The 126,608-nt window shown below is 36.4% G+C and overlaps 9 protein-coding genes and 3 long non-coding RNA genes across 18 annotated transcripts in view; 6 read left to right on the forward strand and 6 right to left on the reverse strand.

The window, feature by feature from the left end:
- Positions 1–20,517: 20,517 nt before the first annotated feature.
- Positions 20,518–24,011, reverse strand: LOC121764201 (calcium-dependent protein kinase 20-like). The gene is made up of 7 exons (XM_042160258.1): positions 22,936–24,011; positions 22,151–22,294; positions 21,934–22,086; positions 21,633–21,748; positions 21,260–21,427; positions 20,927–21,151; positions 20,518–20,847 (listed from the first exon to the last, which is right to left on the reverse strand). Exons 1-7 carry the CDS (start codon positions 23,756–23,758, stop codon positions 20,743–20,745), a joined length of 1,734 nt encoding a protein of 577 aa, XP_042016192.1. The 5' UTR covers positions 23,759–24,011; the 3' UTR covers positions 20,518–20,742.
- Positions 24,012–27,606: 3,595 nt separating this feature from the next.
- Positions 27,607–33,103, forward strand: LOC121764205 (protein downstream neighbor of Son-like). 3 transcript variants are annotated; one of them, XM_042160263.1, is made up of 15 exons: positions 27,607–27,740; positions 27,893–28,030; positions 28,743–28,813; positions 28,885–29,014; positions 29,166–29,254; positions 29,344–29,497; positions 29,578–29,768; positions 30,175–30,374; positions 30,449–30,547; positions 30,925–31,046; positions 31,198–31,299; positions 31,626–31,732; positions 31,864–31,951; positions 32,304–32,476; positions 32,564–33,103. In XM_042160263.1, the coding sequence occupies exons 2-15, from the start codon at positions 27,911–27,913 to the stop codon at positions 32,781–32,783; spliced, it is 1,866 nt and encodes a 621-aa protein (XP_042016197.1). In that variant the 5' UTR covers positions 27,607–27,740; positions 27,893–27,910; the 3' UTR covers positions 32,784–33,103. The 3 variants fall into 3 exon arrangements, with proteins under 3 accessions (XP_042016197.1, XP_042016204.1, XP_042016201.1); XM_042160270.1 differs by having other exon boundaries at positions 28,902–29,014; XM_042160267.1 differs by having other exon boundaries at positions 27,620–27,740; positions 27,896–28,030.
- A 259-nt stretch (positions 33,104–33,362) lies between these two features.
- Positions 33,363–37,022, reverse strand: LOC121792145 (myosin-binding protein 7-like). 3 transcript variants are annotated; one of them, XM_042189970.1, is made up of 5 exons: positions 36,866–37,022; positions 36,525–36,793; positions 34,876–36,281; positions 34,113–34,156; positions 33,363–33,708 (listed from the first exon to the last, which is right to left on the reverse strand). In XM_042189970.1, exons 3-5 carry the CDS (start codon positions 36,217–36,219, stop codon positions 33,600–33,602), a joined length of 1,497 nt encoding a protein of 498 aa, XP_042045904.1. In that variant the 5' UTR covers positions 36,220–36,281; positions 36,525–36,793; positions 36,866–37,022; the 3' UTR covers positions 33,363–33,599. The 3 variants fall into 3 exon arrangements, with proteins under 3 accessions (XP_042045904.1, XP_042045903.1, XP_042045905.1); XM_042189969.1 differs by having other exon boundaries at positions 34,876–36,286; XM_042189971.1 differs by having other exon boundaries at positions 34,876–36,373.
- Positions 37,023–43,828: 6,806 nt separating this feature from the next.
- LOC121792146 (D-lactate dehydrogenase [cytochrome], mitochondrial-like) lies at positions 43,829–51,946 on the forward strand. The gene is made up of 18 exons (XM_042189972.1): positions 43,829–44,125; positions 44,367–44,469; positions 44,613–44,713; positions 45,249–45,297; positions 45,392–45,484; positions 46,172–46,286; positions 46,739–46,799; positions 47,140–47,176; positions 47,254–47,315; positions 47,657–47,753; positions 49,064–49,138; positions 49,338–49,446; positions 49,682–49,791; positions 49,974–50,036; positions 50,885–50,964; positions 51,042–51,172; positions 51,274–51,317; positions 51,582–51,946. The coding sequence occupies exons 1-18, from the start codon at positions 43,863–43,865 to the stop codon at positions 51,699–51,701; spliced, it is 1,713 nt and encodes a 570-aa protein (XP_042045906.1). The 5' UTR covers positions 43,829–43,862; the 3' UTR covers positions 51,702–51,946.
- A 14,094-nt stretch (positions 51,947–66,040) lies between these two features.
- Positions 66,041–67,115, reverse strand: LOC121768978. Its single transcript, XR_006043457.1, has 2 exons — positions 66,469–67,115; positions 66,041–66,335 (listed from the first exon to the last, which is right to left on the reverse strand). It is a non-coding gene; the product is annotated as an uncharacterized LOC121768978 (long non-coding RNA).
- A 51-nt stretch (positions 67,116–67,166) lies between these two features.
- Positions 67,167–69,298, reverse strand: LOC121766127. Of its 2 annotated transcripts, XR_006042920.1 has the most exons (4): positions 69,003–69,298; positions 68,853–68,929; positions 67,831–67,894; positions 67,167–67,333 (listed from the first exon to the last, which is right to left on the reverse strand). It is a non-coding gene; the product is annotated as an uncharacterized LOC121766127 (long non-coding RNA). The 2 variants fall into 2 exon arrangements; XR_006042915.1 differs by lacking the exons at positions 67,167–67,333; positions 67,831–67,894 and having other exon boundaries at positions 68,187–68,929.
- Positions 69,299–83,230: 13,932 nt separating this feature from the next.
- On the forward strand, positions 83,231–84,138 carry LOC121764215. Its single transcript, XR_006042551.1, has 2 exons — positions 83,231–83,452; positions 83,665–84,138. It is a non-coding gene; the product is annotated as an uncharacterized LOC121764215 (long non-coding RNA).
- Positions 84,139–93,300: 9,162 nt separating this feature from the next.
- Positions 93,301–95,758, forward strand: LOC121764219 (2-Cys peroxiredoxin BAS1, chloroplastic-like). The gene is made up of 7 exons (XM_042160276.1): positions 93,301–93,533; positions 93,743–93,817; positions 94,191–94,272; positions 94,359–94,438; positions 94,629–94,754; positions 95,267–95,380; positions 95,458–95,758. Exons 1-7 carry the CDS (start codon positions 93,336–93,338, stop codon positions 95,572–95,574), a joined length of 792 nt encoding a protein of 263 aa, XP_042016210.1. The 5' UTR covers positions 93,301–93,335; the 3' UTR covers positions 95,575–95,758.
- A 2,823-nt stretch (positions 95,759–98,581) lies between these two features.
- On the forward strand, positions 98,582–101,373 carry LOC121792147 (2-Cys peroxiredoxin BAS1, chloroplastic-like). Its single transcript, XM_042189973.1, has 7 exons — positions 98,582–98,866; positions 99,309–99,383; positions 99,763–99,844; positions 99,929–100,008; positions 100,238–100,363; positions 100,877–100,990; positions 101,068–101,373. The coding sequence occupies exons 1-7, from the start codon at positions 98,669–98,671 to the stop codon at positions 101,182–101,184; spliced, it is 792 nt and encodes a 263-aa protein (XP_042045907.1). The 5' UTR covers positions 98,582–98,668; the 3' UTR covers positions 101,185–101,373.
- Positions 101,374–102,931: 1,558 nt separating this feature from the next.
- On the reverse strand, positions 102,932–105,762 carry LOC121769277 (cytokinin riboside 5'-monophosphate phosphoribohydrolase LOG7-like). Its single transcript, XM_042166026.1, has 7 exons — positions 105,590–105,762; positions 104,878–104,975; positions 104,333–104,363; positions 104,144–104,243; positions 103,991–104,061; positions 103,361–103,504; positions 102,932–103,231 (listed from the first exon to the last, which is right to left on the reverse strand). Exons 1-7 carry the CDS (start codon positions 105,698–105,700, stop codon positions 103,136–103,138), a joined length of 651 nt encoding a protein of 216 aa, XP_042021960.1. The 5' UTR covers positions 105,701–105,762; the 3' UTR covers positions 102,932–103,135.
- Positions 105,763–111,167: 5,405 nt separating this feature from the next.
- LOC121777990 (protein FAR1-RELATED SEQUENCE 5-like) lies at positions 111,168–112,245 on the forward strand. Its single transcript, XM_042175349.1, has 2 exons — positions 111,168–111,240; positions 111,536–112,245. Exons 1-2 carry the CDS (start codon positions 111,168–111,170, stop codon positions 112,243–112,245), a joined length of 783 nt encoding a protein of 260 aa, XP_042031283.1.
- Positions 112,246–126,368: 14,123 nt separating this feature from the next.
- Positions 126,369–126,608, reverse strand: part of LOC121764224 (transcription initiation factor TFIID subunit 15-like) — a 3,364-nt gene continuing 3,124 nt past the window's right edge. For both annotated transcript variants that reach the window (XM_042160286.1, XM_042160282.1), the window contains exon 8: positions 126,369–126,608. This exon is cut by the window's right edge. The gene's annotated coding sequence lies outside the window, so the exon portion shown is untranslated.

Genomic DNA, 126,608 nt, shown 5'->3' on the forward strand with positions numbered 1-126,608 from the left:
ATCATGGTGATATTCGATTTCAGCACCTCTCCGGTAACAGCCATGAGATCTATGTTGAGCTTAATTATAGGATCTATGTTGAGCCGGCGCCGGCAAGGGGCTGACGGCTCCGACGGATCTGACGGCGACGACGAATGGAAGGGGAGAAGTTGTTGCTCTTTGTTTTCAATTGGGGTTTGTTTTCATTTCACAGCTAAAACTTTCTAACTCAAAAACAGAGCAAATTCTGATCCACACCTTTATTAATTCCCAAGAAAAAAACAAATGAATGTTGAAATTCAAACCACCGATTCCACCTAGGGTTGGATCGGTACGGTAATGGGCATACCGTACCGAAAAATACGGTATAAGAAAACACGATACAGTACCGTGCCGATTTTTTCGGTAGACCGTATTTCGGTATACCAAAAATTCGGTATATGAAAATATGAAAACCGTTACCGTACCGTGCTGCGGTATACCGCAAATCATACATATTTGATATATAAAAATATAAAATATTATAATATTATAAATAATAAATATGTTAAATATATATAATTATTAACGATATATACCGCAAAATTACGGTATATATCGTAACTTTGCGGTATATACCGTAACTTTGCGGTATACACCGTAATTGCGGTATAATGCGGTATACCACGGTATACACAAAATTCATACCTTTGTCGTACATAAATCTGTCGGTAAGGTATCATATTGTACCGAAAAGTGTGGCATACCAAAAATTCGGTATTTTTCGGTACGGTAAGTGCAGTATTTCGATATTTCGGTTTATTTTGTCAGCCCTAATTCCACCCCCTTCCATTGCTTGATGAATTTAATCCGGCGAGGGCAAAAATCACGCTGCTCTTCTCTGCAACTCTTCAAGAAAACGTAACTGACAATGGTGTCGATGATCAGAACCACCGCGTAGATATAGGCGACGAGCGCCGCCTCCGTCATCATCGCCGGAGTTACTTTCATTTCGCGGCTGTACCACTGAACACGCGGTACTGGAACAGAGCTTCCACGGCGGCGAGCGCCAGCGACAATGCGGCGGAGGTCCGCCCTCGGATCACCACGCACGCCTCCAGAATCGAGCTAATTCCACCGCCGGCGCCGGAATCATCGACGACGGCGATGATGAGTGCCGATGCGGGGCGAGAAAACTGAGTCTGTTGCCGATGATGAATGAGTAACTGAAACTACCATTCTGTCATTTCATAATTAATTAATTCTAAAATATTTTCCATATAGCAAATTCTGGACCACTAATTTAATAAAAATGAGTGGCTGATAATGCATCTCAATTCAATTCTCAATTAGGCTAAAAGTCTCATTTAATCACAACCTTGTATATATGTAAATGAAAATTACATATATTCATGTCGCGGCTAAAATAAACGCGCAATAATAATTACACAATTAAAAATCGTGAAACACTTCTTTTTAATTTGAACGGCCAACCTCAGTAAGTGTGACCACCTTATTCTACACATGCAACAAAGAAAATATTGCGAAATGCGAAGGGCATGTCCCGATATTTTAATAATAATAGTAGTATCGATGTATTCATAATACACACTTTTTATTAATTTATTGTAAGTATAGTTTAATGATTATGTTAATTCTAAATTAGTTTATTTATTTTTATTTTTTATTTTTATTGTTTGATAGTATATTTTATTTATTTCCAAAGTCCATGACCTGGATCGATGAACAAACTCCAATTTTAAAGATAAACTAGTATCACACTTGTGTGATGACGGACCGTTTTATTTTATTTACTTTAATTATAAATTGTTATTTAAATAAAATTAAATAAATCTTAAAAAAAGTAATACAAACATGTATGTTGATTAGAAAATTATTGGAACTCTATTAAAAATAAAGTGGTCATACATAAATAACATATACATTTTATTTTAAAATTTATAATTAAATTATAATTATAAATATAAGGCTTATTCTCATTTGTTTTATTTTAGAAAAGAAGTCACCTGATCCATATAATTCGATTTTTGTAAAAGACTATTTTTTTTATAAATAGAAAAAATGATAAAAAAAATAATTAACCAAATTTAATTTTTAAATCTCGATTAGCCAAAGCTTAGTATTTCTTATTATCGAACACTACTCATATTTAATTTTATATCATAAATAGTCAAAATTATAATTTTCAAGTCTATAACAATTCATATCCGATAATGCAAAAATCAACTAAAATATTTAATGGATAGCAATCGGCAATAAAAAGATAATTTCTATTTATTAAGAATTAAAGAAATAATTGATGAAATAAATAAAATAGATTAAAATAGAATTATTCCTACCAAAAAGAATATAGTACAAATAGATAAATCTTTATTTTCACAAATGTTATTTTGTTTGAACTTTCTTTATCGCTGCTTTAGGGCATTCACAATGGGACAGCCCTTCCAAAAATTCTTCATGCCACATCATTAGAAAACCTTACAGTCCGTCCACAGCCCTCTCAGCCTCTCATATCCCTCCCAACATCCGTTCAATTTAATTCATTTTAATTGTTGGTGTTTAGAGCACTCATAATAGGAGAGCCCTCCTAAAAGTTTCTCCTTCCACATCATTAGCCAACCTCACAGTCTTCTCAAAGCATTCATAATAGGGAAAGCCCCCCGACCGCCATCATCCGTACGACAACAGGACGATGCCCCTCTTGTGATTGCTCTTATCATATAGTACTTATTAAAACAACAAAAACAAAATCAGTTTGAGTAAAAAAAACATAGAAAACACGTAAACACAGTCAAACATAGAAAATCTTCATTGTATTAGAATTTTGAAAAATAATACAACGATAAACAAACTTTCAAATACTCCCTCCGTCCCATAAAAATATGTGCACTTACCATTTTCTTCTGTCCCACAAAAGTATATGCATTCCATTTTTGGAAAGTAAATATCAATTTAATAATGTAGGTCTCACTATCCACTAACTCTACTTTAACTGTAATTCTCCTCCCCTCTCTTACTTTACCATACCATTCTCCCCATATCTCTTACTTTACCAATTTTATCTTAATTCCCTTGTCATCTCATCCACCCATATTTTTATGGGATGGAAGGAGTAAAATACAAATGATATCAATGGTTACGTGTAACCCTACATGCCCATATCTCTTCAATTTATTGTGCTAGAGTCGAATATGGGATTGTTCCTAGTGCATACTAATAAATGCTTGGAGCCTCTAAGCCTTGCCATGCGGTACACCCATTTGTACGGTGGCAGTGACCACATTGTGGCTTGATCCAGCAGCATCTTCATTGGCCCAATTGGTGAGTTCTGGACCTTCATTATCGACTATCATGTTATGCATAATGCTACATGCATACATGACATCAACGAGACAATTTTTGTAGAACATTCGTGTTGGGTCTTTTACCACTGGCAATCACGCTTGGAGCACACCAAATGTCCGCTACACATTCATCCGTGTAGCCTCTTGCTGTTGCGTAAAGTAAACTTTTTTTGGATGTGTTGGGCATCTGATCACAAATATGGGCCACGTGAGGTATATCCCATCAGCCAAATAGTAGCTCATATTATGCTGGTTGTCGTTGGCTTCGAAATTGATGGGTAGCCCCCCACCCTTGCACTAGTCATTGAAGAGGGGCAACAACTATAGGACGTAGATGTTGTTATTCGGTCCGACAACCCCGAAGTATGCTTGCAAATTCTACAGCTGATGGTTAGCAACAGCTTTGAGGATCGTCGTCGGATGCTTGCCTTCGAACTCAATCGTGAACTAGCGTTTCCAAGCGACCGGGCAGTTCTTCCATTGCCAATGCATGCAATCTATGGTGCCCAACATTCCAAGAAAGTCGTGCACCCTCCCATGCAAATCAAGTAGATACTGGCTGTCTAGAGGGGTCAATAAACAACCGAAGGTGAGCCCCAACGAAATCGCGGATGACTGTCGTCGATGTTGGATCGATTGAGGGACCACCGCCTCCAGCTCTGCCTACATGTGACGTTCCGGTTCGCGGTTTATCTGGGCAACACGACTCATCCCACAAGGCTTGCGAAATGACCTTATCAATTGGCTACCAAAAGCCATTTTTAGAAAGTGAGAAAATTAGGTATGGAAGAGTGAAGTGAGAAAATTGGATGGAAAAAATGAAATGGGAGTAAGGTATTTTATAGGTGAAATTAAGAATTAAAAAAAAATGGCCGACGGCGCCCGCTCGGCAATCGTTCGGTGTGCAATACGCACCGAGAGAATGATGAGCACTGCTCTCCCCTGCCCGAAAATGCAGCGCTCACCGACCGACATCCCACAGTCTCCTTGCGTAATAGATAACGTCCGCACAGCGGTAGGACAACACTCCTATTGTGAGTGGTCTTATTGTGGCGATTCTCGCTGTTTGTTTAGAAAAAAAATAATATACCGCAATCATCTACTCGAAAGATTGATTGATAATAATGAAATGTTCTGTCACGTATACAACCCGATCAAAATGCTTTAACTAAGCTTAGATTCCAACAATTTGCATATTGACTGGGTTTAGATTCTAACAATTTGCACAAATATTGAATCTCAAATGTGGAAGAAGAAGAGGTGTAGAACACGATTCAAGCCCTTAGTTTGTAAGAAGGATTGAATTTAGTAATAATTTTTTCAGTTTAACTGTCTTACACAATTTGCCCCAAACCAATCACAGGGAATAATTGAGAAAATTATAATTCATGATGTAATCATATATTGTTAAAAATTGCATGATTGAAAAAAAAATGATCAAAATTGAAGAAAAAAATTGGGCAATTTTCCTTTTAAATAAATACTAATGATATTTCACACAATATTTATATCTTGAAATGTATATATGCCAAATATAAACAGACAAATAAAGATATCAGGGGATGCAAAGTGAAGATTCTTCGTTGATGCCTCGAGACCAGAACTGCTTTAACATTACTTTCCTCAATGTTTTAAAAACCGGACCAGACCGGCCGGTTCGACCGGTCGGACCGCGAACCGGCAGGTAGTCTGGTCCGGTTCACCCCTTTAAACCACCACTGCATTGAACCGTCGTGAACCGTCCGGTCGGACCGATTGGACCGTGAACCGGAAACCGGTTTTCTATTTTTTTTTTAATTTTTTTTATAAATTTGTTGTTGGTAGAGGTTGAACTCATGACCACTCTTCTAGTTAAGAAGACCTCTACCACTCCACCACATGGGCTCATTGAACAATTTGAACATTAAATATTTTTATACATTAACCATTAATTTTATCTACAAAAACTAATAATTCATTTTAATTTTATTATTCTTTAATATAATTGTTAATTATAATATATATAATTATCATCCTTTATATTTTAATGATGCTCTACTTACCACCTATATTATTATTAGTACCATATAAGATTCATTATTTACTATAAATAAATTTTTTATATTACATACTTAATTTATATACCCTAGCTATTGACATTAATGAATAATCATATCTAAACTAATTAATAAGTACTTAATTCGTATTTAATTATATATTATTTTACGAAATAAATTTTCTTAAATTAATATAAACATTATCTATTTTAATACATGAAATATTAAATTCTTTATCTAGACTAACTAATATTAAATATATATATCTGAATATATTTACTAAATTTTAATATTATTTATACATCACTAATTATCTATAAGGTTTAATGTTTTGTGATATATTATTAATCGTAAATCATTTACTAAATTTAATATATTTTTATATATATTTGCAACAGTAAAACGGTTAGACCTGTGGTTCGACCGGTTGGACCGGTTGAACCGTGAACCAGTAACGTCGCCGGTTCGCTTGCCGGTCCGGTTTTTAAAACATTGACTTTCCTTTATACTCCTGTCTCAATTGTTAAGTTGTTATCTACGCCATTCGGCCTTAATATAGCAGCAATATGACAAATGCACAAAAAGCTAATACGGAGTATCAATTTTCCAATTAATGGATACATCTAAAAAATTGTCGATCTATAAGATAATACTCATATTCAAATCTACATTTAAAATTTCTTATATCAAACAATAATGCTCTCTTTTGTATACCATGAATTAATACTACTAAAGTGTATTTTGTTACTCCATTTGAGAAAAAGTACGACTATCTAGGATAAACAATTACGGAGTATAATAATATTATTATATTATAATTATAATAATTATTATAATAATATAGTTTGAAATGGGGAAAATCTTCTTAGCTAAGCAATTAAACTGTTTATCTAAATTTGGCCTCATCATCTACACCACATGAGTAAATATGACATGTGGATGCAGCCAATAGCGCCAGCAGCAGATGAGGCGCAGCCGAAGCCGTTGGAAAAAATAGAGCCATACACGTATACGTTCAATTACAACCAACAAACTCGGAAATTCGATTACGGAAAAAGTTTGAATGTAAACCAAAAACAAATAAATTAAAATAAGATCAAATGATATATTGATCTATATCACAAGTATAACAATCTATTGCGAATCTATAACAAAAAAAAAACAAACTGCACGGCTAATCTATCATCGCAAATAGAAACACAATTCCATATCCGGCCGGAAACAGAGGATCCACGATTTCTCCCCTGTTTTCCGTGAAACGGAGTCTCTAATTTTTGTACATACACTATAATCAAATTGACTGACCGTAGCAGATTCATGTGAGAGTCATTCGCATTCGCTTCCGCCGCCGCGGCTATTACGGTGTGTAATAGAGGCTGAAGGATGAGGTGGAGGCCGAGGAAGCAAGCGGTGGAGATGGAGAGGAACACCAATCCATACAGCAGATGGAGAGTCATTTTCTGTGCGAGAAAATTGAGGGTTGAGAAATTTGGGAAATGGAAAGAATTGGGGGAAAAGAGATTGTGGAGTAAGAGAAAAGAGATTGTGGAGTAAGAGCATCCACAATGGCGCCCGTCCCGGAGGACGTTCGGCAGGCGGACGTCATTGTGGAGCGGTGACGCGGATACGGACGTCCGCTGCGGACACCGGAGTTCCGTGGCGTTCCCGGGACGTCCGCCATTGCGTTGACTCCTCGTACGTCCGCGCGGACGTCCCGATTATTTTATTTTTTTTTCGAAAATTCTATAAATACCACTCGTTGAACTTCATTTCATTCTCATCACTTGTATTAACAAGTATCTCTCTCTAAATACTTTTCTTTCGAAGATAAATGGAGCACCACGATAGTGATTCCCCCGCCACGAGCGAGTCACAGGGACCGATCTTTCCTGTTGGCGGAAGTATTCCAATGTCCGCCACGATTTCCGGAATGGCGGGGATGATACCCCAACCCCAAATGACGGCGGGGATGATGCCCGGGTACTACAACATGTACTCGCCTTGGTATGAGATGATGCCCCAAATGCCTGGGGTGAGTGCCGGAATGACCCTAATGCCGGGGATGATGCACGGAATGCCGGAGATGATGCCGCCCCAGATGACCGGGATGATGATGTTGAGGATGATGCAGGGCTCGCCTGTCGCTGCAGGGGGAGTAGGCAGGGGGTCCTCCAATCACCGGTGGACAATGTCTATCGCCCCTATATGGATTTACTGTCGACGGACAACCCCCGAGTACTCCTCTCGAGACTCAGTTCACTAGCTTCGAGACGTTCTCGTTTGAGGAGTTGGGGCTATCTCTGATCCGGGATTCTCCCACAGACACACCAACGGCGACATGGAGGGGGGAGGACAAGGAGAGGGAGGGGTAGGGGACAATGCACTACCTCGCCTGCGGTGGGGTACGATGGTGAGGCGGTGGCCCCTGAGGTGGAGGAGGGATCCAGCGGGAAAAAGGACCGTCTGGAGCATAGAGGAGCGCATCGCGCTTGCGAAGGCGTGGATCAGTATAGTGGAGGATCCATATATCGGGGCTAACCAGCATATCGACAGGATGTGGTGGTGCATTATCCAAAGCTACCTCCAATTCAAACCGCCAGGGGGAAAGCCTCACAACGGAGAACAATGCCGGAAACAGTGGGAGCGGCTGAAGAGGTAACTCAGCCGATTCGCCGGCATTTACACAAACAACCTCTGCTCGGCAACCAGCGGCATGTCTGCCGAGGATGTGAAGCTTCTGTCTCACCATCAGTTCATAGACGCTGCGGCGGGCTTCGGGGAATTCAAATATTGGGAGGTGTATCTTGTGGTGCAGACTTCAGCCAAGTTTACTGCGGGTGTTGAATCTGGCTGGCCGAAGCGGACGAAGATCAGCTCTTCCAGGGAGTACAGTAGCAGTGCTGGTTCCCACGAACCTCCCCCCGCCGAGGCAGAGTTCCCGACACCTTCATCGTCGGCCCGCCGCCGTCGCCCGGTGGGGCAAAAGTCCGCGGCGCGGAGGCGAGTGGAAGCGACAGCGGGTCCGCCGAAGCCCAATCGGCAGCTCCTACCCAAAACGATCCTGAGCTCCCCTCACTCGCCCACGTCGCGCAACATGAAACCATGTTACGTGCAATGGTTGAATGGCGGACATCGACCGATCGCCATTACAGGTCGTCGCTGAAGGATATCATCAACAGTATGCGGCGCGATTTGGGGTTGGGAGACATGGCGGAGAGTGGCAACGAGGGACTACCGGCGGGGACGACAAGGGTACTGGCGGCAGGGAATCCGAGAGTGAGACGGTGGTTTTTTTTTAACCATGTAATTTTTTTAATAATTATGTATGCTTTTTTTTGTACTATGTATTTTTTTTAAATAAAGTGGTTGCAATTTCTCTGTATTTGTGTCGAAATTTTAATTCCGTAAATTATTTAATTCTGTAAATTGTTAATTTGGTTAATTTGTGAATTTTTATTATTGTGGGAAGTCCGTCGGGATGTCCGTCACTGTGCAGTGGAAAGTCCTTATGACGTGGCAGTGCAGTGAGGAGTCCATATGACGTGGCAGGAGGTATTTTTTAGATGTCTGTCGGGACATCCGCACCACGGTGGATGCTCTAAGATCAAAGTTTCAGATCTGAGCATTGACGCTTATATACTACGATGAATTGCACCGAGGTGATATGGTTTGAATTAAAATTATTTGAAATTTGAACCAAGCTTGGAAACATGAATTATTATTTTAACCAACTAAAAAATTAACAGCTGAATATTTAATCAATGTATTGATTATTGAATGGTCAGGATGTGACCATAATTTAGATAGCACGCAGAATTTTAGGTAAAGAAAGGATGAGTATTTATATACTACTTCTACTATTTAATTTAGATTCATTACATTAACTATATTACTAAAATGTTTTAATCGAATATGATAGCAATTAGTACTTTTTCATACACGTAACGCAATTTCATAGTAATATTATCATTTTCAATTGTTATTTCATAGGAGGGAGTATTTCGATAAAGTTAGGAAGTTTCGAGTAACTAAAATTCATCCATAAATGAACTTTTCATAATTTATAGCATTAGTTATTGTGACATTCATTATAGGACTAAAATAAATGTTGAGCTTATTTTACAAGACACAAAAGTAAAGGAGAAAAGGAATAGAGTGGTGCTAAATGGTCATATTATGACCGGCCATAATTTGTCTTTTAATTAAAAATTAAATGAGTTCACTTAATAATTAACTCACCTTAAAAGTATCAAAACTCTTAAAACAACTCTACCCCTACCTTAGTTTATAAAGTAAGTACTTTATATTCATCCATCCAACAATGTTTTTATTATTTTTAGAAGATATTTTCGTTTTATTAGAGTACTTTATATCTTTTTGCTTTTTATTCAGATGTTTATTTAAAATAATATTACTCGACATACACTGTAATCTTAAGAAATATTTTTTTCATTACTATTATTATTTTTATTTTTATAAATTAAGTATGACGAAAAAGCTATCATAAATTCATAATTTAGTTATAACTTAATATTAACTTTCAATACTATGTTGTCATAATATTTCACAATCTAATAATCGTATATCATAGTACGCTATAATATAATATTATTAGATTATAATACACCTTAGTGTTTAATACATAAATTATTGATAGGGCTCGTAAATTGTGATGCTAAATGTAGAGAGAATGCTAAATAATTATGGAGAGAGAATGCTAAATAATAATGATTAGAAATAGACAAATTAAAAGGTAAGTCAAAATAAATTGTGCATAAATTATTATGGAGAGAGAATGTTGTAAATTTAAATTTGAAGTAAAAAATTGAGAAAATGGTAATTAAGTAAAATTATCTTAGCACTAACTATTACTATTAATTTATTGCATTGACTTTATTTTATTTTATTTGGTACGAATAAGTGCAAGATTGTTGGATAAGCATTTGATTGGACCGAAAATAGGTTTACATGCTTACCAAGAATATAGGACTAAAATGATGCCCAACTTCAAAATTTGAAAAAAAAAAACATAAAGCGGCATTTAAAAAAAAAAATCTTTTTGAACTTTCCCAATGCTTGGTTTGAAATTTTGAATGGTGTAGTTCATATTAATCACACGATTGGGCTAATAAATATGGAATTCAAAACCCAACTACTTTGGAATGGGAAATATTAAAAATGAACAAATAAATTCCTGCCCACGAGAGATAAATTATGAGTATTATATATATAGTATACGGAGTATAAGTCTTAAATTGTTGCTAAATATATGTATTTTATGAGTTTGATCTAAAATACGATATATAGTATACGGAGTATAAGTCTTAAGTTGTTGCTAAATATATGCATTTTATGAGTTTGATCTAAAATATGAGACTCGATTGGCTGCGCGTCCGTTAATGAGCGCTTGATAGGCAACCACATACGTGGCAAGTGAATCACAAGCGACGTGTTAAATTATATTTTCTTAATATTCTCTCTCTACCACAAAGTGCTCATTTACGGACGCGCAGCAGATCGAGTATGAATAAAAAATTATGTTTAGTACTTTTATGTTTCAAAGTTTAGAAATTGGTTTATATTTTGGCAAATTTTGGACGCAATTGTAAAAAATTATTGGTCAACGCAATTTTTATATACTAATCAGCCTAATTAGATAGGTAAACATCATTCACTAATTAACTATTTTATTTTTATATTTAAAAAATAAGAATTTTGAAATATTTTTATATATGTACGCTATTAAACACCATTCTCTCTAATTTCATACACACGGAGAAGTCCTGGACATTTCTAACATAATCATATATTGTCCTAAACATTTTGGTAAGCTAAGCAAAATAGTTCATTACCTGACTGACCACATCAGATTACAACAAAACAAAGAACGAATTAGGAACAACTATGATCGATATCAGATTACAACAAACAAAAGTTTGAATTGAAGGGTAAGTCAAAAAAGTGATCATGATACCCTTATTACAAAAGGTGTATTCCTTCACCAGATATCATGACACCTTGCCCCGTTGTTACTAGGTTGGTGACACACAGAATATTTTGTTACATTTCGTCATGCATACGCTTCTTCACCTGTAATTAGGGTTTAGGCTTCCACAGTTTGGTGATCTTCGGCCATAGTTGGTGACCTTGAATCGAACATATAATACACCCATACACCTACCTTTTTTGGAGCTTTCCTTAGAATATCATTTGATAGTCTGGAGATATAAAAGAATACAATATTTTCATTTTCCAAATATAAAAACAAATAATTAGTTAATGATATTTAAGTATCAATTTGGGAATATTATTAGTATACTAAGTAGGTCAAATACATGTTAACTGCCCCTCAGTATTTTACTGTTACATCAACATTTGGCAAAAAAACAGACCAATATCATAAGTTAGGGACACGTACATACCAAATATAATGTTTTGGATCAAACGTGAAACAAACGTATATTAAGGACCAATTTTGGACTCTAGTTTTATGTATATATACACATACATAACATGGAAACATAGAGATAATTATCGATCCATCTTCATAATGTTGGACGGAACATCACTAGCAACAAAAATAAGCAATAGCTTGTTGTAATATTTATGCATTGTATATTACTCCCTCCGTCCCTTAAAAATATGAACATTTAGTTTCAGTGATGGATCTATGATTTTGAGTTCGGGGATATGACAAATAATTAGAGCGAATTAGAGCGTCGAAGTCCGAGCAATTGTTGACAATGACTAAATCTATTTTGAGCCAAATTTTCATAGCAAAGAAAAGTCCACACCATTTATTTTACAAAAATGAAAATATAAAGATCAAAACAATTTTGAAATTAATATTAGTATTGCATTTTTATATTATTATCGACGCAAATATATTGTGATATCCTAATAGAGCTATTAAAATATTAATACCAATATAAAAACATAAATAAAGATGCTTAGATATTGATAAAATTATAAATAAAAAATAAATCATAAATACAAGGAGCTAATACAAGAAACTAATCCTCAAATTGCGCTTAAATTAGGAAATACTAGGGAAAAATAAAAAAAGTAAATATAAAAGTGGTCTCCACACATGTATGCCAACTTAAAATTCGGCATTCCAATTAACACTCTCTCTTTCGGGGTTGGATCCCCTGCTGCAGAGGAATCACGGTAGGGAGATGCTACCCCTCACATATCAATTTTTTATTAATAAAAATATAATATTAAAAAAAATTATATAAAAAATTGGAATGTGAGGGGCAGCATCTCCCTGCTGTGATTCCTCCACAGCAGGGGATCCAACCCCCTCTCTTTCTCTCCTCTCCCACTTCTCCTCTGTAAAAGCTAAAAACACACTGTTGCGGCCATCTTCTTCCACGTAGATCAGTTGATGTTTGGTTCGGCACAAATTTTAATGTATGATTGTTAAAGTAAGAAAGAGAGAGATAAATGTAGTGTAAATAGTAGAGTAGTGGAGAGTGTGCTCCACATCATTAGTAGTGTAGTGTAATGGTATAAGTCGTAAATAAAATTAGGTGTGTGGGTAATGTATTGTTTAATTATTTCAAAATTAGAAAGTTCATACTCCCTTTGTCTCAACTAATTTGAGTCTTAGTCCTTTTTGGGATGTTCCAACTAAATTGAGTCATTTCCTTTTTTTAACAAAAAACAATCCAACTACTCTTACTTTATTCTATTACCTACTTTACCAGCTCTTTATATTTTCTATTTTATTCATCTCTCCTACTTTTCAACACAATTTCTTAATCTCTATGTCCAAAAGTTTTGACTCAACTTAGTTGGAACGGAGGGGGTACTTTTCGGAAACATACTTATAAGAAAACAATTCATATTTTTCATGGATTGATGGGATATGTATAATAGCAATTTACGAGATAAATATTAAACAATAGTGTTATTATATGTTAATACTTGCTCAATTGGAATACATAGATTGACAACAATAGCAGAAGTTAATAACATAAGTTAACAAAATCTGTGAATACTTCTGTAGTTTTTGCATTATTTGTAGAGAGAGACAGGGAGAGATGGGGTCTAGAACAACCAATCTGCATTGGGCTTGTTTGTGGTACGTTTTGTTAAGAATTGACATGACTCGGTATGGATTCTCATTCAATGTATCCACTAGCATTCTTGAATTGCAAATATCTACCATTAATATTTTCAAGTTATATCTCACGTATCGAGCATAGATATTTCTAATTGAAGAACATTGTAAATTGTAATTTTTACAAATTCCCATTCAGAATATTAATGTTCCGGAATTGCATATATTGAATACTTCCCCGTCCCTGAAAAGTATGAACATTTGATTCGACACATGTTTTAATGCTAATTAATAGTAAAATAGAGAGAGATAACATGAAAAAGATTTTGAAGTATGGTTAATGGAGAATGGATCTCAACTTATTAGAGAGAAATGAGTTTCTAAAAGAGTAAAGTACTATTTTGGTCCTAAACATATGGTCGAAATACGATTTTAGTTCAGAACATTCACTTTTTAAAAATCAACTCCTAGATATACAAAAACGTTGTCGGTTTGGTCCTAAACATACTAAAACGTTGTCGATTTGGTCCTTTTTTGACGATTCCGTCAATTTTCTAACGGTCAACCGTGAATTAGCAAATATTTAACCAAATTAGTAATTAATTAAAATAAATTAAAATGAAATTTCTCTCAAATCTCTCTTCCTCTCCCCGCTCTCACCGGTGACACCCAATTCTTCACTCTCCCTCATCAATCATCAATTCTAAAATATGAGATTTCTAGTTGTAGCCCTAATTCCATCAAATTGCTTGGAACCTCCAACTCTAACTGTCGATTCTTCAATGGCGTTTCAACGATTTCCACATCCTCCCCCATGATGAAAGGATTTGATAATCCATTCCACGAATTCAGCTTGCTCAGCTCACCCAAGCACCTCGCCACCTCCTTCATCGACAGCCTCTTCTCTCTGTATCAGAGCAACAACATCCATGCACAACATTCATGCACACAGCCGCATCTACATCACGTCCATGCAGCCTCCCATGCATCCTCACACACACGAGCACATTCCATGCAGAAGAGGTTGATGCTTCAGTTAGTTAGTTAGTTAGTTGACAGCTGGAGTTAGTTAGATTTCAGTTTATTTGTTAAGTCCTTTGTTAGTTAGATTCAACACCAAGTATATAAGGTGTCTTTGTATGCATTTTGAATTCAATGAATAATATCTCATATTTTCTCCCAAGTTCTCTCTCACGGTTTCTCCAATCAACCTATCATTCTATCTTCATAGATTTATCATTCTATCTTCATAGTTTTATCATGGTATCAGTGACAAAATTGCTTCCGCTTCTCTGATCTGAATCAGATCTTCTCTCTAATCCGTTCATCCTCGACGTCTTGAGCTCCTGTTTTTCCAGATCTTATCTCCAGTTCATCAATGGCCAATCGAAATCGCGTTCCTCAAATACCAACCGAAGACACATCCAGTCCATAATTCCTCCATCCGAGCGATAATCCTGGCATTAATCTGGTTCCACAACAGCTTACTGGTTCCAACTATGCAACTTGGAGCAGAGCCTTTAGCACGACTCTCCTTGCCAAAAATAATCTCGTCTTCGTCGATGGATCCATCCTTAGGCCAGCTCGAGACGATCTTCTTTATCATCTGTGGATCCGATGCAACAGTATGGTTACTTCATGGCTCCGCAATTCCCTCTCTACACAAATCTGCTCCAGCATCATGTACCTCGACGATGCCTATGCAATTTGGTTTGATTTAAAGGAGCGCTTCTCCATTGCTGACTCTGCTAGGATCTATCAGCTTCGACAACAGCTAATGACACTCTCTCAAGGATCGTCGGATGTCTCTACTTACTTCACCAATCTTCGCATACTATGGGATGAATATAAGAATACTCAACCTACCTCTTGGTGCTCATGCAACAGATGCACTTGTGAAAGTACTTCAAAATGGAGCCAACACCAAGAGAATGAATGCACTATGCAATTTCTCATCGGCTTGAATGCTTCCTTTTCTCAACTGAGATCTCATCTTCTATCCATGATTCCTTTACCTTCTCTATCTAAGGTTTTTTCATTGGTTATTCAGGAAGAAAGACAGAGATCAATTGATGGAAATTCATCATCATCCTCTACATCTACTCGGATTCCACCAACCACTAGTGAACTACCTTATGCCAATGCAGCTTCTTCTTCATTCGGCAGAGGTTTGAACAAGTTTCTATGTTCTCACTGTGGTAGAACAAACCATCCAGTTGAGAAATGTTTTATTCTCCATGGTTTTCCACCTGGATTTGGCCGAGGAAAAGGAAAATCTACTCCACATTCTACTGGTTTTTCTGGAAATTCAAACTCCAATTCCTTTGGATTTGCTGGAAATTCAAGTTCTCATCAGCAGCGTTTTGTGAATTTTGTTGAAGACACTGCTAATCTACTAAGTATTGATCAATATCAATAGCTCACCAGCCTCTTACAAAGTCAGAAACTCAACAATCCACCTCCATCAGCCAACACACCAGTGTCTGATCTTTCAGCTCCATCCTCAGCCAATCCTCTTGTCTCCAACAACTTCTCTGGTACTGTTTTCTTCTCTCCTTCCATAAACTCCATATCTTCATAATGTTCTACTTCATCTACATGGATTTTAGATACAGGTGCTACTCACCATGTTTGCTTCGATCAATCTCTTCTCAATTCAGCCACACCAATCTCAAATGCCTCTGTCAATCTTCCAAATGGAAACACAGCACTTGTCACTCATCTAGGTACTGTGAAGCTCACTTCTCTCATCACCTTATCCTCAGTTCTTCATGTACCATCCTTCTCATTCAATCTGATATCTTTTAGTGCACTCACTCACAATTCTGATTGCACTGTTATCTTTACTCACAATAACTTCCAAATTCAGGAAGTTTCACTGGGGACAGTGATTGGGAGGGGTAATCGAGTTGAGAATTTATACATCTTTGAGTTCCCAGAGTCTTCTAGCAACACCACAAATGTATCCCTGCCTTGTTCAAATACTGATGTAATACCACTTTTGAAATCTGCTTCTGTTAATTCAGTTGTAAGTCTTGATCTTTGGCATCAACGTTTGGGGCATCCCTCACTCAATAAATTGAAACTCTTATCCAATATATTGTCTCCTTCAAACTCACATCTGTCTTCTTGTCAAATATGTCCCATTGCTAAGCAAAAGAAGCTCCCCTTTCCTGTTTCCACATATACATCCTCTGAGCCTTTTGATATGATCCACTGTGATGTATGGGGGCCTTTCTCCACCCCCACACATGATAATTTTCAGTACTTTCTAACCATAGTGGACGATTTTTCAAGATTTGTATGGACGTTCCTCCTCACACAAAAGTCTGAAGTCCAACCTGTATTAACTCAGTTCTTTGCTACCATTCACACTCAGTTTTCCAAGAAAATTAAAATCATGAGAAGTGACAACGCACCTGAGTTTAATCTCCACACTCTTCTCTCATCTTATGGTACTATAGCTCAGCATTCTTATGTGGAAACCCCACAACAAAATGCAAGGGTTGAAAGAAAACACCAACATCTTCTCAATGTAGCCCGCAGCCTCCTCTTTCAGTCTCACTTGCCTATTTCTTTTTGGGGAGAGTGTATCCTCACAGCATCATTTCTTATGAATAGAACCCCATCCTCTGTTCTTCTAGATAATACAACACCTTTTCAAGCTCTATTCAAATAGCCACCTTCTTATTCCAATCTCAAAACCTTTGGATGTCTTTGTTTTGCATCCACACTTGACATAAGCAAACATAAATTCTCACCTAGAGCCATCAAATGTGTCTTCATTGGCTATCCCTCTGGTTTCAAAGGATATAAAGTCATGGATATATACACTAATGAGATTTTTATCAGCAAACATAAATTCTCACCTAGAGCCATCAAATATGTCTTCATTGGCTATCCCTCTGGTTTCAAAGGATATAAAGTCATTGGCATTCCATGAATCTGATTTTCCATTCTCATCTCAGCCTCACTCCAATTTTCCCTCTCAGTCTCATTCTGATCCTCTCAGCTCTCTTCATCCTCCACCTTATACTGATCCTATTCCTCAGAATCCTCACACTTCTTATCACTCCAAGTCTGGCAGATTACTCAAAACTCCATCTCATCTCACTGATTACTTATGTAATTCACTCACCACATCCTCAAAATACCCAATCTCATCTTACTTCTCTCTTTCAAAATTATCTCAGCCTTATCTCCAATTCATCATCCTACTCTCCACACTAAATGAACCCTCTACCTACAAAAAGGCATCTCAAAGCTCAGAATGGGTTCTGGCTATGCAAGAAGAGCTGCAAGCTTTGATTAGAAACAATATGTGGTTGATCACTTATCTACCTCCGGGTAAAGTCCCTATCTCATGCAAATGGGTATACAAAATCAAGTTTAAAGCAGATGCTACTGTGGAAAGATACAAAGCTCGTTTGGTTGCAAAAGGTTTCACTCAACAGGCTGGTGTTGATTATCATGACACCTTTTCTCCTGTAGCCAAACTCACTACTGTCAAACTCATGCTTTCTCTTGCTGCTATTAAGGGTTGGACCTTGGCACACCTGGATATTAATAATGCATTCCTATATGGAGATTTGGAAGAAGAAATCTATATGACCTTGCCTCCTGGTCTAGTTGTTGATGATCCTCCACCTGGCTCTGGACAACTTGTTTGTCGATTGAAAAAGTCCTTATATGGTCTTAAACAAGCCTCCAGGCAGTGGTACCTGAAGTTCTCTCAAGTTCTATCTGGGTTTGGTCTGACTCAATCTCCTTCAGATCATTCTTTCTTCTACAGACAATCTCCAACCGGCCATTTCTTTGGTGTTGTCACATATGTGGATGATATCTTAGTAGCCAGCAGTGAAGAGAGCATGATTTCTGAGTTTAAATTCTTTCTTACCAATCACTTCAAATTCAAGGACTTAGGCTATCCTAAATATTTTCTAGGCATTGAAATTGCTAGAAACAACACTGGGATCTTCATTTCTCAGCATAAATATGCCTTAGATCTTGTGTCTGATGCTGGTTTGCTTGGATGCAAACCTGCCTTTACCCCCATGGATTCCATCAAGCAGCTACAAATGGATGCAAGACCTCCACTTGATGATCCTACGGCTTACAGAAGACTCATTGGAAGGCTGGTTTATCTTTGTATCACAAGACCTGACATCACATTTGCTGTAAATAAACTAAGCCAATTCCTATCCAAACCCTGCTTAGATCACTCTCTTGCTGCTGAAAGAGTTCTTAGATATCTGAAAGGGACAATTGGTCATGGCTTATTCTATTCAGCTCAAGCAGACATCTCTCCTAGCATCTTCTCTGATGCTGATTGGGCTGGATGCCCAGACACCAGGCGCTCCCTTTGATTTCTTGGAGATCAAAGAAACAACATACTGTCTCGAGGTCCTCTGCTGAAGCTGAATACAGGTCCATGGCCCTTGCTTGTTGTGAGATAGTTTGGATAATTGCTCTACTTAAGGATTTCGGCATAGAGATGAAACAACCGGTTCCCTTGTATTGTGATAGCTAGGCTGCTGTTCACATTAGCTCTAATCCGATTTTCCATGAGCGCACAAAGCATATTGAGATCGATTGCCACACTGCTCGTGATAAAATTCTTGAAGGAGTGATACAAACCATACATGTTCACAACAACAATCAATTGGCTGACATATTCACAAAGCCCTTAGCCGCTGCTCATTTTCACAACTTGTTGATCAAGATGGACTTTAAAACTCTGTACGGTCCATCTTGAGGGGGCCTATCAGAGCAACAACATCCATGCACAACATTCATGCACACAGCCGCATCTACATCACGTCCATGCAGCCTCCCATGCATCCTCACACACACGAGCACATTCCATGCAGAAGAGGTTGATGCTTCAGTTAGTTAGTTAGTTAGTTGACAGCTGGAGTTAGTTAGATTTCAGTTTATTTGTTAAGTCCTTTGTTAGTTAGATTCAACACCAAGTATATAAGGTGTCTTTGTATGCATTTTGAATTCAATGAATAATATCTCATATTTTCTCCCAAGTTCTCTCTCACGGTTTCTCCAATCAACCTATCATTCTATCTTCATACATCTATCATTCTATCTTCATAGATTTATCATTCTATCTTCATAGTTTTATCACTCTGCACGACCTCACTCATTTCGCCGCCACCGTTGCCACCATCTTCTTTATCCTCGCATCCCAAGGCGCCAGAACCCTAGATCGTACACGCTCATGAATTTCTCCTTTCTTATCAGCTGAATTACCCAATCCACCAACGGGCGACGAATTCACCATATCCGGCTCTGGCGGTCTAGAGAGCTAATCGGATCCAGCGGGGCCAGGTCGGGGGCGGGGATTGGTGTGGAGGACATTGTACAAAGTGTCATTGCTCATGAATTCGACGAAGAGGCGGCGACCGTGGGAGTTGGTGGAGAAGCTGAGGAGGTTGACGAGGGAGGGGTTGTAGAGGGAGGAGAGAATGCCAATCTCATTGTCGAGGTCGTTGGCGGAGGACTTCTTGACGGTGACAAGGTGGCCGGAGCGGAGTATGGCCTTGTAGACTCGGTCGTGGCGTCCTTGGCCCAGGAGCTTGGAGTCAAAGAAGTTGGCGGTGGCTAATTGGAGGTCTTTGTAGGTGAATTCTTAGATTTGATGGGGGTGGGAATGAGAATCGGATGTGGAGATGGAGGAGGCGGTTTTGCAAGAAAAGTACCACTTTAGAATTGATGAGGGAGAGATGAATTGGTGTCACCGGCCAGAGAGGAAGGATAGGAAGAGAGATGTGAGAAATATTTTAGATTTTTTTTAAATTTTATTTTGTTTTAATTAATTACTCACTAATCTAGTCAAAATTTGGCTAATTCACGGTTGACCGTCAGAAATTGACGGAACCGTATGTTTAGGACCAAACTGACAACGTTTTCATATGTTTAGGAGTCGATTTTCAAAAAGTGAATGTTCTAGACCAAAATCGTATTTCGGTCATATGTTTAGGACCAAAATAGTACTTTACTCTTTCTAAAATTAAAAAGTTCATACTTTTAGGGACGAACTAAAAATGAAATAGTTAATACTTGTTAGGAACAGAAGGAGTATAATATTGTTTTTTAAATCATTTTCCAATCAGCCCAATATTTATACACTGAAATATATAGACAACAATTTCATTTCAAGAATGCAAAACAACCTAACAAAATGCAACCCAAAAATCTAAAGAAGGGCACATAACTCATCACTATTCTCTATTCATCCAATTTCTTTTCTTGCATCTATCCATAACTTTTAACAAACTAAAAAGCAAAATAAAATATTTTTTTTCTAAGAACCCTTCATTCCCATGCTTATGCTATTCTGTACTACCTTGCCCCCCAAACTACTGTCCTGCATCATTGACACAAACTCGCTGTAATCAATGCGCCCATCCTGAAACAAACAAGACAAGTTTATGATTATTGGAGAAATCCAACATCATAGCAGTGAGAAAGTAGAGAGTGAGAAGTACGTTGTCTTTGTCGACTTCACGGATGATGTCATCTAGGTGGACATCTTCTATTCCAAATTGCTCGCAAACCTGCTGGAGCTCGTCCCGTGTGATGTAGCCGCTGCCATCTTTGTCAAAATATGAAAAGGCTGCGTGTATGTGATCATCTTTCTGCACTTTGTTTAGGTGCAACATTGCTGCCACAAATTCCCGGTAGTCTATGGTGCCACTGTTGTCAAAATCAGCCTGCATTGGCAACAAAGTCTAGTTAAATCACAACAAAAACCAATCACTCAAAACCGACGATGATGTTGTTTTGTTATATAGTAGTACTATATATCATTATCAACTCACAGCTTGCATCAAGTTCTCTATTTCTGAGTCTTTGAGGTTGGCGCCAACTCTAGATAGCCCTTTCTTGAGTTCTTCAAGTGTGATGTGCCCACTATTATCTACATCAATCATTTTAAACATTTCCTTTAGTCCTGCGATTTCCTCCTCAGATAGGCTCTCGGCGATAACCTGCAGAGGTTGAAGGAATGATGTCGCCATCAGCTGCAGCGCACTAAGGCGACCGGTATGCAAAGATACCACTTGTTCATTCTTAAAATCAAATGTTTCATGCATATACATGGATTCTGATGAAGATTGTATCGTTTCAGTTAAGTTCATCATTGGATGTGAAAGAAGTAACGCATTCAGTTTCAAAGAAAACAGAAGAACTCACTCTGATGGCAATCTTTTTTATTTTGTTCATCGCAGAGAACTGCTTCAGACGACTTAGAACAGCTGAATCAAGAGGCTTATCAGGAGCAACACCATCGATTTGTACCCATGGATGGCCTGAATACATCATATTACTATTTTAATAGACATTCCATATGTTTTGAATGTGAAAATATCTTGTTAGATGCTAGCAGTTATATTTCGTTTGATTCTCTACCAAATACTGTTATTCCTGCAACTTCAACTTGTATCTTCTTAAGCAATGCCGCATAGATCAGAGAAGAGCGTGATAATAGACTCACAAAGAACTTCATGAGCTGTTAGCCGCTTCTTAGGGTCTTGAACAAGCATTTTCCGAACAAGATCCTTTGCACTGTCAGATATACTAGGCCAGGGTTCGGAAACAAAGTCAAGTTCGCCTTTCAAAACCTGCTCGAAAATTCCCTGTTCCGATTCTGAAATAAAAGCATACATTAGCCTGATCGCAGCAAATAATAGTGATCAAGAATAAATTCTTACCATCCCAAAATGGTGGAACTCCACATAGCAATATGTAGATGATAACTCCCGCACTCCAAACATCACATTCTTGGCTATAATGCTTCTTTAATACCTCTGGGGCCACATAGTAAGGGCTTCCAACAACATCATTGAATGTTTCCCCTGATAAAGCAAATGCAAACTTGATCACTTGATCAGGCGTGGGCATTAAGGGATTGAAGTGCAAGGATGTTTCCAGTTGAATGGTTAGACACACAGCATGACCTTAGTCAGAGAATGCCAAGAGACGAGAAATGTTGTTTTGCTCATTGAACAGGAGAAAGAAATTGATAAGAGAAACTCAATCAGAACATCATCAAACAGTTCCTAAAAAATACATTTCTCGCTTGATTTAACGCTAAATGATACAAATTCAGACAAGTCAGAGTTATGACTTTGCTACAATGACAAGATTCTTTCCAAATGGTTCAATATCACTTCTTCCATCTATTGTCATGTCATCACACCAAGGTCAAGGTTGTATTCAACATGCTAGTATTCTATAATCTAACAGCTCCTAGCCTAGATTCTTCTAATCATGATTTATATTCAACCAGTTAATCATCTTAGGTGCCTGAAAAATGAACAAATGACATTGAATACAAATACCCACAATTGCAAAAGTTTTCAGTTTTCGAAGGAACCAACTATTGAAAACATTCCTTGATGTCAAAGGGTCTTAAAACACACTAAATGAAGTTGAATGGACTCAACCATCATTTACCCGGAAAAAAAAAGAACAAGATGCAGAGGTAAATAAGCACCTGGCTTGAAGAAAGCAGAGAGGCCAAAATCAATGGTCTTAAGCGGCGACTCCTCTTGCTGATTAACAAAGAGAAAGTTCTCAGGTTTCAAGTCTCTATGCATAACTCCTAGGGAATGGCAGGCTTGCACAACACCTACTATTATCCTAGACAGCTCAGCCGCCTTCCTCTCGGTGTAATGCCCTCTTTGGATGATCCTATCGAAAAGCTCCCCACCCGAGCAAAGCTCCATCATAAGATGAACTGACACAGCATCCTCAAAAGCCCCCACAATTGAAATCACGTTTGGATGCCCTGCCATATGGTGCATGATCTGAATTTCCGTCCTGACATCCTCCACATCCTCGGGCGTCGCCAGCTTCCTCTTAGCTATTGTTTTGCAAGCGAACTGCTTGTTCGTCCCCTTCTCCACGCACAGGAATGTCGTCCCAAACTGACCTTGCCCTAGCTTCCTACCCATAGAAAACATCTCCTTCATATTCTCCGTTTTCCGCTGCAGAACTGACTCCACCTGCAATCCTGCACATGACACTGTCTTCACAGGTGTAGGCCTGTCCTTTTTTGCTGCATCGGCCTGCTTATCGTTGGTGATCGTCTCTGCCTTGGGAGACGGCGGAGGATCCGGTTTCTTAGGCTCCTCAGGTGTGGTATCGATCGGCGTTGGTGGGGTGTTGTGGACGTCGGAGTTCTCCTTGCTTTTGGAGCTGTCACCAGAGTCCTGATCCGGAGGCGGAAGGCTCTCCTTCGGCTTCCACACGGCGGCAGTCATGGATTGGAAGAATCCATTCTTCCCTGATTTTGGCCCTGTGCAGTTGTTCCCCATCCAAACGCTATACCGATCTGTGGAAATCCCCAACTCTTTCAAATTTCACCATTTAAATGTGCCCTAATTGATCGTGAATCACCCCCCAATTTTCTGATCAATCGTCTTCTTATCACCTCCTGAATCAGCCCCAATTTTTTAATGGTGGTCTTATGACTAGCTGAACAATGGAATCCACGAGATTCAGTGCGATCAATTGTTGCAAATGCGCTGCCGAATCAAAATTGAGCAATGGAGAAAAAAATTGAGCGGGAGGGGGGTGGGAAAATTGGATGAGGAGGAGGAATGGCAAATTGATACGAGAGATAGTGGATGAGTCAAGTGGGATGAGAATTGTAGCATTGGATTTGGATTTGTTTTGGTTTGGATTCTACATGTTCTTGTTCTGCGCAGAATTGCAGGAGATGATGATCCTGAATTCTTAAATTTGAGCATCGCTTTTATCTCATGCAATGCAATGCAATGTTTTTATGATTATCAAATTCGTGAAATATTGCACGCACGCCTCCAAATAATAATATCACGTGGATAAAAATTACTCACATTTCTGTTATAAATATAAATTATTCTCACGGCAGATAAATCAGACAACACGTTTTTGTTTTTTCGAGACATATATATAATAATATGGGTGTGTTATATGGATAACTACTCTTAAATTGTTAACTACAACTAAATGATAGGTTTTTTTTATCATTAAATTAAGGCACATGATCATACAATCATGAGTATCAATACATTGTACAAAAAATGCCAATTAGGGGTATTAATATCATTTAACAAAAAGTTAGTTATAACTAGCTTTTTAAAAATATCTCAAAACTTTAAATGATTATAACTATCTCAATTTAAATTATTTTTTACACAACATATATCAAATTAAAGATAATTTTATAAGAATTCCAATGAGATCTTACATGCATATATTCCAATGTCAAAATCTAAAAAAAATCATAAATTTTCATATTTTTCGTCAAACAGCTAATGTCAACATAGATAATATAATATGTCAACCTAATATTTGTACAATGTCAATATTAAATTGTGATGACATATTCAATGCACTGTGTTGATATCTTTAATACACTATATTGACATTGCAGACTCAAAAGCCTAAATGTGATAGTTAATCTTATTTTTTCAATATTAAAATATGAAAAACTAAATTACAAATGGAAAATTATAGACCATTAGATCTTTTAATTTCTATAGTCTTAAATTAGTTATAGTTAGCAATTAATGGGTGAATTAGCAATTTATCACACCCCTATAATAATATATATAGCATTTATTCTATAATGTTTGAACTTTTGCAAATTGTACATCAACGCATGCATGCAAATAATTACTAATAACTACTAGGAGTAGTATATTAATTTTCCAAATATCCATAACCAAATCTAAGAATTAAACAAGAGCATTTCAATGGGACATTTAAATTGCTAATAGCATATTACACACCAAAATTGGGATATTTGGCTTATAAATATTTGTCCATCCAAAAAATGGTAAAAGACGATATATAAAAATAAATCCGAAAATTAAAATGGGACAAAATGGTTTTGAACTCAAGTAATTGGGTTGTAAAAAACTTATTAACCACTATACTACATAGTACATCATTAATATATAGACCAACACATGTGTATAATAAAATGACTCCCTCTGCCCGCATACTAATCTGATCTGCTATGTTCATATCCGACACATGACTCGCACAATACATGAACTTGTTAGAAATACGATATTGTTCGTATTGTCACAACATAATAATGACATGAACTCGACACAATACGATAATGACATGTAGTGACAAAACCAAAGATTTAAACAAGACGATGATGAATTAATTTAAACAAATGTTTTTGAAAATGAATTAGATTTAAGTAACATTATCTTCTACATTATACACAAAATAGTTAATTCCTAAGTGTATTCATATTTCAAAGGCAAAGCTAACTAGGTCATACTTTGAATTTGTGCTTTAAATAATTATATAGTCAAATACCTTTAAAAGTTAAAATTAAAGGATACTAATTTTTTTTATCATATCTGGTTTTTAGACTTACATAAAATCTGAAAACCAAAATTTCTCGACTAAGGGATCAACAATACACATAATAACATTTTTTAAGTATTTGATTACGTTAATTGTATTTGTAAAAATAAGTCATTACTATTTTTTTAAATATTGATTTCAATAAAGAATTATACATAGATTATAAAGGATTTAATCGAATGCAAACTCTATATTATGATCTGGATCGTTAAAAAATGTCAACCGATGACAAAATAATAACAACAAAAATGTCAACACAGTGACAACCGTTGACATTGTATTGACATTTTTTGTTGTTATTATTTTTATCATTTGTTGACATTTTTTAACCATCTAGATTATAGTTTAGAGTTGACATACTTATGGCAGTGAAGGCATAGAATGGATTGGAACCATGGAGGCAATATATGACATATGATAACATAAGTTAACTATAATCAAGTAATAAGAATAATAAATAAGGAAGTAAAGGGGAGTGTTATATTGCTAACTTAATACTTAATTGCTAATTACAATTAAATAATAGTCCTTAGATATTCAAATCAAGGGCCTAGATCATGAATCCCGAAATGTCAATACGATAAAAAAAAAGCGTCAATAAAGGTATTAGGGTCAATTTACAATAAATTAGTTGTAACTAACTTTTGAAAAATATCACATAATTTTAAAACGCATATAACTTTCTTGATTTAAATTATTTTTCCGCACAACATATATCAAATTAAAGATAATTTCAAAAGGATTCTAACGAGATCTCATTTGCATATGTTCCAATGTCAAAATTTGAATTTTTTTTTGAAAATTTTCAATTTTTTCGTACAACAACAAATGTCAACATAGTATTTAAAATATGTCAATATAATACATGTAAAATGTCATTCTTAAAACAATGTGTTGACATAAGTAATGTGTTGACATTCTCAAAGCATTGTGTTGATATTTTCAAAACACTATATTGACATTTTCATCCAAAACCCTAATTTAATTAATAAAAATGAAAATTACACGTGACAAATTTTAGACCACTAGATTTCTAAAATCCTATGGTCTTAAATTAGTTGTAGTTAGCAACTAGAGAGTGAGTTAGCAATTGATCACTCTTCATGAAGTAAAATAATAAAATTAATAATGTTAATTATTAAAGAGTTACTTGAATCCGTCCTAAGCCAAATTGGAATTATCGTATCATTATTATGTCGATCTGATAAGGACATAAACATGATAAAGTTGACAGTAACCTATTAATTTCGAGGTGTTCGTGTTGTGTAAAAATTGTCAGCCTACGGGGAAAGGCAACCCAACCCCTTCGCTTGATTTCACAAGTCCTGTTCCAGGGATGGGAAAATGAATCCACGTTGCAGTCTTGCAGATGTCTCTATACTGCACGCAAGTGATAATTTTTTTAGCCTGAACGTGAAGTGTAGATTTTAGGATTGTTCGCCAAAGTTTTCAATTTATTTGCCAGATTCATGAACAAAGTAATGGAATGATAAATTGATATACTCCTAAGTAATTTAAATATTTGTTTAAGAGTTTTGTAGCTCCATTTATATTTATTATTTTTAGTAATGAATTTCATATTATACTCCATTTTATTATAGAATTAATATACAAAAATATAACCTATAGTATTTTATTAACTTTTTAATCTATTTTTTATGCATTAATTAAGATCTATGTTGGATCAAAATGAGATACTATATCATAGACAAATTTATCGACTAAAAAGACCACCTCGGTTTTTATTTTTTGTAGAAAATATGAAGCCCAAAGAAGTAGTCCATCTCAAATAGAGGGAAACAAATAATTCAAATCAATCCAAAACCAAATTTGTTTGTCCAGCCGCATTCTCTCCTCACCAGAACACTGTTGGAATGATTTCTGGAATTATCTGATTGCCTGAAATCGCTTCTTATTCTCTAAGTGCGATCCTAATTTTGTTTGATTGTTTGTTATTGCTAATTTTCTCTTTTCCCTCTACTGTTCCCTACATTGAGGACGAGTTTGATTTATTCCCCCAAATCTGAGTTGTTTTTGTGCGTGGATCTTAAGGATTGTATTATTGTAATTTGCAGCAGTTGCTCGCGGAGAGGATGAGTAATGTTGCGACAGCAAGTCAATTGCCGATGCCTAATGATCTTCACTATGGCGGTGTTTCTGCTGGAGGAGTTTCGAACACCAAATTGAAGTGGAAAACCCCCTCGGAGTTGAGGGTAACGTTTCCAAGCCTCATCTTTCAGTTTCGTTTTACAATCTGATTAATTTCGACATAATATAGTCACTCAATTGATCAGATATACTCTATTACGTGATGTCAATCTTTACATGCTTCATTTATCATTAATCTTCACTATCACCGGTGGTGGTGTCCTTAAGCTGCTGAGGTATACAATTATTCACTCAGAGGCCGAATTGGGTAAAAATAATGTACTATGAAAATGTGGTGAATAGTGGATTAACTTCTAGTTTCGTCTCTATTTTGTTATAAGCTGAATAGGAGTGTGGCACCAGCTTCAATGTTATTCCACTCCATACACCTTTCTTTGCATACCATCATGTGTGTTTCTACACGTACACACGAATCATGATAGACCCTTAGGATTGACATTTTAGTGAAACTAAAAGGGTTTCCCGCATCCATTTCTCCGCTAAAAACAGGCATAGTATGCTGTTGGTTATGTTAAGAAGCAAGAAAAGAGATGGAGCTCGATGCCTAATCATTGACAATGTCTTTGTACTCATCATAGGTTACTCTGCCACTCATGTACACTGGAATGTTCCCAAAATCTTCAGTTTAGCCCTTCTATGTGTTAATACCAATGTTTGCACCTGTATGATTCAGTATATATGATGTATCTGTTGATTATCAAGCAGCAATAACTAACTATGATCTGTGACAGAATACTCTTTTCCTTTACTCGACAGGGGGAACTACTGAAGAAAAAGAATTTACTGGATAGTTCGGAGGAGACTGCAACTTCTACTGGTTCCATGAGGTAGAATCATTCCCATATTTTTCTTTTACTATTACTCAAGGCGCCTTGATATCATATCTTTGTCTCTTAAGGAATCCTGGTGGAGCAGTTTCTGGGAGCAATAAATCTGATTCATTAAAAGCAGCGCGTTTCAGAAGGATGGACGAACACTTTCCTGTCACTAAAACTAATAGGCTGTTTTGCAGAAAGGAAAATCTCAAGGTTACAAGACTTTAATCTAGGATATTTTTATTGCTTTTTCTGATATCATTCCATCTCTTAAGTAACTAGTGGAGTGGTATTTTATTATGAGATGGTGGATAATAGTATCAGCCTAGTACTGCTTGAAGATATTGTCTGCTGACAACTGCAGGAAAATATTCATAGCAAGTGTGTTGGCAGCATGAAGAGTTCGAGTCTTACTTTGGATTCAAATGATAAACATGGGCTACAGAAGTCATGGTATGGATTATACTGAATGAATTATTATCAATCAGTTGCGTCCTTGCTTTTGTGATTCAGAATGTTTGATTTCTGCATGTACTTGGAAGTTTGGAGGGCACTGTTGCTTCAGAAGGTCACAACGACACTTCAAGACAAATTAATAACAATTCATGTGAAAATAGCACTGCTAATACTTTTAAGAGTGTTCGGGAGTTATCCCTTAGGGGTGGAATGATACACAACTCCTCATCAGTAGACATGGTATTTTCACTTTCTGTAACTTCTTGACCAGGAAAGGACTCTTTGACGTCTAAAATGTGAAGTGCTCTTCTTGTTTTCAGGGTAAAGCTTTAAAAGGTCTGGTTTCATGCGAACCTCATGCTTCTTCAGCTCCACTTGCTCAGCCTATGCATAGATCAGGGAATATTGCACAGCAACGCCTTTCAGAAATCCATATACCTGGACAGAAGAGTCCACTAGATTTGACACTAAAAACTAGTATGCGTGTGCTATCAGCATCATCTGTGAATTGGTAAGTTCACTAATAAAATTTTTGATGCCCCAAAGACTACTAACATCTATATATTGTAAAGTAGACAAACCAGTTAAAATAATTTTCATCCTGTAGACTTGTACATTAGTATATAAAGGGCATCACTGACTTGTGGTTTTCTGCTGTCTGTTTTTGTGAGTGTTGACTTATGTGGAAAAGAGGATTTTGTATTTTATTGTTATTTGTTATCCATAAAAATGAGATGGATGATGTCCGTTTGGATTATTTTTCTATAAATCTACAGGTTGTACTTTTTCACCATTTATATATCCCCTACAGACTACAGCCTAACACTTAAAACTTGGCTCAAACTTTCACTGCTGGATATGAAATTACCAATGTATCAGACTTTAAATGCTGATCAATATACTTAATGGCTGTACAGGTTTTATAGGTTAAGTACTTGTGCCACTTTAAACGACATGGGTCTATTTTCGCATAAGGGTTTCCAAGGCCAAAGTATGACCTCAGCTCACCCTATCTGCACCAGCCAAATCGCAAGGCATGGGGTTTTTCATTCTTGGGTGCACCCCCAGTCCAGTCTACCCCATGTAGTTATATCAGCATTGACCTCTGCAGTGGGAGGTATTTTTGGTTAAAAGGTCATTTCTTATCTCATTCCCTTTCTCCTCTTTTTAATAATGTTATCATTTCTCAAGGGCAATTGGATTTCCTAAGTAAACGACAGCAGGCATGGGAGGATTCATTTCGAAGTCTCTACTACATGCTGCGAAAGAAACTGTGTAAACTATTTTACGGTAATTATCTTTTTTCATATAATCTTTTGATGTATCGACTGTCTGGTGAATCATCACACTCTGAATTCTTCTCCCCTAATCTGCCTCAGCTATTATTCATTGGATGGAAGTAATAATTATCTATCAATTGTATTAACACCTAAACCATCAATCAAAATGACCATCAAAGTTGTCTTCTCTTGCAATGGTAGTGGCACTTGATGTATTATGGATTTTGGCCATCATTTCTAATTGAGATTTGAGAATGCAATAGTATCAGTTGTCACACAAGCCCAACCTTGCTCACTCGTGACATTTTTCTGTTTTAACTTCTAACTGTAGGATTTGCTATGCCTTCTTAATGAAAATTCATTTGTTTTTGCCCTGGACATTTGCAGTGTGCACAGTGCGCTTTGTTGCTATGTTTACCATATCTGATGGCCCAAACAAAACCAAGCATGGTTGCTATGCCTATGTGTCACAATCAACGAGAAATCTGAGGTCACTTTTGAAAGAACATGTGAGTAATTTATTCTTCTATTGCTATTTGGTACTTCAAGCTTGTTACAATTTGTCATTGCTTGAACTTACCTATTTCTTTTGTGGCCATTCACTTTGTCATTGTGGTGGTTAGCAAGAATGATGCTTTCTTAAACCCTATGCTTTTGCAGGATGCTTCATTTTCTATGCCTCTTTGCCACTCTAAAGTAGAGGAGGTTACTGCAGAAGACCTAGTTGCACTCTCTGAAATTGAAAGAAACAACCTTGGAAAGGTTAGAAATCTGTCCATTTTGCCTCAGCGGTAGCTCGTAAAATAGGGTGCTTGAGCTATATGATTGTTTATTTATAATCGAGATAGTCTTTTTTGTTTGTATTCATTGTTGAGGAATCTATACTTCTACAGATGTTATTTCTATGATTTGGTAGTCCTTATCTTTCCAGTTGCATTGCTTTATGAGCCAAGGTTGCTTGCTTTTAGAGAATCAATCTTTGTTACTTCTGTTCTGTTGAATTTAAAGAATGATTAACTTGTGGAGTATTTAGCAAACCGATTATGGCCATCGCTAACCCATTAATTTTATTCTACTGAATGATGCAGACTCGAGCTGTGGAATCCCTGACTGGAGTTGATAATACCGCACAATCTTTGTTAATGTTTGCTGGGAAGAATGTGCATGGTTTGTATGATTTTCTGTTAAATTATAGGTTGGTTTCTGGCATTAGTTTGTTCATTTACTTATTACTTGGTAAGAAGGAAAAAAGCTGAACTACTTAATATTATGAAGTTTTATCTGAGTTTTTCATCATCTCAAATTTCTTCATTTCTTTGGTTCCAGATCCCTTTACAGCCCTTTGATTGGTAGTGATGTTCCCGTTCTGTATTCACCAGTTCCTTTTGAAAATGCTGCACTTTCTGCTCCTGAGGTGGGTTTTTAGTTCTCACTATGTTTTTCTAGAGCAGGCATCATAAATAGGCAATACCATATTAATTACAGTTGTTTGTTGGAGTGTTTGTGATGAAGAGCATGCCATGATAAAATAGTTACCCATTATAGTTTTTCAGATAAAATATTGTAGCTCTCAGCTTCCACTTCAAATTTTACCGGAGCAGAAGTTAAAAAGAGGAATACCGGTTCTTGATGAATATTAACATTTCCATAGCACTATTCTCCGGTTTTCAGCATTTGTTACACGTATTTTTACTTTGATTGATTTTTTCCTTCATTCCCTTTGCGAAATTCACCCTTGTTATTATACTCCCATTTGCATTGTGCAGATCAGATGCAAACAGGTTAGAAGAGTTGAGCATTCTTCACAGCTAAAGGGCTCTAATATGTCATCTTCTGGCATCTGCTATAGTATTGAACTTAAGGATGCATACATTCCTCCTTGGGTAGTTTCTGGAGTTTGCGATGCTATGTGCTCTAACGGGGGTGACTTTCAAGCCAGGTATCCCGATGTTTTCCTGTCCAGTTAAGCCCTTATGCAATGCTCATTTGTGGCTGCTGCCTTAAATTTGATTTGATATATATGCAGTTTTGTGACGGAGTCCACATCCATAGGCTTGAATGTTGGTCTAGACACAACGACTAACCTACCTTCCCAGCAGGTTGATGCAGATATACCAATGGAAGAGCATGATCTTTCTTTTGGTATTCCAAACACCACTCTTTCCCTTCTAAGACATTCTGCCTTCTTAAAAGGACTGAAGTATGGTAATACTTCTTATACAGCCTTTCTATCACCGATTGATTAAGGATTAATATATGAGCTCTCTCATATCCGAGCCTGGAACGGCTTGTTTGTAGATTCTGATGGATAAACATTTTGCTCACCGCCTATTAAATAATGGGAGGGATATTTATTTGTATGTTTTCAGCTGTAATATCTAAGAAAAACCTTTACTTAGACAGTGTTACAGAAGGCAATTGAGCAATACAACAAACTGCTCTGCTCGACTGTTTTTTGGCTATGGCAGTTTACTACGATGTACTCCATTTTTATTGAGATACTCATATGTGCTCATTTGTAGTATACGCGCAGATCTGCATTTTCATGTTTCATCTTCTTTCATTTTCTGGCTGTCTTACACCTAGCGCGTATGTATAGCAGTGTGCTTCTATGGCTAATCTATATAGATGGTCTATAAATTTTGAGTTTCGCATCGTATGTTTGTGGTTCTTGAAAAAAATATTATGGGACGCCTCTGAACTTAGATGTACTTATTTTATGTAGTTAAAGAGAGTTATGCGATAATGCTAGTTATATAATTTATGCAGATTGTGTAAGCTTCCGATTAGTAAAACAGTAGAGGCTATGCAAATTAGACGAATTCTTTTTAACTGAGGGTGGAAAATTCGTTTATTTAGCAAGCAATAAACTTGAGAGTTCATACAAAAACTCAATATACACAAAAGAGGCAGCAAGAGGCTTGGATAGACAGGTTTTTGTATATTTGGTGACTGACCACAACGCTAAATACAAAGAACGCAAGTAAGGAGCAAACAGTGGCTATCAAGCACCATAAATCCATTTTGATGATCAAAGACATCACATACTGATTTCCCACTCTTTAGTTTTGCGTGTTTGTAATGAATTGATGCCTCCATAATCCCACACGAGGGCTCCGGTCTAAAAGCACTAACGTGCCAATGTTGTTGGCTGATAAACCGAACATGTACCTGAGAAAATACAAACAACTTTCATGAGCAAAAATGCTCGCTAGAATCAAGTGCAACAAACTTTTTGGAGCATCTGTCTTCTTGTTTGGTTTTATTGTTTTACTCCAACATTTTGATAGTTATGAGTTCTCAGTGCAACAAACTTTTTGGAGCATCTGTCTTCTTGTTCGGTTTTATTGTTTTACTCCAACATTTTGATAGTTATGAGTTCTCAGTCCGGTTAGTTTAGAATCAAAGCTTTATTTTCAGTCCAGGGTAATGTCTCTGGATATAAATGTTTTATGCTTAATGTAAGAGGTAAGCAAATACGCAGGCAGCTTTGCTTAGAGAAAAGTAGGCTTTAAGCAGTAAAGGCTAAATGCAGCAAAAGACAATCGATTATAATTTGATGGATATGCACTTACCTGGCCCTTCGTCCTCTTCTCCAGCTAAAAATAGGAACAATCCACTGAAAAAGAAAGGGAGTAAAATATGGTCAGCAGTTAATGAAATAATATTTCCTAGGGATGAACATAACATATTCAAAAGGGATTTAGTTATATAACACGAGGCCAGTAATAATCACTACACCAATGAATGGATTCAAAACTTCTTAGCATGGTCCAAAGAGAATTATAGAAAGTTGGTTTTTTAATAAAACAGTCAGTTGAACTCCTTTATTCATCACTATGCTGTAAATATCCAACAACTGGAGCTGTATAACAAGACACTGATGAGATGAAACCAAGGAGAACTTAATGATAACACAGCCAAAAAAAAGAATTTTTTTTTTCTGATGATTGCCCCAACAATTAAAAACTGAAAAAGTACTGCACTTATAGTAGGGCAACTAGGAGCAAATTTGTGGCAAGGAGCAGGAAAATATACAATGTACTGCAGTACTAAAGCAGGAAAATATTCAATGTGGAGCACTACTGTTTGGGCAAACGTTGTAGTTAAGAGCATGATGAAAGTCATGTTCTCCTGGAGGGATCGGGCATATCTAGTCCCTGAAGGGTACAAACACAACCAGGTCTAGTGTCTTATTAAATGCCTATCGATCAATGGGGGTAACAAAAGACAATGCAGCATAGCACAAAACTGGCAGATCATGCCACAAACATAGAGTTGCATCATGGAGAGACATGAATGAACAGAAATCATGTCAAATCTTGTTATCAGAATTACCTTGAATATCGACATGAAGGTACCTTTCCTGGTCTCATGTTGCTTCCTCAAGGGCGTAACCTTTGGAGACATTTCTTTGCATAAATTCTGCGCTATCTCCTTCAACAGCACCACTTGTGCTTTCTCAGTCCCCATAGAAATAATTGCTTGTCTCATAGACTCTCTATCAGCCTCAAGAGAATGAAGTCTTGCATATAACTTTTGAATCTCAAGGTCTTCAGAACTGGAATAATTCAACTCCTCATCACCACCAACACCAAAAGAAGCATTGCAACTCATTGGCTGATTATTAATAGGTCCCTGTTGAACAGAATCAACTGTGCAGACTCTGTCACACGATTCATCTCCATATTCCGATGCATTATCCGCCTTCCTAGGATTCTCCTCAATATAGGAAAACACCGACTTCTTGAAACTGCCGGCAAACTTTGGAGAATATTTGGAAATTTCTGGGCCCTTTTCTTTAGCCATTGCAAAAGGTACCTGTGGGCCGTCAGTACAGAGCTTCCTAGCTCTTGGAGAATGGCCAACTATTACTTTTTCAAGCACGTGTTTTGCATTAACTAATTCACCATCAGGATAAATGGCCTTTGGACTTTTCTCCAATTGATTGATTCGACAATCCAAATCCTTTAATTGGTCGCTTGAATGCGGATTTTTCCCAAATGCATATTTCTCAATATCAGGCATTTCATCATCACCAGTTGGACAAGTTACTGAATCATTCAAATTGCATTTGAGAGGAGGGTACATCTCATTTACATAGTCAAACTGACCTTCGATGTCCTCAATCATGCTGTAGTTGCGGCTCATAGCCTGGACGACTCCATCAACTTCAGTCTCTGAGAGCCCATAGCTCAACATCTTTTGTCTATATGCGTCAATCTCACATGCAAGTGATTGTATTGCTTCCTCCCTCTTATACAGCATATCCTCCAATCCCAACGTCTCCTGCTGATCATGAGCCATTTTCTCCTCTGCGAACCTCTTAAATTGCCTTAATTCCATCTGAAACTCCGCTTTATCCTTCTGAAGCTTCAGAATCATTGAGAGCGCTTCATTGGCAGCCGTGGACGCAGCATTCCTCTCCTCCTCCAACTCAGAAATCAGGTCCTCAATGGTCTGCTGCTGGTTGATCACCATCTCACGGAGAGCCGTACATTCATTTCCTATCTCTACACGGGCATTTTGTGTGGAGAGGCAGGTTTCTTCCTCATACTCATCACAGTTTCGCTTTACAGCCTGAACACCAGTCCTCTCCATCATCGAAGAATCGTTGCAATCGCAGTCGCGGTCACAGCATTTTATCTCGCTGGCTGATGTGGGAGAATCCCCAGAATCCATTCACCACCAATACGGCTCTACTAAACCCTCAATTCTACCATACTTTCCTCAAAGTAATCAAACTGCGCTGAATACTCGACAAATAAATAAATAAATAAATACTTATAAAACAAACAAATTTCCAGCAGGTTATAAATTAAATTTCGGTTCGTTGCTGCAAAACAGAAAACATGCATCGTTCCGGGTCAAAATATTATCCCCATGATCCCTAAAAAAGCACAAAATCTGAAATTTTCCTCCATCTTTAGGAACAAAGAAATAAAGGAATTTCAATTAGTATGTGTGTGCATGTGTGATTTGATTACCTAGCAGTTCTGTAATACACGAATGCCGCCGAACGAAGTTCAAATCCTCCAAGGAAAATGCCTTCCATTTCGAGTTCTGGAAAACGATTAGGTCGGAGAAACAGAAGGTGGCTGCTATTTCAAATCCACAAACAAATTTCCCGGCAAAAAAATGGAGAATAGAGGTAAAGAGAGGGGGAGCACAATTTGAGCAAGAGAGGAATTCGCAGCGCTTGTGCGGTCAGTGCTTCTGGTATTTGATTCAGATTAGCTTCGTTTCGCGTGGAAATCTGTAGAGAGAGAAAGAGGATTAATCGGTGTTTGCTATTTTTATAAACATCAACATCATCGCCCGTAATTACCTTTTAGCCCTTCCAAATTACAGAACGGGAACCACCACTTTGATTCCCGTCCCGATTACTCTAGCCGGACGGCCGCCGTCTCTCTCTCTCTCTCTCTACCTTGTTTTTGCCTCTACAAATATAAATCATCATCACAACCCAACCAACTTATACATGCTTGGACACTTTCATTCTCACCTCAAGAATTTTTGGGGTATTTCTCCTTATTTTCCGATAATTGTGTACGTTTAATTTTTGCTAATTATGTGTTAATATTCTTTAAAAACAGTTGTCCTAATTATTACGAATGTAATCATGTAACGGCAAAATGGGCTATTCCTACGGGAAGGTGGACTACTAAGGAAGGGCATACTGTAAATTTGGTAGGCGGTTTCATTTAATTTAATCGCAGTGATTAATGGTAATAGCAAAAATAAAGAATTAGTTTAGCTTTAGTAATACTAACAAAATAAGAAAGCGTCTGTAGCAGGGACCACGCTTTAATAGGCTTAAAGAGAAAAATTGGAAAATATAGAGTTAATTGTAAATAGTTTAACTGATATATTCATTCAAATGTAAAAATCGTCTACTGTATTTTAGTCGAATTAAAATTTAAAATTATTATTAATTTCAATTATCTAAATGAGTCAATGGGTGCAAGGACAAAAGTAATAAATACGCATTTTTGTATTAATTAATATTAAACGATAAAATCTTGCTCTTCTTTGGGGAGTCACACTCACACGCATAAAGTGTAAGTAATTAGTGATTTACCGATACATGGTTTTAGCCTAATATCAATTTCCTTACCTAAAAGACTTTTACTACCCCTCAATTTTAGCCTCCTTACATAACAAATACCCTTCCTTTTCGGCTGTCTTCTTTCATTGACTTGAAATCATCGTTGTTTGTAGTGCAAAATTAGGGTATATCCTTCATTAAGAACCTTGACTCAAACATGCACCGTTTTAGCTGTTGTACATGGAACTCAATGAAAACTCTCAGAATTGGAATGATAAAAAGAGTAGAACTACACAGATGTGAAATTTGTTAGGTGTATTCCTTTTCTATTGAACCAAACCGTTGAATACAAATACAAATACAAATACAAATACAAATACAATTAATCAAAAACTGATTTTTTCAAGACCCATTCTGATAAGTTCAACCATAACTATAGCTCATGGAGGAACACAATTACGAAAACATGCAGACCGAAATTGTATTATTTTTACACTAATCCACAGTCACCGAACAAACTCATTAGTACTCCCTCTGCTCCCAACTAATTGTTTGATAGTTGACCGTTGTGGTTTTTAAGAATTTGTTTGACCTTATTTAGAAACATAGGAGAAATAATTTAATGAAATATGGTTTTACTTTTATAATAGTAATTTTGGGTAAAATGAATTAGTAAAGTACAAAGTCATTTTACCAAATACTAAGTGAAATGTATCAAATAATAAGAATCGGATAAAAATAGCAAAATAGAACAACTAATGGGAACCGAAACCGAAGAGAGTATAGCAGAAGTCATATGATTTATTTTTAAAAACAAATTACCGCCATTATTATGTACTTGTAGAGCTTTTTTGTAGTATGAAAAATTGTAAAATTAGGAAGAGTAAGTCATTTTTGTCCCTTTTAAAATTTTCATAATAATTTATTAACTTCCAAAATCTGGTTCTATTTGACTAAATTTGTTTTGTTTTAACTTATAGTATTTTTTTTAGCTCAAAACAGCGTTCTTTGGTTATTTATGCCTGTCACATTACACATTACACATTAACATCAATATTTATTAATATCTCCAAAATTTTACATATGTGCATAATTTTGCACCACATTTACTTAGGTAAAAATCATTGTGGAAGAATTACATTATTTAAAACTTCATGATTTGTCATTTAAATTAAAAAAATTAAGATAAACCCTAATATGATCAAAGTAATTTTATATGCAATTACCCCAATTCAAATTTGAACTTTTAATACGACACTTGGAGTCCACCAAATGAATGAGACTTTAGCAGATTGAAACGAATCTGTCATTACCTTCTTGGTTATATGTGGAGTAATTGTTACTAATATTATTATGATTGAACCTTAGACAATTCCAACTACTAGCGCTTCTTGATTAAACTTCCCTTTCTTCACCCCAACCCCACCTAACCTAATTACGAACGTTTTCAAGAACATTTTTCCATATACATTTAGGTGTTGGGGCTACCATTAGCTGTTATCAAATATTTTAAATTGAATATAAGTTCATACATGGAAAAGAAAACAAAGCAGGCAATCCAAAGTTATAAGTATGATTTGATCGTTATAATTTTTTTCCATGTTCCTTGTCCTTGTCCTTGTTGTTTTAGGAATTTTTAAAAACGAGGTTCAGAGACACTTATTAGTATTCAATAAATAAATACGATATACAATGATGCTAAGTGGCCAAAATTCTTGAAAGGGATCCGTTTCTGAAAATGAATTACAGTATTTTTTATGCTGGAAAATGAATTACAGTAGTACTATTTTTTATGCTTTTAAGTTGGATTTTACGTATTAGTTTCTGAAAATGAAATACAGTATTTTTTATGCTTCTTAAGTTGGATTTTACGTATTTTGAGAATGTATAGTTAAATATGAATGTTGCATGACTAAGTAAAATAACACAAAATACATTCCATTTATAACATACTCATTTGGAGAAAGTATCCAAAATAATGAATAATATGAAAAGGATTTAAGAGATTTGCATAGAATCGTTAGTTAATACTATGATATTTAGAAAATATGAAGAAAAAAAACATTATGTGGAACATGAGTATTAGTTTGTAGAAAATTTTAAAAAGATATATGAAAAAAATTTAGGAGATTTGATTAAGATTGGAGCATGAGTTTCACAATTCATTTCTTTATTCTCATGGGAGAGATATTAGAGCATTCGCAATAGCGGACGTCGGGGCGGACGTCTGCTATTGCATCAAATGAGGCGGACGCGGACGTCCTTGACGGACGAGAGGTCGTCCGTCGGTTTCAGCGGACGTCCGCCCCGACGTCCGCTATTGCGGCGTGACGGCGGACGTCCCATTTTTTGATTTTTTAAAACTCTATATATACATTTTTTTTAAAAAACTCTAACGCATGTATTATCGTTGAAAATGAAGGCCTAAAACAAAAACATATCATACCGTCAGGGTGGGGGCACTCCGCGCCCCCGTAACCCGGGGTCAAGGGAGCGTCGCCCCCTTGACCCCATGACTCGGCTAGTGGCGAACTATACAGATTCAAGGCATAACATGTACTTTGTTTTAACTATGTATTTTTTTAACTATGTAATTTTTTTAAATTATGTATGTTTTTTAAAAATAAAATGGTTGCATTTTCCTCATATTTGTGTCAAAATTTTAATTCCGTAAAATTACATCTGTCTGCCGGAACATCTGTCCCTATTGCGGATGCTCTTATGAGAAAATAAATCAAATTAAATCCTAATAATAAAATAATTAATAAAAAATAGTACTCACTTTGTCTATAGAAAATAGTTATCTTTATATTTTGAGATAGTCTAAAAAAATAGTCTCAACATATCTTTCCTACTTTATTCATTTTTTCTTTTTCTCACTTTGCCTATAGAAAATAGTTATCTTTATATTTTGAGATAGTCTAAAAAAATAGTCTCAACATATCTTTCCTACTTTATTCATTTTTCTTTTTCCTCCTACTTTATTAGTTTTTTCTCATTTTTTTTTATTATTTTATCAATTTATATTGAAATTTGTGTCGTCACCTATAAGACTATTTTTTATGCTGGAGTATTAAATAATACTATCTTCTAGATTCAATATAAAATTAGATAGGGGAGTACTAAACATACATGTCTCCAAATCAAATAATAATATACTGAAATGAATATCACAAAATCAAATTCTAATAGCTTACTACTTAATTACACCTTCTCAATTGCATAATGAAATAAAATATTACTACTAAGATTTATTTATAAATGAAATATGTTTGTGTTATTTTCAAAAGGGTGTTACTCATTCTCACCAATTTCATAACTAAAAAATTTATACACTTTCGGAAGTTAAACGGTGGATGAACCCATTTCAAGAATCTTGTCAAGTGGCAATATAGAAATGTGCAATAAGTATAAAAGTTAAATATAATAGGACTAGGACTACAAAGTATACATAAAAGTGATTTAGAGTGTCCACGGCCCTTGAGGCCACCAAAGTTGGCCCGGCCACCAAATGTGGCTCTCCTGGGCTCTCCACAATGGTAAATAACAATGGCCACGAAATGTGGCTCGCTCCAAAATAAAAATTAATTTATTTGCTTTTTTTAATGATATTTTGTAATTTAACTACAATAAATTTTATTAGACTATAATATATGATATTTATAATTTTAATTAAAATAAAATAATTTGGATTGTAAATAAAAAAAAAATTTCACAACCTAGCCAAAAAAAAGTTTAACAAGAACTTCGTTGTATTATATTAAAATTGGAAAATTATACAACGAAATTTTTCTAGTTTAAAAACAACAACCCGAAAACCCATATCACTCTGCGGCGCTCCTTCTACGGTTCCAGACCTCTTCAACCAAATCAGCCTGCATATCGATGTACCGCTGGATCAAGTATTCATTAGTACGTGGTACACCCATCTGCAGGGGCTCCATGACAATACCCGAGCTCGAACTAGCACCATCTTCCGGTGCCCATCGCTCTGCAGCAAATCCTTCGTCGCTATATGGACGAAGAGTTATTGCGACATTCTGAATCGCCGACAGAAAATCTCTGGCGGATAACGGGCGTTCTCGCCGAAGTAGTCTTCCATCAACCGGCGGTCAGCCCCGGCATGGTCACGGTCGATATACTGCCGATGATAGAACGGCCGAGGGACTGCCACTGCCGCCGCCTCCGCCTCGGCAGCTTCATGTTGCACCGCTGCAACTAGGTTTTGGAACTCCAGATCTACCGCTTCTTGGTACCGTTCATCGTCGGAATCCATATTTCAGAAGTTGAATTAAAATAGATTGGAAAGAGTGGTGTTTGAATTGCGGTAGAAAAATGGAGGAAAAATGGTGTGTATTTATAAAAAAAAGAAGCAAAAAAAAAAAAATCGGTGGCTGGGCCACGAAATGCGCCCGCTGCAGTGGTGGGCCGCGGAACACACGGCTGAGCCTCGTGAAGGCCGCGACCGCTGCTCCCTCTCGGCTCTCGGCTCCCAGCCACCGATCGTGGCTCTCTGCAGTGGGGGCCGCGCACCTGAGCCACGGGCCGCGGCTCTCCCACTGTGGACCCTCTTAATATCTGTAGCCTTGTAAGAATATTTAGGAAGTTACTATAGTCCTATTTCTTTTAATTTGGCCATCAACTTTTAATAAAAATGAGTACATTTGTATGAATGTTTAATTGGGCCATCAACTTTTAATTTCTGACAGCCCCCAAATGAACAGTTTTTGTCTTACCAATTAAGCATGTTATGTGATATTATCGAAATATCTTCTCAAGTGTCGTTGACTTCTCTAAACAAACCTCAAATCGTTTTAACATTAGTTGAACTAGAAGGACCAAACTTCAAACTTGGAAAGAAAATTTGGAAAATATCCTTGTTATATTAGAAGTTAATTTTATTCTAGTTCAACCTTGTCCTCATCAACTGAAATAGAGTTTCCAAAAGTAGTTGAATAATTCTTGAAAATTTACAAAAGACTTGAAAACACTTTTGGAACAAAGAGACTTTATGCCATTCTAATATCATGGGAAAAACAATCAAGAGAAGTATACTCGAAAGAGATGCACAATCATTCGTCATTATCAATATCTAAGGCTTGATGAAACCAAAAGGTATACCAAGTTAGATTAGAAATTGAAGTACAAATGGAAGTTATGTGCATGCAGAATAAAAGACAATTGAATGTCAGTCAGTACAAAGAAAAAGAAAGAACGATAAGGTTAAAGGAAGACAAGAAATTGAAATTGTTTATATTGTTAATAGAATGAACACTATATTTCCAATGAACAAATCAAGGTATTCATCAAGCTTTTGTAGTTGAATTATGATTTCCACACATTAATGGGTTGTGGATATTTTATTTTGATTTTTCTACTACTTTATAATTGTGAGATAGTTCCATATGCTACAAGTGTATATTAGTTGTAGTGAGAATAATTCATTTAGTTTACTATAAAATATAAAATATAATGTTAATTAAATCCTACTATGATGTTAAAAAATTATTTTCTATAATCAATTTATATGTTTTATGTGATTCAGATATAAAGACCGATAGTGTCATAGTAGAGATGCCCACCGGTTCCAGTTCCGAACCGGAACCGTGGCGATTTCTTCGAACCGGAACCGTCGGTTAACCGGTGGAACCACCGGTTCAGGCGCGGGAACCAAGGCGTCAGGGAGGGGACAGAGGCGCAGCTTTTCATGCGTTAAAACCGGTCGGTTCCGACGGTTTTTGGACCGGAAACCGGCGGTTAACCGCCGGTTCGGTGGCTTTCGGTGACGGCACGGGACACGAGGCGACATGGCGCAGCTTTTGGCAGACGGTTTGTTGACCGAACCAATGGTTTTGTCGTTGAAACCAGCGGTTTTCCGACAAATTCAAATTCCCCCCCCCCCATTTCATGTTTTTTTTATTTACGTTCCGACGATACTTGTAAATTATATTGCATTGTTGTATGTTGTATACTTGTATATGTATTGTATCATTGTCCGTTACAACTCAAATTCAATAAAATTGATATCAGTTTCACCTTATTCGTCTTATTTCAATTTAAATTATCCATTGTCTTGTTCCAATTTATTGGATAAGTCCAAATTTCAAATTAAAAAAAAAATCGAACCGCGAAACCGCCGATTTTCGAACCGGAACCGTGAAATAACTTCACGGTCCGGTTTCGGTTCCGACTTCGACCAAACCGGAATCGCCGGTTTTCGAACCGTGGGCAATACTAGACTCATAGTGCAATCCGGCGCCTCACAAACCTCCCAGCAATGGCTCTATCCTCCTGGATTTCTCGATTGCGTTCTTCTTCAAGGCTGTTTTACACCAAATTCCGGAACTATCGTTCTCACGAGCACCATGCCACTGCACCAAGGAGTCCTGCTGCGGCGGAACGCCTCCGGGGACCGTTCTTTTTGCACTGGGAAAGCTCTTTGCTTCCGCTTGCTTTCACTGTCTCCGCCGCCTCTCTTGCTTTGCATTCTTACTTCAATAACGCTCCTTCATGCTGCGAAGCCCCAAATCTCGCTCAATCGTAAGTCTTCTATTCGAAGCTTGTTTCTCTTCAGTGATTAGTTGATTGCTAAATAAACGCGTTGATCGGTTTGTTATTCTTGTGGTATCGGTGATATTAGTTTATGCGTTGATTAGTTGAAGTGGATGCATATTTCATGAATTCTATCCGAGAGATGTGTTTCCTGATGTTTTGTTTCGTCTTACTGGAAGCTGAATCGAATTAATTAATGGTGTCTTTCTGTGAATGGCTTTTCTTTTAGTGATAAGAGGATTGGGGGCACAGACAGCACGGATTACGTGGTGAAAGGATCGCGTAGAGAAGTTCCGCGAGAGCTTATTGAAGAACTCAGTATCACCTGCAAGGTATCAACCGACAGTGTCCTGCAATGATTGACTACGAATAAGCTTTGGCCCAATCTAAAATGCATGTTACCTTCTATTTTGTTGTCACGTATTTCCAAACTATGAAAGCAGCTTTTAGTTATTTTAATGAATATCTGGTGCAGGAGAATATGACAATGGACTACGATGAAAGATACTATCATGGGAAGCCACAGAACAGCTTTCACAAGGCACAGAACATCCCTGATGTGATTGTTTTCCCAAGGTGAGGACTGTGGAGTTGATTTTGTCTATGTGGAACTTGTATACTGACTTGAGAAGGTATTTAGTGCATAAATTTCTAATATAAAATCTGTATTTAAACCATTCTCGTGGTGGTTTATTATTTTAGATTCCTCTGTCCTCTGAACCAACGAATGTAACAGCTGGTCTGGAAAATGGGGATTGCTAAAACTACAATCATTGTTAGGTCAGAGTTCGGCATTAGTGGAAGGATGCCTATCATCATTGGCGTTATGAGTAACTTTCATATCTAGGCTTGTTATATGATGTTAATCATATGGTAGTAGTGAGAATTCATTGAAGGCATTCATACCCTTGCATACCTGACTTCCCATTGTATAAGATTTGCACCTGTGTTCCATGATTCTAGTGTGTTTTGTGGTTTATTCTTCACCACTCTTCGTTTGATTGCTGGGCTAAAGGAAACTGTTTGTACATGGCTGATTCTAGCTCTTCGTGGCAGTGTGGCACCCTTGTCTTATAATACATCATGTTCATATTTTATATATTTTCTGTAGGACTGAGGAGGAGGTCTCTAAGATAGTAGTATCCTGCAACAAACATAAGGTTAGAGCTGCGCTTCACACCATCCTGTGCTTGTTAGTCTCAGGGAATTTAATGGTATAGGGTTTTTGACCCACTCTCTTACTGTTGATGGCAGGTTCCTATTGTGCCATACGGTGGAGCTACCTCTATTGAAGGCCATACCTTGTCTCCTAGTGGTGGAGTTTGCATTGACATGACACAAATGAAAGTATGAAAGCTCCCATGTGTATATGTTGCCACTAAATTAATTGTGATTAATTCATCTCTATAACAGGGAAATATTTTTCATTCTAAATCTAGTTGCATGAACTTCTTTATCAGATCTTAAGTCATACTCCTGTAAGTCCACAACAAATAGTCTTATTTTTTTCATTTTGGGTTTTCCAAAAAAATAGTCACCTCCTATTTTTGGTAAGTTTCTCTTTTATGAGGTGGGACCCATTCTCCACTAACAATACTCCATCCACGTTTTACTTTTATGTCTATCTTACTTTACCAATTTTGCATTAAAACTCGTGCCGTCCACTACCATTGGTAGTGGAAGGGGAAGTAGTTATTGAGTTAATAGTTGTTATGGGTCTGTCTATGTTACAATAGAAGATGTAAGTTTCGTGATGACTGTTCCAGTATGAGCTTGTTTTAGCCTAGGGACTCTTCCACATATGATGTAGGCTGGTTTTTTTCTGAGGTTATCTGTTTGTTATTTCATTTGCTATCTCCAGATATAATAAACTTTGTTAATTGTCATCACAATTCTCAAAATTTCTTCCCTCTGCATGTCCTTATTTCCCAATATTGGAAATTCTGTGTGAGGATTTCTCATCCATCATGTAAATAATTTTGACTTAGTCGGAAAGCATCATGTTACTTACTTTGCTAACCATTCAAATTGTAGTGTATCAAATCATTAAATGTAAAGGACATGGATGTGGTTGTTGAGCCTGGAATTGGGTGGATGGATCTTAATGAATACCTCGAACCATATGGTTTATTCTTTCCTCTAGATCCTGGTAAGCTTCACACACCTCTTCTTATTTAGTGCTTTTGCTTTTTAGTTTTACCTTTTTTTCTAATATTTTTTTGGATGGGTTTATGATTGCATTGTAACTTGTAGGAATATGCAATATTAGAACATGTTAATCCAAGAAATTGACCCTATATGATAGGCAGAAAGACAGTTGAACTCTTTCAGTTGTTATTGCCTTTACTATGAAGATGACTGCTTAATTAAGCTCTTGATACCGAATCTGAATGTGGCCTCTAGTATTAAGAATTAAAGCTTACATTTCAGTTAAGAGTAAGTTTAATTGGTGTTATGTATCCTGATTCCTGAGAACTTTACTGTGTAGCTGTTTTTCAAATTATACTATTACGTTTTCTTCCTAGTTTCCTTGTTCCTATAGATTTATTGGATACTTGTAATTTTCACATCAATATATTTTGTAACTAAGCTGGTCCTCAGGTCCTGGAGCAACCATTGGTGGGATGTGTGCCACACGCTGCTCCGGCTCATTGGCTGTAAGGTAGTTGTTTTGTTTCAGCTTTAGAAGTATAAACATCATTTACCATATATGTTGAGCCCTATCTGCTTCTGCATGATCATAAATTTTGTTGTAATACTAATGGTAGCTGATGATATATACACGAAAATAAACTTTTAATGTAAACTAACAGCATTGCACATGATTTGTCACATTGCGTGATAACCTAGGTTTATATGCCTAGTCAAGTTGTTTAGTAGCTAGTTAGCTCATGCCATTGCATAAAATGATCGTTGAGAAGCTGTATAGGTTAGGTTCTAAACCTAAGAACTATTTTGTTGCTTTCTTAATTCAGTTTAATTATTTCATTTCTAGTTTGTAGGTATGGAACTATGCGCGAAAATGTCATTAACCTTAAGGTATGTATATTTAATGTTATGTTTCCTCATGCTCACTGAGATCACACTCATGATGCATTGATGCTTATTCCTTTCAGGCGGTTCTAGCCAATGGAGACATTGTGAAGACTGGATCTCGTGCCAGGAAAAGCGCTGCTGGGTATGTTCTTTATTTTTATTTTTTGCCATATAAGTTTGTTCCATAGCCTGATCAGAATAGGTCTGCAACAAGTCTTTATATGATGCTTGAAGCTCAATAAGAGCAAGAAAAAACATAGTAATGTCTAGACCAATGGCATCATGCATATTTCCACACAGGACAACTCTGTAGTTTGTAACTGAGATTAGTGAATTATGTTTCTGTACAACTTTGCTTCTTTATCCGTTTATATCTTTTCTGATCATCGCTCACCGTTTCTGCTTTTCAAGCTCAATTTCATCTTTCGCCCCACCCTTACGTTGTAATTATAAGCCTAATATTTTTTGTTTAATCTTTCTCAGGTATGATCTTACACGTCTCATGATTGGAAGTGAAGGAACATTGGGTGTGATAACAGAAGTCACCTTACGTCTCCAAAAAATCCCCCAGTTCTCAGTGGTATTTTCATAGTACTTTCTCATACTCTCTCTCTCTTCGTCCTCTCCTGCTATTCTTAATTTGAACCTGAATATCTTATACTCCCTCCGTCCCTTAAAAATAAGAACTTTTGAAGGGGCATGAATTTTAATGCACAATTGGTAAAGTAAGAGAGAGAGAAAAACTGATTGAATTATTGTTAGTGGAAAATCAGTCTCATCTCATCAGAGAGAAATTTTTTTCCTAAAATAGAAAGTGCATAATTTTAAGGGACAGAGGGAGTACTCTATAACAAGCTCAAGTGTAAATGCTGTACAGTGAGGTTATTGTGGTGTTAAGATCGAAATATTTATTGTATCATGTAATCCATGATATCCATCACAACAATGGAAGAATGAAGGCCTTACTTGCTGAAATTGAAATGAATGGATAATGCTATTAAATAATTCAATTTATGAATTTCTCAAAAATCGAAAAATGCTATAGCTGTCAAACACTTGCTGGGAGATTAGTGCTTCCAGATTACTAAATAAAGATTGTGTAGCATGATCAGGTTTGAGTTTCATTTATATAAACAAAAAAATTCTATAGACCAAGCTTCTTTTATGAGGCAATCACATATATAGAATCTCTCTCTCTCTCTCTGTAAATATATATTTATGTGTGTCTGTGTGGGAAAATCTCTTTAAATATGTTTCCCCTCACCCCAACCCAAACAACATGCTCCAGAAAAATGATTTGTACCTCACGATGCTTTTTGTCCTTGTCTTCTTGTACCAAACCTTTGTCTCATACTCCCTCCACCCCACAAGAATATGCACTCTTTCCTTTTTAGTCCATCCCACAAGAATATGCACTTTCTAATTTTGAAAAGTCTTTTCTCTCTATTGAGTGGGACCAATTCTCCACGAACAATACTTTTTCTCTCTGCCTCTCTCTTACTTTACCAATTTTACATTAAAACCCATGCCGAACCCAAAGTGCATATTCTTTGGCTGCCGACACAGGAAAATGGCAAAAATCAGTGTGGCAATGGTGTTTTCATCATGAACTGCCATGCTATAGCGCCATATCGCCGCCATAGTTTAACAACGTTGGTCAAGGAATACTGTTTTTAATAGTAGTTGTTGTTAAGCACCACGGCCACTTTCTCAACACTGCACACTGCTGGCTCTTTGAAAGTTGGCGATGTTTATAACGAAATCCGTCAATAAACTGGCGATGCCGACAATGAAAAATACCCCACAACTATTACCAGTGGATTGGGGCATTTATTGTTTGTATGATGTTTGAGTTGGATTTCAATTGGCTTACCTTAAATTGTATTATAGGTAGCAATGTGCAACTTTCCTACCATTAAAGATGCCGCAGATGTTGCTATTGCCACTATGATGTCTGGTATACAGGTTAGTTGGCTTCACTGGAATTGGTCTAATCTGTTGCATATTTGTTGCAGTTCCTAGTTTTTCTGATAGTGCTTGTACTCAGTTATATATAATTGAAAGCGTGGAAAGATAAAGGTCTCTTCCATTCTCATAAGAACTTTTTGAAGATGCAATTTCTTGTTCGTTTCATCCTTTTATCTTGTTCTATATCGTGTAATAGGTATCAAGGGTAGAGCTTCTTGATGAGGTTCAAGTCAGGGCAATCAACCTTGCTAATGGGAAAAGCTTACCTGAAGCCCCAACTTTGATGTTCGAGTTTATTGGCACAGGTGAGTAGTGGCATATGTTTGGATAAAACAATTGAATGCATTTCAAACAGATTTTTTTTTGCTTTTCTTTAGCTATGATTCTTGGTGGGTGAAGTGAGGCAGATAAAATATTGCTTCAATAGTTTCCATTCTTTTCAATTTCTGAATTTATTATTTATAGCACTAAATTGTATTTACTCTCCAAGCTGACATGCATCTTCGTTTCTCATGTTGTCTTTTGGTTTCAAAATGGCAGAAGCATATTCTCGTGAACAAACACTTATGGTTCAGAAGATTGCTTCTGAGCAATGTGGCTCAGATTTTGTGTTTGCGGAGGAACCTGAAGCAAAAAAGGAACTTTGGAAGGTACAACAGATGTAAATGCTTACATTTCTGAGTAAATACGTTATGGACATTTTTATCTGCACTTCCAGAAAAAAGAACTAACGAGAAGTACATCTTCTTTGAAGCTTCAGCGAGAAGACGATGGAAAAAAAACTTGTCTGATCTGCATCTAATCTTTTTTTCTATGGTCTGTTTTTTATTAGATACGGAAGGAGGCACTCTGGGCATGCTTTGCCATGGAACCGAATTCCGAAGCATTAATCACGGTCGGTTTTATATTAGTATTCTTTTTTGAACAATATTTTCCATTAAGTTTAGCTCATTCAATTAATTTACGGAAGTTTCAGTACATATTTTAGAATACATCTAAATAGTGATTTGCTCTACCTTCATATTATGTTATTCTATTTAGAACAATAATTTCCATCAAGGTTAGCTCATTCAATTAATTTACGGAAGCTTCACATAATTCTAGAATACATCTTAATTGTGATTTTCTCTATGTTCATATTCTTATATGGTATACTCCATTTTTCCCTCGGTAGTAGAGGTATTTCTTTAGGGCACATGATTTTAGAAAGTTGTTTAAGTGGGATAAGGGAAGTGTGAATAAAGTAGAGAGAGATAGAGAGAGGATAAGTAAGATAGATAATTAAGTAAAAGAGTGGAGATGTGTTACTTTTTGCCAAAAAAGGAAATGACTCAGCTATAGTGGGACATCCTAAAAAGGAATGCGACTCAACTATAGAGGGACGGAGGGAGTGCTAGTTTTGAAATTTATACATCTATATAGATGTGCACTCAACGTGGAGGGGCAAACATAGTGATTCTTGCATATCTCTACTATTTCGCAATTCCCATTATAATTGAATAAAAATCTTTGGACATGCAAATTCAAATTTTATGCATGGTTCAAACTATACTCGATTTTGGAAGGTGCAAGCGAATCTTTAATAAGCCAGTGTTATGCAGAATTAATCAGTAAATCAAACTTGTTTTTCCCCTAGTCCTCAAAATGTTCTGTCCCTAAACTTCAGTTTTTTTTGGCTAGCACATCATGTCTAACCTTTTTATTAGATATGTGGGTTATTTCATAAAATTTATATCAATGTAGGATGTGTGTGTCCCACTATCTCGCCTTGCTGAACTGATATCAACATCCAAGAAGCAGCTAGATGCTTCACCTTTAGTCTGGTATTATACTTCCCAACGTCTGTTAAAGCTTTTGGCAATGCTTTCACTTTCACTGATACACATGGATGCTAGAACAGCACCGTTCTTGCTCATGCTGGTGATGGAAACTTCCATTGCGTGATATTGTTTGATCCGGACAAAGAGGAGCAACGAAAGGAAGCTGAGAGATTAAACCGTTTCATGGTGCATGCTGCTCTGGATATGGACGGTATATAATCAATTCCCAACCATTTGTTGTCATAGAAGAATCTCATTCAATAATCAACATCTTTCTAAATTCAAAGTTGATCCAATGTTTATAATGATCAGGAACTTGCACCGGAGAACATGGTGTGGGCACTGGAAAAATGAAGGTATTGTTGAATGCACTATAAATTCGAATTGTAGTAGTACTCCCTCCGTCCCCAAAGAATATGCATTTTGGGTTCAGCACGGGTTTTAATGCAAAATTAGTAAAGTAAATATAGTATTGTTAGTGAAGAATTGGTCCCACCTCATTAGAGAGAAGAGGGTTTCCAAAATTAGAAAGTGCATATTATTGTGGGACGGGTGGAGTAGTATTTATTGTAGAATCACAGGTAAATGAGATATAATTAAAATGGTATTGAACATTACAGTATCTGGAGAAAGAACTGGGGATGGAGGCTCTCCAGACGATGAAAAGGATTAAGGCTGCTTTAGATCCGAACAACATCATGAATCCAGGAAAGCTTATCCCTCCCCATGTATGCATGTAATTTTCTGCATTATGACGGGGAGGGATTCAGATCCCCAATACTGAGGTTCGTAGCCCGGTTCTCTAGTCCTTGAATCTGCAGGCGAGGACTATATACGAGATATCGTTGCATGTATCAGTGATTCAGTATATCGTGTTTGGGATGATTGTATTATTAATCCTGCGTTTGTACCATTGTAAAAGAATGATGCAATTTTTGTAGTTTTCACTTTTCACCATCTTCAAATAAATAAGCCTTTTATTTTAGTACTACGTCTCATGATATTGCAGTCCACTTTACTCATTGTTATACGTTTATTGGAGGAGACTCCCCTCTTCTATTATTTTACTTTCCTTCACTTGAACTGTTTAATTATCATTTTATCTTTTATCAAAACGAGTAAAAAAATTTTACTCAACTACTTTAAGACAGAGAGAAAGAGTATATTTAATGGGGGATTCATAGGATGTGTTTCATTATGCGACTATATACATTTTAAACTGTACACCCCCGTTACATGTTAATTAAATCATTTTTTTTATTTTGCGAAGTTTCAAGATAATTGAGTCAATTTTATTTTTGGCAAAAAAGTAATTCTCTTATTTTATTCTTTTTTTATTTCTCTTACTTTATTCACCATCTATTTAATACGCTATGCTTAAACTATGTGTCGAAAGAAAATGTCTCAATTAACAAGGAATAGAGAAAGTCAGAGAGTAAATGATACATGACCCCCCATCTTAATAACAGATATAAACTCGACTATTATTACTTTAGAAAACTGAAGAGTTTCCTAGAGTGGAGGAATGAGAAGATTTTATGAGATGGGCGAGTGAAAAGGTTTTGAACTATAAATACTACTCCATGGTACTCTCTATGTCCGCCATTAGAGGTCTTGTTGATTCTCTGTACTCGTTTCATAAAAATTATAATAAATAGTTAAAGTGGAGAAATAGTAAAATAAAACAGAAAATAATGTAGAAAATAGTACTTGGTAGCTAAAAGTCCACTTTATTACTTTTATAATATAAAAAAATGTGAGTGGAGTGAATTAATAGAATATTTGGTCTATTTAAACTTATAGCAAAAGTGAAACGAAACACATATTTGCGGACAGAGGGAGTAATGATTTCATAATGGATTGTTATGGGTAAAAAAATTTAAATATGAGATCCGCGTACTAAAAGTGGTAAAAGATAAATAAATCTTAATTACGAACATCTAAAAAAAGTAAAATAATAAATCTTTAAATAGTGAATGGTGGGAATATTTAACAATTTTAATTTACTTTTCCATGACACCAAACTGTATGAAACCAGTATGTGCACTAGGCATGCATACGGTTCATAAACCGTCGGTTTCGGTTCGGGACCGACGGTTCACGGTTCAGGATTTTCATGAACCTGAATCGGCCTGCCAAGGGTTCCGGTGGTTCCGGTTTAAAAAACCGCCGGTTCGGACAGCGGTTCAAAACCACCGGTTTCCGGCCAAAAACCGCTAGTTCGGCGGTTCGTAATATTTTTTTGTGCATTTTCTTATTTATTTATCTATGAAATGTGTGTAAATAAAATTTTAAAAATCACGATGAAAATTGCAATTTTATTGAGATTACAAGTTACAACAATTACAAATCACAAAAAACTTGAAGTCTTGAACAAAACATTTAAATACAACGAAACTACTAGTCTACAACGAAGCTAATTACAAATTACAAAAAAGACTTGAAGTTCTGAACAATAAATTTATAAGTATATATACTCTTAGTCGGCGTGTAACAACCGGAAAAAAAAAAGAAATTTAAAAAAAAAATCTAACTTGGTCACCAAGTTAGTAAATTAATATATTTAAAAATTCTAAGATTTTTTTTCCTCCAAACCAGCCCCCTCTATATTAATCTTCAAATCAGTTATTCCTTCTTCTCTCTTATCGTTCCCTGCAATCAACAAAAAAAAAAAAAAAACAACAAGCTTCATTCTCTCAACTTCAATCCAAGAAACTGAGTCTACAAAATCTAGCGGGCTACTCCTTCCGGTCCTACAATTTCACAACCAATATCGTGTCATCGAGGTAAACCTCCTTTCCCGATCTAAACCTTCAATCCATGAAATGCATAGCATGTTTTTTTTATACTCAACCAAATCGCACAATCCAAAACAGTAACTACGATCTGGAATCAATCTTTTAGTCGTTTAAATCGAAGCGAACCGAATTCAAGAATCAGACTTTAATTCATGAAATCAATTAGAAACTTACGAGGGGGGGCTGTTTCGGGGTGGTGCGGGGTTGTTCGGGTTAGTTGCGGTGATGTTCGGGGCTGCACGACCACCGGCGAGCAGCGTCTTCCCAGCGAGGTGACTGCGCGGCAACGACGGACGGCGACAGCAGCGGCGTCGCGGCTTCCGGTGGCGACAGCAGTGGCTGCAGTGGCTGGACGATGACGACGAATCGGCGGCGGCGTGAGCATAGCCGAGAGTAGGAGAGGAGAGGGGGAGCCGAGGGAGAGAAATGAGGGGGAGAGGAAATAGGTGATGGAAGGAACACGCCGGCGGTGGAGCGACAGCGACGGAGCAGCGGCGCTTCTCGACGGTACAGCAGCGTGCGGAGAGCAGCGGCGGCGTCGGCGTCCAGCAGCAGCGGCTGCGGCTCTGTGCGACGGAGGCGGATCCGCTGCGGCGGCTGATTTGAACGTGAGAAGCTGAAGAGAGAAAGTGAGAGAGGAGAGGGTGCTGCGTATTTGGGTGCTGCGTATTTGTGAAATGAGGAAGAAGAAGACTTAGGTCTTTAACCTATGGTTTCTTTAATTGGGCTTTGTTTTTGGGCCTTTGATTTTAAATGGTTTTGGGCCATTAAAATAATTAGCATTAGGCTATGCAAAATAAATCCGAGCCCAATCTCTTTCTAATTATTTTGGGGCTGCGATGCATCGGAAATATTAGGTCCATTTCGAAATTTAACTAACTTTTTGGGCTAAAGGAAATAGAGAAATAGAATGTTGGGCCTAGCCCTTTATGAAATAATTTTGGGCTTCTTTAATTAAAAGTGGATAATTTATTTAAGTATGAGCTCCTTTTAATTTTTGCTTTGGGCTTAATAAATTAATTGGTTGATCTATTTAGTTTGGGCTCCATTTAATTGTTTTGGGGCTTTTAAGTAAATCTTTGTGCCGATAATTAATCGTGACGAAATTATTTAATTAAATTCCGGAATAATTTTTGAAGTATGAATAATTTATCCCAAGTCCGAAATAAATATATTTTCGAGGGGAAATGGTTGCGATAATTTAATTGTGCACTTTTATAATTTTGGGATTTTAATTCGATATCGTGGAGGAAAATACGAGGAGCCAACGGAGGAATTATGGGCGTAAGCGGCCGACCGGCGTCTCAAGCGACGCCTTGGGCGGCCGCCGAATAATCGAAAATACGCGAAAATCGAGAAACGAGATAAAAGATTTTAATGAGGGTGCATGCATTCTAATTTAAGTAGTTTTGTCCGTGAGTCTAATTAGTGTATTATTATATTGTGATATTTTCAAAAGGGTACGTCCGCAAGTAAAGTCGGAACGAATGATTCAAGTTAAAGGAACTAAATGATCCAGGTGAGCTTTCTTATACTAAAATACAAATCGTATTTTATGAAAACACGAACACATGTTCGTGATTTTAATGATGTTGTCTTGCCACAAATGTTTTGTTATGATGCCTATCTGTTGGCTACGGCCAAGTGAATTATGATGAAATATGTGAATCGATTCGATTTTTAGTCCGGGTAGGGTGGTGTCCCTACTTGGAACCTCTGGCCGTGAACGGCAGAGAAGGTGACCGTGGAAGGTGGCCACCTTCCAGGCACAAGGATACCTCTGACGTGTTGGGCAGGGAAGGTGACCGTATGAGAACACCATCTCAGCGGCACAATGTGATCAGATATGGCTAAAGTACCGGAAAAAGGGGTTGCAACCCAATGTGATATTTTTAGTAAGCTCGGGCCTTTTCAATAACACCCCCGAGTGTTACTGTGATGATGGCTTGACAATATTTTCAAATGTATATGTGTAATTTTCGGCAATGTGTTCACTGAGTACTTTTTGTACTCAGCCCTGCATATATTTCTAAATGTGCAGGTTGAGCAGCGAAGTGGTGGAGGAAGTGCTATTGAGACAAGACATTTAATTCAGTCAGATTTTGACTCTCGGAGGTTCATGTCTTCATACATGGAACCGCGTTCATTTGCTTCCGTTGTGCATTTTAAAAGACTCAAGTCTATTTTGTTCAAAACTCTGATATTTTGAAATTTTTACAAACAATTACTCGAGTCTTCATGATCGAGTATCTTTCTTCTATGTATCAGCATTTAATTAGTCATGTCTCGCAACCAATGCTTGATTTTATTTTTCCCCTTATTTCTTTCCCCGCTTCTTTAATCCTCCCCTAGTCGCGATCAACCGTGTTTTCTATCCTTAGAAAATGCGGTCGTGACAGAGTGGTATCAGAGCATTCTTTCTCGCTCTGAACCCGAGAGTCTTCTTCGAAAATCTTTGGTCTAGACTTGTTCCAGTAGACTGTCTAATCGATGAAAATGCTCTTAGCACTTCCCTCCCATTGCGCTCAACGAGGAAAAAGGTAACTTGTTTTTTTTTTCAAAAGAAAGTCAAGATATTTAAAAGTGTGAAATTGAGAAATAACGCATGCAGTTAATTTGAGTGAACAGATGAAAATACTGAGTTTAAAGAAAGAGTTGGTGTTTCTTGATTTGGTAGCGTGCTTAAAGAAAAAGTTAGTATGTCTTTTCTTGGCTAAAGACTGTGAATGTATGAATAAAAAAAAAAGGGTAACTTTCCCGAATGGAAAAAGGTATTGGAATATGAAAGTATAAAGTATATGAGTATGGTACCAATTGTTGAAATGATATCTCTTGTTGAGTTTGAGAAATGATACATCTTTTTGAGTAGCCATTGAATCATGTTGCTAGTATGGGGAAATCGAAATTTCCAAGAACTTAGAATACTTAGTTCTGCGTTCCTTCTAGAACACAATATGAACTCGAACTTAGAAGTACGGTATGAACATTTCTCGCTTTCTTGAGCGACGATAAGAAAGTACACGATAAGAAAAAAGTTTCGTCACGAGAAAAGTAATCCAACATAGAATAAAACGATGTTTTTACGTCCCAATGACATGAATAATCTGGGTTAGCCATTGTCTTTCTTGACAATCCAATCACTCCAAAGGATTATACCTTTGATCCAACTAAGCGATGAACACATACATGGCAAGAGAATATGATTACAATGTAAACAAAGAATCTAGCTTTACAATAATAAGTAAACAGAAACGGCGTGTTACGAGGATGACAGTTCTGACGAACCGAGAGTACCAAGGAGTCATAATCTCCACATATGGTCATCTGACGTGATCGTAAGGTGAAAGTAGCTTGTGACGAAAGTTTCCCATAACTCATTTACCATCCTCTATAAGGAATTAAACAAGGGAGTATCACCATTGTAGTTAACCAAGATGATTCATCAGCAACGCTTACTTGGATTCCCATGAATTTCATTTTCTCGCACCCCCTTGATCAAAATACTTTTTGTTGAATTAAGATATTAAATGCCTTCTTTTGCAAGGTAATGTGCCATTATTTTCCCTCTTCTATGTCAAGGTTGTGAATCACTTTCAGTTTTGAGCTTGCTCCCTCATGTTTTCTGATAACCACCAGTGACTACGGTCCTTCTTTACTCATTCTGCATAAAAGCAATACTTTGACTCTCTGAATTCTTGCCAGCAAACTTTTATACTCGGAGCTGCTTTATTTATAGCCTTCAGAATAAACATGTTTCCCTAAACTATTGTCTCTTCAATGATAATATTCTTCAAAGATCATTAGTGGACTTTTTTTTGTTTTCAAAAGTGCTTCTTGACAAGCTCTTTATTTTATATGAGTAGTTCCCTCTTCTTAATTCCACTAAAAATTATTCCATCATGCTTTGAGCTCTTTAGCAACTCCAAGTCTAAAGTAATTTGCTCTCTTCCCGAACTAGTTTGCTCTGGTTGTCTTCTCTACTAATTAATTTCCGTGACTTGGTTATAAACTTTGTAAATTCGTTAACGTGATATAGTATCACGATGTTATTGACCAAAAAGGGTAGTTCCTTGTTATTCTTCTTTCTCAAATCCACTTGAGCCCAATCATTTTCAGTCTTACTATATTGGAGTAGCCATCTGGTGAGACCTTAAACCATTTAATTTGACCCTTTGTGATTTCAGACATACTTATTGACAAGCTATTTGTTTTACATGAATATTCTCATATTCTGAATTCAAATATGATTGTTGTCTCTTGATTTGAGCTTTTCTGCAAGCTCCATGTTAAAGCGGGCACATTGCTTCTCCCTTGGCTAGTTTCCTCTTGTTGCCCTCTTTATTAGTCAGTTTCCCTGAACTGCTTACAAACTCTAAAAATTTCATTGATTTGATCTTCTATCACAGTGTTGTTGAGCAAATTGCAATTGTTTATTTTTCCTATTCTTTTCAAATCCATTTGTAACCAACCATCTCAGGTCTTCATGTTATCATCCGGGGATACTTGAAACTTTTCTACTTCACTGTTCATTTTGATTATATTATTGGCAACCTATTATTGACATCTGCATTTTTATTCGTCATACCCTCAGTTTCGCAATTTATTCCATCTGGTAAGTTTTCCCACAATAAAATTCCCAAGCTCTATGGGTATAGCTCAAGCTCTTTGACGTTGTATTTTTTTCTTTTCTGGGAGTGAGCATAATGAGCCCAATTGGGCCTAGTCTTTGCACTTCATGAAAACCTTTGTTGCAAGCTACTGGTGAAAGTTTGTGGTGAACCAAACGCTCATGTAATTGAAATAATTATAATCGTTTTATTTTCATGGCTACCTTGGAGCCTACACAAAGCAAGAACGATTCGAATATTTCTCTTGGAATCCCAAATTCAGTTCCGATCAAAGTTAAAACAGTTAGATCAACTCTATATTTCCTCGCGTGAGACCCTATGAAATTCTAGAGGAAGTGGGCACAGTAGCATAGCGCTTGGCATTACCACCCAACTTTGGGAACGTACACAACGTATTCCACGCCTCCCAACTTCGAAGATACGTGTTCGACTCAAAACATGTGATTCGCTACAAAAAAAAATCGCCCTAGAGACTAACCTGAGTTACGAAGAAATGCCGGTGGAAATACTAGATCGAAAAGTGCAGCAACTTTGGAATAAATCGATTACTACAGTAAGAGTTTTGTGGACAAACCACGGACAGGCATAAGCAACATGGGAGCTAGAAGAGAAAACGGAGGAAAAATATCTCGAGATTTTGCCTAGATAACTCCTAAATTTCGGGACGAAATTTCTTTTAAGAGGGGTAGATTGTAACAACCGGAAAAAAAAAAAGAAATTTAAAAAAAAAAAAATCTAACTTGGTCACCAAGTTAGTAAATTAATATATTTAAAAATTCTAAGATTTTTTTTCCTCCAAACCAGCCCCCTCTATATTAATCTTGAAATCAGTTATTCCTTCTTCTCTCTTATCGTTCCCTGCAATCAACAAAAAAAAAAAAAACAACAAGCTTCATTCTCTCAACTTCAATCCAAGAAACTGAGTCTACAAAATCTAGCGGGCTACTCCTTCCGGTCCTACAATTTCACAACCAATATCGTGTCATCGAGGTAAACCTCCTTTCCCGATCTAAACCTTCAATCCATGAAATGCATAGCATGTTTTTTCTATACTCAACCAAATCGCACAATCCAAAACAGTAACTACGATCTGGAATCAATCTTTTAGTCGTTTAAATCGAAGCGAACCGAATTCAAGAATCAGACTTTAATTCATGAAATCAATTAGAAACTTACGAGGGGGGCTGTTTCGGGGTGGTGCGGGGTTGTTCGGGTTAGTTGCGGTGATGTTCGGGGCTGCACGACCACCGGCGAGCAGCGTCTTCCCAGCGAGGTGACTGCGCGGCAACGACGGACGGCGACAGCAGCGGCGTCGCGGCTTCCGGTGGCGACAGCAGTGGCTGTAGTGGCTGGACGATGACGACGAATCGGCGGCGGCGTGAGCATAGCCGAGAGTAGGAGAGGGGGAGCCGAGGGAGAGAAATGAGGGGGAGAGGAAATAGGTGATGGAAGGAACACGCCGGCGGTGGAGCGACGGCGACGGAGCAGCGGCGCTTCTCGACGGTACAGCAGCGTGCGGAGAGCAGCGGCGGCGTCGGCGTCCAGCAGCAGCGGCTGCGGCTCTGTGCGACGGAGGCGGATCCGCTGCGGCGGCTGATTTGAACGTGAGAAGCTGAAGAGAGAAAGTGAGAGAGGAGAGGGTGCTGCGTATTTGTGAAATGAGGAAGAAGAAGACTTAGGTCTTTAACCTATGGTTTCTTTAATTGGGCTTTGTTTTTGGGCCTTTGATTTTAAATGGTTTTGGGCCATTAAAATAATTAGCATTAGGCTATGCAAAATAAATCCGAGCCCAATCTCTTTCTAATTATTTTGGGGCTGCGATGCATCGGAAATATTAGGTCCATTTCGAAATTTAACTAACTTTTTGGGCTAAAGGAAATAGAGAAATAGAATGTTGGGCCTAGCCCTTTATGAAATAATTTTGGGCTTCTTTAATTAAAAGTGGATGATTTATTTAAGTATGGGCTCCTTTTAATTTTTGCTTTGGGCTTAATAAATTAATTGGTTGATCTATTTAGTTTGGGCTCCATTTAATTGTTTTGGGGCTTTTAAGTAAATCTTTGTGCCGATAATTAATCGTGACGAAATTATTTAATTAAATTCCGGAATAATTTTTGAAGTATGAATAATTTATCCCAAGTCCGAAATAAATATATTTTCGAGGGGAAATGGTTGCGATAATTTAATTGTGCACTTTTATAATTTTGGGATTTTAATTCGATATCGTGGAGGGAAATACGAGGAGCCAATGGAGGAATTATGGGCGTAAGCGGCCGACCGGCGTCTCAAGCGACGCCTTGGGCGGCCGCCGAATAATCGAAAATACGCGAAAATCGAGAAACGAGATAAAAGATTTTAATGAGGGTGCATGCATTCTAATTTAAGTAGTTTTGTCCGTGAGTCTAATTAGTGTATTATTATATTGTGATATTTTCAAAAGGGTACGTCCGCTAGTAAAGTCGGAACGAATGATTCAAGTTAAAGGAACTAAATGATCCAGGTGAGCTTTCTTATACTAAAATACAAATCGTATTTTATGAAAACACGAACACATGTTCGTGATTTTAATGATGTTGTCTTGCCACAAATGTTTTGTTATGATGCCTATCTGTTGGCTACGGCCAAGTGAATTATGATGAAATATGTGAATCGATTCGATTTTTAGTCCGGGTAGGGTGGTGTCCCTACTTGGAACCTCTGGCCGTGAACGGCAGAGAAGGTGACCGTGGAAGGTGGCCACCTTCCAGGCACAAGGATACCTCTGACGTGTTGGGCAGGGAAGGTGACCGTATGAGAACACCATCTCAGCGGCACAATGTGATCAGATATGGCTAAAGTACCGGAAAAAGGGGTTGCAACCCAATGTGATATTTTTAGTAAGCTCGGGCCTTTTCAATAACACCCCCGAGTGTTACTGTGATGATGGCTTGACAATATTTTCAAATGTATATGTGTAATTTTCGGCAATGTGTTCACTGAGTACTTTTTGTACTCAGCCCTGCATATATTTCTAAATGTGCAGGTTGAGCAGCGAAGTGGTGGAGGAAGTGCTATTGAGACAAGACATTTAATTCAGTCAGATTTTGACTATCGGAGGTTCATGTCTTCATACATGGAACCGCGTTCATTTGCTTCCGTTGTGCATTTTAAAAGACTCAAGTCTATTTTGTTCAAAACTCTGATATTTTGAAATTTTTACAAACAATTACTCGAGTCTTCATGATCGAGTATCTTTCTTCTATGTATCAGCATTTAATTAGTCATGTCTCGCAACCAATGCTTGATTTTATTTTTCCCCTTATTTCTTTCCCCGCTTCTTTAATCCTCCCCTAGTCGCGATCAACCGTGTTTTCTATCCTTAGAAAATGCGGTCGTGACACGGCGAAGGAGATGTTTCTAAATAACTAAATTGAGGACACCTTTAGCAATTCAACCTTTAAATGCTGAGTTTAGTCTAACAATCAACAATTATAGTAGAATTGTCAAAAGTTTCTCGGATTTAGCCTTATAGAGAAATCTACTTCACCGACTAGAGTATATATACAAATACAATTATTTAATTATATTTGCATATTTTTAAAGTAGAAACAAATGGAAAAAAAGAGAAATAAAGGAAAAAGGACTTGAGCTCAACTTAAATTTAAAATTTAAGTTGAGGTGCCTACGTATCCCCAATGCTCATTTGCATTAGGGAATCAAAACCCACGTAGTTCTCTCACCTTACTTACCTATTTGGCTTGGCCGGCGGTTGACGGTTGGCCTACGATTCATCACCGGTGAAATCTTCTTGTGATTCCTCCTGACGATCATCCCTATCATTTTCTTGTTCTCTGACGTCAGCTTTGGCTCAATCATCAAGTAACATCACGACTTCCATATTTTTCGCGGAGAGCTTACTTCTTTATTCATCCAACACACGTGATCCAACACTGAAAGCGGACTCGACGGCGACAGTGGAAGCCGGAACCGGAAAAATCTCCTTGGCCATTGACGCAAGTATGGGAAATTCTTTCTCGTGTGTTCCCCACCAATCGAGGACGTCGATTTGGGCGGGAGGAGTAGGACCTTCATCACCAAAGGAAAAGAGTGAATCGAAATATAAATCTAACTCACTTACCATTACTGAGGTCGACCTTCCGCTGGTGTTGTAGCTGTATAGGTCGGCTAATTGGGATTGCGCATCATAATCAGTTTGAAATGCGAAGCCAAAATTATGTTGTTGAGGAGGGGTAGGTCTTCTGACTTGGTGGATACTGTTATACTTGGTTTCATATTCGGTGTAGAGAGCACGCAAGTTAAACTCTAAGGTTTGTTGGACAATTGACCGGTCCGGAAGGTTTATTTGAAATGTTTCGGTTAGGTTTACTCCTTATTGGTCATTGGTATCCGTTTGCAATGCTTGAAGTGGACCAAGATCAATAGAACTCAAATTGTTATAATAAAAATCTAAAAACCTGGAGGTACTGGCTAATTTCCATTTTAGAGCCAAGACATTTGAAATCAAAAACACCGTTGGAATCTCACTGAAATACTTAAGTCATTTGTCAATCATATAATATAAAACACACATTAATTCAGGAGAATAGTAAGCATTTTTCATCCCAGTTTTAAAACCAAGTGATATATACATGCAATGCTCTAAAACATGAACAACAGTGCAATAATAAACACCTGATAATTCAACAGTCGCATTTTTGAAATATTTGAACAATTTAAATAAACTCACGCTATGATCCCAACAACTATGCGACAGATATAAATCAGAAATGAGATAGGTTCTAAAAAATCACACAAAGAATCTTTATGCCCCAAAGTAGAATTCAGACAATCATATGTCGAATTCCATCTATGAGACACATGCATGGTAAAAATTCGTATATCTTACCTTCTTTTGATGACAATACTTCTTCCAAGCTTTGCCAATAGGCGGCTTTTGATAGATTAATCTAACTGTAGTTCTAATAGGACTAACATGCTTTTGCCATAATTCAAGCGCATCTTGTAAACATAAATTCAAAATATGACATATGCATATTTGATGAAAATACTTACCATCAATAACCGGAGCACAAGCTGCAATCAAGTCATTAATACTTGCAGTGTTAGCAGTTGCATTATCAAAAGCAACAGAAAATATCTTATTGCATAATTAAAATTCATTCAAAACTTGAATAATTAAAGAAGCAATTTCGGGGCCAGTGTGTGAAGTCTCAAATTCTCTAAAACCAATCAAACGCTTTTTCAAAGTCCAACTATTGTCCACAAAGTGAACCGTAATGCCCATTTATGAATGTCTATTAAAAGAATCAGTCCATACATCTGAGCAAATGTTCACTTTGTGTCCCAAGTTGAGTAAATAACGTGATAATTCAACTTTTTTCTCCAAACATTGTCGAACGATAGATCGTTGAACGGTCATTCGACCTACTCTTTTGACAGCTACGTTCAAACCACTTTGCATAGTAACCTCAAATTTTTTGTCATCATAAACATTAAAAGGAAAATGCTTCATTGCAGCCCATCTAGTCATAACGTCAGCAAAATTTTTAAGATCATATTTTAAAAGAGGCATACCTGACGAACCTGAGCCACCAGGTTGGAAGTTTAGTTGAGTTTGGGTAGCGGTAGTGCCACAATCTACAGTATGCTTTGTTACCAAATGACGACGGAGGGTACCATATCCCCCACCACTCGCAAATTTGTAGACTTTATCACAATAGTTACAATATGTATGAAACGCCGATGTCTCTTCTTGAGAGAGCGGATCATTAGGACTTGGAATTACCACCGGGGCCTTTTTGTAGTGTTTAACAAAAATAACATATTTCAATGCTTTTTAGTGGCTGGAGGGGGAGACATGTCCTCATTTCCACCGGTGCTAGATGGAATACGAGAACGAGATCTATCATCATTGTTGTCCGAGTCTGACGATATAGCCACGTCGTACTCGTCATCTTGTTGTTGGGAACTACCACCGCCCCCCCTACATTGGTGCATTTGAGTGAGTAGCATGGCGGTCCTATGATCTTCTTCTATCTATAAATATTATATAAGTTGAAGTTTTAATTAGGATCACAAAAAAAATTAAAAAACTCAATCTTATGAAATTATGAATTGTAAAAATAATTTTATTTTTAGAACTTACTTGCATGCGTTCAGCCGCCACTCGGGAAACCTCTTCCATAACTTCTCGACGACTAGGTCGCTTTGATTTTTGGGACGACTACTTTGATCTTGGGAAATTCCTTTGCCCCGATCACCACGTCCCGGTCCACCACGAGAAGAAGACATAATGCAAAATGAAAGTAAGAATATGGAGTATTGAATAAATGGTAAATTACGAATACAACAACAAATATAGTAATAAACAACTTAGGCAATTAGAGAGAATGATGATAGAGAATAGAGAAATTGAGATTGAGAAGGAAATCCTTGTTAACACAAGAATGGGGTGAGTAAAAATAATGGGGGAAGTAGGGTATTTATAGGAGTAAAATTGGAAGAAATAAAAAAAAAAGTTCAAATTTCAAATTTTGGCCGGTTTACCGCCTGAACCGGCGGTCCACGGTTTCTGACGGAAACCGCCGGTTTCTGGCCAAAAACGGCGGTTTCTGACCGGTTTTCTGGCCTATACACTGCCACCTATACGCTGCCACCTGAAAAAGGACCTGAACCGTCGGAAACTGGCGGTTTCTGACGTAAACAGCCGGTTTTTCTACACACCTAGCCTGAAAACCTACGCCCTAGCCGGAATCCTACTGTTGGAACTGCTGAACCGCCTGTTTGAACCGGTGAACCAAAACCGCCGGTTACGGTTCACAATTTTTTTGAACCTGAACCGGCCCGCTTGAACCGCCGAACCGCCATCGCCGGTTCCGAACTGCCGGTTAACCGACGGACCGATTCGGTTTGTGCATGCCTAACGTGCACGTAATTCTTTAGCAAACACGTATATATCTGACTACTTACTTAGGCACTATATATACTTTCGATTTATGTGACTACTTATTGATTAATTTGTGACTAATGCTCAGTATACTAGTTTACAACGTTGTGCTAGCAAATTATTGACCCGGATATATAATATCATGTGTGATAAAAATGAAATCCAACCAATCAAAGTAATCATATTACTCCATTAACGGTTACATTATTAGGTTTTTATTGTGGGTTGTCGACATAGCACTATCAAATCAGATACGTCCAATTTCTTATTCCATTCATATTTCAAAAATGTCCTTATCACTTGCTTTTTACCTCTTCAATATTGCGCAATTACGCCCTTGTCATTATCCATTATATTAATTGAAATCCTTCAATTTTATCTCCTCTTCACTTCCCGCAATCAAGCCTATTTATACAATTATACATATATATTATCCTTGCCACACCACATAGAGAGAGAGAGATGGGATCCCTTCCACCTCACGTAGTCGAAGAATGTCTAGGAATCGTACAATTGTTTAGCGACGGCTCCATTTCCCGTTCCGACTTAGTCAAATTTCCCATGAAAGAATGTAACGCTCGTACTTTTTATAGTACTTGGAATAAAACCAAGTTACTACGAGACAAATAATAATTTGTCTAAACGAAAGGAAACGAACAAAAATAATTAAGGTTTACGAACTTTAATTAGTGAACAAAAATGCAATATAATAATGATACACTTGGAATTCTTAAATGATGAATTAGAGTTCAAACATTGGTTCACGATGGCCTTGGGCCATAGAAAATAGAAGAGTTCTATGACAAATAAAAAAATTGGGGCTTGATTTATTTACAACAAAATAAATCATTTTGGGCCTATGAACTTCAATGAATAAATAAAATGTGGGAGATAGATTTTGAGCCCAATCCTTCCCCTTCCCTAACGCCATCTTCCAGGTGATCTTCCATCTTTCATCACAACCAAAGGTCACACATGATCTTCCACCTTCCACCTTCAACTCTACAATCAAAGGCCACACAAGTTAAATGCATTAGTTTATTCACTTCTCTCCTTCCCTAACACAATCTACAACCACTAGCAAAAACAAATTGAGAGAGAGCCAAGAGAGAGAGTAGAAGAGCTTTTGATTCACCGTCACAAGTCACGATTTCCTTTCCATCTTCCTTTTTGATTTCCAAGTGTTGGTCACGGATGAGAACTCATTCTCTTCTTATGAAATTCACGGCAGAAACAATCTGCCAAGCCAAGGAGTTCACCCCTTTCGGCCTTACAGACTCCTGCCGCCAAGCTTAGTTCTCAGCGAGGTAAACCCCGTTCCAACCGATCAAGTATTTTTCATAAGCATAGCATATCAGTACATATCATTCTGCCAAACTCACTCCCACACGAACAACTCAAACAATAACATAACATAACCAATTGAACACCCATAACAGAGTAATTGAAAACTGACAACGAAAGAAGATAACTTTGTAATGAGAACTTATCTTTCGGGACGGTTCGGAGTTGTTTCGGGGCTGTTCGGAGATGTTTCGGGGGCTTCCGTGTCGTTTCGAGGTTGAATCGGTGAGGAACGGTGGCTGTCCGAACAGCAAACTGGCAACGCAGTTGCTAATTGAGAAGGACGGCGACGCTGCGAGACCTTCGACGGTACATGTCACGACCGCACTTCCTAAGGATAGAAAGCACGGTAGATCGCGACTAGTGGGGGAATTAAGAAGCGGGGAAGAAAGGGGAAAACAATCAAGGGGTACGATATGTAGATCAAAAGATGAACTTTATTACCAAATTATAGTCTGAAATAACGAAGCAACAAAGTTCGTAGGAAAAGTAGTCCAACAGAATAAAGATAACATCAGAGTTCTAAAACTTGACGTATCGGAAGCATTTGAGAGTTAGCTACTACTATGTATGAAGACACAATAGCAACCAGAACGTTTATTGAATATGGTCTCGGTCCAATGCAAAACATCCCCCGTCTCCCGTCCACGCTCAACCTGCACATAGAGAAAACATATGCATGGGCTGAGTACTTGATGCACTCAGTGAACTCATGCCCAAAATACATTTCATCAATAAAGTTATGTCAAGTCACCGTTGAGTGAAACTCGGGTTTTACTTTAAAATGCCGAGAAACACTAAAATCATTTCCATAAAAAAGGTGTCTGCACAGACAAACATCATCATCATCCTCCATCATGTACCATATCTGAACCATCATGTGAAACGAGAATGTGGCCACAAACTCGATCACTGGACCGGCCGACCACAAAGGACGGCTCATGATCCCCATCAGTGCACTAGTCTGAGTAGGGACTCACTCCTTAGTCAGACCCGAATTCGTTAACCATCAAAGTCTAGTAGGACATTATCCTAGTAGATAATCAGATAGGCAATTCAAAACATAAAATACGGCATGACATAACAGTTAAACCACCCTTATCTCACCATATACATATCATTGCAAATAAAGAGTTTAAGTAATAAAGCCCACCTCAAAAGCTTAGTGATTTCCTTAAACAACTTCTCGATCCGACTTTAACGAGCGTGCGAACCACCTTTTGAGAAAATTAAAGTACACATCAATCTAAGGAAAGAAAACATTTAGAATGCATGCACTCTAATTAAAATCTTTTAATTCGTTTCCTCGATTTTCGCGCATTTTCGATTATTCGGCGGCCGCCCAAGGCGTCGCGGCGACGCCGGTCGGCCGCTTACACCTATACTTCCTCCGTTGGCTCCTCGTATTTTTCTCCAAAATTTCGAAATAAATTACCAAAATTTATTCTGGCAACCCCACGTATTTTAACTTAACTGCAGTCCAAGGATTTAATTTATTTGGCACAACACTAAATTAAAATCTCAGCCCATCGTATTTCTCCCAATCAAAATTGTGAGGCCCAATTAATTATCACTATCCTCTTTTTTTTCAATAGGCCCAATAAAGAAAACCAAAAGAAGAGGCCCAAAATTCACTCTCCATCTACACGCCTATCTCTTCTTCTCTCCCCATTCCTCTCTTCTTCTCTCTCTCTTTTCTTTCTCTCTCTTTTCTTACCCAAATCCCGTTGCCTTCCGTCGCTGCTGCTGCCGTCGTGCTCGACGCAGGTCACTGGTGCGGAATCGCAGCAGTTCGCCGGCGGACTCCACCGCTGTTCTGATGCGCCGCCTCTGCACGCCCCTCCGTCGCACGCTGCTGTACCGTCGAAGGTCGCACAAGGCTGTCGCCGTTCGCAGCCCGCCACTGCCATTGTCCGCCTGCTGTTCGGACAGCTCCGAAACGACACCACGGCCCCTCGATTTCAAACGGAACAGCCTCGAAACCATCCCGGCTGTCCCAGCAGCCCCGGAACAGCCCCGGAAGATAAGTTTCCTTTACTAAGTTCTTTCGCATATCAATTTAACCGTGGGAGTGTTCAATTGTATTAATTGCTTGAGTTATGCGATTGGTTCGGATGGCGGGATGCTAATGCATAAACTGATGATTGAAACTTGAAATTGGGAAAGGATTTATACCTCAACCGATTGAAATTGTGATGCAACGCTGTGGAGCCGAGAAGGAATTAATCTCCTTGGCTTGGCAGATTCGATTTCTGAGAAAGAATTTGTGTATGTTGAATTGGGAGGAGTTGTGGGAACTGATATACAAACTTGAATGAAATTTACCTTGTGATTGAACAAAAGGCAGTGGCTCCTACTTCTGACTCTCTCTCGTCTCTTTCTCACTATTTGTTTTTGCTTGGAAAAGTGTATGTTGTGAGGTGTTAGGGAAGGAGACAAATGAAGAATGTTGATGTATTTAATTTGTTTTGATTGTAGAATTGAATATGTAAGATGGAAGGTGGAAGATGATTTGAAAGATGGAAAGTCTCCATGGTTGGCGTTAGAGCATGCGCAGCGGTGGCGTCCGTCGCCACCGCCGTCCGCGCCGCTGGCACGGACGCCATCCGCCGCCGCTGCGCTCGCACCGCTTGCACGGCGCTGCTCGATGTATCGAGCACGTCCGTGCCAGCGGACGCACACGTGGCGCGCTCCCATTCGACAACGGCATAGCCGTTGTGTTTAAACATTTTTTATTTTTTTTAAAAAAAAATCGGTATTTAATTATAAATAATGCTAAAAAATAAAAAAAAATTCCAAATCCCAAAAATATGGCCGTTTTTTCCCGTTTTTTCTGAATTTTTTTGATTTTTTTTATTTTTTTTCCCCAAAATCATCTATAAATACACACATTCATCACTCATTTATCACATCAATTCATCTCTCATTCATCTCTCATTCATAATTCTTATACAAACTATCAACACATTCAACATTTACTCAAAACATCAAATGGATTTCACTCATCTCATGGCAGAAGCGGTCACAAAGCCGGCGGCCCAACACTTATCCTTGAGGCGGTCGCCGACTATCGCCTATGGATTTGGCATGCATATTTCGGCGTTGCCGGATCCAACAACGACTTGAACGTGCTCTATTCTTCACCACTCTTCAATGATGTGATGAATGGTGTAGCATCGGCGATCGACTTCACCATCAACGGAAATACATACCGCATGGGTTACTATCTCGCCGATGGTATCTACCCAAGGTGGTCGACGTTCGTGAAGACGCTCCACAACCCGCACGACCCGAGACGGGTTCTTTTTGCGCAGCGTCAAGAGTCAGCGCGGAAGGACGTCGAAAGAGCCTTCGGGGTCCTTCAAGCTCGATTCAATATTGTGAAGGCCCCGGCTCGGCTGTGGTACGTGAATAATATCGCCGACATCATGTTCACGTGTATTATATTACACAACATGATTATAGCCGACGAATGGCCGAGGGCGGCTAGCTTCTACGACGAGGACGAAGCCAGAAGCTCAACAGCGAGGTCTCCCCCACGCCGAGGTGAGCATACGACGGTTGGCCAGAGGATCGAGACAAGACACACAATGCGCGATACTCGAATCCACAATCAACTACAAGAAGACCTAATCAACCACATGTGGGCGAAATTCGGCAACGAGTAGTGGTTTTTTTAATTTTTAGGATTTTAATTATGTAATTTTTAATTTTTAGGATTTTAATTATGTAATTTTTCATTTTTAGGATTTTAATTATGTAATGTTTAATTTTATTTGTCATTTGTAATATTTATTGTGGTTTTTAAATGAATTTTAATATTATGGAAATGTTATTGTTTAATTGAATTTTAAATTAATTGTGTTCGTCCTTGCGGAAGAGCACAGTTGTGGGTGTTGTGCTCTTGCCAGAGAGCAGGCATGAATAGTACCGCCCGGGCCCACAACCGTGCCGCTGGCCCAACACTCTTTTAATTTGTGGAGTTGTGGATGCTCTTAGGGAAGGAGAGGAAGAAGAAGATTGGGCTTGCAAAAGAAATTCTATGAAGAAATTGGGCTAAAAAATTATTTGTGGAGTTGGGCTAAAAATATAAGGGAATTTGATGTCCCAACACTCTTTTAATTTAATAAGGACATTTGGACTTTGATTTATTTTTATTTGGGTCGGCCCAAGTTCTTATATTTATTTTTGTTCGTTTTCTTTCGTTTAGACAAATTATTATTTGCCTCGTAGTAACTTGATGTTGTTCCAAGTACCATAAATACTATACTTCATAAAAGAAAAACAAGAAGCAAAGCATGACGACATAAATTTTATTTTAACAACTTCACGACATATATTAATTTAGTACTTAAAAAGTACGGGCGTTACAGTACAGCAGCGGCAATTTCTGTTGTGGAACAGCGGTGGTGGCCCTGACCCAGTCGGCGAGCAGCGGCGTTTGGGCGAGACGGCGATGACTGCTCAATGGCGGCGGCCAACGAACAGCAGCGGCTGAACAACGAGCCGAACCAGTGAGGGCAGCGGCGATGGCTGCTCAGAATAGCCATAACAGCGACTAGGGATGTCAACGTAGCCCGTAACCTGTGGGCTGGCCCGAATAGCCCGCCAAATTTATAGGGTTAGGGTTGGAAATTTCTAGCTCGATAAAATCAAAACCCGATTAGCCCGCACCCGATTAACCCGCAACCCATTAGGGTCAGACCCGAAAACCCGATGGGCTGGCCCGAAAACTCGATAAAATTTCTATTATTCTATTTTTTTTACTCCTAATTCGACATTTCATTGATTAATTTAACTAAAAAATAACTTTCAATTTTATATTAAATATACAAATTATATATTGAATTTTTATTAATATAATAATTGATAAATAAATTAAAAACTTCAAATTCACAAAAAAAATATTTAAATTTCTAAAACATGCGTTAAAATTCTACGAAATATCTCAAATATTAGTATTTGATCATGTTTATGATTGAGTTTAAGCATATATCTCAAATATATCATAATTAAATATTGTACATTGTATGAATATTAGTAATTTTAATCATTATTTATTGGATTGATCGCATGTTAATATTATCGGTAACAACCCGATTAACCCGTTGGGCTAGCCCGAAACCCAAGCTTTTAGGGTTAGGACTGAGCTTTTATAACCCGAAAGAAATCACAACCCGATTAGCCCGCACTCGATTGACCCGCAACCCAAGTAGGGTTGACCCGAAACCCGACGGGCCAGCCCGATTGACATCCCTAACAGCGACGGTGATGGCTGCTTGGTACAGCTGCTGCGCCGTGACAGAGGGCGGACACCCGGCGGCGAATTGAGGTCGGAGTCGGCGTGAGAAGGAGTATGCGACGGGTTAGAGATTTCTCCAAATTGGGGGATTCTTCTTTTGTCGAAGAGAGAGAGGGAGATAGAGGGAGAATGTGAGAGGCGTGTAGAATGGGGGAAGAGAAAGGATATGGGCTTCTTTTATTTTTTTTAAAAGAGTTGGGCCTCACAAATTAAAATTGGATGTTTTGTTTGGGTTCTTTTATTTTGTTGGGCTTTAAATTTTAATTGGAGATATAAGGTGGGGAAATAAGTCTTGGGCCTTCTAATTAAATCCTTGGGCCGATAATTTAATCGTGGGGAATTATTTATTTAATTCTCAGAATAATTCAAAGTACGAATTAAATATAATTTTCGAAGGGAAATAATTGCGATAATTTACTTACGCGCTTGAATAATTTGAGGTTTCGTAATTCGATATCGTGGTGGAACTACGAGGAGCCAATGGAGGAACTTGGGCGGCCGCCGAATAATCGAAAATGCACAAAAACCGAGAAACGAGATAAAAGACTTTAATTAAAGTGCATGCATTCTAAATGTTTTCTTTCTTGAGATTGATGTATACTTTAATTTTCTCAAAAGGTGGTTCGCACGCTCGTTAAAGTCGGATCGAGAAGCTTGTTAAGGAAATTACTAAGCTTTTGAGGTGGGCTTTATTACTTAAACTCTTTTATTTGCAATGATGTGTATATGGTGAGATAAGGCTGGTTTAAATGTTATGTCATGCCGTATTTTATGTTTTGAATTGCCTATCTGATTGTCTACTAGAATAATGTTCTACTAGACTTTGATGGTTAACGAATTCGGGTCTAACTAGGGTCTAAGTCCTACTTAGGCTAGTGCACTGATGGGGATCGTGAGCCGTCCCTTGGGTCGGCCGGTCCAGTGATCGAGTTTGTGGCCACATTCTCGTTTCACATGATGGTTCAGATATGGTACATGATGGAGGATGATGATGATGATGGGCTGCGCAGCCATGTTTTACGATGGAAATGATTTTAGTGTTTCTCGACATTTTTTTTAAAAGTAAAACCCGAGTTTCACTCAATGATGGCTTGACATAACTTTATTGATAAAATATATTTTGGGCATGGGTTCACTGAGTGCATCAAGTACTCAGCCCCTGCATATGTTTTCCCTATGTGCAGGTTCTCGGGATGATGTCATATTGCTATGTAGAAATGTAGAAATATGGAATAATATATATTTTTTTGTTTTAGCAATTGAGAAAGAAAGACAACTTATAGAACTACGGGAACAAGTATAAGTGTATAACAATGCGTAATAAGAGTAGCACTTGCGTAATTAAATGGAAGCACGATAGCACAAATGAGAAATTGGAGACAAAGAGAGAGAATTGAGAGATTGAAGAGAGAAACTCTTATGGAAGAATTCGAATTTGAAAAAAAAAATTGAATTTTCGGAAAACCGGCGGTTTTGGCCGAAAACCGCCGGAACCGCCGGTTTCCGAGCAAAACCGCCGGTTAACCGCCGAAACCGGCCGGTTTTGCAGCTGAAAAGCTGCCGCCGTCGGCCCCATCCCCGATGCCTTGATATACGCGCCCGAACCGGTGGTTCCGCCGGTTAACCGCCGGTTCCGAACCGTCCCGAACCGCCGGTTCGGTGACGGTTCCGGTTCGGAATATCTTGAACCTGAACCGGACCGCGACCCGAATTGCGACGGTTCCGGTTCGGGAAAATTGCGACGGTTCCGGTTCGGAACCGGAACCGCCGGTTCCGGTTCAGCGGTTAACCGCCGGAACCGGAACCGGTGGGCATCTCTATTTCATATGGAAAGCGAAATGGGAATAATTAGGCCACCACGTAGTACATGTTTAGATCAAGTCAAACTTATTAATTAATTAATTATATTAATTTTGAGTGAAATATGTTGACAAGTACATACTTACGAATATTTTGAAGCATATATATTTGTACAAAATAAATTAAAATAGAATTTGGTCTTACTTGGAGCTCAAAATAAATCAACTACGAATCCAATTAAGCTAGCTAACTAAATGATTCTTCTTTAATACAATTTGAAAACTCAAATGGTAATCAACGTAAAATAAAATTTGCAATAACTTTGTGGAGGGTGGGAAATGGTGATGAGTAATTACTAGTAAAACTTTATAACGATAGAGACCGGTTAAGAGTTAGTGGGATATGGAAAGGAGAAGATGAAGACAAACATATCAGTGTCAAGAAAGGTACAACCATATATATATAGGGTTGTGATCAAGATAGAACCATTCTTAAATGTAGAATCAATCTTAAATATAGAACCAAGGCCAAATTTGGATTGAAAACATGATTAGTGGGGTGGTTATAACCGATGCATTGTGATTATGTATAAAATTTGATCTTGACCATCCTTTTTCCTCATCCAATGGATGAAATGTAGTTCTAGGTTATACACTTTAGATTATTTTGTATATAAGACAACCCTATATATATATATAGGAAATTTTCAACATGAATTTAGTCGCATATATATATATATTAGATTATGGAGTACTAGGGATGTCAATCGGGCCGGCCAGTCGGGTTTCGGGCCACCCTACTCGGGTTGCGGGTCAATCGGGTGCGGGCTAATCAGGTTGTGATTTCTTTCGGGTTATAAAAGCTCAGCCCTAACCCTAAAAGCTCGGGTTTCGGGCTAGCCCAGCGGGTTAATCGGGTTGCTACCGATAATATTAACATGCGATCAATCCAATAAATAATGATTAAAATTACTAATATTCATGCAATGTAAAATATTTAATTATGATATATTTGAGATATATGCTTAAACTCAATCATAAGCATGATAAATACTAATATTTGAGATATTTCGTAGAATTTTAATGCATGTTTAAGAAATTTAAATATTTTTTTTGTGAATTTGAAGTTTTTAATTTATTTATCAATTATTATATTAATAAAAAATCAATATATAATTTGTATATTTAATATAAAATTGAAAGTTATTTTTTTTAGCTAAAATTAATCAATGAAATGTTGAATTGTGAGTAAAAAAATAGAATAATAGAAATTTTATCGGGTTTTCGGGTCTGGCCCTAATGGGTTGCGGGTTAATCGGGTGCGGGCTAATCAGGTTTTGATTTTATCGGGCTAGAAATTTCCAGCCCTAACCCTATAAATTTGGCGGGCGATTCGGGCCAGCCCACGGGTTACGAGCTACATTAACATCCCTATGGATATGGAGTACTATACATATATATATAGGCATCCACACAACCACATCTCAATCTTATCTCCCCCATCTTTTCATGACTGGACCAAAGATTTTATGGAATATTTATACATATAACCATCCATAGAAAGGGGAAAAAGTCTTCTACTGATAATGCAAAGATGCCCTCAAAAGTAAAGAGGAAAAAAAATAAAATAAATTGTGAATGCAAAGCCACGAGGTCGAATTATCATTATCGTTATCTTTATTATTAGTAGGGTTTAGGAGTTAGCACTTAGTTAGAGTTATTTATATTTTTCCATATGAAGAAAAGTGGGGAAAATAATGTGGGGGTATTTTAATTTTTAAGGGTGTTATGACCTCAAGTTAATATGGTAATATGGTAATGCCCGAAATCAAAATTTTCGGATTCAAATCCACCGCAACAGACAATTAAATTTATAGTATTTATCTATTTATAAAAAAATTGGATAAATCATTATCTCCTTTTTCCCGGTATATGGTCAATATTCAATTAATACATGATAGGAAAGTGAGAGGTCCGTCACCAATAATGCGGGAAAAAATTTGTGAATGACACGTCCAAATATCTTAATCAAATCCTTTTGCATTATTGCATATTGTAACATAAATTTAAAGGCTTCGCCACGGAGGACTCGAACCCGAGAGCTTTGACTTCGGCCGGGCATTATTAACTTCTCTATCGCTTGACCAACTCAACACACACATTATTATTATATATTATTATTATTATTATTATTATTATTATTATTATTATTATTATTATTATTATTATTATTATTATTATTATTATTATTATTATTATTTATTTTTATTATTTTACAGATAGTGGTTTACTCTGCTAAAGGATAAGCATGTCTTCATCCCAAAAACAAAAGGTGCTAATATTAGGTCACGTTTAAAAGATAAGATATTAGATACAGATATCAGATTTGGATAAGTTTTATTCTAATATCTTATACTACTATTATTTTATTGTACAAGATTCATTGCCTCTTATTTTATTGTACTATTAACTTGCATGAAAATGACAACTCACTTGTGTACATGTTATTGTTAATCATAAACCTTAAACATTTCTTTGGATTCTAGTATAGTTTGTGGGAGTCCATAAAGAATAAATGGGTTGCAAACCTTAATTATTTTTTTGTTTAAAAATTGGAAATGAAATAGGTTCTGGAGGCTGTCAATTCCAAGTGGGGAAACATTAGACCACCCATTTGCAAACCCTTTTGGACCTTCAAGCCCAAGATTGGATTGGATTGCATTGCATTAAACTTGGCCCAGTGCTGGTGTTGGTTGGAGGGAGTGATGTGATGAAAGACAGAATTGACGATTATTCTAAAAGGCTGAAAGAGATGGGAAAAGAGGTTGATTATGTTGAATTCAAAGGTGAACAACACGGTTTCTTTGTCAATCAACCTTTCTCACAACTTGCTTACAAAGTTCTAGAAGAAATCAAGCGTTTTATGACCAAAAACTCCCTTTGAAAAGTATTTTTCTTTCATACTCCACCTAAAAAAATATGAAGTCGGTCGTGTATCTAGTTTGTTACTGAAGTTTGTAATTTAGAGTAAACAGTTTGAATCTTTGTATCCATGGCATATGTTCATAGTTCATGATCATGAACTTACAAAGTTATGTACTTATGTAATAAGATGCCGTGTGTTGGATGATCCAAATTGGAGATGTAAAATTAGACGATCCAAAATTGCTTAATTATGAGAGCATTAGGCTGCTCTCAAAGGCCCCCATTGTGGAGAGGGGGCATATCTCCACTCACCAAAGGCCGAGAGTGATCGCCTCAGGCGATTCGCCATCGGCACCCCATGGGCCCTGAGATAGGCCCTCATTGCGGGCGCTGGGGCCGATTTTCAATTTTAAAAAAAATTAAGTTATTAAATTTCTTCCCCTAGAAATACTTCATCCTTAATTATGTGTGAGAGATAAATATGAATAGAGAATTAATTTATTATGTATTTTAATTTAAGTTATTTAGACATTGACATTAAAAATAAAAGAAAATAGTGTTGATATAGAAATGAGATGGGTCATGTGATGGACTCTCATTGCAGAGAAATAGATTTTGAGATGGACCTGCTGACGTGACAGGAGAAAATTGAGATAGGCTCCGAAGATAGGCCTCCATTGTGAGTGCACTAATAGAAATTCGAGGCTTATATCCTAAAACCAATTGATGATAAAAGAAAGGAGCCTATCAGATTAATATAGGATTTCAGGATTTCAGTTCTCTTTGTATATGTGATACAGTTATATTGCATTTTTTTAATTTCAATTGCCCACAAATTCCCCTATTAGTTAAGCGTGTACTAAACTATGCTTGCTTTACGAGACTCAATAGTCTACTAGAGCAAACTAGTTATTCTCACAGCTGAAAGAAAAATGTAAACAAAAGGATTGCAATATTAGTACTCCACATTACTCTACATATCAATAGAAAATATATGCAAATTTTTAACTTTACTACGTTTTTAAAACCCTAAGTGGAGTATTCACTAAATTTATTCTCGATCAGAAACTAGTACAGGTATTTCACATAGCAAATTTGAAATAATCTCCATCCCAAAATTTACTAAAAATTAGATAAATTATGGAGTAGTATATTATGAGTGCAGAATAAGCCGACTCCACTTTATTGGTAAAGTTCGTTTGCGTGTGAAAAATGATGAGTAGTGAGTAATGAATTATATGTAAGTGGATAAACTGTGAATAAAAGATTGTGAAAAGATGGCAAAGAATATAAGTTTGTAAATTGTGGAGTACTTAATTTGTAGACACCTAAAAATGACAAAGTAGAATATTTTGTGAGAGAATGGAAGAAAAGTTTAGCCAATCTATACTAATATAATGGGAGGCTTGTTTGAAAAATTTACAGAACTGCCACTGGGCCCACATTTGGGCAGGAAACATCATAAAATTTTACCAGCATCTTGACTTAATTTTTATTAACTTATTGTAAAAGTCAGTGTACTTAATGTGAATCTTATATATGATTAGTTTTGTATTGATCGATAATCCTCAGTATGATTGCAGCCTATTCCTGTTAGGCTTCCCTAGACTTGATATAAAATACCACTATTCTATTACAATAATATATTTTTTTCATTCTTCAATAGCTGATGATTCACTCTTCAGTTTTCAATAATTTTTGTATGTGAAAAAGAAAATTGGAATCAGTTAAATGGATATTTAAAACCTTTTAATTTTATGAATAAAAAAATATGTATGAAATTCGTTTTCTAAATGACAATAGAAACTGTAAAATATTAATTACCTTAATGAAGTTATGAAATAATATTGTTTGTCATCCAAGATTTACTTCCCTTTCCAATTTGTCCTTGAAAAAAAATAGCAAAAAATGTCAAGATGTTTTACTTCCCTTTCCAATTTGTCCATGAAAAAAATCTCAAAAAGTGTCAAGCAGTTAACACCCTAAATTTAGATAAAAAAATTTGCAGACAGTAGACAATATAGTGATCCCTAAGATTAACATCTAAAGAATAATTTTTTTTTTTGTTTTGGATGTACATTAGTCATTATTTAGAGCAATGATATACACATTAAGTAAACTGATTTGAAAAAAAAGTAGATTTTGGAGATTTTTATTGAATTTCTTATTTTTTATATTTTCAGATTCTCACTATATGAAAAAAAAATTGTTAACTAAGTTTTGGAAAATATGGATATATATATATATATATGATAGAAATATTAGTAAATAAATTGATTAATCTGCATCCATTTACCATAGATAGTGTATTTCGTACCTTGATAAATTTATTTCTACAGATTTTTTGTTTTGTTGTTGATGCAGTAGAGTAAGCTTTAGGAAGGCCTCTCCTGCTATGACATTTATGCTTCTTGGATGATGATTGGCGCCATGAGGAGTGAGAGGCACCTGTTTATCTTCTTCTTCTCTCTCCTTTCTTTGTAGACTGAAGAGCAATAGAGGCAGTTGTTATTAGTTAGAGTTTGGATTTGATTATAGTACTTATTAAGTTCTATATAAATAACACAATAATAGGTTAAAAAATTAGAGAATGAATTGGGTCTTAATTTATGCTATATTAATGGAAACTTATAATATTTAATGGGCCGAATTTGTGACTTGTTATTTAATATATGATTTCTATTTAAGTGTTATTAACTCATATATTTGTGCATATATATTTTATATACGATTTGGACATATTTTACTACTTAATGTTTATATTAGTTTGTAAATATCTATATTTTTAATTGTTAGAATAGTTCTATTAGATATTTAAGTGTTCTTTTTATTATTTAATTTTGTTCTATTATTTATTTCTGATTATTATCTGAAAGATCACTCATGATGATGTTTTTATGGGGAACATGCATTGTTTGTTATCCATGCTGAAAAAGGGAGCCCTATAAATACCCCTCTCCTACCACTTCCTTAATCAGTTACTTCATTTCTCTTCTCATAATCAGATAGCAATCATCCACAGAAAAAATTTCAGTTTAGTTCTTCCCTAATTCATATTCTCCATGATCTCTATCTCCTATTTCGTCTTTATCTTTTCTATTGTGAATGCTCATTCTCTTTTTTCCATTTATTTTGTTTCAGTTTTTACATTTTGTTGTTGTGTTCAACACTATGCACCATTAATTTAGTATTCTTACCTTCAATCTGCCATTCCTTTCATTTGTGTTATTCTTGAGACTTTACAATGCTCTGCAGAGGAGTTATTTTTTCTTTTTCTCCCTGCATTTAAAATTCAGAATGGAGATTCATTAGTTTTTCTGTATTTTCTGCATTTGATTTTATGTAAAATGTATACAATCACCTCTTTTTCAAGCTTTCCATGCAATATGTGTTCTTTGGTTTCCATGCTTCTTGAAATTGTTTAAGATGATTCCTGCAAAAAAATGTTGTTGCATTCATTGACTGGAATAATAAAACCGCTCTGCATATGAGTTATTTTTATCTTTTCTCCCTGCATTTAAAATTTAGAATGGAGATTCATTAGTTTTTCTGTTTCCTGCATTTGATTTTATGTAGAATGTATATACTCACCTCTTATTCCAGTTTTCCATGCAATATGTGTTCTTTGGTTTCCATGCTTCTTGAAAGTGTTTAAGATGATTCCTGCAAAAAAAAATGTTGCTGCATTCATTCACTGAAATGATAAAACTGTAATACTAAACAAGTTACAACATTCAATCTGCCATTCCTTCTGTTTGTGTTATTCTTGAGACTTTGCACTGCTCTGCAAATGAGTTATTTTTTTCTTTTTCTCCCTGCATTTAAAATTCAGAATGTAGATTCATTAGTTTTTCAGTATTTTCTGCATTTGATTTTATGTAGAATGTACATACTCACCTCTTATTCCAGTTTTCCATGCAATATGTGTTCTTTGGTTTCCATGCTTCTTGAAATTGTTTAAGATAATTCCTGCATAAAAATATTGTTGCATTCATTCACTGGAATGATAAAACTGTAATACTAAACAAGTTACAACATTAATTAACTATTATGTCCATTAAATCTTGATTGAAAATAATGGAAGTGATTGATAATTATATTACTATATTCAGAAGCAAAATCTACTATATCCAGTAAATTTCTATTTTAGCTATCTATTTTTCATTTTTGAGATAGTTTGATTCAAATATTTTTCCTCTATGAAGAAATTAAAGAAATCTGCAAAGCTTAAAGGGTGTTTAAGTGTGCAACAAATTACATTTTGCAGTACATGTGATCATTAATTTTCGAGCATTAATTTTAAAAATTAAGGTCACTTATCTTATTAGGTTTTGAAGTTTTTTTGCTTGATTATTGCTTTCATTGTTGGTGGACTTCTATTCATAAGGATGTTTTTTATTTGTTTCTGTAATAGTAAATGAAGTTAGTTAGTATAGAATAAAAATTCTCTAACTGTGTTTGAAACACATTCTAAATACTTAAATTTGCATAGTTTATATCAAGAATAATACAGCCAAATACATTTAGAAAAGTGTTTATAAGCAATATCTCTATAAACCGTAAGGCTTTTTACAGTAAGTTTGTGAAGACATTTTACCTTTTAGGTCTGTAGATCCATTGAATTTTCTGCGAATTTGGAGCGAATTAAAATTTCCAATCTTTGACCAGAACATTTCGCCCTAATTTTTGTAGGCTTTTCGACCTCCTTTGTTATCTGTTGTTGGACCTGTTGTAGGCTCACAACCAAATTTTGAGAAGTCGTTTGTTTATCCTCTTTACCTTGAATCGTTGATAGCAATCCATTTTTGCTTCGTACATGTAAATTATTTAGTGAAATAATTAAAAACTTGATAAATATTGACGATTTGTGATATTTTTTTAAATTTATGAACTGTTTTGATTTTACCTAAAATTGCTTCCTTCTTCGGTTGGTTGAAAATATGATTTCACCGTCGTGTGAAACGCTTCCGTTGTCGCTGGAGTGTGTAAGTTTTGTGCGTTGGCCCTGATTTTGCGATGGCAGAACCGATTAGAAGATAACGTGTCGCTGATTTTGGTGGGTGTGGTCGTAGTCGCAGTCTATGGCAACTTTTTCTCCGATTTGGTGGTGGAATCGGCGACCAGGGGAGCAGATCAAGGGTTTTCGTCGCTTAAGCGGCGTGTGAAAATGCAGAAGAAAGTATATATATATTTTCTTAAAATATGTTATTAGATCATAAAGTTATTTAATTAATCTGATAATTTATAATTAGTTAATGTTAAGTGCAATATTTTGGATAAAATTGGTCGGTTTTGTAATATGTTTGATGTTGGGCTTTTCAAATGTGAGAGGCAATTTTGATTGGGCCATTTCAGAGAATTTAAGATATTGAACTTTCATGTTATTTTTTGTATGGATTTCTTTTAGTAATTTAATTGAACTCCGTGGGATATTGTGGAACTATTATTGGATCAGCATTGTATGTAAATTTGGGATAATATTTTTGAACTCATTTGGGCTCTATTTTTAAGAATTGTTAACTATATTGAGATAATTGTAAACTATATCCGGATCATCATGTTTTAAGGATCTATTTTTAAGAATTATTGGGCCATGTATGTTAACTATATTGGGCTATTTTATCTTTTGTCATGTTATTTTTTATAGTTATATTTAATTATGTTTGTTCCTCTTTATTTATAAACAATTATAAATTTTAAATTTTTCAAAATTTATGAATTACTGAATTGTTGTTGTTTTTGTAAGTTTTTTTGTTTGAAGTTATGAATAACTATGTTTTGTTAATCAAACGAAATCATGAACTCTTTTATCGTTCAAATTATTTACTTTTTTCTTCTTTTGGATTCTGTTTTATATTTTTCTTTATTTGTATATCTTATTATATTTCATCCAATCATCTCCTATTTTATTATTTCTTTTATCTAATATTGCTACACTCATATTATTCATTCAAATTGTATAAAATTATATGCCGAATATGAGATGGTTCATTTACAGTATCTTGAGGGAAGTACATTTTTTTATTCTTAATAATAATATGAATATTTTTTATATACATTGATAATCTCATCCGTAAAAATATTTATGTATTATTTTCTCTATATTTTTTATTTTAATATATGTAGTTATTAATATATCGTCAGTATTTGAAAATATTTTGTCCTGTGCATAGCACGGGTGGTAACAGTACAAGTTAGAAGGAGTACGTTTTTCTTTTTTTTATTCTTTGTAATATTATTAATTGTTATAATGTTATTTATACATATTTAATTATCACATTTTTTATATCATAAACACCAATGTTATTCTCTTTTTTTAATTTATTCCTTCTTATTCAAGATCATTATTCGAAAATCGTTTGGCCCGTACATAGCACGGGTGTTAACACTAAAGATAATTTTGGAATATGTATTAACGAAGTCATCGATTACAGTCAACATCAAAGTCAATGTTATTTTAGTGGTTAAAATATAATTGCTGCAAGCTGTTAGGGCCTGTTAGGTGAAGCGAGTCTACTAGGCATTGACCAAGACTCTCGACCCCTATATCTTGTGCAATTCTTCACAACTCAACATTGTAATTAATAGCCAAAGATAATGGTGAAATCTTCTATTTTGGGGTTGCTCGATTGGGATGGAGGACAAGTAGGAGGATCCATTCGTGCGTTTGGTATGGGCGGAATTGGAAAACAAATTTGGCCATTGATAGTATATTGTGTCGATTGCCTAGACCAATCATCTTCAAAAAGGTATGCTCTTGCTAGTTATTTTTTCCAGATGGATTTTCATTCATATGCCTTTTATTAGAAATTCAGCTGCAGACCACTTTGTTGGTTCTGATGTACTAAGACTAGTTGTCAAGCTAAGATGCAAATGGTCTTCTACAATATCAATTTAGTTTTAAATTATATGATATCGAGAGCTTGTGCGTGGAATCATTTTTCTCTTCAATCATTTGAAGGAAAAAAGTCGTGAACAACAACTTGGTGATTTTAATGGCCACCAAAGGTCGTTGTTTATCACTTAAAGTCATGCTTCCTCCATCATACCTCGTAGCAGCAGCTGCCATCCAAGGGTTCAAACTCATGCTACTTAATTTTACTTATATTTTTTCTTTTCAATTATGAGTTTTGAGATTCGCTCAATTTTATTGATAAAATAGTTAAGAATTTCTATTGGTGTAGAAATTTGTGGTTGAAATAAATGTTGGTTGATGAGTTAATTAGTGATAAAGTCTTGGATAATTAAAGGGTGTAATCTTGTCTTTGATTCTTTGTAAAGTCCTACATATGGAGGCGGTGAAACTGTAATTCTGACAGCAAGTCGGCCTCTAAAGCCTGCTATTACATGAGTCATGAGATGATTTTTTGTTATGTCCATAAATTTCCAAGTGCTATATCACTTCATTCAGTGCTTCTTTTTCATTTTACACCCATTTTTCTGTCACTTCGTAATTCTAATTTTTGCTTATGAGTTGAATGGAAATAACTTACTTATGCAGACTTTGGAGCATAATCATTCTGTTAATAAGTGTCACAAACTAATATCGCTTCCATATATACGGTATTCAAATCGAGTAAAAGTTCAGTGGTCTAAATCGTTCCATAACATGGTAGAAAACATGTTTTGAATCATGCACAATGTTAAGTTTATGGGTATCTTGTGTCTGAGTTTCAACCTGTGGTGTACCATATGCTAGTATGGATGATCGCTCGAGTGCTAAGTTCTGATGTGCCTCTGAACATGAGGCATCAGGTAAATCTGTTGAGTCTTCAACTCCATTCACCTCTTCAATTAAAGAAATCAGGCTCATTAGGTTCTAGGCATTATTGTCATTCTCTGTATTCATAAGAATACCTACTCCCTCCGTCCCGGGCTACTCGCTCATTTCCTTTTCCGCTCGGAGATTAAGGAATGAGTGTATAGGAAAGTAAAAAATGACGGCTGTAGGTGAAATTTTTTTACTAAAAATGGAAAGAGTGCAAGTAACTTGGGACGCCCAAAAAGGAAATAAGTGCGAGTAGTGCGGGACGGAGGGAGTATTATCTAATAATAGTTCTTAGATTCTAAACACACTTACTTCCAGTGTATTCTGTCTTTCAGCTTCTTTTCAATAAGACCAATCCCTTCAAAGGGTGCATCTTTTTTGGACCTACTTAGTTGAAATTCAATTCAGTTTCTAGGACTTAAAGAAAGGATGCTACGTCAAGTTTAATCACCTGCAAGTGTCAGCTGCCTTGTTTAGATCAAGTTCACCATCAACAGATTAATAAATGTTACTAATATTTTATAAATATTATACTCCATATTTATCGTTATAATTTTGTTAATTGAGTTATTTCTTTTCGGTATATAAATTAAAAAGTGATGTTTTAGTATGTTAAAATGAAAAGGAAATAAAATAGGAGAAAGAATTGTTTTTTTCATAAATAAATATTTATAATTTAATTATTTTGAAAATTTTCAAAATGGAAAACTAACTCAATTAACAACTAATAGACGGAATAGTATTTTAGTCCAATCAAAAGTTCAATCAGTATGAACAATTGGACTACTCCATAAATTAATAACTTCATTAATTAACCACATCAAAAGTAAGGTTGTTAAAAATCGAAAGTACTTTTGATTTTAAAACGTACATTAATTAACCAATTGAACTAAAAGTACTTTTGATTTTAAAATTTACATAATTTTAATATTAATTTTTTTATGTTAAAACTTTTTAATTTCATTAAATTCTTAATTTTTTTAATATTACAACTCAGATCATATAATCATATGTTCTTAAAATTTAAAGCTATTTTAATATTTTCTTCCTAACTCTTTATATTGGATAATGTTAATAAAATGAGTTTATGATTATTTATATTCTTAATTTTAAATCTCAACTAGTTGATATATGATACAATAAATAATTTAAAACGTCCGTAGTAGTCTCATCCAATTATTTTCATAGTATTAAACAATTCCTAAAATTATGGAATATAATCTTATAGTATTTTGGAAACAATAGTAACAGTATATAACTTCATAGCTGATATATTGACGATGTGAACAAAATAGTGCAGATTTCATGGTATTGTTTAGAGGTCCCCAAACCGAACCGAACCGGCCCGGAACCGGAACCGTCGGCGACGGTTCGAACCGTGACCTGAACCGCCGGTTCCACCGGGCCGGTTCAGGTTTCAATTTCATTCGAACCGTAACCGGCGGTTTTGAACCGCCGGTTTCGTCGAACCGGCGGTTCGGCGGTTCCCGACAACTTTTCAGGCCTATTTCCGACCTACCCCTAGCCTTTTGAGAAATCGGGTCAGGAACCGCCAAACCGGCGGTTTCGGCCGGAAAAACGGCGGTTTTTGCTGTAAACCGGCGGTTCCGCCGGATTTTCAAAATTTTGAAATTTTGAAATTTTGAATTTATTTATTTATTTAATCACATTTTTCCCTATAAATACCCCCTCTTCATTTCTACTCACATCATTCTTGTGTTAACAAGTTTTTCTCTTCTCAATCTCAATTTCTTTATTCTCCATCCTCATTCTCTCTAATTGCTCAAGTTGTTTACGTTATTTGCGCTCATAATTTACTCACGTTGTTCACGTTATCATATTCACACAATCACACTACTCTATATTCTCCACTTTTAATTTCCATAAATATCATGTCTTCATCTCGTCGTGGTGGTGATCGGGGCAAGGGAATTGCCCAAGATCAAAGTGATACTCGTCGTCGACGTGCCCCTACTAGAGCACAAGTTGCGGAGAAGGTGGGAAGGCGAACCGCTCTTCGAGCGCAAGTAAGTTCTAATATGTTTTTGTTTTTTGTTAATTCATTTTTATTAAATTCATAATTTCATTTTTTAACATCTATGTGTCTATGTGTTAGTATTTTTACTTAATTGTATAATTTTCGTAGGAGGAAGAAGATCGAAATGCGGCCTTGTTACTTGCCCTCGCCGACGACCAACAAGGGGGGCATTCACATTCGGCTTTGCATTTCGAATACGATGTGAATCTATCATCGGACGAAGGCGATGATTGATCGCATCAATTCCCCCATTCTAGCGCCGGCCAAGTTGGCGAAAATGATGAGGAGGCCGATGCTCCTCCTCCTTCAGGACGACAAAAGAAGAAGATGCCTCCAAAGTTGAAATCCGATATTTTCACCAAACATTACAAGAAGGTCCCGGTGGTAATTCCAAATCCTAATGATTTCAAAGTATATTGTAACTATTGCGAGAAAGTCTATCCATTTGGAACCGGTGGGGGATATGGTACTCTCCATCGCCATTTGAAGGTAAAACAACCCGTGGAATATGGGCATACTAAGTCCCAAAGCCAAATAAACTTCCCGGCCGGCTCATCGTCTCAAACATGTACGCCTCTATTTAAATACGATCCAAAAAATGTTACCGATGCTATGGTAAGATGAGCGGCAATGAAGCATTTGCCGTTTAATTTTTTAATGACAAAAAATATGAAGTTACCATGCAAACCGCATTTAATGTTGCTACAAAAAGAATTCCCCCCTCAACTGCTCAAATTTCTAACAACCGGCAGTTTTTTGATAAAAAAAGAGAAGTATGAAAATTTTTATCTAACTTGGGACACAAAGTTAATATTTGCTCTGATGTGTGGACGGATTTTTTCCAGAGAAATTCTTACATGGGAATTTCGTGTCATTTTATAGATAATAGTTGGAGTTTAAATAAACGTTTAATTGGTTTTAGACAATTTTCTTCACCACACACCACACAAGCAATTGCATCTTTAATTATTCAAGTTTTGAATGATTATGATTTATGCAACAAAATATTTTCGGTTGGTTTTGATAACGCAACCGCTAACACTGCAAGTATACCCGAATTAATTGCGGCTTGCTCCCCGGTGATAAGTGGTAAGTATTTTCAACAACGATGTATATGTCATATTTTAAATTTATGTGTACAAGATGCTTTGTCTTTATGGCAACCTATTACAACAGTTGTATCCTTGATCCACTGGAAGCCTCATATTGGCAAGGCGTGGAAGAAGTATTGCCATTCGAAGAAAGTAAGGTACACAACTTTTACTTAAGATGTGTATACTAGATGGAACTCTAGATATGATATGTTGCATTCTACATTAGATAATATAGAATATTTGGTTGATTTTTATAGAACTTTCCATGTAGATGATTTTTATCTAACCTCTTCTTGTTGGGATCAAAACATGAGTTTATTTAAATTATTCAAAGGTTTTAGAAATGCCACCGTTGAGTTATCGAGTGTGTATTATTGCACATCCGTTCGTGTTTTAGAACATTGCACGTATACATCACTTGGTTTTAAAACTGTAATGAAAAATTCCGCAAATAATCCTGAATTAATGTGTGTTTTATATTATATGGTTGAAAAATGGCTTAAGTATTTCAATGAGATCCCAACGGTTTTTTTGCTTGCAAAAGTTTTGGATCCAAAATGGAGATTAGTTGGTACTTTGAAAATTTTAGAATTTTATTACAACAATTTGACTGCTATTGATCTTGAACCACTCCGAGCTTTGCAATCAAATGACGAGGACGACGACAACCACATATACCTAGCCCAAACATTCCAAATAAACCTCCCCCACATCCCAACCCTGCAAAGAAGTTTTGAGTTCGACTTGAGGGCTCTCTTTCACGATTACGAAGCCAAGTACAACAGTACCTACCAAGTGAGACCTAGACCCCCCTTCCAACACATAACTTTGGCTTCTTACAAGTTGATGACCCCGACGCCCAATCCCAATTGGCGGACCTATACGGCTACAGCAACGGAGGAAGGACGGCAAATTCGGCAAGTGAGTTAGATTTATATTTTGACTCACACTTTTCCTTCAATGATGAAGAAGGAGGTCCCGTTCCCCAACAAATCGACGTCCTAGATTGGTGGGGATCACACGAGAAAGATTTTCCCATCCTTGCATCAATGGCCAAGGAGATCTTTTCGGTTCCGGCTTCCACTGTCGCCGTCGAGTCTTTAGTGTTGGAGGCAACGTCTTGGACGACAGAAGAAGTAGACTCACTGGGCAAAACATGGAAGCAACCATGTTACTTGATGATTGGTGCTCCGCCGAAATTAGAGACCAAGAACCGGATTGGGACAATCAAGTAGTACAACCCGACCAAGACTACTTCCCCGACGAAGAAGAGTAGGCCAATTCCTCCGATCAAGCCAAATAGGTAAGCAAGGTAAGAGAACTACGTGGACTTTGATTCCAAAATGCAATTGAGCATTGAGGATACGTAGGCATCTCAACTTAAATTTTAAATTTAAGTTGAGCTCGAGTCCTTTTCTTTTATTTCTTTTTTCTCCCATTTGTTTCGAATATGTAATTTGTAAATTGTAATCCAGACTTTAAATCTTTTGTAATTTATAATTTTTAAGTTGTAATTTGTAAATTTGAAGTTGTAATTTGTAATTTTAAAGTTGTAATTTGTATCAATAAAATTGCATTTGTACATCGCATTATTCTAAATTTATTTATGCAAGTATATTTACATTTTTTACTTGAATTACAATGTTAACAACAAAAAAAAAATCCATGAACCGTCGAACCGCCCCGGAACCGGATAGGAACCGGCGGTTCCGGCGGTTGAGATGAACCGCCGGTTCACGGTTCAGGAACCGAAACCGTCGAACCTAGGAGGGGCCGGTTCAGGTTCAAGATTTTCTTGAACCGTGAACCGCCGGTTCCCGAACCGTGATGACGTCTAGTATTGTTAATATTAGGGTAAAATAGTCTCAATACAAAAAATAATTATAGCAAAAAAACATATGGGTATTATGACATAGGAAAACTGCCCTTATTAAAATATTGATATCATTAAGCAAAAGAAATTTTAATCACTGATATCATTAAGCAAAAGAAATTTTAATGTGATTAATGACAAATTGAGAACGGAAGGCTAAAACAACGGAAAGGCGCAGCCCACAACACTCGTGACTCGAACACAAAACGACACAGTTTCACCACTTATCTTCTCTTGCTCCTTTTCAACCAAGTCTCCTCCTTTATTGATAAACTAGTTTTAACCCACGTGCGATGCACGACTAAATATTTTTTTTATCATACGGTTTTAAATTGTTAATTGATTAATACAAGATCAAGTTTTGATTCCGAAAACAAATTGGTGATATTGCAAGTTTTAAAATTGGACGATAGCTTTTCAAACCTCAAAACGGTTTTAAAATTGTATTTTGAAGTATAAAAATTTGTGTAATATAATATTGTCACAAAATTGTGTATAATCTTTTTTGTATTTGTATCCATTTAAATTAGTACTATACTTTATCATAGTCGAGCTTCATTACATTGCAATATAGTGACCCTAATACGCTAAAAACTCTAACCTTGAAACCTAAATCATAAACCCTTAACGTTAAAATATAATCATCATGACCAACAAATGAGTCAAATATAAATAAAATCCTCCCTCCGTCCCAGTTCAACATTACTTTGTTAATCACTTTAAAACAAACTTTAATAATAGAAAAAAAATAAAAAGAATATCATAACTTCATGTTAAACAGTATGAAGAGTATTGGAAAATATGGAGGGAGTGAAAAACGTGATGAAAAAAATGTGAGTGGATAAATTACCAAATGTCATATATCTATAGTCCAAAAAATAGAAGATAACTCTGCAAAACTTTTTCACTTTCTTCACCTATTATTAAAAATTTTAAAACCTTTTAATTTCCCAAAAATTTAAAACTAAGTGTTACGTAAATGTTATCAAATTTTGGAAAATGAATGACAATAATTTCCGCCATTGTATTTGTATGAAATGAGTAACGAATAAATGTATAATAAATTTTGGAAAATGAAATGGAAGGCCATTGAAGCAATAATCTCAGAAATATGGCTATGTGTGAAACGAATTCGGGTCTGAGTAGGGCCGCAAACCTTATCAGGCTGTGTACACTGGTGGGAACGGGAACCGTCCTTGCTAGTCGGCCGGTCTCGTGGGCGAATAGTGTGGCCACACTTTCGTCGCACTGTGGAAACATGATGTGATTGTTGGGTTGTTGAGAAAGTGAGGGAGATTGTTTGTCTGGCCAGACTATGAAACTGTTTTTGTCTCTTGAAAGCAAATATTAAAGCATTAATGTAGTTCTTGAAAGCAAGAGAGGTAAACCAGTCTGTCAATATCTTGAATTGTTTATAATTTCATGTATATTGAGTAATCGGTGATGTGATAATTCTACGAGTTAAGTAAGGTAAAACCGAATAGCCGCAAATCTCCAACTAAACTATGTCTTCCTATATGATAATATCTATTTTTTCAAACCAACAGCTTGTGGATTCATATCTTGGTGTAGAATTGTTACTTTTGAAGCTTTTTCAAGGCAAAAGTGTACCTGCAAAAATAAGTGAAGATTTTGCAAAATAGTTGCCCACGTATATTTTTTAATTGTTTGTAATAATATAATGAATAGAATAAAATTAAAAATAGAAATTAGATTAAATAGCTGGGAGAGAAAGATAATACTCCACATGATTTGACGGACAGAAACATCTCTACTGAAATAGTATTTTTTTGATTAATAGAATTGGTATTTATAGAAGATTTGATAGTAACTCAATGGTATAGTATTATTTATTGTAAATTAAATTAATAATAAATATCCTTTATATCTTGTGACCTTTCAAATTATTCAAGTGGAAGTGAAGAGACAAAACACATTTTTTTTAAAATTAAATTTGGCCGCTTGTAGCGGCACACTACGCACCTTTGTGAGAAAGTTTTTATTCTTAAATGTCTAGATTGTAGTATTTAAATTATATATTTAAGCTTAAATGATAATTCCATAAATACCCCAAAACTCCCCCTTTATATATAGGTTAAGTCTAAATTAATCCGTAAATTTGGCAAAAACAAATACACACATATTACTATTAATATGATGTTAGTCTAAATTAATATACTCATGTTTGTTTTATGAATAATAAACATTTACATTTACATATCAATACATTAATAGAATTTAAATTTTACTATACAAAGTGTATTGATGTGCTAATGCAACTAATAGTTACATATATATTTTAAAAAATTAAGGTGAGCAAAGACAATAACATTTTTATTTACATGAATGTCATTGTATATTATTTTAATTTAATAATTACAAATACAATATTAAAATTCAATAAGACAGTTTAATATTATAACGGTAATTTACAGCTAAAAAAACTTTCATCAACCTCAACATGGCTATCATTTTGTGCATTTAACGCATAAGATTGTGTGGCCGATTTGGTTGCATCCATTTCCATAAGTATCCATTTTTTTGTAACTCGCGTATATAGACCAGTATTTCAAAGAGAATCATTTTTTGTAACTCTCGGATATGGTAAATGCCATAATGTCAGGAAAGACTTTCATATAAAATAACATAAAAATATATTTTCTAGATATTTACATGAAATATTTAAAATATTAGTAACCAATACTAAAAGTAGATTTCGGTCAAAAAATTATAACAAATGACAATACACTCGAGAGTAATAATTCACAAATTATTAGCAATACTATTCGCACTCTAATATACTTACCATATGAAATTAAGTAATAGCAATAGAAAAGCGTATCAACGTGTAAGAAATTGAAGGAAAGGGATTGTAATTTTTCTAATTGGCCAAACTATTTACAAAAAATATAGAAATATCTTGGACTTTCGTATCATCAAACATGAAAATGTATATATGGAGTACTTACAAACATTAATTCTAGCCACCACCATCATCACCACCTGTACACTAAATACTCTTTTCATATTGTTCTACAAATTCCAAATCCTTTGTCACTGCAAACTTCAAGACCGATGTTAATTCTATTTTTTCAAAACGATCGTCAAATGAAGACCGGCGTTAATTCTATTGCTCCAACACTGCCACTAACTGAAGTAGTAGCGCTTCCACCTGAAAGGTACTATTTTGTTCAAACATGTTGTGGTTTCCAATTGTGGTGCAGATTTTTAGAAAAAAAATGTTAAGATATGATGTCAATTGAACTTACATATTGCTCTTTTCCTCTTCTAATCTCTTCTTTCGTTTTCTTGCGGCAAGCCATGTTGCTGCAAAAATATAGGTTACATGATATTGCAAACAAATATGAAGATCTTCAATATAAAAAATATATCAAATCATAAACATAGAGAATACAATCTACATATTAAATTAAAAATCATTAATCGAGAGACGATGATACACAATATAGACATGCATTTGATTAAAGGAATCCAAATTTATAGAAAATGTAATACCTTTTGGCATTCTTCTCAATCTTAATTATTTGCAGTTATGCTAATGCCATTTATTATGGAGTAATTTAAACAAATAAGTGGTACTGCAAAAATTTTTGACATTTCATATGATGTAACTGCAAAATTAATGTAGAGGCCCTTTAGTCACACGTTTTTAACCTTAATCACACATTTAGAGATCCTTTAACCATATAGTTTTAATATTTATAATGGCACATTATAATCCCAAACCAAAATTTTTAATTTTCCAAAATGCCCCCAAAACTCAACTTTTATATATATATAGATTTATTCAACGCTGTAGAGAGAGAGAGAGAGAGTCAAAACCCCCAAATCAGCAACAATGGCGTGCTCAGCTAGTGCTTCAATGGCTGCTATCATGCAATCCAATGTCAACCCCAAAGCTTGTGTTTCTTCCCAGAAGCCCGTTTCTCTTCGCCCCGTTGCCCTTCCTTCCTCGTTCGCCGGAAAGTCCATCGTGTCCCGTGCCACTCGCTCTCTCCCTTCCGCCTCCAGACGCCGGAGTTTGGTTGTTCGTGCCGTAAGTTCGCCGTTCACATTCATTTTCTATTGCCCTCATTTGATTACCGGCAGTCACATACGGAAATGCGCTTACGATTTTGCATCGAATTTATAGGATTTAAGCTAGCATTGATTTAAATTCTATTTTTTGAGAAGTTTGAGCTCATAGAGTGCAGGTCTGAGTTCTAACTGATCTTTTTTGATGATGTATTTATCTCCTTTTTGCAGAGTGAACTTCCTCTAGTTGGAAATGTAGCTCCAGATTTTGAGGCAGAAGCTGTTTTCGATCAGGAATTTGTCACGGTAACACTACTTCATCATTTCTTAAATTTGGTACTATCTGTTTATGTACATTTATAGTTGCTTTTGTTTGCAATGATGCTTTATAATCATCAGAATATATTCAAACTGAACCTTCAAGGTATAAATTACATTGTTTTATTAGCTTATGCTATGTTATTCGAATCTGAAGAAATGAATTAAAATGTTTCAAACATTGGGTGGATTTATCCCCAGCTATCATCTGAATATTGCTCAAAATTTGTGCAACAAATGTCAGAATTTAATTATAATGTGGAAAGCTGCACTCCCAACTCTCAATCCAAATGCAAAATTAGTTTGGTGAATGGGTTTAAATATCCAGAATTCTCAAATGGATGAGTTTCTCTTTCTGCAGGTTAAACTCTCTGACTATTTTAAAAAGAAATATGTTATTCTCTTTTTCTATCCGTTGGATTTCACTTTTGTTTGCCCTACTGGTACGTCCAAACCTCCTTGTTCCCATTTTGGTTGTTATTAAACTGGTATTTCTGGCAGTTCCCCTTATATATTGTTCCTGTTGCAGAGATCACTGCTTTCAGTGACCGCCATGCTGAATTTGAGAAGTTGAACACAGAAATATTGGGTGTATCTGTCGACAGTGTGGTATGTAGTGCTTTCAACATGTAAAATATTTTCTAGATTTTCACATTCAGAGCATATGATGGTATTGAGCTCATTTTTGTTCTTCAACTTTCTGGATGTATTGGCTCTGAGTGTTGCATTCTCTAGATAATTCTTCTAGAATCTAGATGGATTCAACTTTGCATTGACTGGTCGCTTAATTTTACTGTAGTTTTCCCACCTTGCATGGGTCCAAACTGACAGAAAGTCCGGAGGTTTGGGTGATCTAGCGTATCCTTTAATTTCTGATGTAACCAAATCAATTTCAAAATCATATGGCGTGCTGATCCCAGATCAGGTATGTGTTGAATATTGTTGCTATCACAATTTGCTATGTGTTTGATCCCGCACGGAATATTAGTTAATTCAACAATGCTTGATAAAGGAAACTTCAATTTATCAACTCCGTTATGTTTATGTTTTCTTATTGCAAGCCTGGCATGATTTGTAATTTTGAATCTGAGCGAGACAAAGGAAAATGAGTTACAGAAAAGATCGACTTTTTTTTAATCTAAAAACTCTTCCAAGTCTGCATGTAGTTGGTTCAGTAACTAGAGATTTGCCAATTATGTTACTATTCTAGCTCAATGTTAATTTGCAGACTACCCAAAGCGTCTTTCAGAGTTATCGAATATGAATGAAGCGTATTTGTATCTTTGTGGTGACGTTGAATTTAGCCATACCCATCAACCTCTTGCGGAGCAGTTTATTATTTCCTGAAATTTGACCAATGTAACATATGAACAAAGAACTGTAGCTGTTTTGTGCTACTCTAAATCTTTGCATAATCTGTGATGCTGTCTTTATCAGGGAATTGCTTTGAGAGGACTATTCATCATCGACAAGGAGGGAGTTATTCAACACTCCACCATCAACAATCTTGCTATTGGTCGCAGTGTGGATGAGACACTGAGAACACTCCAGGTACTATAACATACTAGATCAATCTCTCTCTCCCTCTTTCTGTGTCCATCTAAATGTGGTGGTTGGTGGTTGTGCAGGCTTTGCAGTTTGTGCAGGATAACCCGGACGAGGTCTGCCCAGCTGGATGGAAGCCAGGGGAGAAATCAATGAAACCAGACCCTAAGCTCAGCAAGGAGTACTTTGCTGCAATATAAACAGCTCCCTTACTGATGTTATTCGTTTTGTGTGTGAGAGAGATGTCATTGAAAACATTTGTTGCGCAAATAATTTTGTATGGAATTCCATGGATTTGCCATTGTTTTCCAGTGATATGTATATGTAGAACGCGGCAAAAATGTCTTTTTTGTCTGTTCCATTATCTTATCACTCCACAATCTACATTTTGGTCTGAAAAGAAGTACCATTAGCCACTAATGGAAACATAAAGGCTTAGAGCATCCGCAATGGGCGGATGATGGCACGCCCAATGGCGCGCATCGTCCGCGCCATCCATCGTCCGCACCCATTGCGGGTGCGTGCCATAGGGCGCGGACGATATTCGCGCCCTATACTTCGGTCGCGGAGGATAGCGCGGACGATGGCCATCGTCCGCGCCATCGTCCGCCCCATTGCGGCTGTCGCGGACGATGGTCATCGTCCGCGCTATCGTCCGCCCCATTGTGGAGGTCGCGGACGATTGCCCGCGGTTTTGATTTTCTATTTAAATCTCGTTTCTCATTCAGTTGTGCATACGAACATATCGACTATCTCTTTACATATTCTCTCTCTACATCCAACCAAAATGAATCTCGGCGAAGACACCAATAGTTCTAGTTCGTCTGAATCTGGTGGTTCGCTTGACGAAGCATTAGATGCAGCCGTTGAAGTGGCCATGGCGGCATGCTATGCGCAAATGCAACGCGAGAAGGAGACGGCGGCTCCAATCACGGTGGGCAATTGTGAAAGGACCGGCTCGTTTCTGGTTCAAGGAAGTCATCGCCGATGTCATATATGCGTGCATAATCATGCACAACATGATAGTCGAGAGTGAAGGCGGAAGCATCACCGACTGGAATGAAGACGACCGTGCATCTAGCTCTTCCGGCACATCGACCGACACACCCGATAGAGGGTTACCGTTAGGCTTCGAAGAGGTTCTATCTAGACAGGCCTCAATGCGCAACCAACAGGATTATGCGCAGCTCATGAGCGACATGATTGAAGAAGTGTGAGCTCGTAACCGCCGTCGCTGAGTTTGCGTTTTTTAATTCGCATTGTAATGTATTAATTTTTATTAAATGAAATGAAGTTTATGAAATTCGATTTTTAATGTATTATTTTTTTTTAATTCGTATGGATTTTGTAAATATTAAAAAAATAATGACGTGGCGCGCCATAGGGCGCCCCACTGCAGGTGGGGAGGTAGGAGGATAAAACTTCTGACGTGACGCGCCATAGGGCGCCCCATTGCTAATGCCCTTAAGGGAGTTAGCAACTTATCTCTTACCCTTCTTTTATCTATATAATTTTTGGGTCTCGTATCATTTTTTGCTCCATCTCACAACATTTGCAACTATTTATCTCTTATCCATCTATTCTCTTAATTATTCATGGATTTTACTTCTTTAATTTCTTCAATTAAAAATGACAACTAATTAAAAATATTTCATCTAAAACACTCAATTAAAATATCAAAAAACTACAAATTAAAGTTCTAAAAATAAAAAAATTGCATAATTTAGAAAATACTAGTATTCCATAATTAAAAACTTACATAACCTAATTTTTAAAAAATTTAAAATTACATAACTAAAATCCTAAAAAGATGGTCATGGAAGTTGCTGCGGCACAAACAATATGTTGTCATCGAGGGGATCCTATTGGAGCCCTGGGTAGCTTTTCATGGTAATGTGCTCTCAATTGGAATAACGTCATATGGGTGGGGTTGTCTGTTGTGGCTTTGAAGAACAAAGACATTAAATTCCGGACGAATCACCTAATCCACTTCTCCTATTCCACCTACTCACAATAAAATAAAATAATAAATCATGAGCAATTTTAATAAGTGATGGTGGATTATTTTATTTTGTTGTGAGTGTGTAGTAGGAATGAAGTAGGAGAAGTGGAGTAGGTGATCCGCTCCGATAAAATTCTAACTGATTAAAATTAATACACTTTAGTACTATATTCTCATATGATATTTATTTAGTAACTACAGTACCATAGAAAATTAGCTTATGCAATTGCAAAGTGGAGTACTTAAGTAGAGTAATTATTATGCAATAGTTTTTTATTAAATAATTCTTCCTTTATTAACCATTAATTATCGCAAATTAATTTTACTTAGATTTTAGAAAATATCAAGGAAAATAAATATAAAAAGTAGTGGAATGCTAGTTCTACTTACATATAATTTTGTAAAATATTTGTGCAATATGAGAGGTGTATTATTTAAAATAGTAAAAAAAAACATGATAAGTATTGGTGGACAAATCAAAAAGAAAAATAGTGACAAGTACTGATAGACAAAGAAAGTAAATGATAATAGTATTTGTTACTCCCTCCGTTCCATAGTAATAGAGTCATTTTACCAGTTTGATGCGTTCCATAGTAATAGAGTCATTTCCCTTTTTAGTAAAAGCCAACGTATTTTTTCACATCTACTTTACTTTCTCTTACTTTTTTATCTATTCATCTCTCTACCTTTTTTCATTTTCCATTTTATTCTCTTTTTACTCAACTCACATAACACAATTTTTCTTAATCTCCGTGCCGAAAAGAACGCCTCCATTACTATAGAACGGAAGGAGTATATTTTCACCCGTCTCACTTTGAGGGACCAAATTCTTGTGGACACATGATTTAAGAAAATGGTACTTATTGAGTTAAATAGATATAAAATAAAATATAAGAGAACATACCAGAGAATATAAGAGAACATACCAGAGAATAAAATGTGAAAGATAAAAAAAATACTTTTAGCTAAAAAAAATCATTGCAATGAAGCCAACCAAAAATAAAATATCAATCCCTTCCAATACGATAAATAAATTTCTTAAATTTACTTAGCTGGCCGATTTTTAAAACATTATTAAGCAGAAGAAATCAATTTTATTGTGATGAAAGACAAAACTACGACCAAACAGCAGAACGGCCCAGCCCAAAATACTCGCAACAAAACGACGCAGTTCCGTTATCTTCTATTGCTCCTCTACAACAAGTCTCCACCTTTAGATCCCAAACTATTCATCTACTTATATTCAACACTGTGGAGGGAGTGAGATAGTGAGAGCCCCCAATTCAGCAACAATGGCGTGCTCAGCTGGTGCTTCAGTGGCTGCTATCGTCTCATCCAATCTCAACCCCAAAGCTTGTGTCTCTTCCCAAAACCCCGTTTCTCTGCGGCCCGTTGCCCTTCCTTCCTCGTTCGCCGGCAGGCCCGTCGTGTCGCGTGCCACTCGCTCTCTCCCTTCCGCGACCAGACGCCGGAGTTTGGTTGTTCGTGCCGTAAGTTCGCCGTTCACATTCATTTTGCTCTTATCGTACGGATGGATATGCGCTTTCGATTTCAGTTGCGTCTGAGATTTTGCATTGAATTTATAGGGTTTAATATAGGGTTTAAGCTAGCATTGCTTTAATATCTGGTTTTTTGAGTGGTTTCAGCTCATAGAATGTACTAGTAGTATTTTTTTATTCTTTAGCATTCGCCTTTCTATTCAATTGCCTTTTTATTCTCATTTTCATGTTTAACTTTAGGGTTGACTATTCATTGCTATTTTATGTGATAATTGTATTATGTTTGGCTCAATTTGTAAAATGTAGGAGGTTATGAATGAAAACGGAACCAATGAGCTCTAAATTCACACCACGAGACTTGCCTTTGACGATTTGGGAGTTCTGAGTGTTGACTGATCTATTTTTTGGTGATGTATTTATCTCTTTTTTGCAGAGTGAACTTCCTTTGGTTGGAAATGTAGCTCCAGACTTCGATGCAGAAGCTGTTTTCGACCAGGAATTTGTTAGGGTAACATCAATTCTTCATCTCTTAAATTTGCTATCTGTTTATGTATTTTATAGTACAGTAGTTGCTTTTGTTTGCAAAGATGCTTTTAATCGTCGTAGTATATTCGTACTGAACCTTCAAGGTATATATTCTGTTATTGTAGTATTAACTAATGCTATGTTATTCGAATCTGAGAAAATGAATTAAAATGTTTCAAACATTGGGTGGATTTATCCCCAGCCATCATCTGAATATTGCACAAAATTTGTGCAACCAATGTCAGAATTTCATTATAATATCGAATGCTGCACTCCCAATTCTCAATCCAAATGCAAAAATTAGTTGGTGAATGGGTTTATATATCCAGAATTCTCAAATGGATGAGTTTCTCTTTCTGCAGGTTAAACTCTCTGACTATTTTAAGAAGAAATATGTTATTCTCTTTTTCTATCCGTTGGATTTCACTTTTGTCTGCCCCACTGGTACGTCCAAATCCTTGTTCCCATTTTGGTTGTCATTAAACTTGTATTTCTGGCAGTTCCCCTTATATATTGTTCCTGTTGCAGAGATCACTGCTTTCAGTGACCGCCATGCTGAATTTGAGAAGTTGAACACAGAAATATTGGGTGTATCTGTAGACAGTGTGGTATGTATTGCTTTCAACCAGTAAAATCTGGCTGAGATTCTCACGCTCACAGCGTAATGTTTTTTATGTCTGCATTTGCAACAACTGATAAGTCCTGGATTTTCTGTGCTCATTTTTGTTCTTTAGCTTTCTGGATGTATTGGCTTTGAGTGTTGCTTTCTCTAGACAATTCTTGTAGAATCCGGATGGACTCAACTTTGAATTGACTAGTTGTTTAATTTTACTGTAGTTTTCCCACCTTGCATGGGTCCAAACTGACAGAAAGTCTGGAGGTTTGGGTGATCTAGCGTATCCTTTAATTTCCGATGTGACCAAATCAATTTCAAAATCATATGGCGTGCTGATCCCAGATCAGGTATGTGCTTAACATCGTTGCTATCATAATTTGCTATTTGTTTGGTCCGGCACGGAATATTAGTTGATTCAACAATGCTTGATAAAAGAAACTTCAGTTATCAATTCCGTTCAATATATGTTTCTTACTGCAAGCCTGGCATTTGTAATTTTGTATCCGAGCGAGACAAAGGAATATGATTTACAGAAAAGACCGACTCTTTTTTATCTAAAAACTCTTCCAAGTCTGCGTGTAGTTGGTTAAGTAACTATTTTTTGCCAATTATGTTACTATTCTTGCTCAGGATGTTAAATTGCTGACTACCCAAGGCAATATTCAGAATAATTGAGTATGAATGGAGCTTATTTATATCTTTGCGGTGATGTTGAATTTAGCCATACGCATGCCCATCAACCTCATGTGGAGCTGTTTATTATTTCCTGAAATTTGACCAAAGTAACATATGAACAAAGAACTGCAGCTGTTTAGTAGTCTTCTAAATCTTTGCATCATATGTCATGCTGTTTGTATCAGGGAATTGCTTTGAGAGGACTGTTCATCATCGACAAGGAGGGAGTTATTCAACACTCCACCATCAACAATCTTGCTATTGGTCGCAGTGTGGATGAGACGCTGAGAACACTCCAGGTACTATAACATACTAGAGCAATCTCTCTCTCCCTCTCTCTGCGTCCATCTAAATGTGGTGGTTGGTGGTTGTGCAGGCTTTGCAGTTTGTGCAGGACAACCCAGACGAGGTCTGCCCAGCTGGATGGAAGCCCGGGGAGAAATCAATGAAACCAGACCCTAAGCTCAGCAAGGAGTACTTTGCTGCCATATAAACAGCTCCTGATACCTGATGTTATTCGTTTTGTGTGAGAGATGTCATCGAAAACATTTGTTGCGCAAATTGTTTTTTATTGAATTCGATGGATTTCGCCTATGTTTTCCAGTGACATCAATGTAAAACGCAGCAAGGCCGTCGCATGTATAATGTTCCATTGTCTTATTGTTATTGCCCAATAATGTAATATCTACATCTTGGTCTAAAATGAAGTACGATTAGCCAATAAATAAAGGCTTAATGGTAATATGCCCAAGATCATTAATTTGGCGGTAAATTGCTTCAAAAGTCATGAATTTTGCTAAAAGTTTGGTTTTCCGATCAACTTTAAAAGTTGCATGAAAAGTCATGAACTTACCGGGTGTTGCAAATTTCTCATCCGACCCGACCCTGTAAATTTCCAGCGCAAACTAATCCTACATGGCTTGCCGGAGGTGTGACATGGCATATTTTTCCGGCGGTACATAAAACAACGTTGTTTTGCCCTGTTAAAAACGAAGTCGTTTTATGCAGATTGAATTAAATTAAACAAATTTCGAGATTTAGGGCTCAATTGAATTAAACGACCACCCGATTTAGGGCTCTCGATTCCCCCTCCCGTTTGCAATTCCCGATCTGCGACGCCGCCAACGGAAAATATGTCATGTCACGCCTCCGGCAAGCCATGTAGGATTAGTTTGCGCCGGAAATTTACCGGGTCGGGTCGGATGAGAAATTTGCATCACCCGGTAAAGTTCATGACTTTTCATACAACTTTTAAAGTTGATGGGAAAAACTAAACTTTTGGCAAATTTCATGATTTTTGAAGCAATTTACCGTTAATTTTGCTTGAAAATATCAGTTGTTTCAAGGATCAACTTAAAATTTAATCTCTAAAATATTAGGTTGGATCTCTTGAAAAAAAAATCACACTGGTGTTTGGAAAATGAAAAATATCACTTCAAGTCATTTTTTCTTACTTTCACATGAACCATCCATTAAGAGTATTTCTTTTGATTTTTTAATTATTTACGGTCGAAGATTATAATAAGATTTGGTTTTAATTATGAAGACATAAATTTCAAATTCAAATATAAGTTCTCTAAATTAATATTTTATAATTATAGAAAATAGTAGTAGTCACTAAAACCACAAACTTTTGTTGTAATTTGGTACAGTATTTTCCTTAAACATTAAGGGCATTTTTACTTTAAATGACTAGATAGATATATATGGGTTGATTTTATGACTATGTATGGAGCATATAAACTTATCTTTTAGCTGTGATATGGATAGATTTTGTACTCCATTTAGTAACACAATCCATGTTTACTTTTAATTAATTCCTAACATTGTAAAATTTCTTTCGTAGTTTAGAGATTACAAATAATGTCAATAAACCAAAATAAATAGATCAAAAAGGACCTTAGGTATTATTCCATTCACACGTACATGAGAATTTTATAATGTTATTAATGTAGATATATTAAGCCAAGTAAAATATTAGATATATTTGAATTTATCTTCGTATTGAGTTCATCTAATTTACATCTAAATTTTTGGTTCATTTCGTATACTCGAAATGGAAAATCAACCACATATAATACGAAGGTAATAGTAGAATATTGTTATGGAATAAACAAAGTTAGAATCATGTGGTTAATACAAACAATAATAAAAATGAACAAGATGGCCAGAAAATTACACTGAACATGTCAAAATGTAGTAAAACCATTGTATAAGTAGAACAATTAAACGTAGTAATTTTTTTTTCTTTCCACTTTTCCTCGATGCGTTTATACGAACTTTAAGGTTTCAGAGAGTTACAAAAGTACAAAAAAAAAAAGAAAAGAAAAAGTAAGTAGTTACTGTGCATCATCCAGTGCCAAAATATAGTAGTAGTCCGTATATATACTACAAAGTCTAGAAAATTCCAAAGCCAAAAGTCGAAGCCCATATTCCCTCATTAATCACGTTGGCACATTTGATTCAGGCATGTAATTCATCATTTCCACCTCTTCCCATATCAATTTCGACGCAATTTCATCACATTCCGGAATATGCTCCTACAATTTATAAATTCAAAATAAGTGGTTTAGTCACGCTTAACATTACTCAACTCAGTTTAATTTTTTTTTTCAAATTGATAAATGAACATAAATTTAAATCCGATACACCTCATTTAGTTATGTTACCTCGAGCTCTAGGACCAACTGTTTGGCGGTTGGGGCAGACACAATAATTCGACGTGCGGTCTGGGAGATAAAGCCTTCATCAACGGCCTTGTCAAGGAAAGACAATAACGAATTGTAGTAACCTTCAACATTCAACAGCCCCACCTGCGTTTTCACATCATTATAGCACATTAATCACCGCCTAATCATATGCTTAAACCACATTAATCAAACATCGGTACAATTTCCTTCCTTTGACCACCACCAATTAATCATCATCCCTTTTTTTCTGAAAAAACTTTATATTTTTTTCTACAATTCGTAGAGGGATTCGGAGTTTATTCAAACCATGAATCATTGCTAGTACCAAATCTTGTCCGATCTTTCCATAAGTTCCACATTGTTGAAGAATATCCCACTTTTGATCAAAATTAATAAACAAATGGCTTAGAAAAAGACATACTCCATTTAAAAGGGCTTAACATCATAGAATATATAGTCAAAATAAAAGATGTCTCTCTGTTTATCCAAAACTTCATTATTAAGGTGATAGTAGTAATGTTTTGTGTCTCCCTTATTTTGAATCATTACCTTGTTATACTACTAAATTTATATCATTAGTATGAAGAAGAAATGAGTAGATTTAATTACTGGTTTACGATGAATGCCAAGTTGAGCCCAAGTGATGACTTCAAGCAACTCTTCAAGAGTGCCATAACCACCTACAAGGGAAGGAATTTCATCACAAATCCATCACTTTGAAAACCAAATTAGATGATAAAAAATCTAGTGTGCATCATATACCGGGAAGGGCGATGAAAGCATCAGCTTGTCGCGCCATCTCGGCCTTCCTCTGATGCATATCAGACACAGCTCGTACTTCGCCTACAGTTTTGCCCGTGATCTACAACACATTTCAATAGTATTATTGGCATGTCACAAGAAGCTAACTCAAAAATGATCACACACATATTAAATGTTGTTTTTCCATACCTCTCGAGGCATGAGAGTTCTTGGAATAACTCTGCAACAAAATCACAGTCACAAACCCCTGAATTAGGTAATGTTTTCCAAATAAAGACACAATCATTTACTAGATTAACTAACCAAGTTTAGATGCACATTTTGGCACTATCCAATCCTTTTACACTTGCCACTAATATCATAAGACCAAGATTACGACAGCAATTAACATAAAAATTTACATGAAATGATAGTAAAAAAACAAGTTGGTATGTTTGTTGTAAAAAAGTTAATAAAATAGAGAAGACACATTGATAGTAGAAAAGAAGCATTTGATCCTATGATGTCTGCCTTTGGGTGGTAAGGACACTAGACAGAGTTGCATGGTCTTTTATTATCATCATAAATTATTAAACATGATACTAACAATTAACAAAAGATGGGAATTATGAGGGAGAAATGATGTGTGTGTTTTGATGATTCTTTCCCCTCTTTATTTGACACACCCTACAACACACACATAGTAGTAGATATGTGGGTGAAAGAGAAAGAGAAAGAGAAAGAGGAAGACATACCCTAGAACATGGCGCCCACCATCATGAACTGCCTGAGAAACAAGACCCATCAGACCCACGCTTCCACCTCCATACACCAAATCAATCCTTCTCTCCACCTTCCCATTTAATAATCAAAACAATTACACATCGGTTCAACAAAACTAAATTACACGCGTCACCAAACCCATCATACTCCACATTGTATATGAAGAATTATTTAAATTTAAAATAAAATAAATGATGAGATTATTATTTATACGTGCATGAAGAAACGGAAACGAGTAAATGGAAATGGAGGAGAAACGGAACACGGTTGAGATAGTCATCATTTTGATAGGGCACGTTTGGTTCCCCGTTCAAAGGCACTCTTCTCTCTTTTTTTAAACAAATTGAGATCACGCAAGAAGGCTGCTCCCAACTACAGACAGATTACAGCTAGCAGCTTTCTCTCTCTCTCTCTCTATGCAGATTTCATGAGAGAATAGTACTCAAACTTGCATTCATTATCAACAAAGAATTGTGACAAAAATAATACTCCTATGAATGAGAGAATAAAAGACAAACAAACTTCTTGTCAGAAATCAGCAATGCTGAGACAATTTTGTGTTATTTTGTTTGTTTCGTTATTGATCAGAAAATACTGTATTTTTTAAGAAAAGAAACACTCACTCACACACACAAAGGAAAAAATGATTTTATTTTATTTTATTTTGATAGTGTGATTGATTACCAGTTCTTTTCCCAACTGGACAGCAGCTTCTTGATAGCTTGGTTTCTTGCCAGAACTGCTGCCGCAGAAAACACAAATCCTTTTGAATCTTGATTCTTTCTCCATCTCCATCGCCACACAAACACAATCTGTCTCTCTTTGTGTTAGTGTGTGAAAATGAATGATGCCCTACAACTCTGGAGAGGAGGAATGAGGAATGAGAAATGGAGCAATAGTGTTAAGGTTTTATACCAAATGCCAATCCCAACCCCCTTTGCTTAAATTTATTTACTCACCAAAAAAACAAAAAAAACAATACTAGTACTCTTACTATGTCAAAAGTTTTGGAAAGAGATGGCTTGATTGGTTGGTTAAGCCAAAAGCTAGTCCACTTTTAAATTTTCATCACTTCATAAATTAATACTCCTACTTTATTTCGTTATTATTAAATAAATCTCATTTAAGATATTCGGCATCTCTGATTCAATTGATATTTATCTGGGACGCTATTATTTTTCTACGGATTATATATCAATTTAGTTTCTCACGAAGTAGGTTATGACATTTTAATTAATGTGTCCTACTTCTCAACGGGGGTTCATGACAAATATTATTGTGATGGCACACTATATGTATGCATGTAAACTAATTAGTTCAGTATTAGTGCATTATAAAATCTCCAATGATATTTTAAAACATAAAACAAAGTATGAAATTAATATTTAATGGTATCTCAAAATTCATCTCATTTTGAATTTTAGACAAATGACTACTTTTTTTACTACTCATTTATCCACACACTTTTTAGATTTTGTGAGTATAAAAAGTGAGTGAATATAGAATAATCTTTTAGGTTTAAATTTAGTGTAATAGTGGAAATAAAATTACTATTTAACTTATGACATTTACGATAAAATTAGTTTAAATTTGTTATAAATAGTCAAGTTCAATTAAAAATACTGCAAAAATTACAATGTCTGAAGTATTAATTTTATTATTAATAATTCAGCGGGATGAAACTGGGACATGTAACCCTTGTTATTCAATTAGTTCAACTAAAACATAACAATAAAGGAAGAAGAAATAATTAAAATAAGTAAATATAAAAATTATAAATGAGCTTCGTATAATATGTTGCCGATACGCAAAGCCGAAGACCTGATATGTTTGAAGATTTTCTGCTTAAAAGATGTCATGCGTTTGTGGAGTCAAGTTTTTAATTACTAGTCATACAATACTTCAGGGTTATCATTTTAATTACAATATTTAGTGGGGGTGCAAGAGAATATAAACTATAATACTAGTACTGTATTTATTTTAGTACAATTAATATCACATTACATTGTTTGGATTGATATAATCAATTCTCAATTGTATTGAGCATTTAATTTAGATGAGTGCAAACTATGGCATGTAAAGCAAGGATACGTGAATTAATCTTTTATAATTCCATTTAGGCCCTTTAAAATTCTCAAATTAGTATTATCCCTCAATCAATCAATATTTTTAATTACTTTCAAAATTCTCAAATAGTAATAAAAACTCTACTATTACCCAACTAAATATTGCAAGTTGTAAACTGAAGGGGCAAAGTAGGAAAGATTGAGTGCTTATATCTTTCGATTTTCAATAAATGGTAAACGTATCAATCAGTCAGTTTTGCATAAATCAAGCAAAAGTGCAATCATTATATATGTCAGTGTAAACATCAAAACCCAAGTTAAGCTTCCCTGTATTTTCCCATCTCCAGTCGATATGGTAAATTTTAAGAGCATCTCCAATGCCGGCGTCAAAATCGCGACGCCGATTTTTCGCCGACGCCGGTTCTGACGCCGAACTATTAGAACCGGCGTCGGCGAAATCAGCGTCAAAATCGGCGTGGCCATGCCGATTCGCGCGATGACGCCGGTTCCGATGCCGATCCTCACGGCGCCATTGTAGAACCCCTATTCGGCGTCAAACCGGCGTCATATTTAAAAAAAAAAAAAATTCGAAAACACTATATATACGCGCTTTGAACGTCATTTTCATTCGCACCACTTGTTTTAACGAGTACTCTCTCTACCTTACTTTTTGTTTTACTTTTTAAAATTAATGTACTTTTTAATTTTTGTACTTTTTTTTAAATTATTGTACTTTTTTTAAAAAATTAATGTACTTTTTGAGTTTTAATAATATTATTCGAATTTTCCGTATTTGTCTCGTAAATTAAATTCCGTATGTTGATACGAGTGTAAATTAAATTATATAATTGTTATTAGTGATGTGGATAGGTAGTGTGAAGGCTATGTGAGGGCTATTTGATGTCTAGTTGATGTGGCAAGCTGATGTGGCAGGAGAATTGTAGTGCTGATGATGTGGTAGTGTGAAGGCTATGTGAGGGCTATTTGACGTCCAGTCTTACTGGAGATGCTCTAAGTTCCCCCTTAAATTTTAGAATAAAGCTATGCGGTCACATTATGGCCATCCATAAATTAATTAAATAACAAAAAAATTTAATTTTTTTTAAAATTTTTGGTTTAATATTACTTGTTTTTACTTTTATATCATCTTCATTATATGTTGCTCAACATGTTAGGGTTGCTCTTTCGTAGTTTTTGCTCAACTTATTACTACTGTCATTTCTTGATTGTTGCTCAACGTATACAGTAATTCGTGATATTAATGTGTTTTACGTAATGGAATTCAAAGATAAGTATCAACTCACAAGTCCATTCACACACATATAAGTTTATATCGGTAATTCTAATTTTTTTATACATGTAAATGAACTAAATTAACTCTTTATAGCCGGCCACATTATGGCCATTTAGCATCACTCTAAATTTTATCCTTATTGCTCTGTGCTCAAAAAAGTAGACAAATTTTTAAATTAGACGAATTTTAATACTCCATAAAATTAGTAAAATAAGAAAAAAAAAATAGAAGAAAAAGGTATTGAAAGGAATATTAGAAGATTGTGGATTTATATTATAAATTATGTATGAAATTATTATTTATTGAAAACTTTTCATATATAAATTTAGTCTTTGAAAAATGACATGTAATAATAAAATTAGTATATATTTTTTAAATACGAAGGTAGTATTATTTATACAATAATTTTGTTTTTATAAACTAGAGTATTACAAAGAAAGTTGGATTCTAACATTTTCTGATCCTTAGAGCATCTGCAACGGTGGACGGACGGTGGCACGGAAGACGTCGTCCGCCGCTGGCACGGCGCTGCTCGATTCATCGAGCACGTCCGTGCCAGCGAGCAGGTGACGTGTCGTGCTGCGATTGGGCAACGGCTATGCCGTTGCATTTGAATATTTTTAATTTTATTTTTTCAAAAATTCGGTTTTTAATTATAAAAACCTATTAAAAACAAAAAAAATATTTTCCCAATCCCCAAAAAATGGCCATTTTTTTGCCCGTTTTTCTGTATTTTTTCCCCCAAAATCATCTATAAATACACACATTCATCTTCCATTTTCCACAGCAAATCATCTCTCATTCATATTTTTCATACAACTTATCTACACATTCATCTCTCACTCAAAACCTCAAATGGATTTCACTCATCTTATTGCGGAAGTGGAGCGCGAAGAACAAGGGTTACTATCTCGCCGATGGTATCTACCCAAGTGTTGAATGGTGTAGCACCGGCGATCGACTTCACCATCAACGGAAATACATATCACATGGGTTACTATCTCGCCGATGGTATCTACCCAAGGTGGTCGACTTTCGTGAAGACGCTCAGCAACCCGCAAGACCCGTGAAGGGTTCTTTTTGCGCAGCGTCAAGAGTCCGCGCGGAAAGACGTCGAAAGAGCCTTTGGGTTCCTTCAAACCCGATTCAACATTGTGAAGGCCCCGGCTCGACTGTGGTACTTGAACAATATCACTAACATCATGTACACGTGTATTATCTTACACAACATGATTATAGCCGACGAAGGACCGAGGGCGGCTAGCTTCTACGACGAGGATGAAGCCGGAAGCTCAAGCGCGAGGTCTCCCCCACGCCGAGGTGTGCATACGACGGTGGGTGAGAGAATCGAAACAAGGCACACAATGCGCGATACCCGAACCCACGTTGAGCTACAAGAAGACCTAATCAAACACATGTGGGCGAAATTCGGCAACGCGTAGTGGGTTTTTTAAATTTTACGAATTTAATTATGTAGTTTTTAATTTTTAGTATTTTAATTAGGTATTTTTTATTTTTTAGTATTTTAATTATGTCTTTTTTTATTTTATTTGTAATTTGTAATATTATTTCGTTTTTTAATGAATTTTAATGTTATGGAACTGTTTTTATTTAAAATGAATTGTGTTCGTCCTTGAGGAAGAGCACAGTTGTGGGTGTTGTGCTCTTGCCTAAGAGCGGACAGGAATAGTGGCGTCGGGCCCACAACCGTGCTCGTTGGCAAGAGCACAGTTGTGGGTGCTCTTAATTTTAATATTATCGATAATAGTGTAAAAAGTAGTGTAAAAAGGGTACTACTCAGTAAAAATAAAATTAATGGGTAAATTAGTTTTTGCACTAATTTCGTTAAATAGTGTAAAAGAATATGTATTCAAGAAGGTCAATTAAAACAATTTTGTTTCTCAATAAAATTTGATAAAACTAATTACACAAAGAAAGTGATTTTAATATATTCAAGTTACTTTTTTATTTTTCTAAATTAAGAAACAAAATTGTTCATCGCCATTATATATATATATATATATATATATATATATATATATATATATATATATATATGGAGATGATCAAAATAAAAATGCATTTAAATCCAGAAATGCAGCCCAAATCTTGGCCCTAGGATTAGATGATCTAATGGTCAATAATTAACCAAAAACACGGAAGGTCATAATTAAGCAATTTTAGGTCATATTATAATATTTGGGTTTAATGTCATGCGAAGATCATTTTAGGTCATGCTTTGTTAGCATTACCTAAAAATTAACTAACTATGACCTAAAAGTGCCCTACGTATGATATTGTTCTGCGTTTCTGTATTTAAATCTAGTATTGAATATATATATATATATATATATATATATATATATATATATATATATATATATATATATATATATATATATATATATATATATATATATATATATATATATATATATATATAAGGTTGATCAAAACAAGAGTATGGGTTTATATAAAGAAATACATGCTAAATTTCAGCCATAGGATCTGGCGAGATCATCTTGATTTTAAAACATCTGATGGCTCAATTAATTCATTAAATCTTATTATTTTATTCAATAAAAATCCAATAAGGTTAATTAAGTAATTAGCTCTATCACGTTGGTTATGGCATCTCCTATAATCTTGTCATTTCTCTTTCCACTATCAAAGTATACGCGTGAATTATGAGATAAATTTCTTAAACTGCATCTTCTACGTATATTCATCTTCTTCGGCCACTGTAACATCAAACTTCCATTATAATTGTTTCAGATTATTATTTTCCATTCTCATATATATATCATCGTCGTTGGAAGATCGTAACTCCAATCGCGTTCCAGATTAGTCTGTTCAATTTTATATTCTATATCATCATCGTTGGCAGATCCCAAACTCCAAAATGGAATCCGACACACATTCTACTTCGCACGTAGATAATCAATCATATTCCGATGACGTTGTTGGGAATACAGGTTATGGTCATATTTTTTATTTTCATTTGTTTGTTGTGCTCCGATTCACATATTTGTATCTGTTTATGTCATCGTATTTGTTTATATGAATCTTTTTAAGTATATTATTTGATCGATTTGTCCGCTATGATTCGATTTCTGTATAGTATGACACATTTTAGTTTAAGATAGTTGTATGAGTTGTATGCCGTGATTTCATCCTATTATGACATATTATCATTCTACATTCAGTAGATGGAAGCTTGTTTTTAATCATGGACTTTTTTTGATGATTTCTGATTATGATTTATTACAGATGTAAATACACCAGAATGCCCTATAGAACTTAAACCATTTATTGGTCGTAGCTTCCCCACATTGGACAACGCAACTGAATTTTACGAGAACTATGGTAGAAGTGTTGGATTTGATACAAGGAAGAACGGTTCAAAGAAGGTTCATAATATCACCATATGGTTTTACATGGTGTGTAACAGAGAAGGTGAACAGAAATTTAGCGATCAACAACCTAAACGACGATGTAAATTGAAAAAATGTGGATGTAATGCTTGTGTTGCATTCAAATTCGATTGTGACCGTGGTTACGTCATTCAATATTTGAACGAAGAACACAACCACCCCATGGTTGATATACAACACCAGAACTTCATGAGATTAAATCGTCAACTTGAATTAGTTCACAAAAAATTTATTTCGGATTGTGCTGGTGCTAATATCGGTCCATCTCTCACTTTCAAGCTATTGACTGAATTGATGGGCGGATATGAGACTGCTGGGTGTACTGTGTTGGACATTCGTAACTACACACGAGACATCAGAAGATACGCTGAAGGATATGACGCCCAAATAATAATAGACGAGATGAAGAAGAAGAAGAAGAAGGAAAACTGTGACGCCTTCATGTACGAGTATGAAGTTGATTCTCGTTGTCGATTGATGCATTTATTCTGGTGTGATCCTATTGCTAAGATGAATTTCATGCAAATTGACGATTTAATCTCATGAACTTTTGGTGAACTAATTCAAGTTGATGATTTAATCTACGATTTAATCATATTTTTTCAATTTACATCGTCGTTTAGGTTGTTGATCGCTAAATTTCTGTTCACCTTCTCTGTTACACACCATGTAAAACCATATGGTGATATTATCAACCTTCTTTGAACCGTTTCTTCCTTTGTATCAAATCCAACACTTCTACCATAGTTCTCGTAAAATTCAATTGCGTTGTCCAATGTGGGGAAGCTACAACCAACAAATGGTTTAAGTTCTATAGGGCATTCTGGTGTATTTACATCTGTAATAAATCATAATCAGAAAACACCAAAAAAAAGTCCATGATTAAAAACAAGCTTCCATCTACTGAATGTAGAATGATAATATGTCATAATATGATGAAATCACGGCATACAACTCATACAACTATCTTAAACTAAAATGTGTCATGCTATACAGAAATCGAATCATAGCGGACAAATCGATCAAATAATATACTTAAAAAGATTCATATAAACGAATACGATGACATAAACATATACAAATATGTGAATCGAAGCACAACAAACAAATGAAAATAAAAAAATATGACCATAACCTGTATTCCCAACAACGTCATTGGAATATGATTGATTATCTACGTGCGAAGTAGAATGTGTGTCGGAATCCATTTTGGAGTTTGGGATCTGCCAACGATGATGATATAGAATATAAAATTGAACAGACTAATCTGGAACGCGATTGGAGTTATGATCTTCCAACGACGATGATATATATTTGAGAATGGAAAATAATAATCTGAAACAATTATAATGGAAGTTTGATGTTACCGTGGCTGAAGAAGATGAATATACGTAGAAGATGCAGTTTAAGAAATTTATCTCATAATTTACGCATATACTTTGATAGTGGAAAGAGAAATGACAAGATTATAGGAGATGCCATAACCAACGTGATAGAGCTAATTACTTAATTAACCTTATTGGATTTTTATTGAATAAAATAACAAGATTTAATGAATTAATTGAGCCATCAGATGTTTTAAAATCAAGATGATCTCGCCAGATCCTATGGCTGAAATTTGGCATGCATTTCTTTATATAAACCCATACTTGTTTTGATCAACCTCCTATATATATATATATATATATATATATATATATATATATATATATATGACATTTAAAATGATATTTTAGACAATAGTACTACTAAATGCACCCTCCGTCCTAACTCAAGTAATTAACTGGTTTTGGCAGGTATTTAAAGAAAATGATAATAAATAGTTAAAGCATGGAAAAAATAAAATAAAAAAGCTCTTGTTTTATTTTCTGTCTGCTTAAACTATTAATTACTATATCATTTTTCCACGCAAAAAAAATCTATCACATGAGTTGGGACGGAGGGAGTATTATTCATTTGGTATTTATATATGATTTTGATTTTAGTTAATTTTAGTTTTTTCTTTGATTTTTTTCACTTTTCATGATTTTCTTTCTTTTTTATTTTATTTCCAAAACAAAAATATAAAATCAAATTAATTTAAAAAACTAAAATCTCTAATTAAGTAAGCAAGTTCAGTTAATAATTTAGATAATCGATAATTAACTAATACCAAAGTTCATATGATTTTGAAAATTCAACCAATAATTAAGTGGCTCGAAACTAATTAAAGCCTGTCATTTTAATTTGATGTGTAGATTTTATTTGTAATAGGAATACTTTTATATATATGTACTTTTATTATAATTTACTGTCTATATATATTTTTTGTTAGTATTTTTGTCTGAATAACCTGATAGTATGAAGGATTATGATTGAAATTATAACTTAGAAAATACAATTCGAATGACTTTAAATCGAATAAAACATAACCTTGTAGGATTGATCCTAATTAATCCGAGTTCACATTGTTTAATTTATAAATTTTTTATTCTTTTCAAACTTTTGAAAGTTATTAAAAACTTATTTTTATTGACATCTAATCTTGAAATTTAACAATCCAAATTATTATTCGAGTTTGTACAATATATAAAATTTAATTAGTATTTGATTATATCCCTTCCAACCCATATATACATCACCTATTCTAATTTTTTTTAATTTCTCACTAAATATCTCTTCAGATTCTTAAAATTTCTTTATTTGTAAATTTCTCCCCATCTTACAAATTTCTGCCTCCACCTTGTCTAGTTGTCTAGCATAGATTTATTTTTTAGTGTGCACGCTTAACAGATTTACAATTATGTATTTCTAAAAATAAAAAATATTTATTCATTTTTATTTTTTCTTATTTTTTCTTATTTTATTTAATTTATTTTTATTTAATAAATAAAATATTACTGCTCAGAATCTCATGTTAAAAAATTTACTTTAAATAAGACAAATGAGGAGTATTTTCTAAAATAATAAGGCATGAAAAATACTACTCCCTCCGTCCCGCACTACTCGCACTTATTTCCTTTTTGGGCGTCCCAAGTTACTTGCACTATTTCCATTTTTAGTAAAAAATTTCACCTACAGCCGTCATTTTTGACTTTCCTATACACTCATTCCTTAATCTCCGAGCCGAAAAGGAAATGAGCGAGTAGCCCGGGACGGAGGGAGTACTACTAATAAAATTACTCGACTCAATCAACATTGTAGTGCACCCCACACCTCCCTAGCTCAATTTTAATTATTGGCTTCGCCTAGAAAATCCAAGGTCCTCCTGCCTCGATCTTCTCTATCAGTCACATCTCTTATCATAGTGTTAAAAAAACGGCAGAATATTTAAAAATTAGATTAAATAGCCATACAAATCAAGTGTATGATATTTATCGTAAAATGTTCAATTAGAAAGTTATAAGTAGTTAAGATTAGGTCAAATGTGAACGAAAAAAATAGTCGAGTTGGAAAAAATCACTACGGAATAGTTATAAAATAAATAACAACAAAATGACTATTCAAAATAATGTACTTTTCAGGAAGATATGTTTGAATTTCAAAATATCAAATAATATCCATAAAATCTTTAAGTATATAGAATAAGCAATTATGATTTGGTCAACTGTTCACAATGTGCACGATAAATTTATATATAGGGAGTATTTCTCTATTGAGTGAATTACAAAACATTCCTGAATAATTTAGTTTGCACATTTTTAATATTTGGTAAAAAAATGTATTACTAAAAAATTTTGCACAAAATAATTAATTATATTTAATGTAATTTTGCATTATATTCAAACTCTTTTTGTCATTATATACAAAAAACATCCTTTCACCTTTTTTTCTAATTCTTTTAGAGCACCCGCAACGCGTCTCGCGGGTGTCTCTTATCTCGTCCCTTCGAGACGAGACGGACGCGGGACGTGTTGCAGCGTCCCGTCTCGTCACCATCCCGCCGAGACGCCCGTCCCACCGAGACGGATGGCGAGCCGTCTCGCCACGCGCCCGCGCGACGTGGCGTGCGCTGGCGCCACGCGCGACGCCCACTCGCCGGCCCGCGAGTGGGCTTCATCACCCTGACGCAATAAATCATTTTTTTAAAAAAATTCAAATTTAATAAAAAAAAATTAAAAAACAGTAATATGGATGTTTGATGGTCATTTAAAAAAATTTATTTTATTTTTTTTTATTCTATAAATACTCCTCTTTCACACACACAAACACACATCTATTCTTCTCAAATCATCTCTCTTTCCTCTCCTAGAGGTCACCAATCCGAACCGAACCGGTCGAACCGGCCCGGAACCGTCACCGGTGGTTCCGAACCGGAACCGGAACCGTCGGCGGCGGTTCGAACCGGCACCGGAACCGCCGGTTCCGCCTGGCCGGTTCCGGGTCCCATATTTCGCGAACCGTACCCGGCGGTTCCGAACCGCCGGTTTCGCCGGAACCGCCGGTTCGGCGGTTCCCGACACCTTTTCAGACCTACTTCTTAGCCTTTTCAGAAACCGCTCCCCCGGCCGCCGGTTTGGTCAGAAACCGTTGACGGAAACCGCCGGTTTCGGCTGAAAAACCTCCGGTTCCGGCGAAAACCGGCGGTTCCAGCCGCATTTTTCAAAATTTGAAATTTCAAACGGTCCTCAAAACCGACGGTTCGCTTTGATTTTTCAAAATTTGATTATATTTTTTTTAATCACAATTTTCCCCTATAAATACCCCCATCCTCTTCATTTCTACTCACCCCATTCTTGTGTTAATAAGAATTTCTCTCTCAATCTCAATTTCTCTATTCTCCATCCTCATTCTCTCAAGTTGTTTACGTTATTTGCGCTCATAATTTACTCACGTTGTTCACGTTATCATATTCACACAATCACACTACTCTCTACTCTCCACTTTGAATTTCCATAAATATCATGTCTTCATCTCGTCGTGGCGGTGATCGGGGAAAGGGACTTGCCCAAGATCAAAGTGATACTCGTCGTCGCCGTGCCCCTACTAGAGCACAAGTTGCGGAGGAGGTGGGAAGGCGAGCCGCTCTTCGAGCACAAGTAAGTTCTAATGTGTTTTATTTTTATGTTAGTATTAAATTCATTTGTGTTAGTATTTTTACTTAGTCGTATCGTATAATTTTCGTAGGAGGAAGAAGATAGAAATGCGGCCTTGTTACTTGCCCTCGGCGGGCCCGACGACGACGACCAACAAGGGGGGCGTTCACACTCGGCTTCGCGTTTCGAGTACGATGTGAATCTATCGTCGGACGAAGGCGATGATGGATCACATCAATTCCCCCCTTCTAGCACCGGCCAAGTAAGCGAAAATGATGATGAGGAGGCCGATGCTCCTCCTCTTTCCGCAGGACGACAAAAGAAGAAGATGCCTCCCAAGTTGAAATCCGATATCTTCACCAAACATTACAAGAAGGTACCGGTTGTAATTTCAAATCCTAATGATCCGACCACTACCGTGGAGACAAGTGAGTTCAAAGCATATTGCAACTATTATGATAAAGTCTATCCCTTTGGAACCGGTGGGGGATATGGTACTCTCCATAAGCATTTGAAGACAAAACACCCCGTGGAATATGGGCATACTAAGTCCCAAACCCAAATCAACTTCCCCTCCGGCTCATCGTCTCAAACAGGTACGCCACTATTTAAATATGATCCTAAAAATGTTACCGATACCATGGTAAGATGGGCGGCAATGAAACATTTGCCGTTCAATTTTTTTAATGATAGAAAATATGAAATTACTATGCAACAAGCTTTTAATGTTGCTGCAAAAAGAATTCCCCCCACTACTGCTCAAAGATCTAACAACCGTCAGTTTTTTGACAAAAAAAGGGAGATTGGAAAATTTCTATCCACCTTGGGGCACAAAGTTAATATTTGCTCCGATGTGTGGACGGATTCTTTCCAACGAAATTCCTACATGGGAATTTCATGTCATTTTATAGACAATAGTTGGTCTTTAAATAAACGTTTAATTGGTTTTAGACAATTTCCTTCCCCACACACCGCACGAGCAATTGCATCTCTAATTATTCAAGTTTTGAATGAGTATGAGTTATGCAACAAGATATTTTCGGTTGGTTTTGATAACGCAACCGCCAACACCGCAAGTATATCCGATTTAATTGCGGCTTGTTCCCCGGTGATAAGTGGTAAGTATTTTTACCAACGATGTATTTGTCATATTTTAAACTTATGTGTACAAGATGCTTTGTCTTTATGGCAAAGACATATTCAACCTATTACTACAGCTGTATCCTTGATCCACTGGAAGTCTCAAATTGGCAAGGCGTGGAAGAAGTATTGCCACTCGAAGAAAATAAGGTACACAAAGTTTACTTTAGACGTGTCTACTAGATGGAACTCTACATATGACATGTTGCAATCTACATTAGAGCATATAGATTATTTAGTTGATTTTTATAGAACTTACCCTGTTGATGATTTGTATCTAACATCTTCTTGTTGGGAACAAAGCATGAGCTTATTTAAATTATTCAAAGGTTTTCGAAATGCCACTATGGAGTTATCGGGTGTGTATTATTGCACATCCGTTCGTGTTTTAGAACATTGCATGATCATATCACTTGGTTTTAAAACTGCAATGAAAAATTCCACAAACAATCTTGAGCTAATGTGTGTTTTATATTACATGGTTGAAAAATGGCTCAAGTATTCAATGAGATCCCAACTGTTTTTTTGCTTGCCAAAGTTTTGGATCCAAAGTGGAAACTAGTTGGTACTTTCAAAATTTTAGAATTTTATTACAACAATTTGGCTTCTATTGATCTTGAACCACTCCGAGCTTTGCAAACTGACGAAGACGACGACAACTACATAAACCTTGCCCAAACATTCCAAATAAACCTCCCCCACCTCCCAAGTCTCCAAAGAAATTTTGAGTTCGACTTGCGGGCTCTCTTTCACGATTACGAAGCCAAGTACAACACTACCCACCAAGTTCGACCTAGACCCCCCCGTCAAACACATAACTTTGGCTTCTTTCAAGTTGATGACCCCGACGCCCAATCCCAATTGGCGGACCTATACGGCTTCAGCAGCGGAGGAAGGATGGCACATTCGACAAGTGAGTTAGATTTATATTTTGACTCACATTTTTCATTAAATGAGGAAGAAGGAGGTCCTGTTCCCCAACAAATCGACGTCCTAGAATGGTGGGGATCACACGAGAAAGATTTTCCAATCCTTGCATCAATGGCCAAGGAGATCTTTGCGGTTCCGGCTTCCACTGTCGCCATCGAGTCCGCCTTTAGTGTTGGAGGCAACGTCTTGGACGACCGAAGAAGTAGACTCACCGGGCAAAACATGGAAGCCACCATGTTACTTGATGATTGGTGCTCCGCCGAAATTAGAGACCAAGAACCGAATTGGGACAATCAAGTAGTACAACCCGACCAAGACTACTTCCCCGACGAAGAAGAGTAGGCGCCAATTCCTCCAATCAAGCCAAATAGGTAAGCAAGGTAAGAGAACTACGTGGACTTTGATTCCAAAATGCAATTGAGCATTGAGGATATGTAGGCATCTCAACTTAAATTTTAAATTTAAGTTTAAATTTAATTTGAGCTCAAGTCCTTTTCCTTTATTTCTTTTTTCTCCCCTTTGTTTCGAATATGTAATTTTGTAAATTGTAATCAAGACTTTAAGTTTTTGTAATTTATAATTTTGAAGTTGTAATTTCTAATTTTTATGTTGTAATTTGTAATTTTAAAGTTGTAATTTGTAATTTTAAAGTTGTAATTTGTAATTTTAAAGTTGTTTGTAGTTTGCAATTTTAAAGTTGTAATTTGTAATTTTAAAGTTGTAATTTGTATCAATAAAATTGCATTTGAACATCGCTTTATTCTAATTTTATTTATGCAAATATATCTACATATTTTACTTGAATTACAAATTTAAAATGCAAAAAAAAAAAAAAAACCGCCGAACCGGATGAACCGGCCCGGAACCGGGCAAACCTAGGCGGTTCCGCGGTTCACGTGAACCGGCGGTTCACGGTTCCGGAACCGGAACCGCCGATCCTTGGCCGGGCCGGTTCCGGTTCCACTTATTTTCGAACCGGAACCGGCGGATCCGAACCGTGAACCGCTGGTTCCCGAACCGTGGTGACGTCTATCCTCTCCAATTTTCATCTCAAATCATCTCTTTTATTCTTCTCCCAAATTTAACCCATTCATGGACCCATTTGAACAAATGCGTTGAATAATGGAAGAATCGCTTGAAGAAGATCGGCGTAGGGAGGCGGAGGTGGAGGAAGCCGCGCCGCCCCAACGACGATCCCGAACTTACATCTATCGTAACCGGGAGGAAGCCGCCGCAAGGTTAGTACGCGACTACTTCTGTGATAACCCGGTATGGGGAGAGACCTACTTCCGTCGCCGTTTCCGCATGCGGAAACCGCTATTTCTGCATATCGCAAATACATTGGCAGCCCGGGAAGAGTTCTTCCAAGAAGGGTTCGACGTCGTCGGCCGTCCCAGCCACACGACGTTGCAGAAATGAACAACGACGTCAACGTGTTCAACCAATCCGACCTCTTCGCCGAAGTTTTGGGTGGTAAAGCACCGGCCATCAACTTCATCGCTAACAACTAGCGGTATAAAATGGGGTACTATCTTGCCGACGGCATCTACCCGAAGTGGCCAACCTTCGTGAAGATGTTCAACAGGCCGGTGAACGAAAAAAGGCTCTTTTTGTGCAGAAGCAAGAGGATGCTCGCAAGGATGTGGAGAGGGCGTTCGGGGTTCTCCAAGCGCGCTTCAACATTATCAAAGCCCCGGCTCGTACGTGGTTTATGGAGAATATGGTCGACATCATGTATACGTGTATAATCTTGCACAACATGATTGTCGCCGACGAAGGCCCTGAGGCGGGAAATTGGTTCGACCCTGAAACCCCCGGAAGCTCTACCGCAAGTAGTCCGCCTCGCAGTGGAGTGCACCCGTCTATGCAAGATCGGTTGTCTATTCAGGTAAGGACACGTGATTCTACCGCCCACGCCCAACTCCAAGATGATCTAATGGGGCACATTTGGGCAAAATTTGGCAACCGGTAGACGCACATGATCTTTTTTCTGCTTCTTTGAGCTTTGAGATTTTGAATTTAGAGAGAGTGGGCAGAAGAAATTAAATTATGTATTTTTCATTTTTTTTGGATTTTCAATTATATATATATTTTTATTTTTTTAGAATTTTAAGTTGTAATTTTATTTTATTTAATGAAGTGTGTTTTTATTAATTGAATTTGTTGCAAATAAAAATAAAAAATGAAATTGAAAGAATAGTTAAAGGATGAGATGGTTAAGAGACGGATAAGAGATGAAGGGTTGTAGGTGTTGTCTCTTAGTTAAGAGATGAAGTGAAAAGTAAAGTGGGGCCCATGAATAGTTAAGAGACGGATAAGAGACAGCGTTGCGGATGGCCTTATAGTCTAATATTAATTTCTTATTCATCTCTCCCATCATCCATTTATTCTCAAATTAATTTATTAAAATTAAATATTGAATACATATAATTTTAATTTGACCCTCCCTTCGTGCCATAAAATAGAGACTTTGAGGATAACATAAGTTTTAATATGAAATTGGTAAAATAAGAGCGAGATAGAATAAAAAGTGATTGGAGTGATGTTAGTGGGGAATGATGCCTAGCACATAAGAGAGCAAACTTGCAAAAAATGGATATGGACTAATTTTGTGGGAAGTATCAAAATAGAAAAAGAATATTATTGTTTAAGGACAGAAAGAAAGAGTATATATTAGTATTTCAAAAATAATTTAAAATAAAATATACTCAAATAATTAATTTTTCTAAGTTTTCTTTATAGGTAGGGTTGTTTAAACGGTGCTCCGGTTTTCAGTTAATCGGAACCGGACGATTAATTGAGTAATCGAAAACCAGAAAACAGGTTATGATTCCGATACCAGTTCCAACTTTGTAGTTATACTCGCGCTCTCAACATGCTATAACGGTCGTTTTCGTCGCATCGCCACTTTTGACATAAGATTGGATTTATCTTATTAGATCGCAGGTATGATCTCTACCTCCGTTGTAGGATTACATCATTTCGCATCTCTTCTTGCCTCGAACATTTTCTCGTTTGGAACTTCTCTTCAATTTGCACTTTTTCTTTTTTTAAACTCTTTATCATATACTACGTCTTTTCGCATTCTCCTTGTTCTTGTCATTCAAGGAAAAACAATATTGAATTTGTAATCATTCATTAAAGTTCGAGTTAACACCACATATTTCCATTTGTCCCATCACTCGGAAAAGTGATATTGCGGTTGTCAACAACTAAATTCGATATCGTTCAATCTAACATACTTCTTAGGCACTCTATGTTCGCATACAAAGTTCATAGCATCATATTTCACTCCCACCAACAATTTCATAATATACCTCATACATCAACGTCAATAGACCATCAATTAATACGTGTTTCACACATTAAGCTTGCTCCAACAGTTTGCGTCATTCCAAGAAATAGAAAAAAAAATTCCATGGTCCACCGACCTCCATCCCTACTCTTGATCTACTTGCCTCGTATCTTGACAAAATAGGGGTTCGCCCCAACTTTCAGATTCTCGTTCCTTTTCATTGCTCAGAAAAGCAATAGGTAAGTTTTCAACTTAGAACTACTGTTCGCATAGTCAACTAGGCCTACATCTTAGGCACTCTAAGTTCACAACACATTTCATCATCTCGTAGAAAAAAAACTATCTCATTAAAAGTCATGCATACTCCAGATAAACAAGTACTATAACACACATCATTTTCACATCTCAAAGCAAAACACTTTCACACTTCACATTAACATTCAAAACTTTTGAAATAAAATTTTCTTCAAACTCTCACACTTTCCTCAAAATTTTCACATCTCACTTTCAACTTTAGAGTAAAAGTTTTGACTCAAAACTCAAAACAGACTTGAACATCCACTTTCATCTTTCATCTTTCATGTAAAACAAACAATCCATCGTTCCTCTTCACAACTCGCTCTTTTTTCAAGCATCAACAAACACTCTTCTCAACTTGAAATCGATCCCTCATGGAAAGATTCTACTTCCTCGTTCTTATTAAAATTTTCTCCTCTCTTTCTCAAAATTTTTCTCATCTTCCTTTCTCCAAAACTTTCTCATAAAAGTTTTCTCACAAAAAAATATATTACCTCTTTCTCGGTTGAGCGTGGCGAGTCGGGATGTTGAGCCTTCAATACCAAAATTGTGTAGTCTAGCGAAACGAGTCTAGACTAAGACAGAAAAAAAGACTCTCGGGTCAAGAGCAGAAGGAAAAATTGCTCTGATACCACTTTGTCACGCCCGCATTTTGTAAGGATAGAAAACACGGTTGATCGCGACTAGGGGAGGGTTAAAGAAGCAGGGAAGAAAGGGGGAAATCAACACAACTCGACCATAGCTCAAATAAAATCAGAGTATCATTTCAACAATCAGCAACTCGAACCAAATATTATCTCAACAATACTTGGCAAAAGAAACAATATTCAGTGGAAGCATTCGAGAGTAGAATACTCTTATGTATGAAGACATAATATATTCAGAAAATTTTATTTACTATCTGCTTCACTTTCATGCTCAACACCCACCGTGCTCGTCACCGCTCAACCTGCACATAGGGAAAACACATGCAGGGCTGAGTACTTGATTCACTCAGTGGACTCATGCTGAAAACATTTTCAATAAAAATATTTATCATGCCATTAACGAGTGACCTCAGGGTTTAAACTTTGAAAGGGCCCGGGTCACTAAAACATTTCACCAACATCATCATCACTACCAACCTCAACATCATCAACATCACCATACCATATCTGAACATACATGACAAGGAATGTGGCCACATTCCAAGTCACTAGACCGGCCAACTCAAAGAGATAGCGCACGATCTACGGGGTGTACACTAGCCTGAGTAGGGACTCACTCCCTAGTCAGACCCGAATTTGATTAACCATACATGGCAAAAGCCACTTCAGATAGGTCCCATAGCAACACAAAAATATGGCATGACAAACATATTTCGTAAAAATAAATATACTTAGGACATAGTCTTTATTTAAAAAGAAAGCTCACCTCAAAAGATGAACTCCTCAACTTGTCAATCGGTTCCGTTGTCAAAAAGCATGCAAAATCCCCTTCGATCCCTTTTTCAGTGACTTTAGCACATCATATTTATCCTTCTATTGACTCTGTCCGAACTCTCGTCATTCTCGTATACAAATTCTAGTCCAACTCAAATAAACAAGCGCCAGCCTCCTAATTAGATCATTAGCCAATACTACTATTTATCAATATTGCTTGAATTATGTCTTATGGCTAATTATATTAAATGGAACAAGGGGCCATACTCACCTCTCTTATTCTCATTACGTAACTTCCAAAAATGGGATTTGAAAATGTCCAATTCCTTCCTCAGTCATCCATCACTTCTCTCTTTCGCTTTCGCTTTCACTTTCTCTCATCCGTCGCCTACTCTCTCTCTCGCTACTCCTCTGCACCAGCGGCTGCCGCCGATAATCGCCCTGCAACACCGCGCTCAGCCTAGCTGCCGCTTCCTGTTCGTCATGAGCAGCCGGGTCAGCTGCTGCTGAGTTCAGCCCGGTGCTGTCCGCCGTCGCCCTCGCAGGCACAGCCGCCGTCACTTCCTCTTTCTTTAAATTTCCCAGAATCAGAGAAACACCCATCTCTCATCTCCATCTTCTTTTCTAAAACAGTCTCTCTCTCACTCTCAACTTTCTTCTCCAATATTTTAAGAAATCAGAGGCTCACTCATGTCTCCAATCCCTCTCCATCTCTCCATCGACTCTCTCTCAACCTCTCATGCCTCATCTCTCTCAATTCAAAATCAGGAGAATTCCCCAAATCCACAACTCCTCCGCCGAACAAAGTATCACCCAGTTTCTCAATCTCAATTTCAACTCTGTAATTGGAACCCGAAAAGAGTCGCCTTCATTTTCTCTCTCTGCCCTCCAATCTAGGTTCCGCCATCACTGTCGGCAAGCTCGACGGCTCAGCTCCTTCCGCCAATCTTCTTCCTTGCGTCTCTCACAAAATCCTTAATTTCAAAATCTCATATCTCTATCTCCATGATGCAACCCCAATTTCCTCTCCCTCGATCTCACGCCGAGCCACCGTCGTTATTCTCTCATTCATCAATTTCTGCGCCGACGTCAATCGTTGCTCTAGCCGGCGCCTTGCCCACTCCAGCGACCTCCCCCCCCACCGCGGCTGTTGCTGCTGCTCAGAACAGCCAATCTGAGAACAGCCGCTACGCCGTCGTCTCCGACTCATCGCCTTTCTGTCATTGTCATTAGATGTATACAGCTGCCTTCTTTCTCTTATCCCTTGCTCAACTATCGGTTTCTCTCCAAATTGTGAAAGGTAGTGGTAATTGCGAAATTGATTGAATCCGATAGAATCGTGGAGTTGTGGGTTGATATGAATGTGTAGATAACCGATTTCATGGAATCATGGGAGGTAGAAACCCGATTTTGTGGAACAGAAATTGGGTGAGACTAAACTCACGTTAAATTCTTGCATATTCAAAGTGAGATGAAAATTAATAAATTATTTGGGCTCATAATAATTGGATTTCAAATTGGGCTAAAAGGAATAATTGCCCTATGCCCAAAAGGAAGTTGAAAAGGACTTCCAAAAGTTGGTGACGAAGAATTGGGCTTCATACAAATAAAGAAAAAGATCCTAGCCTAAATTCAATAATAAAAACACTGGCTATTCCATCAACATCTAAAAGAATTGAATGCAAATTTTCGGCTATACAGACGACGTCCCTTCAAGAACAACTAAAAAGATAGAAAAAGTCGGGGCATTACAACAATATCATTTCATATGATAGAAATTTTAATTTTATAACAAATTTATGTAACTCATTTAACATACGATTTTAACTTGTTTGTGAATAATTTATTAACTGTTCTGTTATAAACCACAAAAAGTCACAACAAGATCAATTAGTATTAGAAATTTCATTGAATATTTGTTTAGCCAAAAAAGGAAAAATGGAATTCAATTTTAAAACTCATTTTTTTAAAAAAATTGCTAAAGTTTAGAACTCCTATTTTTTTATAAAAAAATTGCTAACATACACTAGTCCGACCTACTACCCTTGACATCACTCTTATCCATATATGAATATTATTGTCTTGTTGACTTGTATTTTTTGTGTATTTATGTAATTTTTTAGGTATTACACTATTTGTTATATTTCTAGATATTGGATTATTATATTTTAAGATTATAAATAAATTTGGATTAAAATTACAACCGGAATCGACCGCTTCTTAACCGGCCGGTTCCAAATCGGAACCAATCGGTTCCGGTTCTAAGATTTATGAAAATTAAATCCGGTACCGGATATCCAGTCTGGTTAGAACCGGAAACAAAACCGAAACCGGAACCGGCCAAATAAGCATGCCTATTTATAGGAATACATATTTGCACAAAATTGAAGCCGATGTGCTTAAATTAATTCTAAATAAGAAAATTTATCTAAGACACGTCCTAACAATAATGTTTGATACTTACTCTTGCTATTATAAATAATGAAAAACATACTCCTATACGCGTAACATCCCTAATCCATAAATATACTCCTATATGTGTAACTTTGTGTTAAAACAAATGGGCAGACATTGTAGTAGAAGAACGCTGAGTGCTACTTTGTAGTAGATCAGAAAGTATCGTGCATACATGAAACCTATCGTTTGGAACCAATATTCCATTACAAAACCACACATTGTGTTGTAAACACAGCCGAAATCATGATTAAGCATAAACATAAGGTCTAAAGTTGCAACCTCACCATCCATACTATGTAAACAAATGGAACACGTTTCCGACCATATGATTAAGAGTCGCGGCACTCCCAGAAG

The sequence above is a fragment of the Salvia splendens genome, chromosome 2, assembly GCF_004379255.2.
Source record: "Salvia splendens isolate huo1 chromosome 2, SspV2, whole genome shotgun sequence".
NCBI classification, from domain to species: domain Eukaryota; kingdom Viridiplantae; phylum Streptophyta; class Magnoliopsida; order Lamiales; family Lamiaceae; genus Salvia; species Salvia splendens.

Coding starts and splice junctions, on each gene's coding strand:
- LOC121764205 (XM_042160263.1), top strand. CDS start 27,911: ATGAGTAATGTTGCGACAGCAAGTCAATTGCCGATGCCTAATGATCTT. Junction 29,498..29,577: donor ACTCCTCATCAGTAGACATG/GTATTTTCACTT, acceptor TCTTGTTTTCAG/GGTAAAGCTTTAAAAGGTCT. Junction 31,047..31,197: donor GGTCACTTTTGAAAGAACAT/GTGAGTAATTTA, acceptor ATGCTTTTGCAG/GATGCTTCATTTTCTATGCC.
- LOC121792145 (XM_042189970.1), bottom strand. CDS start 36,219: ATGGATTCTGGGGATTCTCCCACATCAGCCAGCGAGATAAAATGCTGT. Junction 34,157..34,875: donor CCTTCATGTCGATATTCAAG/GTAATTCTGATA, acceptor TTTCTTTTTCAG/TGGATTGTTCCTATTTTTAG. Junction 33,709..34,112: donor AGAAGAGGACGAAGGGCCAG/GTAAGTGCATAT, acceptor GTATTTTCTCAG/GTACATGTTCGGTTTATCAG.
- LOC121764201 (XM_042160258.1), bottom strand. CDS start 23,758: ATGGGGAACAACTGCACAGGGCCAAAATCAGGGAAGAATGGATTCTTC. Junction 22,087..22,150: donor AGTTCCACCATTTTGGGATG/GTAAGAATTTAT, acceptor CTTTTATTTCAG/AATCGGAACAGGGAATTTTC. Junction 20,848..20,926: donor GTGAAGTCGACAAAGACAAC/GTACTTCTCACT, acceptor TGTTTGTTTCAG/GATGGGCGCATTGATTACAG.
- LOC121792146 (XM_042189972.1), top strand. CDS start 43,863: ATGGCTCTATCCTCCTGGATTTCTCGATTGCGTTCTTCTTCAAGGCTG. Junction 46,800..47,139: donor TCCGGCTCATTGGCTGTAAG/GTAGTTGTTTTG, acceptor TCTAGTTTGTAG/GTATGGAACTATGCGCGAAA. Junction 51,173..51,273: donor TGCTGCTCTGGATATGGACG/GTATATAATCAA, acceptor TATAATGATCAG/GAACTTGCACCGGAGAACAT.
- LOC121777990 (XM_042175349.1), top strand. CDS start 111,168: ATGGAATCCGACACACATTCTACTTCGCACGTAGATAATCAATCATAT. Junction 111,241..111,535: donor TGACGTTGTTGGGAATACAG/GTTATGGTCATA, acceptor GATTTATTACAG/ATGTAAATACACCAGAATGC.
- LOC121792147 (XM_042189973.1), top strand. CDS start 98,669: ATGGCGTGCTCAGCTGGTGCTTCAGTGGCTGCTATCGTCTCATCCAAT. Junction 99,845..99,928: donor CACTTTTGTCTGCCCCACTG/GTACGTCCAAAT, acceptor TTCCTGTTGCAG/AGATCACTGCTTTCAGTGAC. Junction 100,009..100,237: donor GTGTATCTGTAGACAGTGTG/GTATGTATTGCT, acceptor ATTTTACTGTAG/TTTTCCCACCTTGCATGGGT.
- LOC121764219 (XM_042160276.1), top strand. CDS start 93,336: ATGGCGTGCTCAGCTAGTGCTTCAATGGCTGCTATCATGCAATCCAAT. Junction 93,818..94,190: donor TCGATCAGGAATTTGTCACG/GTAACACTACTT, acceptor CTCTTTCTGCAG/GTTAAACTCTCTGACTATTT. Junction 95,381..95,457: donor AGACACTGAGAACACTCCAG/GTACTATAACAT, acceptor GTGGTTGTGCAG/GCTTTGCAGTTTGTGCAGGA.
- LOC121769277 (XM_042166026.1), bottom strand. CDS start 105,700: ATGGAGATGGAGAAAGAATCAAGATTCAAAAGGATTTGTGTTTTCTGC. Junction 104,364..104,877: donor GGTGGGCGCCATGTTCTAGG/GTATGTCTTCCT, acceptor ATTTTGTTGCAG/AGTTATTCCAAGAACTCTCA. Junction 104,062..104,143: donor TGCTTTCATCGCCCTTCCCG/GTATATGATGCA, acceptor CTTCCCTTGTAG/GTGGTTATGGCACTCTTGAA.